The sequence below is a fragment of the Prionailurus viverrinus genome, chromosome E2, assembly GCF_022837055.1.
Source record: "Prionailurus viverrinus isolate Anna chromosome E2, UM_Priviv_1.0, whole genome shotgun sequence".
Lineage (NCBI taxonomy): Eukaryota > Metazoa > Chordata > Mammalia > Carnivora > Felidae > Prionailurus > Prionailurus viverrinus.
The window spans coordinates 57,465,125-57,594,535 of record NC_062575.1 but is presented as its reverse complement, the minus strand read 5'-3'; the positions used below and the strand labels follow the sequence as shown (position 1 = coordinate 57,594,535).

General features: G+C 40.1%; 4 protein-coding genes and 1 pseudogene across 4 annotated transcripts; 1 reads left to right on the top strand and 4 right to left on the bottom strand.

Annotated features, from left to right (window-relative positions):
* Nucleotides 1-40,855: 40,855 nt before the first annotated feature.
* On the bottom strand, nucleotides 40,856-42,253 carry LOC125152615 (zinc finger protein 678-like). Its single transcript, XM_047834677.1, has 2 exons — nucleotides 41,899-42,253; nucleotides 40,856-41,814 (listed from the first exon to the last, which is right to left on the bottom strand). The coding sequence occupies exons 1-2, from the start codon at nucleotides 42,251-42,253 to the stop codon at nucleotides 40,856-40,858; spliced, it is 1,314 nt and encodes a 437-aa protein (XP_047690633.1).
* A 4,989-nt stretch (nucleotides 42,254-47,242) lies between these two features.
* LOC125153241 (KRAB domain-containing protein 5-like) lies at nucleotides 47,243-116,204 on the bottom strand (annotated as a pseudogene).
* LOC125153149 (zinc finger protein 345-like) lies at nucleotides 67,110-69,059 on the bottom strand. Its single transcript, XM_047836056.1, has one exon. The coding sequence runs from the start codon at nucleotides 69,057-69,059 to the stop codon at nucleotides 67,149-67,151; it is 1,911 nt and encodes a 636-aa protein (XP_047692012.1). The 3' UTR covers nucleotides 67,110-67,148.
* Nucleotides 80,233-85,815, bottom strand: LOC125153148 (KRAB domain-containing protein 5-like). The gene is made up of 3 exons (XM_047836054.1): nucleotides 85,801-85,815; nucleotides 80,899-81,025; nucleotides 80,233-80,399 (listed from the first exon to the last, which is right to left on the bottom strand). The coding sequence occupies exons 1-3, from the start codon at nucleotides 85,813-85,815 to the stop codon at nucleotides 80,290-80,292; spliced, it is 252 nt and encodes an 83-aa protein (XP_047692010.1). The 3' UTR covers nucleotides 80,233-80,289.
* A 5,506-nt stretch (nucleotides 116,205-121,710) lies between the features above and the next one.
* On the top strand, nucleotides 121,711-125,283 carry LOC125152614 (KRAB domain-containing protein 5-like). Its single transcript, XM_047834675.1, has 3 exons — nucleotides 121,711-121,725; nucleotides 124,553-124,679; nucleotides 125,177-125,283. Exons 1-3 carry the CDS (start codon nucleotides 121,711-121,713, stop codon nucleotides 125,281-125,283), a joined length of 249 nt encoding a protein of 82 aa, XP_047690631.1.
* The last annotated feature ends 4,128 nt before the right edge of the window (nucleotides 125,284-129,411 follow it).

The window sequence follows — 129,411 nt, the reverse complement described above, 5'->3', positions numbered from 1 at the left end:
GTCAGGAGTTATTCAGAAATTATGGTGTCCTACATGGAGACCAGCCTGAGTTTCCTGTCTCTGCTTTCAGGGGGCCTCCGCTCCCACAGAAGCCCACAAATTCTGCTTGAGCATAGAACAGTGTGTTACATACCTGACCCTCCCCACCTCCTGTACAGGAGACCCTTGAGCCAAAGCCTGCACTCAACTCTGATAAGTTAATAGGAAGCCTTTCTGCTTAACTCTGGCTTCTCTTCACATTTTCATAGGAAAAGATAGGATTCAGTAGGGAGAAAGGGAACCATTAGGACCTGAGGCCCCTGGGTAGGGAAAACACATTTTGGAACAATGATGGGAATGTCTGACTACAGCAAACCCCCTCAGCTGTAAAGTTCCTCTTAAGAATGTAACAGACACCACCTCCTCCCCCTCAGGAATTTGACTAAAGACCTAACTAAAAACTAGTAGTACATGATAAAACTTAAAACCCACAAGGAACAATATGGCCATAGACCACCCCTCCTGCAACGGAAATGAGCCAATCAGGAAGGGATAGCCCAGCACCTGGAGTTGTTAATCCAGTAAGTGTAGGACTTGAGAAGGAACAAGGGGGAAGGGAAGGGGGGAGAGACTAGAACCTTATACCACAAAGGCCCTTGCTTATTGTCACTGGTATTCACATTTTTTTTTTAAATTTTTTTTTCAACGTTTATTTATTTTTGGGACAGAGAGAGACAGAGCATGAACGGGGGAGGGGCAGAGAGAGAGGGAGACACAGAATTGGAAACAGGCTCCAGGCTCTGAGCCATCAGCCCAGAGCCTGACGGGGCTCGAACTCACGGACCACGAGATCGTGACCTGGCTGAAGTTGGACGCTTAACCAACTGCGCCACCCAGGCGCCCCGGTATTCACATTTCAATGCCCCCCCTCTGTAAACAGAGCTTTCCTACCAGTCTCTTCTCTTATAGTCTAATAAACTTTTGCCTGTTGCTCATTTTGTGTCCACCTCTTTATTCTTTGAATCACTGAGAAAACAAGTCCCTGAATCCTAGGTATTGATGTAAAAAATCCCCTAACAGAATCCCCTGGAGCACTTCACTAAAACAACACTGTTGTTTCCACCCACACCAGTTGAGGGAATCTGAGGGGGAGGGTAGCAGCAATGATTATTAATGCAAACTCCACACACGATCCTATGGGGAAGCATTTGGGAAGTGAGCAAGCAAAACACAGTAACCATACGTATGGTTAGGGTCCAGATTTAAATCCATGCCTTCTCCACTGATCAGTTTCTGTAAATTTACACATTCTCTTTCTTTCTGCTTCACAGAAGGAGACACCTTTACAAATGGAGCTTTCCCTGATGTATGTGAATGAGGAAGTTTGGGGTGATAGTGGGGTGGTCCAGAGCTGATGGCCAAGAAAGAATTCTTAAAGACATCTTTGGTGCACCCAGAGGATTTGTTTAATATGGGGACAGGACCCAAGTTTAAGAAGAGCTGTCCCAGGACCCTGAAGAGACCCTGAGTATATACTTGGGAATCAGGGGAGGCAAAGTCAAGGTGAAGTTTCCAAAGAGATTTCCATATGGGAAAGAAAACTCACAGGATATGGAGACCTTGCTATTGTCAAGCTAAAATTGTTTTTCCCTCTAGCAAATCATTAGCATTAAGACAGTAAGGAATTCCTGGTGAAACTTTTACTCTTCTTGCCTCAAGTAGTTGTCAATGGGCTGAAGGTTATAAGGAAATTTAATTTTATCTGCCATTTCCTTCAGCCTTTGTTTGCCACATCAACCTCCAAATAATTATCCAAATAGGACATACTTTTCAAACTCCCATTGGCCACATGCGATAATTCGAATTGTTCATTATTTTCATTGGCATTTGGTGTTACACTATTTTCTTTTTAAGCTATTCTAGAAAATATTGAGTGGTTTCTCACAGTAAATATCAAGTGGTCTTAAAACTGTTGCCCTGGTGGCTGAAACAGAAATCGCTTAAAAGTATAAAGTTGAACAAAAATAAAACTGGCGGCATTAAACCATCAGGGAGGCTTCATTTTTAACCAAGTAACCTTTTTCTTCCCTTGGGTAAACCTCCACTCATCTCTTCTTAGCCTTAATTTTTTTTCTAATTTTTGAGAGAGAGAGAGGGAGGAAGAGGGAGGGACGGAGAGAGACAGAGAGAGAGAGACAGACAGAGAGGCACAGGAGTGGGGAAGAGTAGAGGGAGACTGAGGATCTGACACAGGCTCCACACTCACAACAGAGAGCCCAAAGTGGGGCTTGAACTCACAAGTTGTGAGATCGTGACCTGAGCCAAAGTGGGATGCCTAAATGACTGAGCCACCCAGGCACCCCTCTTACACCCCCCCCTTTTTCTTTTAATGAGACACGGAGGACCACACTGAAAACATGAACAAGGATGGCAGGGCAAACACAATAACTGTTGAACCCGGATGAATCCTTTATTTCCCTACAACCCCCCCAGCCCCTTCCTCTGGGTGGGCTTGTAGTTCTCAAGACCCTAACCTGCTACAGCCTCCTTCACCTGTCAGAGCAAGAAAGCTATTGTTCCTCTTTATCCCAAACTCTGTCTTCACAGTGTATTTTGGCTCTGAAGTACACACGTCAGTTTTCAACAAGGGAATGAATGTGTAGGAGAGGAAAACATTTTTCTTCATCTTTTCTCAATTCTTTGGTGGTTCTAATAATTAAACTGACACGAGACAGGTCCACAAGAGAAAACTATTTAATTAGAGGAACATCAATGATATGAGGATCAAGGTCAGGCAGGTGATGCTTACATTCCATTGGGTCTTAAGGAGAATGGGTAGGCTTTAGAATTTCAAAAAGGGGGAAGTGCATTCACAGGAAAAAGTAAAGAGTAAATGTTTGCCAAACCAATGTTTGCTATGCCAGGCAGGTAATGCTTTATAAAAAGTTCCCATCTGGTATTAGCTCTTTTCCACGTAGAGGTCCCTCATCTAATTTGTGGTTTGTCTAAAAGCCTCAGAAAGAGGTAAGTCTTTCTCTTTGCAGCAACAGAATAATCCTAGAGGACATTTTAAGTTAAATGAGCCCCACACAGCAAAATACACACTGTAGGAAATCACATATATAAAATCACATATATGAATCATCATAACCAGGCTCGTGGAGGAAGAAGAGAGAACACATGGGGAACTAAATGATATCAGGAAAACTATGTATGGCCAAAATAAAAATTCAAACTGACAGCAAGTATCAAAAAATTGCAACAAAATTTAGGAGTTCAACAGTCCAGTAAATGTATTTTGAAAACCGGTAGAAGGGGTGGCAGTGCTTGGCTGGCTTAGTTGGTAATGCATGCAACTCTTCATGTCAGGGTTCTTGGTTTGAGCCCCATGTTGGGTGTAGAGATTACTTAAATATATATATTTAATGTTTTAAAGAAGAAAAAGATAGTAATGGGTTAAGAAAAGACTTGATCACGCAGAAAAAGGAATCAGACAACTTAAAGGCATCTTGTTTTCAATTAAGCACTGAGGGAACAAATTAACATTGGAATAGGACAGAGGCCAAGGGACTTAGGGGACACCAAGAAGTGAACCAACATACACATTAAGGGCACCCCATATGAGAGGAGAGTCAAAGGGGACAGAAAGCTTACATGAAAAACCAATGGCTCATAATTCCCACGTTGGTGGAAAGAAACAAACATGCAAGAAGCTCAGTGAATTATTACACAGGATAAGTGCCGAAACTTAAACACAGTGACACACTGTAATTAACTGATCATAAATCACAGGTGAACACAAAACTTTGAAACACTAGGAGAAAAACAACTCATCTTGTGCAGCAGATCCACTGTAAGTTAGTAGTGGTTTCTCAACACATCCTATAGGAAGTAGGCATAGGATGGTACACTCAAGTACTAAAATACCAAAAAAATATCAACCAACAATATTGTTAACTGGTAACACCGTCCTTCAAAAATGGAGAAATGGACACATTCCCTTTCATTTCCCAGAAATGAAGACAAACCCTTACAAGTTTACAGGAACATATAAAAGGACGCAAAAGGAACATATAAAACTCTCTGCTCGATGTAAATACTTAAATAGAGAAATCCGTCGTTTGTAATAAGGTACCACTGAAAGGGCGGGCCTACCCTGGCAGACTCCATCTGGTTCTGTGTCCTTCACCTTGACCACACCTCCTCCCCTTGAGTAACCCCCCCCCCACCTGCCTAACAGGACTTGGACCCTTCCCCAGGACCCTTCCCCAGCCAATCGGCTGAGGCTATAGCCATTACCTCACCAACTGGCCCTAGGCCCCAATAAAACCTTTGTCCTTTTGAAACTCGCTCTCTCTCCCTGGTATCTCACCGCTGCCTCAGTGCAGGTAGGGGATTGAGCTCGAGCTACCTCGAATAAAGGCTCTTTTGCTTTTGCATCGGACTCGGCTCCCTAGTGGTCTTTGGGGATCACGAATTCTGGACATAACACCACAAATCACTTTTATTTCTGTGACAGAATATTAAAAAATTTAAAAGTATAAAAATCACGAATGCATATCATAGTGTATGCAAAATAAAAGACAGAATTTGGGATATCGGTAAGACAAAGGGGGTGCAGTGGTTGACATGGCATGTGTGAGAGGTTTTCAGTCATTCTCATGGAAACCACATAGAAAATGCCTATAGAAGACATAGAAAGGATAGGAGAATGGTATCAAAGCATGTCATTACAAACACCACAAAAACCTAATGGGACACAGGAACAGCGAGGAAGTGACATAAAATAGCCACAACAAATACAGAAAACTATAAAAAACTGGTAGCAGGAGTGGTTCCCTTTCAGTAATACATGATTGTAAAGGGATTCAAGTCCTCCAATCAAAAAGCATAGACTGGTTCAGTGAGTTAACAACAAAATCCTACAGTCTCCTGTATATAAGAGACTCACAGTAGACTTAACACACATAGGATGCAAGTAAAAGTGTGTCAACAGACATTCCATGCAAATGGGAGCCAAAAGAAGGCATACGTGGCCATACTGTTATCAAACAAATACACATTAAGTGTCAAAAAGTGTCAACCATAGAAAAAGGATATTAGGGGCGCCTGGATGGCGCAGTCGGTTAAGCGTCCGACTTCAGCCAGGTCACGATCTCACGGTCCGTGAGTTCGAGCCCCGCTTCAGGCTCTGGGCTGATGGCTCAGAGCCTGGAGCCTGTTTCCGATTCTGTGTCTCCCTCTCTCTCTGCCCCTCCCTCGTTCATGCTCTGTCTCTCTCTGTCCCAAAAATAAATAAACGTTGAAAAAAAAATTTAAAAAAAAAAAGAAAAAGGATATTATATAAACTCATGAAATTACCAGGGCACTATAACAATTATATTTATGTGTGCACCTAGCGTCAAGGATCCCATACATATGAAGCACACATGACAGAATTGAAGCAAGAAGTAAACAGCATCATAAGAGTAGCAGAGGTCAACACTCCAGTTTAACTGGATAGAAAGACCGAATTGCACTCCAGTAAGAAGTGCACTTAAGCAACGTTACATACCAATTACACATAATAAACATCAAGAGACAGTTCCACCAAGGAAGAGCAGAATACACAATCTTGTCAATTACACACTGATCATCATCCTGTATAGATACTGTGGTAGTCTACAAACCAAGTCTTAAGACATTTGGGAAGATTGACATCATACAAGTATGTTTCTTGTCCACCATGGAATGAAACTAAGTTTTAAGAGCAGATGGAAAATTGTAAATTCCACAAACATTTGGAAGCTTAACAATATGCTCTTAAAAAGTCAGATATTGAACAAAACGACCAGAAAATTTCTTGAGCCAAGTGAAATGACACACAATATACTCAAACATACGGAATTCAGACAAAGTAATTCTAAGGAAACAGAGGAATGAATAGACAACCTGTGAAATGGAAGGAAATTTTTTGCAGAGCACTTAGAGCAGAAGGAAGTAATATCCACAATAGAGAAAGAACTCGTGCATCAACAACCAGAAAGCAAATAACACGATTTAAATTTGGAGAAAGGATAGAATGAGCATCATCCAGTGAAGATATACAAGTGGCCAACCATATGAAAGATGCTCAAAACCATTATTCCTTAGGAAAATATAAATCTGACCACAGTGAGTTATCACATTCCACCAGTTTACTTTGGACTATTAAACAAACATATGTTGCAAAGGATGTGGACAGACTGGAACACTTATACACTGCTAGAGTAAACACAAATGGTGCAACTACACTGGAAAACAAGATGAAGGTTTGTCAAAAAAAATTAAATAATATTATAAAATCCAGCATCCCACTTGTGGGTATAAAATCAGAAGAATTCAATGTAGGTTCTGCAAAGACATGTGCACAAGTAGATTGCTAGCAGCATTATTCAGAAAACCCAATAATAAGGAAAGCAATAGGAATGTTCACAGGTGCATGAATGGGTAAAGAAAAACCACCATATACACACAATGAAAGAATATTCAGCTTTGAAAGAACCTATCTCATCACATTATACAACGTGGCTAAAATGGGATGACATTATGCTCAGTGAAATCAAGGAGTCACAGAGACAGATACACTGATTTCACTTACCCGACTAATGCAATGTAGTGAACCTTATGAATAAAAGAAGGAAAAAAGAGACAGAAGGAGGGAGACAGAAAATGTAGTTGGGGCTGAGAATAGATACAAACGTGGAAGTGGTTGTTTAAGAGGCACTGAGTTGCAGTTTTGCAAGATGAGAAAATTCCAGAGATTGGTTTTGCAGCAACATAAGTATACTTAACGCTACAGTTTAAAATGGTCAGAATGGTAAATTTTATAGGATATGTTTCAACCACAATTAAGAGTAAAATATAAAACTTAAAGTTGATACACAGTTATGAGTTTTAAAATATTACCTTCTATTTAAGATGGCATTTCTCATATAATGCGAATACACTTCCATACAGAAATAGATTATGACCTTAATTCTACTATAACTATTCACCAAAACAGGATAAAACAACCACTGATCACTAACCAAGAAAAGAAACAAGGTAAATCATAAGCAAAAAATGTATGGGTAATATTAACATAGACAAATATACAAGTAATTTATTGGCAATTGACATATGGCTGATTCCTATTTGAATTAAACCTTAAGCTGTTGTGGGGCGCCTGGGTGGCTCAGTCGGTTGAGCGTCCGACTTCAGCTCAGGTCACGATCTCGTGGTCCGCGAGTTAGAGCCCCGAGTCGGGCTCTGGGCTGATGGCTCAGAGCCTGGAGCCTGCTTCCGATTCTGTGTCTCCCTCTCTCTCTGCCCCTCCCCCGTTCATGCTGTGTCTCTCTCTGGCTCAAAAATAAATAAACGTTAAAAAAAAAATTAAAAAAAAAAACCACCTTAAACTGTTGTAAAATGTACTGAGTTTAAAATTGTTATCCACAAGCAGAAAATGTAGATAAAAAACAAAAACAAAATTAATTAATGTTGTGGAACCGATCAAAATGAAGAATGGTTACAGAATTGTCTAACAAGAATAAAAGAAATGTTAACCAACACAATCCTGAATAAATCATCGATATTTATTTAAAAAGCATCCATTAAAAAGAAAGAAGAAAAAAAAACCTCCACTTCCAACTATTATTGATACAATAACAAGGAGTGGAAATTAAAATCTAAGAAGTAGCCAATACTGAGAACCCAGAAAAGGACCCACAAACGTATTACCAACTAATCTTTGACAAACCAGTATAGAATATCTAATGGAATAAAGACAGTCTCTTCAGCAAATGGTGCTGGGGGAACTGGACAGTGACATGCAGAAAAATGAACCTGAATCACTTTTTACACCACTCACACAAACAAACTCAAAATGGATGAAAGACCTAAATGTAACATGGGAAGCCATCAACATCCTTGAGGACAAAGCAGGCAAAAACCCCTTTGACCTTGGCTGCAGCAACTTCTTATTCAACACGTTTCTGGAGGCAAGGGAAACAAAAGCAAAAATGAACTATTGGGACCTCATCAAAATACTTTTTTTTTAAATTTTTTTAACGTTTATTTATTTTTGAGACAAAGAGAGACAAAGCATGAACGGGGGAGGGGCAGAGAGACAGAGGGAGACACAGAATTGGAAGTAGGCTCCAGGCTCTGAGCCATCAGCCCAGAGCCCGACGCGGGGCTCGAACTCACGGATGGTGAGATCGTGACCTGAGCTGAAGTCGGACGCTTAACCAACTGAGCCACCCAGGAGCCCCAGGACCTCATCAAAATAAAAATCTTCTGCACAGTGAAGGAAACAATGAACAAAGCTAAAAGGCAACCAATGGACTGGGAGAAGATATTTGCAAATGACATATCAGATAAAGGGTTAATATCTAACATCTATAAAGAACTTATCAAACTCAACACCCAAAAAACATATAACCCAGTATAGAAAGGGGCAAAAGACATAAATAGACACTTCTCCAAAGAAGACATCCAGATGGCCAACCGACACATGAAAAAATGCTCAACATCACTCATCATCAGGGAAGTACAAATCAAAGCCAGAAAAACATACCACCTTACACCTGTCAGAATGGCTAACATTAACAACTCAGCACATAAAAGATATTGGCAAGGATACCAAGAAAAAGGATCTCTTTTGCACTGTTGGTAGGAATGGAAGCTGGTGTAGCCACTCTGGAAAACAGTATGGAGGTTCCTCAAAAGATTAAAAATAGAATTACCCTACCACCCAGCAATTGCACTAGTAGGTATTTAGCCAAGGTATGCTGTTTTGAGGTATGCTGTTTCGAAGGGACACATGCGCCTCAATGTTTATAGCAGCACTATCAACAATAGCCAAAGTATGGAAAGAGCCCAAATGTCCATTGATGGATGAACGGATAAAGAAGATGTGGTATATCTATACAATTGAATATTAGTTGGCAATCAAAAGAATTAAATCTTGCCATTTGCAACTATGTGGATGGAACTAGAGGGTATTATGCTAAGTGAGATAAGCCAGTCACAGAAAGACAAGTACCATATGAATTCACTCATATGAGGAATTTAATACACAAAACAGATGAACATAAGGGAAAGGATGCAAAAATAATATAAAAACAGGGAGGGGGACAAGACAGAAGAGACTCATAAATATGGAAAACAAAAAGAGGGTTACTGGAGGGGTTTTGTGTGGTTAGACGGGATAAACGGGTAAGGGGCATTAAGGAATCTACTCCTGACGTCATTATTGCAGTATAGGTGAACTTGAATGTAAATTAAAAATGTAAATTAAATTCTTTCCATAAGAAAAAAAATAATAAACTCCACAATAAACCCAGAAAAAAAAATTTTTAACATTCAATAATAAAAAAAGAAACTATGGGTCCACCTAATTCCTCAAATGACTTACCTTTAAAGGAGCAGGTTTTAATAGGTTCAGGAGAGAAGAAAGCAGACAGAACTTAACGGAACAGGAAGGTGCAGCAAAAGGTAGAATGAAAGTGGAGGAAAAGAAAAAAAAAAAGTGGAGGTGAGGGGAGAACAGAGGAAGATGACACTGGAGGTGGGGCCTGAGCACAAGGTGGCTTTGGAGTGTCTGTTGACAAAGTAGATGGGGAAGGGGAAGAACAGGTCACAGAAGCTCTTTTTGGTCATTATAGTTTGCTTATCTTTTTTTGTTTGAAAACTGTATGTAGGAAGGAGGCAATGTTCCATTTCTGATAGTGCTTGAAGCCGGAAAACATCAATTAAGATAGGAATCCCATTCAGTTTTGTCAACTTTGTACCTTGGTCGTCGTGCAAGTCATCTTTGACAACAATAACTTGGGAAAGATCAAAGAAACCAGTAATGGCCACAGAAGATCTAAATTACTTCTAGCTAAGTCAGTTCATTTATGAACAAACATCCAGGCAGAAGGAAAGTATTTTTTTAAATATATATATTTTAAATTATTTATTTTGAGAAAGAGAGACAGACAGACACCAGCCACCTGTAGGGGAGGGACAGAGAGCAAGGGAGAAAGAGAATCCTAAGCAGGCTCCACAGTGTCAGGGCAGAGACTGACAGGTGGCTTGAACTGACGAATCATGAGATCATGACCTGAGCATAAGTCAGACACTCAACGGACTGAACCATGCAGGTGTCCCAGAAGCAAAGTATTTTTTAAACATCAGGAAGGCATCTGTTCCTTCAGCTGGAATAGAGGAGTAGGATCCATGAGCAAGATCAAGTCCAACCCTTGCTATTGGGTCTGCAGATGTCTACCAGTGGTATGCAGAAAGATCTCCTGCCATATCCCCTGACTCCATTTTAGTGAGGTATCCTATTACCAATTTTTACCGTTGGAAAGGAAAATTTGCTTTGTTCAGGAGGCTGGCATTACAGGAATAAGGTAGACTTATGTCCAAAGACTATCTACAAAGTCACCTACCAAGCAGGGAGTATTGAAGGGGGAGGCACACAGAACTAGTGAGCACTGATATGTAAGAGAAGCAGTGCTACAGTGCTTAATCAACATGATTAATATAAATCTCATCGTATTGAGAATGATTCTCAGATCCCAGACAGCATCAGTTCCAGAAGAGCAACGGTTGTGAAAACCATGGGCTTTCTGGCTAAATATTGGGTGGGCTGTTTGAAGCAGTTGTACTTGCTGCTTCTGACTACTGACTTGTGACCCCACTAATTTCTAACAGGTACAGAGCCCAGAGCACGTGACTACCCTAATCATGGGCTAAGTGGCAGGAAGGAGGTACCTGCCAGCTAGAATCAGAATCCCTGGAGTTACCCATCCATCTATAGTGGACCCAACCTATGGTGGGGTTATGTACCTGGGATACTTGTGCTTTGTGGAATCACAGCACACACCTTGCTGATCCTGCCTGTAACATTGTCCAAGAGGCTTCTTCACCTTCAACATAGAGTCTGCCATGTGACATTAAAAAAAAAAAAATCTTTTAATGATTATTATTTATTTTTGAGAGAGAGACAGAGAGAGAGCACATGCACAAGTGGGGGAGGGATAGAGACAGAGGGAGACACAGAATTCAAAGCCAGCTCCAAGCCGTGAGCTGTCAGCACAGAACATTAAGCAGGGCTCAAACCACTGGGCCATGAGATCATGCCCTGGGCCAAAGTCTTAAGCTTAACCGACTGAGCTACCCAGGAGCCCGAGGATTAAGAAATTCTTTTAATGTTTTTTGTTTTTAATTTGAGAGAGAGAAAGCATGAGTGGGATGGGGTAGACAGAGAGGGAGACACAGAATACAAAGCAGGCTCTAGGCTCTGAGGTGTCAGCACAGAGGCCAAAGCAAGGCTCAAACTCAGGAAATGCAACATGATGCCCTGATCCAAAGTTGTATGCTTAACTGACTGAGGCATCCAGTTGCCCCTGGGTGCTGTATTCTTAAAGTGTCTCATGACTGCATCTATACCTGATTGATTATCAATATTGGACTGAATGATAAGCACCAGAGAAATCCTGTAATAGTGGTTTCAGGAGTGGAAATTTGAAAACACCATTTATGATCTAATACTCCCTGCATGACCCACCCCCTTGAGCACTAAGTATATAACCATCATCTTCATACAGCCAAAGTGCAGCTCTTTCTGCCCACAGATCCTGTCCCTGTGCTACTTGAGTGAACTTACTAAGTTGCACCATAAAACATCTCAAGAATTCTTTCCTGACCAATAATTCCACAACAGTTTTGTGACCTAACCACCCATTTGATAGCCAGTCACTTGAAAAGCCAATACTCAACAGGAGCTTCATTGAAAAGGAATAGGAGCTCTTTTTAGGAAGCTGGCCACTTGGGAAGCAAGCAGACTCTTGTCCAAAATCCACCTTCAAGGTTTCTGCCTGATCAAAATTTTTTTAAAGGCACTTTAGGGCAGTTAAGCAGTAAAAGGGAAGGACAGTAATGTGTAACACCTCTTGACTGTGTGTAGACCCAATTCAGGCAGCTACAAACATTACTGGGTGCTGGAATGTTGTGTATTGGTGCCACAGGGGGAGGCTGGGCAAGAGGGTTTGGGACCAAAGTCTAAGAAACAATGCATGATATACACATCTACAAAGAAAGATTTGGTTAATCAATTACGCAGGCCACAGGTGCATGCTAAAACTTGATCCCTGGGGCACCTGGGTGGCACAGTCCGTTATACATCTGATTCATGGTTTTGGTTTAGGTCATGATCTCACAGTTCCCGGAGCTTAAGCCCCACCTTGGACTCTATGCTGGCAGAAAACAGCCTGCTCAGGATTCTGTCTCTCTCCCTCTATCCCTCCCCAACTTGCAATCTCTTTCTCTCTCAAGATGAAAACAGTATTAAATTTAAAAACAGACAAACAAACAAACAAAAAAACCGTAAAGACTGCTTACTTGGCTAGAGGGGCTGCATTATGGCTTCAATGTAACATAAAAAAAAAAAAAAAAAAAAAAAAAAAACAAAAACAAAAGGACCTCTAAGTTTATTGTTGCTGCAAATGAAGGACTTCCTTTTCTGTTTTAAATTTATGTATTTATTTTGAGAGAGACAGAGACTGCTCAATCAGGGAGAGGCAGAGAGAAAAGCAGAGAGAAAGAATCTTAAAAAGGCTCCAGACTACCTGTGCAGAGCATGATGTGGGGCTCATACTCACAGACAACCAGGAGATCATGACTTGAGCCAAAATCAAGAGTCTGATGCTTAACCTATGAAGCCACCCAGGTGCTCCATCAGTTCCTTCTTTTGTGAGGCTGATATGGTTACCAAGAATAAATTAGGAGGGACAACTGTACCGGAAAGAGAGCTAATTCCAGAGATTAACTGTTTATATCATAAGACGTTGGTGCCTGGTGTGGCAAACCAGTATGTGACAATCAGTTGCTCTTTGCTTTCTTCTGTATTGAATATATTTCTCCTGCTCTGAAATTCTAAATTCCTACTGCCTTCTTCAATGTACCCATGTTATAACCATCAATCATCTTTGAGACTCCTATCTTTAAGGTTCCCATAATTAAGAAATAATTTTTTTGTCTTGTGAATCTATCTTAAGTCAGTTTAATTACTAGACCAGCCAAAGAATAGAGAAGGGAGCAAGAAAAAAGTTTTCCTCTCCTACACATTCTGTTGTGGAAACTGACCTCTGTGCTTCAGAGCCAAAACATAATGAGAAAAATAGTGGGGAGTAAAGAGGAACAACAGCTTTCTTGCTTTGTCAAGCAAAGGAGACTGGAGCACATTAGGGCCTTCAGGACTGCAAGCCACCCAGAAGGAAGGGCTGGGGGTTATGTAGGGAAATACAGGGTCTAGCTGGTTTCAAGAGGAATTGTGTTTGTGCTACTGAAGTAGTTTGAAGCTTTGGCCTTCAGAGCCAATGGCCAAAAAAGAATTCTTGACACAACTTCAGTGCCAAAAGATGGTTTTATTAAAACATGGGGACAGGTCCTTTGGGCAGAAAGAGCTGCACTGCGGTTGTGACAGGTGACTCATTATAGGACTTCAAGTTGGGGATAGTGTAAGTTGATGGGGTTTTGGAGTGGGGGTGGGGGTCCAGAGCCAAAGGCCAAGACAGAATTCCTGAGACATCTTTGGTGCAAAGGGGTAGTTTTATTAAAGCCCTGGGACAGGACCCCTGGGCAGAAGGTTTTCCCCAGATCCTGAGGAGAGACAGATTATATGCTTAGGAGTTGAGGGAAGTAAAGTCAAGGGCAAGTTCCCAAATGGATTGTCCTATGCTAAAGATTCATAGGATACTAGAGGCCTAGCTATTGTAAACTAAAATGGTTTTTCCCTCTAGCAAAGCATGAAGACAGTAGGGAATTCCTGGAGAAATGGTAGACTCTGCCTGCCTCAACTACTTGCTAATCAGCTGCCAGTTATAAGGAGGTTTAATGTTATCTACCATTTCCATCTGCCTTTGTTTCTCCCATCATAGGTCTCTAAGGAATTTTTGGAAGCAAGGTTTCCAGGAACTTAAGGGGGCTAGCTACTGCTAGGAGAAGGTCATTCATTACTTTTTAGAAAAAACTCAGTCATGAGACCCTTCAAATGTATATCCATGGGCCAGATGTTTGGAGTATGACTGCCAAAATATATCTTGGGGGATAGAGAAAGGAAGTTTCCAAAGGAATTTTTGTATGTTAATGTAGACTTACAGGATCCTTGAGATTGGGATACTGTTAACCTAAGGTGGCCCATTCTTCTTACCAAAGAGTCATCCTCTAGGCAGCTGAGCTCCCAGAGGAAGGTCGTTCTGCCTGTTTCATGGACTTGTCAATGGGCTAGAACTAGTAGGAAAATTTAATTTTTCTTTTGCCTTTGTTCCCCACATCACTGCTGGTCTTGTTCATCATGTTTTCAAGGTGGTGCTGGCTTCCTGAAAAAAAGGCTAAGAAGGAGGAGGGAAATTTTGCAGAAGAGAGGAAAAAGGTTATTTCAATATCAAGCCAACTGATGTTTGAATGCATCCATTTTGACTTTTGTTCAACTTTACACATTTAAGTAGTTTCATTTTGAGTCACCAGGATAACTGTAGTAACACCATTTCATATTTTACAATGAGAAGCCACTCAGTATTTTCTGGAATGACTAAAATAAAAAAAGATAACACCAAATATCCAAAAAATGTTAAGGAATTAGAAATCGTCTATGTTGCTGAGAAGAATGTAAAATGTACCTTTACTTTGCAAAGTCGTGTGGCAATTACTTTTGAAAATACAAATTTCCGGGGTGCCTGGGCAGTTCAGTCACTTAAGCATCTGATTTGGGCTCAGGTCATGATCTCACACTGTGTTGGTTAAAAACCCACATTGGGGACTCTGTGCTGGTAGCTCAAAGCCTGGAGCCTGCTTCAGATTCTGTGTCACCCTGTCTCTGTGACCTCCCTTGCTTGTGCTGTCTCTCTCTCTCAAAAATAAAAACGTTAGGGGCGCCTGGGTGGCGCAGTCGGTTAAGCGTCTGACTTCAGCCAGGTCACGATCTGCGGTCCGTGAGTTCGAGCCCCACATCGGGCTCTGGGCTGATGGCTCAGAGCCTGGAGCCTGTTTCCGATTCTGTGTCTCCCTCTCTCTCTGCCCCTCCCCCGTTCATGCTCTGTCTCTCTCTGTCCCAAAAATAAATAAACGTTGAAAAAAAAAATTACAAAAAAAAAATAATAATAAAAATAAAAACGTTAAAAAAAAAAAAAAAAGGAGGGGCGCCTAGGTGGCTCAGTCGGTTAAGCGTCCGACTTCAGCTCAGGTCACGATCTCACGATCCATGGGTTCGAGCCCCATGTCAGGCTCTGGGCTGATGGCTCAGAGCCTGGAGCCTGCTTCTGATTCTGTGTCTCCCTCTCTCTGCCTCCCCCCCGTTCTGCCTCCCCCCCGTTCATGCTCTGTCTCCCTCTCTCTCAAAAATAAGAAAACGTTAAAATTTTTTTTTAAATAATAATAAAAAAAATAGAAATAAATAATAAAAAAAATAGAAATAAAAAAAAAAAGGAAGTAAACAATTCCCTACTGAAGGGGAGCATTTTATCACCCCCACATATGTCTCTTTGTCCATCACTCAACTCTTTTTCTTATTTTTATTTTTTTTTTTTTCAACGTTTATTTATTTTTGGGACAGAGAGAGACAGAGCATGAATGGGGGAGGGGCAGAGAGAGAGGGAGACACAGAATCGGAAGCAGGCTCCAGGCTCTGAGCCATCAGCCCAGAGCCCGACGCGGGGCTCGAACTCACGGACCGCGAGATCGTGACCTGGCTGAAGTCGGCCGCTTAACCGACTGCGCCACCCAGGCGCCCCTCACTCAACTCTTTTTCATCACCACTGAATTCATACTGGAGAGAATCTTTACCAATGTAAAAAATGTGGCTGGGAATGCAAGCTGGTGCAGCCACTCTGGAAAACAGTATGGACGGGGCGCCTGGGTGGCTCAGTCAGTTAAGCGTCCAACTTCAGCTCAGGTCATGATCTCATAGTCTGTGAGTTCGATCCCCGCATCGGGCTCCATGCTGACAGCCCAGAGCCTGAAGCCTGTTTCAGATTCTGTGTCTCCCTCTCTCTCTGACCCTCCCCCGTTCATGCTCTGTCTCTCTCTGTCTCAAAAATAAATAAACGTTAATAAAAAAATTTTTTTTAATAAAAAAAGAAAAAGAAAAGAAAACAGTATGGAGTTTCCTCAAAAAACTAAAAATAGAACTACGTTAGACCCAGCAATTGCACTACTAGGCACTTATCCACAGGATACTGTTGTGCTGTTTCGAAAGGACATATGTACCCCCATGTTTATAGCAGCACTATCAACAATAGCCCAAGTATGGAAAGAGCCCAAATGTCCATTGACAGATGAATGGATAAAGAAGATGTGGCATATATATACGATGGAGTATTACTTGGCAATCAAAAAGAATGAAATCATACCATTTGCAACTACATGGATGGAACTGGAGGGTATTATGCTAAGTGAAATTAGTGAGAGAGAAAGACAAATACCATATGACTTCACTCATATGAGGACTTTAAGAGACAAAACAGATGAACATAAGGGAACGGAAACAAAAATACTATAAAAACAGGGAGGGGGACAAAACAGAAGAGACTCATAAATATGGAGAACAAACTGAGGGTTACTAGAGGGATCATGGGAGGGGCAATGGGCTAAATGGGTAAGGGGCACTAAGAAATCTACTCCTGAAATAATTGTTGCACTCTATGCTAATTTCGAGGTAAATTTAAAAAAAAAAAAAAAAAAAGAATGTGACAAGGCCTTTACCCACCACTCAAACGTTATTTAACATCACAGAACTCATACTGGAGAGAACACTTACCAATGTAAAGAATGCAGTCAGGCCTTGAACCAGAACTCAGCCCCTTCCTGAACATCAGACAATTCACAATGGAGAGACATCTTACAAATGTAAAGAATGTAGTCAGGTCTTTAACTACCCTTCACACCTTATTCAACATCACAGAATTCGTCCTCGACAAAAAGCTTACCAATGCAATTTCTAAAGTGTTTGATCACTGTTTGACATTTACCACATTGACCACAGAATTCATACTTGAACAAACCTTACAAATTTAAGGAATGTGAGAAAATCTTTGTGCACTGCTCACCCCTTACTTCACACTGGCGAATTTATACTGGAGAATAACAATTGAATACAGAAGAGTGTGGCAAGGACTGTAAGGAGTGCTAAACCCCGACTACTGATCATAGAATGTATAGTGAGAGAGGATTTTTCAAATATAAAGAATTTGGTGATCCTGTTAATCAAAGGTCAAGATTCACTCTACAACACAGAATCCATACTGGAGAAAAAACTTAAAAATGTCAAGGTGTGGTACAATTTCTAGGACTGCTGAACCCTTACTCAACGTCAGATAATTTACACTGAGGAGCAACATTATAAACGTCATGAATGTGTCCAGCCTGTAACTGGAATTTGTAAATCGCTCAACATCATAGCTTTCTTACAAGATAGAAACCAAAACATGTAGAGAAAATTTCAGTGCCTTTCACTGGAAGTCTATCCTTAATATCCCAGCATGCACACTAGATTTAAACACTACAAACATATTGAATGAGAAAAGGCCTTTGAATTAAAAGTACACTTTAACAAACACCAGAGATACATAAAAGTAACTTGAAAGCCATAAATACCTGGAAAAGTATTTAATTTAACATCATATATCAGTAACTGTCAGAGAATTCAGAGAGGACTATGTCAGTCATTCTATTCAGACATTACATCAAAATATTCATTGTAGGGAAGAATACAAAGTTAATCACTTAGAAGGCAGCAAGCTGTGGTTGTGGAGGAGGGCAGAGAAAGAGGACCACACAGGTATGCCCAAGGAGAATGTTTCCCCATAGCTAGTGGCTTGGAAAACAAGAGAGTTGAACTTTCTGAGTTCTTTCAACCAGCATGGCTTCATGCCTAGAGTTTTAAAGGTCAGCTGTAGACAGGAGGGCATTGCAGTGTTCCTGGAGAGAAGGCAGGCATACAACTGTGGAGTGGGGCAGACAGGTTAGAAACAGAGATCTGAAGATCACTGGGGGGCACACTGGGGTGAGATTATCCACTATTCTAGGAGACTTACCTCAGAGGCAACATTCACAGAGATACCTGTCTGAAAAGAAAGGAGTTGGGTGACACCATTTCCTTCTCCCCCCCCCCCCGCCCCCAGCACAAACACAGGGCCCCTGAGCAAAGCATCTCAGCATGGTCCCTGGTTGTCTAAGTTGGTTACACACAGCCCCACTCCCCCACCGCCACCCCCATGTTGTGGTGGGAGTATCCTTCTTAATCAATCTTCCCTTAAGCCCAGCAAGGTCAGCCCCTCTCCAGAGACCTGCACAAGCCCCTGGCCACACCATGTCTCTGGACTAGACAGTCTTGCAGGGCCATAGTCCTAGTGGATTCGGTGTGAGGTATGATTTTGCAAACTGACCTCAGCACACCCAGTGAACACTCATCACATTCAGTCCAGGCATGAAACACTGTCTATAACAGGCAAGGGGAGCATCTGCAGAGCACTGGCCTGCAGTGCGGTGACAGAACTAGCTTTTTGAACATACAGAAGAAAGCAGAGACTTAGAAAAATTGCCAAGATAGAAGAATGCTTCCATAATGAAAAAACAACATATGGCCTCGGCCAGAGATTTATGCAAAAACAGTTGTCAGTAACATGCCAGATAGAGAATGGAAGACAATAATAATAAGAACTACTCACTGGGTTGAGAAAAGAATAGGAAACATAAGGAGACCCTTTCCGCAGGGGTAAAAGAGTGAAAAAACAGCCCAACAGAGATGAAAAATGTAATAAACAAGATTAGAAATCAGCTTCCTGCCATGAACAGCAGCATGGAGGAAGCAGAGCGATGCATTAGTGACCTACAAGACAAAATAATAGAAACTAGTGAACCTGAACAAAAGAGAGAAAAGTGTTCCAACATGAGAAGAGACTTAGGGAACTCTGACTTCATCAAAAAGAATGACATTTTAATTTTAGGAACTCTAGGAGGAAAAGGGAAAGAAAAGTTATTTCAAGAAATAATAGGAAACATTGCTACTCTGGGGAAGGAAACAGACATCCACATTCAGAAGGCACATAGTATTTGCATCAAAATAAGCAAAAGCAGGCCCACAATGAGACATGTTTGAATTAAATTTGCAAACTACAGTGATAAAGACAAAAAACCTTAAATGCGGCAAAAGAAAAGCAGTCCTCACTTGCAAAGGAACACACATAAACCTAGAGATTTCTCAACAGAAACTTGGGAAGCAAGAAGTGCATGGCATGATATATTCCATGTACTGAATGAAAAAAATCTGCAGGCAAGAACTCTATCCAGCAAGGCTATTCTTCAGAACAGGAGAGATAAAGAGGTTCCCAGAGAAGCAAAAACTAAAGGAATTCCTCACCACTGACACAGCCCCATGAGAAACGTTCAAAGGGAACCTTTGAATGCGAAGAACACACCAAAAGTGACAAAGACTTGAGAGGATCAGAAAAAAATCTCCAGAAACATAGACAAAACAAGTAATAAAATGGCAATAAATGCCTATATATCAATAATACTTTGAAGAAAAGGTACTCTACACTCCCGTCAAAACACATAGGCTGTCTGAATGGATTAAAAAGCCCAGACCCATTTACATGTTGCCTACAAGAGACTCAAATTAGACCTGAAGATACCAGCAGACTAAAAGTGAATGGGTGGAGACACATGTTTCATGCAAATGGAGGTCAAAAGAAAGAGTACTGACACTTACATTGGACAAACTAGACATTTTGTTCCTGTATTAGGCTTATCATCCTTTGCTATCAGGGTAATGCTGGCCTCATAGAAGGATTTTCAATGTTTTCCCTCTATTCCACCATTTGTTAGATTGTGATGAACACTGTAATTTATCATTTTTTAAAAAGGCTTCTTAGCATTGGAGCACCTGGGTGGCTCATTTGTTTGAGTGTCCGACTTCGGCTCAGATCATGATCTCACAGCATGTGAGTTTGAGCCCCGTGTCAGATTCAGGTGCTGACAGCTCAGAGCCTGGAGCCTGCTTTGGATTCTGTGTCTTCCTCTCTCTCTGCCCCTAACCCACTCGCATTCTGTCTCTGTCTCTCTCAAAAATAAACGTTAAAAAAATATTAACAAAATAAAAAATAATAACAAATAAAAGGTTTCTTAGCATTGACCAATGAAGGCATGTGATCTTGGACTTTCATGTGTGGGAGGTTTTTTGTTCCAAATTCAACTTTCATTCTTGTGGTCTAAGAAGATTTCCTATTTCTTGGGTTCAAGATTCTTATTTCAATTAGGTAACTTATGCATTTTTAGGAATTACCTTTTCCCCTACGTTATGGGATTTCTTAGCTTATAATTATTCATAATAATCTGTTATCACACTATATACTATTTGGGGTATTGTTTTATCATTTTCTCTTCCAACCATTTTCTCTTCCAAAAACCACTCATTTGGATTTTGAGTCTTCTCTCCTGTTTTTATTCATGTAGTTAACTCAGCGCCTATAATGCTTATTAAAAAAAAAAAAAAAACAGAACACCATTTTCAATGTTATTTTATTATTTGGTCTGTATTTTATTTATTTCTGATTATTCCTTGTAATTTACTACCTCTACTAAGTTTCACTTGTATTCCTTTTTCCCCCCAGTTCCTTGTGGCTTAATGTCAAGAACATAAAGTTAGGGCACCCAGGTGGCTCAGTCAGTTTACTGTCCAACTGTTGATTTCAGCTCAGGTTATGATCTCATCCTTCATGAGTTCGAGCCCTGACTCAGTCTCTGTGCTGTCAGTACAGAGCCTTCCTGGGATTCTCTGTCTCCCTCTCTCCCTCTGCCCCTCCACTGCTCTTTCTCTCCACCTCTCGCTCTCTCAAAAAGAAACACTGAAACAAAAGAAAAAATGGTGGAACAAATTGATTCAAGCATTGGTAGTATAAAAATTCAAAAATAGAGTGTCTACTAGATCAGATTAGCAGAAGTAAGCAATACAAGTGATGACCAAAACAAACCAGTAACAACAAAAATAAAAAACTAAGGATTCTTGGGGTGCCTAGGTGGCGCAGTCGGTTAAGCATCCGACTTCAGCCAGGTCACGATCTTGCGGTCCGGGAGTTCGAGCCCCGCGTCAGGCTCTGGGCTGATGGCTCAGAGCCTGGAGCTGTTTCCGATTCTGTGTCCCCCTCTCTCTCTGCCCCTCCCCCGTCCATGCTCTGTCTCTCTCTGTCCCAAAAATAAATACGTTGGGAAAAAAAAATTAAAAAAAAAACAACTAAGGATTCTTGGGGTGCCTAGGTGGCTCAGTCAGTTAAGTGTCTGACTTTGACTCAGGTCATGATCTCATGGTTAGGGAGTTTGAGTCCTGCGTTGGGCTCTGTGCTGACAGCTTGGAGTCTAGAGCCTGCTCTGTTTCTGTGTCTTCCTCTCTTTCTCTGCTCCTCCCCCACTCACACTCTGTTTCTTTCTCTCCCTCAAAAATAAATAAAAACATTTAAAAAATTAAAAATAAAAGTCATGACATCCTTTAAAAATTAAAAAAAGAGAAGTAGAGAATATGAATTAATGTGGTAGAAATGAAGAAGTCTTCATAGATATAAAATACTAGCTAAGTCTTCCCTAAAATGGCATGGGATTGTACATTCATGTTTTTTTAAGAATTACTAGAGGCCTGAAAGTGTGTTAGTATGGAGAATTAAAGAACTAACAACTTAAAATGCAGGGTTATAAGTAGGTCATGAGGTCATAAGCCTCATGGTAACCACATATCAAACTCGTGTTCTAGATATGTGAAAGAGGAAAGGATCGAAGTATAACGCTATAGAAAGACCTAAATGTGAGATAGGAAACTCAAAATCCTACAGGAAAAAATAGGCAGCAACTTCTCTGACCTAGACTACAGCCACTTCTTACTGAAGATTTCTCCAGAGGCAAGGGAGAAAAACAAAACAAATAAAAACAAAAATGAATTATTGGGACCTCATCAAGATAAAAAGCTTCTGCACAGTAAAGGAAACAATCAACAAAACTAAAAGGCAACTGAGGGAATAGGAGAAGATATTTGCAAATGACATATGGGATAAGGGTTAGTATCCAAAATCTGTGAAGAATTTACCAAACTGAACACCAAACAAATTACCCACTGAAGAAATGGACAGAAGACATGAATAGACATTTTTCCAAGGAAGACACCAGATGGGTAACAGACACATGAAAAAAGGCTCAACATCCCTCATCATCAGGGAAATACAAATCAAATTCAAAATGAGATGCCACCTCACACTTGTCAGAATGGCTAAAATTAACAACAGCATACAGAGAAAGGAGGACACTTTTCCAGTGTTGCTGGGAATGCAAATTGGTGCAACCATTCTGGAAAACACTGTGGAGGTTACTCAAAAAATGAAAAATGAAATTACCTGCAGCCCAGCAATAGCACTACTAGGAATGTATCCAAAAGATACAGGAGTGCTGATTCATAGGGGCACATGTACCCCAATGTTTCTAGCAGTGCTATTAACAATAGCCAACTTATGGAAAAAGCCCAAATGTCCATCAACTGATGAATCAAGAAGCCATGGTACACACACACACACACACACACACACACACACACACACACACTGCAATAATACTCAGTGATCAAAAAGAACGAAATCTTGCTATATGCAACAATATGGATGGAGCTAGAGAGGATTATGCTAAGTGAAAGAAGTCAGTCAGAGTAAGAGAGATCATATGATTTCCCTCATTTGGAATTTGAGAAACCCAACAGATCAAAATAGGGGAAGGGAAGGTAAAAGGAGATAAAAACAGAAGGGAGGCAAACTACAAGAGACTCTTTAACACATAAAACAGAGTGAGGGTTTCTGGAAGGGAGGTAGGTGGGGGGATGGGTTAAATGAGTGATGGGCAGATTCCTGTTTCATAATTTGGGGCTAAAATTCTGGGCAAAGAGCTCAGCTGTCCCAGGATTTGCATCTGGAATAGTCCTTGTCTACATGGTGCTTGGGGAGCCTGATAGACAATTGTCCCTTCAGGTTCTCTCGAAAAGGACCTGTTCCACCATAAAATTGACCTCTCTGGCCTGGGTGCCAGTCCCTGATCCTCCCTTTTCAGGACAGCTCAGAGAACAGAGTTCCTAGCAGCTCCACCTCCTGGATAGCCCATTGATATCCACACTTTTCTGAGGCTCAGACTCAGATAAGGGAGAGAGCAAAGGACCTAGAATTTGGGGAGTCCGTTTCACCTTTCTGGTACCAACAGCGCTTCCAAGAGGACACATAGCATTCCACCTTCCATTCCTGGAATGTCCATTGATTTTCAACACATTAAAATAGATCAAATACGCAAATGCAAATGATAGATGCATCAGATTTCCCTCAGAGGTTCTACTCCACCCTTTCTGTCTCCTATCTGCTCTCTATATTTGTGCCTCCACATCCAACATGGCCTTCGAGAGTACTGATGTTGAAAGACAATACAAACAATCTCTACTCCCAAGAAGGCTCACCCTGGATCCAACCTTCCTAGAAAAATGAACATAGTGTACACAATCCCCAGGGTTTTACAAAGATTAATTCACACAATATACGTAAGTTTCCCAGCCCAACGTCTTGAACACGGTGCATCCTCATACACTTGCAGCATACATAAGATACTCAAGAAACATCCCTTTCATGGATGAGTACACATGTACACCAAAGAGCTCTGCTCAACCACCGCTGCCTTAGCTTTTCCTTTCCCAACTTGCAGGGGATGTGCATACAATGCCATCTTGTTGAGAGTAGTAGTCTTCACTGGCAACAACAGGGTTTGTGTTGAGATAGGATGGCTGGATAGATGGGACTCAGGTGTGCTCTTCTGCACTCTCTAGCTTTGGGCAACTGGAGATGAAGTCTGGGGACAGCAACCTCAATGTTTGTTATAAGAACAAATTAATGATCTTCATCTAGACCTAGGCAGACATGATATCTGAGTGTGGGGCCCAGAATCTGTTTTTAATGGGAACCTCAAGGGATTTGTGTATACATGAAATTTTCACAAGCAATGTTCAAAATGTCATTCTTAGCTTTGACATCATATTGTGAACCCCTGTGTAATTATTTGAACTACCTTCTCTGGGGTCCCATCCCCAAAGATTCTGGCACTTAGTTCTTGATGGGGCCCATCATCAATAAGGTCTTAAATTAGTGGCCCGATAATTCCACTATGAGGTCAATGTAATTGCTGAGGCTCCCAGTACATTTAAGAATACAGAGTGCCAGGCAATGTCGAAGGCTCTATGAGGAAGGCCGTACTGTGTAATTTTTCATAGGGGAGGGTCAGTTTGCCTCACATTCCTGATGTTGTGCCACACTTTGTGTGTGTCTCCAGGAGATAAGGGCACCCAAAACTGGGACAGGAGTAAATTACATAGGGAGAATCTCAGTGGAGGCCCCAATGTGTACAGGTTTTCACATGTCCCCAAAATCAAGTCAGATCCCATAGAGCCTCAGGGGACATGGCGATGCTTTTGGATTTCTTTGGTGAATGCCATGGTAGACACTGGCACAGAGGGTAAGCCTCAAGGAATGCAGCAGCATGGGAAGGGCATGACAGGAATGTCCTTCCATGACCACTAGAAAAATACACCTAGGCTTTCAGAATCATTCCCTTCAAGCAGAGCTTCCCAGACCACATTTTAAGATTGAGTTTTCTCCTTTGACCTTTGACCCTCACTTGTGTCATCTGCTTCATTCATTCCCACTTATTTGGGCGTGTGGTTACTCTCTCCTGTCCTTTTTTGCACAAGGTCTCTTCCCTTTTCCAAAGATCATGCCCGAATCAACTCTAGAGACAGCAAGATCTATAGATAGGAAAAAAGATACATGACCCTTGCTGGAGAACGTACAATTTCAAATCCAGCACTGTGTTCTATAGAGAAGAGAGCACATTTCAGAAGGTAATAGAAAACTAATTCTCCCAACGCTGTTTCCTGATGGCCTCTTTAGAACACTTAGGAAAGTTTTTTAATACTCAGTTCCCTAACTCCACTTCCAAGTAGTACTGAATCAAGAATAATAAATTAGGGCAACTGGGTATCTCAGTTGGTTAAGCGTCTGATTTCAGCTCAGGTCATGATCTCGCTGTTCCTGAGTTCAAACCCCACATCGGGCTCTGCACTGACTGCATGGAGACTGCATGGCATTCTCTCCCTCCCAGTCTCTCTCTCTCGCCTCCACCCCCACATACACACATGCTCTCTCTCCAAAAGTAAATGAATAAACTTAAAAAAAATAAGATTTAACCAAAGAATAAAGAATGTATGTCAGATTTTAAGATGGTGACAATATCCTATGCCATTTAGTTTCTAGAATTATCACTAATTCACAGTGAGGGTAACAGAGAACCTCAAAGAAGGGGAAAGTTTAAGATACAACATCATGAATAGTTCATTCCTTACACAAACAAATGCCTAATTATTTCCCTGAAATGATATCATTTGGCATTTGTGCCAAGTTGTATTATAGAATTTTAAGACCTATGAACATATACTAGTTATAAGATACTTGTTACTTTTTTTTTCAGCAAAAGTTAATAATGAAGAAAACATCTGCTACACTATGCAAAATAAAATTGAAACTTAATAGATTAAGGGCTGAAAGAGCAGACCTAGGCCGGCTGACTAGTGACTATGTCCCCGACATGGCTGCAGAAAGAAGTTCCTGCTCAAACCTCAGACCACGCCTACTCCTCCCCTTTAGTAACTTATGTTTTCTAACAAAGCAGGCTACCAATTGATGCATTCTTCCAAAGTCTGAGGTGCGAGGAAGGGGAGTGTGAGAGGTGTGGAAAGTGTGAGTAGAAGAGGGAGGGCTTCTCTCAGGGGCCAGAGGCAGGAGCCCTCAACCCTGTCCAGGCTTAGAATGACCTGGGAGCATTTTACCCCTCCCCAAACCAATTAATCAGAGTCTCTGGGGATGGTGTTTGGTGCTAGATATTTATATAGCACAGCAAGGCTGACAGCCAATGGTTAATAGGTGACCAGTGAGAAATGTTCTGTATACACTGAGGCCAAACATGTTAGAGATCCTCAGACACAGTGGTTCTTAAACTTCAGGTGCATCAGAATCTCCTGGAAGACTTGTTCAAACACAGATTGCTGAGCCCCACCCCCAGAGTTTCTGATTTAGTAGGTCTGTGACCACCAGGCCCAACATTTGCATTTTTAACAAGTTCCAGGTGATGCTGAGAATTGCTGATCTGGGACCACACTTTGGCAGCCAATCGGCTGAGTCCACGACCCTTCCCCAGCCAATCGGCTAAGGCCATGGTCCCTATAAAACCTTTGTGCTTTTTGAAACTTGCTCTCTCTCTCCTGTATCTCACCGCTGCCTCAGTGCAGGTAGGAGATTGAGCTCGAGCTAGCTTGAATAAAGGCTATTTGCTTTTGCATTGGACTCAGCTCCCTGGTGGTCTTTGGGGATCATGAATTCTGGGCATAACAAGGACCAATATAAAACCTTTATTTGCAAAGACCAGGATCTCTGGTAAACAAAAGAAAGAGACTTCTTTTTCTGACAGGGGGAATCTGTCAGAGACCCTGATCCATGTGAACAATGTTAACATCAGCTGTAATGAGACAAATTGATATCAGGGGCTTCATGCATGTAGACGGACTCATCATTGATGTGATAGAGTTTGCAAAGGAAAAAAAAACAGCAACGAAATCATACTAGGATATGAATCATGAAAATAGAGAAGATTTTTGCAAATTTCAAGTCACAGATTCTTCCCATGTCCTCTAGTTTTTAATGCCTTCTAAATAGTATGTCTTTGAAACAATCTAGACAGCAAAGCTCTTTTTCAGAACATCGACTTATTTGGGCCCCAAAGCTAGTTGATTTGCCTTTCATGCTTTGCGTGTGTGTGTTTTTTAAGTTTATTTATTTTGAGCAAAAGTGAATGGGGGCAGGGGAGAAAGGTAGAGAATATGCCAGACAGGCTCTTCTGACAGTGAGCAGCCTGACACAGGGCTCACTAAAACCGTGGGATAATGACCTGAGCTGATATCAAGATTGCATTGCTTGACTGAGCCACCTGGACACCCTGGTTGTTCAGGTTCTTAATCAGTTTACATACAACTCGTGCCACACAGGACATGAATATATAATCTCATCCTTTACTGGGGTCCTCAAACCTGACATATCTCCCATGAGAAACTTGGGTAGCAACACATTCCCATAATCATCTGTCACCAAAGTGTTATTTTCAATAATCTGCAGGTCACGAATTCATGGCAGGAATTCCTCATATTATATAGAAAGCCTGGTTGTAGAGAATGGAGAGAAGACTCTAGGATCTAACACAGGAATGTCCTAAGGAGCTGAATTTTACTATCATGAAGGGGATAAACACTAGTCCAAACACATTTATTAGGCAGACCCAGGTAGAGAAGTAAACGTTTGCAACCTCTAAAAACATGGCATTTCATTAAGTAATGAGGACACAGCTTCTAAGCTAAGTCCTGACCAAATTTACCTCAGAAACAGCCATTTCTTCCTCTCCTTTCTCTTGAGTGCTTTCTGGTGTGATGTTATATGAAGAAATCACGTCTGTAGGACTTTCAAGGCCTCAGACAGCCTCTTCACCTGTTCTTATCACCTCAAAAGCATAAGAATCTTGAAATTCAGAAAACACCGCCTTCTCCTTGACTTTGTCACAGGAAAGATTCAGGAAAACTGAGCTCCTGTGTGGACATTTACCTGTGAGTTTCTCCTAACGGGTTTCAGATGTCCTCCCCTCTCACAGCCACACATCATGCCATAGCTCAGGGAACATGAGCTGCACTGACCTGCCCCTTCCAAGTCCACGCCAAACAGTCTATCATCATCTCTTCTACTGAAAGGCGAATGCAACCCTCCCCAGTAGTTTGCGAATCCTCGTGCTTCACCCTGGTCTCACCTGAGAATCACCTGGAGCTCATAGTTAAAGCAGCACCGGTGCTCTCACCCTGATCAACAGACAGACTCTGGCAGAGGTGATGCTGGTTCCTAAAACTCACCAAGGGATGTTTGTTGTAAACCTAGGCTGATAAGCACTTCTGTGCTTTTAAGTTTTCATGTGCATATAAATTATGTGGTCTCCAGGGCCCATAAAAGAAACCGTGATTTTGTAAGTTTGGAATGGGGTCCACGAATGAGCTGGAATCTTTCACCAGTTCCTTGTTAGTGCAGATGCTGTTCCCCGAGACCCATAATTAGTAGCACCTCACGAGCGAATGCAGGCACAGCACACTTGAGCCCCCCATAGCCACCATCTGACTCAACACAAACAACTCCTGCTTAGTTTCCAAGGAAGAGTTTACCACTTACTTTCTTCTTTTGTGAGTTTACTATTGGTTCCCAGCAAAGACCACCATCACCATCCTTCAGAACAACATTTTACATTGCACTAGGTCACTTTCAGATTTCCAAATAGTTGTTCTACAGGTATGCATGTTCCACCATTTGATTTGAGCTTTTGCTGACAGAAACATACTGCTTTAGTAAAGTACTGGACTTAAAAGGAAGGTTTTCCAAAATGGTTTATATCCTTCACCAGTTTGGGCAGTGAGATTCTCATTACACACAGCTGTCTCAATTTGGGTATGGCCTTCCTGATACTGTTGATAAACTTCACTCTTCCCATCATTGTCCTGGTTTATCATTCAGTGTAAATTCTCAAGGGCACTAGGTTTATATCTACTCATTGACATGTGTTGACAAGAAGCTTCTATGCACGATGTTGTCAAAAAGCTCAGGGTGCCATGGGAAGTTACAGCTGAAAGATATCAAATAACAGAGAGGTAAAATTCCACTTATTACTCTCACAGAATGTGCTGACATCTAATCTACATCCATAAAATCACTCAGAGAATGTCAGCAATGTGGCTGAGAAGGAATCATGAGAACATCATTCCTCCATAGACACATAAACTTGCACATGATGCACTGACCACATAGCATAATAGATAATGCTATAGTATTGTGCCATAGCACAAATCACTTTCTTCTACCTCAAATACTCAGGTCAAATACCATATGAACCCAAAATTATCAGCAAGAAGGAAATTCAAACATAAAACAGAAATGAACAAAGTAGGATACAGCAAAACTAGGAAAATATAAAAAATAGAAACACTTGGTTTTCAGAACAAATGAACGAAACTGACAAACCTTTAAATCAGGAAGGAAAGGGAGAAAGAACACAACTACAATCAAAGTGAAGAATTGAAGGCAGGCACAGTATAACTGATACCATAGAGATAAATATATTGCAAGAGGTGACAGTAGAGAATTACATGCCAAGATAGATATTGAAAAATGAGAATAAATTTCAGAAATATAGAACCTATCTGGACCCCCTTGTGAAGAAATATTTTTAAAAATCTCCACTGATCTACATATACTAGGTAGATGATAAAAAATTAATTAAAATCAAAAACAAAAACAAAAAACTTCCCAAAAAGGAAAAGTATTTATCCAGATGAATGAACTGGATAATCCATACAAACATTGAATGAGAAAATTGTTCAAATCTCCTCAAACATTTCCAAGGAGTAAGAGAAGGGAGATTAAGAACACACTCTCTGTGACACCAACATTAATAAGTTATCAAAACATAGGAAGACAGGGGCGCCTGGGTGGCGCAGTCGGTTAAGCGTCCGACTTCAGCCACGTCACGATCTCGCGGTCCATGAGTTCGAGCCCCGCGTCAGGCTCTGGGCTGATGGCTCAGAGCCTGGAGCCTGTTTCCGATTCTGTGTCTCCCTCTCTCTCTGCCCCTCCCCCGTTCATGCTCTGTCTCTCTCTGTCCCAAAAAATAAATAAACGTTGAAAAAAAAATTAAAAAAAAAAAACATAGGAAGACATTGTAAGTAGAGATGAAGAAAATAATTTAAAAAATAGTATTTTAAACCATAAGCAAGTGGGAATTCTTCCTGAAATTCAAGGGTGTTTCAGCACATGGATAACCATCTGTTTAAAACTGCACATTAAACAATGAAGATCAAAATGACATGATATTAAGTGATGCAAAACAGGAAGTGAGCTTATTGGACATAATTTTATGGTTAGAAATACTCAATAAAGCAGGAATGGAAGGAAACAACCACGACCTGATAAAGGCCATTTATGAACGGAAAGCTGAAATCTCACATATTCCATAATAAAATAAATCTCACATATTCCATAATAAAAGACTAAAAGCTTCTCCCATATGAACAGAAACAAGGTAATGAAGTCACGTCACCATTTCAATTCAACACAGCAATGAATAGTCTGTTCAGAACAACTGGGCAAGAAAAAAATAGATTAAAGGCATCGTAAGTGGAAAAGATAAAACAAAATGATCTCTGTTCACAGATGACATGATCTATAGAAATCCTGATGTGAAATAAATTTAAAACATGCTGGGTGGAAGGATGATATAGAATCTCCACTCCCACCAGTCAATATCCTTACAACAGAAAGGTGAGCCCTTCCTTAACCGGTGGAAACAGATGTGATATGGGCTTGGAAGGGCCAAGGAGTATTCTTGAGATGTTTGGGTGCAAAAAGCAGTTTTTAATAAAGCATGTAGTCTCCTGGGCAGGAAGACCTACACAGTCATTTTGAGAGGACATTGATTATATACTTTTAATCTGGGGAGTAAAGACAAAGTTTCTAAAGGAATTTTCATACATTAAAAAAAATGAATAGGATCTTGCAAGTCTGGCTATTGTCAAGGCAAAGGGTCTCTTTACCTCTAAAAAAGCATTAAATTAAGGCACTTGGGAATTCCTAGAGGAATGTCATTCTCTGCAAGTCTCAAGAATGTATCAGTTGTGCTTCAAGTTGAAGGAAAGTTAACTAGAGAAAGCATGAGTGGGGAATAGCAGAGAGAGAAGAGAGAGGAACAATACCAAGCAAGGTCCACAATGTAAGCCCGGGAGCCCAACGGGGCTGGAACTCATGAACCACAAGGTCATGATCTGAACCAAAGTTGGCAATTAGCCAGTTGAGACACCCAGGTGCCCTGATTTTGACTTAGTTCAGACTCCATGTGATTCCATACAGTATTTTTTTTTCTGTGCAATTCTTATTCAATTCAACAAAATATCCTCCAGTTTCTATGAGCTACACCCAGGCTTCTCTATGATGGACCACTTTGGCAGGAAGATTAGAGTTAATAAGCAATAAAAATTAAGCGATTTCATGAAAAATGTTTACTTTTCCCTACTCTCTAAAAATAATATACATAGAAAAGCTGCCCAGGATGAGAGCAATCACCATACATGACCACATTAGGATAGAAGCTAGGTGTGGTCAACAGGGAGGAACCCACTAAGGACTATGTGAACAAAGGTTTCTGTCCTATTGTCTCAGAGTGGCCCAGAAAATAATTGCTTACCAAATATTTACTTTTTCATCTTCCTGTGAATTACATTCTTTCCCTTGGAGGCCCCAGACTTCTAATTCTTCCCTCCTCCTCTTCCTTCTCCTCCTCCACTGTCTTCTCCTCCTTGTCTCCTCTTCAAAGAGATATATACCTTCCTTTTCCTTTCTTTGCAACTTTCTTGTGTTTGTGGAGTCTCCATACATATACTATTAAATTTGATTTTCTCCTGTTTACCTCATGCTACTTGATTCTTGGTCAACAGTGAGAACTTCCCATGAGGTTCCAATTCATGCTTTTGTATATTCTTCCAAACCATATTTAGCTCTTTTATGCAATCCATGTTTTGAAAGAAAAGTAAACAGAAAGGCAGGAGACAGCATCTATATTCTGGGGGAAATATGGGACACCTATTTTCAAGTCCTAAAGTATGATGATTAACTCACATACATGTTCCTGAGGTACCCACCACAACACCATGTGACCTGTGTGTGTGCACAGAGTAAAAGCTCAGCAAACACTGCCTTAATAATGTATCTATGTTACCTTCCAAATACAGGCTTTCTCAGACTAGAACTGTTCCAAATACTGTAATGGGTACATACATCTAACTCACTGATCTCTGTTCTCTAGCTTATGGCTTGACTAATAGTGGCTTCCTTGAGATTTCAACAGACCACTGATGCTGGGGAAAGAAGGAACCTGATGTTACTAGAAGATCAAGCTTGACTGTGGTAGACAGTGGCCTTTTCTGATGCCAGCAAGTCTTAGGATCATATCGAGAATCATTCAGGACTGTAGCACTGTTTCCCCTACCTATCAATGCTGAGTAGTTCTGTGACTCCCCCCTTAAAACTCCCTGCTTGCTATGAGACTTTGTAGATTTTCTACAACTCCTGCTTCCAAGAACTAAAACAGTTCAAATTTTATGGCTTTCTAATAAATCTCATCAGGTCCCTATCTCTGAACGTATTCTCGTGCATCTAGGCCCTTTGAGGATCATCTCCAATATCTACTGTAACATGTGACATTTTAAAGTTTGTCATTTTAAATCATTTTAAATGATTACATCATCCAATATGCCTGCCTCCATAACTGTCACTGATCAAGGGGTGGGGAGTCACGGTAATCATTATCATGCTTCTCAGTAACACACGGAAATTCAATTAAGTCATAAAGATTAAATAGCATTTCCTGAATCCTCAGAATCTCACCACATTTGCCAATTCCTTATTTCCATGACATTTATTCATCAGATGATGCCACCAAGAGCTGCCTGTGACTTCGAAGTTTCAAAAGGGAGCCACTTCGAGTTCCCACCTTACACTGGAAAGAGATCTTTACATTTTCTTACTTTCTATCCCTTTCCTACAACATTAAATAATATAAGATAGGTTAACATTGGTATTGGGATAACACTTGGTACACATCATTAAAGACAATTATGTTTTAGTAATGAAAATGTATTAAGTTCACACATAGACTAAGTTATGCATTTCAAATCCACTCTATAACCATTGTTCAAAGTCTAGAATACAAGCCTTCAGAAAGTGTTTGTTGATAAAATGACTGGAAATAGACATTTCCATAATTTCCCAGCCTGAGGTCATTCTTTAAACATGTTTATGTGTAATTGTATGCATTGTGGTAGAGTTGGTTATGCTCTAATATCTCGGAAGATTTCATCATTTCAACCACACCAACTGACATTCTCTAACTATTGCTGTGATGAAGATATACCAGTGCTTCACTGCACTGCCACCTCTTGTTTCCTTAAAGACCAGTTGGGAAATTATTTTCTCCATAATATTCAAGAAGATTTTTAGTTTGGGGCGCCTGGGTGCCTCAGTCAGTTGGGCGACTGACGACTACAGCTCAGGTCATAATCTCGTGGTGAGTTCGAGCCCCGTGTCAGGCTCTGTCCTGAGAGCTCAGAGCCTGGAACCTACTTCCGATTCTGTGTCTCCCTACCTCTCTGCCCCTTCCTTGCTTGCTCTCTGTCTCTCTCTCTTTCAAAAAAAATAAATAAATAAACAATAAAAAATTTTCTTTAAAGATTTTTAGTTTTAATATGGGGAAAAGAATGATGTTCTCAACACCTGTGTCATGAGAACTGACATCAATGTCTTCACCAAAAACAGCATCTCCATGGAGATTTTCTTTATATATTGTGTATTGTGTCGTCCTTCATCTTCCATGGGAAATGACACACGAGTCACACCAAATGAAGAAAGGCATGTTGTATCTTTGATGCATCAACATCAGCCACATAATTTTCTGAAACCACTCACAATAAATGAATTTTGGAAGTAATTTGAGAGTAGAAATATATTAGTATTTGCTAGTCACAAGGGTCAGATAGGGTTGAGGTGGGAAAAAAACAAAGCACACACTGATATTAATGATGCCATGCAAAAATTGATCCATTTAGAGTTAGCTGGAGGAAGATGGCGGCGTAGGAGGACGCTGGGCTCACCGCGTCCTGCTGATCACTTAGATTCCACCCACACCTGCCCAAATAACCCAGAAAACCTCCAGAAGACTAGCAGAAGAGATTCTATGGAGCCAAGCGTACATGAGAGGCCCACAGAAGAGGGTAGGAAGGGCGGAGAGGCGGTGTGTGCTACACGGACTGGCAGGAGGGAGCCAGGCCGGAGGGACAGCCCACTGGCAAAGCAGAGCCCCCAAGTCTGGCTGGCAAAAGCGGAGGGGCCAGACGGAGTGTGTATTGACAGCAAGCGGGACTTAACATCTGGAAGGTTATAAGTTAACAGCTCTGCTCGGAGAGCAGGAGGGCTGGAGGACAACAGGAGGGAGAGTTGTTGAGCCCCAGATGACAGAGCTCAGCTTGGCGGGGAAGAAAGGTGCTAGCCAGAGCCATCTCCCTCTCCCATCCCCCAGCCAAAATCCCAAAGGGAACCAGTTCCTGTCAGGGAACTTGCTTGCACTGAGCAAACACCCAACGCTGTAATTCTGCGAATCTATCCCTCCGGCAACAGGTCTGACTCCCTCCCGGTGCCGTAGGGCCCCTCCCAAAGCGGGTCACCTAAGGAAAAGTGAGCTGAGCCTACCCCTCCCACCCCTGTGCACCTTGCTGATCCACCCCAGCTAATACACCAGATCCCCAGCACCACAAGCCTGGCAGTGTGCAAGTAGCCAAGATGGGCCACACCACCCCACAGTGAATCCCCCTTTTAGGAGAGGGGAAGAGAAGGTACACACTAGTCTGACTGTGGCCCCAGCAGTGGGCTGGGGGCAGACATCAGGTCTGACTGCGGCCCCGCCCACCAACACAAGTTATTCAAGACAGCAAAGGGGAAGTGCCCTGCAGTTCTGCACCACTCCAGGGACTATCCAAAATGATAAAACGGAAGAATTCCCTTCAAAAGAATCTCCAGGAAACAGCGACAACTAATGAACTGATCAAAAAGGATTTCAACAATATAACAGAAAGTGAATTTAGAATAATAGTCATAAAATTAATCGCTGGGCTTGAAAACAGTATAGAGGACAGCAGAAAATCTATTGCTACAGAGATCAAGGAACTAAAGAACAGCCAGAGCTGCAAAATAAAATGGAGATGACCACAGCTTGGATTGGAGAGGCAGAGGAGAGAATAGGTGAAGTAGAAGATAAAATTATGGAAAAAGAAGAAGCTGAGAAAAAGAGAGATTAAAAAATCCAGGAGTATGAGGGGGAAATTAGAGAACTAAGTGATGCACTAAAGAGAAATAATCTATGCATAATTCGTATTCCAGAGGAGGAAGAGAGAGGGAAAGTGCTGAAGGTGTACTTGAAGAAATAATAGCTGAGAACTTCCCTGATCTGGGGAAGGAAAAAGGCATTGAAATCCAAGAGGCACAAAGAACTCCCTTCAGACATAACTTGAATCGAACTTCTGCATGACATATCATAGTGAAACTGACAAAATACAAGGATAAAGAGAAAATTCTGAAAGCAGCAAGGGATAAACGTGCTCTAACACATAAAGGGAAACCAATAAGACTCCTGACGGATCTCTCTACTGAAAATTGGCAGGCCAGAAAGGAATGGCAGGAAATCTTCAATGTGATGAACAGAAAAAATATGCAGCCAACAATCCTTTATCCAGCAAGTCTGTCATTTAGAATAGAAGGAGACATAAAGGTCTTCCCAAATAAACAAAATTTGAATGAATTCATCACCACTAAACCAGCCCTACAAGAGATCCTAAGGGGAATCCTGTGAGACAAAGTACCAGAGACATTGCTACAAGCATGAAACCTACAGACATCACAATGACTCTAAACCCATATCTTTCTATAATAACACTGAATGCAAATGGACTAAATGTGCCAACCAAAAGACATAGGGTATCAGAATGGATAAAAAAAAAAAAGACCCATCTATTTGCTGTCTACAAGAGACTCATTTTAGACCTGAAGACACCTTCAGATTGAAAGTGAGGGGATGGAGAACTATTTATCATGCCACTGGAAGTCAAAAGAAAGCTGGAGTAGCCATACTTATATCAGACAAACTAGACTTTAAATTAAAGGCTGTAACAAGAGATGAAGAAAGGCATTATATAATAATTACAGGGTCTATCCATCAGGAAGAGCTAACAGGCATAAATGTCTGTGTGCCGAATACGGGAGCCCCCAAATATATAAAACAATTACTCACAAACATAAGCAACCTTATTGATAAGAATGTGGTAATTGCAGGGGACTTTAATACTCCACTTACAACAATGGATAGATCATCTAGACACAGGATCAATAAAGAAACAAGGGCCCTGAATGATACATTGGATCAGATGGACTTGACAGATATATTTAGAACTCTGCATCTCAAAGCAACAGAATATACTTTCTTCTCGAGTGCACATGGAACATTCTCCAAGATAGATCACATACTGGGTCACAAAACAGCCCTTCATAAGTATACAAGAAATGAGATCATACCATGCATACTTTCAGACCACAATGCTATGAAGCTTGAAATCAACCACAGGAAAAAGTCTGGAAAACCTCCAAAAGCATGGAGGTTAAAGAACACCCTACTAAAGAATGAATGGGTCAACCAGGCAATTAGAGAAGAAATTTTAAAATATATGGAAACAAACGAAAATGAAAATAGAACAATCCAAATGCTTTGGGATGCAGTGAAGGCAGTCCTGAGAGGAAATACATTGCAATCCAGGCCTATCTCAAGAAACAAGAAAAATCCCAAATACAAAATCTAACAGCACACCTAAAGGAACTAGAAGCAGAACAGCAAAGACACCCCAAACCCAGCAGAAGAAGAGAAATAATAAAGATCAGAGCAGATATAAACAATATAGAATCTAAAAAAAACAGTAGAGCAGATCAATGAAACCAAGAGTTGGTGTTTTGAAAAAATAAACAAAATTGATAAATCTCTAACCAGGCTTCTCAAAAACAAAAAACAAAGGACCTAAATGGATAAAATCACCAATGAAAATGGAATTATTACAACTAATCCCTCAGAAATACAAGCAATTATCAGGGAATACTATGAAAAATTATATGCAACAAACTGGACAACCTGGAAGAAATGGACAAATTCCTAAACACCCACACACTTCCAGAACTCAATCAGGAGGAAACAGAAAGCTTAAACAGACCCATAACCAGCGAAGAAATTGAATCAGTCATCAAATATCTCCCAACAAATAAGAATCCAGGACCAGATGCCTTCCCAGGGGAGTTCTACCAGACGTTTAAAGCAGAGATAGTACCTATCCTTCTCAAGCTATTCCAAAATTAGAAAGGGAAGCAAAACTTCCAGACTCATTCTATGAAGCCAGTATTACTTTCCTAAACCAGACAGAGACCCAGTAAAAAAAGACAACTATAGGCCAATATCCCTGATGAATACGGATGCAAAAACTCTCAATAAGATACTAGCAAATCGAATTCAACAGCATATAAAAAGAATTATTCACCATGATCAAGTGGGATTCATTCCTGGGCAGCAGGGCTGGTTCAACATTCGCAAATCAATCAATGTGATACATCACATTAATAAAAGAATAGATAAGAACCATATGATCCTGTCAATCGATGCAGAAAAAGCATTTGACAAAATTCAGCAACTTTCTTAATAAAAACCCTTGAGAAAGTCGGGATAGAAGGAACATACTTAAAGATCATAAAAGCCATTTATGAAAAGCCCACAGCTAACATCATCCTCAATGGGGAAAAACTGAGAGCTTTTTCCCTGAGATCAGGAACACGACCGGGATGTCCACTCTCACTGTTGTTATTTAACATAGGGTTGGAAGTGCTAGCATCAGCAATAAGACAACAAAAGGAAATCAAAGGCATCAAAATTGGCAAAGATGAAGTTAAGCTTTCACTTTTTGCAGATGACATGATATTATACATAGAAAATCCGATAGACTCCACCAGAAGTCTGCTAGAACTGATACATGAATTCAGCAAAGTCGCATGATCCAAAATCATTGTACAGAAATCAGTTGCATTCTTATACACCAATAATGAAGCAACAGAGAGACAAATAAAGAAACTGATCCCATTCACAATTGCACCAAGAAGCATAAAATCCCTAGGAATAAATCTAACCAAAGATGTAAAAGATCTGTATGCTGAAAACTATAGAAAGCTTATGAAGGAAATTAAAGAAGATATAAAGAAATGGAAAAACATTCCATGCTCATGAGTTGGAAGAATAAATATTGTTAAAATGTCAATACTACCCAAAGCTATCTACACATTCAATGCAATCCCAATCAAAATTGCACCAACATTCTTCTCGAAGCTAGAACAAGCCATCCTAAAATTCATATGGAACCACAAAAGGCCCCGAATAGCCAAAGTAATTTTGAAGAAGACCAAAGCAGGAGGCATCCCAATCCCAGACTTTAGCCTCTACTACAAAGCTGTCATCATCAAGACAGCATGGTATTGGCACAAAAACAGACACAAAGATCAATGGAATAGAATAGAAACCCCAGAACTAGACCCACAAAAGTAGGGCCAACTAATCTTTGACAAAGCAGGAAAGAACATCCAATGGAAAAAAGACAGTCTCTTTAACAAATGGTGCTGGGAGAACTGGACAGCAACATGCAGAAGGTTGAAACTAGACCACTTTCTCACACCATTCACAAAAATAAACTCAAAATGGATAAAGGACCTGAATGTGAGACAGGAAACCATCAAAACCCTAGAGGAGAAAGCAGGAAAAGACCTCTCTGACCTCAGCTGTAGCAATTTCTTACTTGACACATCCCCAAAGGCAAAGGAATTAAAAGCAAAAGTGAACTATTGGGACCTCATGAAGATAAAAAGCTTCTGCACAGCAAAGGAAACAACCAACAAAGTAAAAGGCAACCAACGGAATGGGAAAAGATATTTGCAAATGACATATCGGACAAAGGGCTAGTATCCAAAATCTATAAAGAGCTCACCAAACTCCACACCCAAAAAACAAATAACCCAGTGAAGAAATGGGCAGAAAACATGAATAGACACTTCTCTAAAGAAGACATCCGGATGGCCAACAGGCACATGAAAAGATGCTGAACGTCGTTCCTCATCAGGGAAATACAAATCAAAACCACACTCAGATATCACCTCACGCCAGTCAGAATGGCCAAAATGAACAAATCAGGAGACTATAGATGCTGGCGAGGATGTGGAGAAATGGGAACCCTCTTGCACTGTTGGTGGGAATGCAAATTGGTGCAGCCGCTCTGGAAAACAGTGTGGAGGTTCCTCAAAAAATTAAAAATAGACCTACCCTATGACCCAGTAATAGCACTGCTAGGAATTTACCCAAGGGATACAGGAGTACTGATGCATAGGGGCACTTGTACCCTAATGTTTATAGCGGCAGTCTCAACAATAGCCAAAGTGTGGAAAGAGCCTAAATGTCCATCAACTGATGAATGGATAAAGAAATTGTGGTTTATATACACAATGGAGTACTACATGGCAATGAGAAAGAATAAAATATGGCCCTTTGTAGCAACATGGATGGAACTGGAGAGTGTGATGCTAAGTGAAATAAGCCACACAGAGAAAGACAGATACCATATGTTTTCACTCTTATGTGGATCCTGAGAAACTTAACAGAAACCCATGGGGCAGGGGAAGAAAAAAAAAAAAAGAGATTAGAGTGGGAGAGAGCCAAAACATAAGAAACTCTTAAAAACTGAGAACAAACTGAGGGTTGATGGGGGGTGGAAGGGAGGGGAGTGTGGGTGATGGGTATTGAAGAGGGCATCTTTTATGATGAACACTGGATGTTGTATGAAAACCAATTTGACAATAAATTTCATATATTGAAAAAAATTATAATTGATCCATTTAATCTTTTGAGGCATAACAGCCTATACATTATGTTTAACTTTGTATTATTCCTTATCATCAGTATTTTGATGTATGTCTAAATAGACTGATGTAGTACTTTCTCCTGTGAATTCTGTGACATTTATTGACATTGGATGCTCAATTAAATATTTCTCTAAATATTTATAACTTTCAAGTTACCTTCTTTTATGCACTGTCTGGTGTTGGCTAAAGTGTTCGTTTACTATGAAGGCCTTTCCTCATTCATTAGGTCTGTAGGATTTTTTTTTCAACGTTTTTTATTTATTTTTGGAACAGAGAGAGACAGAGCATGAACGAGGGAGGGGCAGAGAGAGAGGGAGACACAGAATCGGAAACAGGCTCCAGGCTCTGAGCCATCAGCCCAGAGCCCGACACAGGGTTCGAACCCACGGACCGCGAGATCGTGACCTGGCTGAAGTCGGACGCTTAACCAACTGCGCCACCCAGGCGCCCCAGGTCTGTAGGATTTAATCTCATGTGTACTTTGGGATATTGATTAAGGATCCAAATCCACTTAAAAGCATGGCAACTTTCTCTACATGTTAGTTTCTCTCCTGAAAGATAGCTATGATCTTGAGCAAGTTGAGTTCCAGCTTTGGTTGGACACATTCTTTTCCTCTGTAATGTTTCTCCTCAGTATAAAGTCTGAGATATTGAGAAGGGTTCAGTAGTCACAAAAGTTTTACCACATTCTTCACATTTAAAGTTTTTCTCCAGTATGAATTCTGTGATACAGAATGAAGCTTCACCTCTTATTTTTAAGCTTACCAAATTCTTATATTTGCAAAATCCTCCCCAGTATACCTTCTCTGGTCAGGAGTCAGGGTTTGGCATTGGTTAAACACCTGGCCACATGCTTTAGTATTCAATGGTTATATTCCAGTGTAAATTTTCCAATGTAAAGTAAGGGGTGAGCAGTCCACAATTCCTTAAATTTGGAAGATGTACTCCAGTATAAATTCTGTGATAATGACTAAAGTTTGAAGAGTGATTAAAGACCTTATTACATTCTTCACATTATTAAGGTTTCTGTCAAGTATGAATTCTGTGATGTTGAGTAAGTTGTAAGGTTCGGGTAAAGACCTGGTCATATTCTTTACATTTGTAAAGTTTCAATCAGTATGAATTCTGTGATGTTTAATAAGGTGTGACTGTTGACTAAAGGCCTTGCTACATTCTTTACATTGGTGAGATTTCTCTTCAGTATGGATTCTGTGATGTCGAGTAAGCTGTGGATAGTTCTTAAAGGCCTTGCCACATTCTTTACATTGGTAAGGTTTCTCTCCAGTATGAATTCTGTGATGTTGGTTAAAGTGTGAGAGCTGTTTAAAGGCCTTGCCATATTCTTTACATTGGTAAGGTTTCTCTCCAGTATGGATTCTGTGATATCTAGTAAGGACTGAGGGCTGGTTAAAGGCCTTGCCACATTCTTTACATCGGTAAGGTTTCTTTCCAGTATGGATTCTGTGATGTTGGTTAAAGTGTGAGAGCTGTTTAAAGGCCTTGCCATATTCTTTACATTGGTAAGGTTTCTCTCCAGTATGGATTCTGTGATATCTAGTAAGGACTGAGGGCTGGTTAAAGGCCTTGCCACATTCTTTACATTGGTAAGGTTTCTCTCCAGTATGAATTCTGTGATGTTGGTTAAAGTGTGAGAGCTGTTTAAAGGCCTTGCCATATTCTTTACATTGGTAAGGTTTCTCTCCAGTATGGATTCTGTGATGTCTAGTAAGGACTGAGGGCTGGTTAAAGGCCTTGCCACATTCTTTACATTTGTAAGGCTTCTCTCCAGTATGCATTCTGGGATGTTGAATAAGGGATGATTGCTGGCTAAAAGCCTTGCCACATTCTTGACATTTGTAAGGTTTCTCTCCAGTATGGGTTCTGTGATGTCCAGTAAGATCTGAGGTGCAGGTAAACGCCGTGCAACACTCTTTAAATTGGTAAGGTTTTTCTCCAGTATGAATTCTGTGATGTTGATTAAGGTAGGAGTGCCACTTAAAGGCCTTGCCACATTCTTTACATTGGTAAGGTTTCTCTCCGGTATGGATTCTGGAATGTCGATTAAAGCCTGAGGGCCAAAAAAAGGTCTTGCCACATTCTCTACATTGGTAAGGTCTCCCTCTAGTATGAATTCTGTGATGTTGAATAAGGCTTGAGGGCCAGTTAAAGGATTTGCCACATTGTTGACATTCCAAAGATTTCTCTCCAGCATGAATTCTGTGGTGTTTAGTAAGAGGTGAGTCTTGGGTAAAGGCCATCCCACCTTTTTTAAGTTTGTAATGTTTCTCTCCAGTATGGATTTTCCTGTGTCCATTTAGCGATGACCCATACTTAAAAGTTTTACCACATTCTTCACATTTGTAAGGTCTCTTTCCAGTATGCACTAGGTGATTTTGAATTAGTGTTGAGTGCCAGTTGAAGGCTTTGCCACATTCCTTACAAACGTAACCTTTCTGTCCAGCATGGATTGTCTTATTGATATTAAGTGTTGATGACTGACTAAACATGTTACCAGGTTCATTGCATGTGTACGGGTTTTTTCCCACATGACTCCTCAGATGATCACCAACATTGGAGGACTGGTTAAGAATTTTCCCACACTCAGTATATTCAGAAGGATTCTCTCCCAAATATATTCTCTTCTGTCTAATAAGGTTTGAGCTTTGTTAAAGACTTCCCTACATTTAGTACAGTCACAATGGTTCCCTGGCAAAGGAGTCCGTAGATATTTATTAACATTTGAATCCTGGTTCAATATTTTCTCAGATTCACTGCAATGAGCAATTCTGTTCTCATTGAAAATGCTGTGGTTTTGTTGTAAGGTCGACTGCTCAGGGAAGGACCCCTCAAATGGATACCACTTATCATTTTTTTCTTCCTTTTTCAATCTCTGACTTTCATAAATATTTGACTGAAAGGTTAATGCAATCCTATTGTCAAAATGGTGCAAAGAAGTATGTTCAGCATGGACTAGGTCACTTTCCGGATTCTCCAAATTTTTGTCCTGCAAATATGTCTGTTTGACCACTTGATTTGAGCCTTTGACTATAGAAGCAAACTGCCTTGCAGAAGTAAGTCTTAGAGAGGGTGATCTTCCAAAATGTTTTATATCCTTCACCGTTTGGGGCAATGAGACTCATATAATGGGCAGTTGTCTGTGTTTGCATTATGTGCTCCATGAGATCTTTGTTGCCTTTGTCTCTCCCCAACACTGTTCCACTCTATCATTAAGCGTCCATTGTCATGGGCACAATGTTTACATCTATCCACTAACCCTCTTTGGAAAGAAGTTTCTCTGCACATTTTTGGAAGGGGGCTCTGGGTATCATTTGAAGATACAGCTCTTTCTGCTGTCAGATAAATACAATTAATATTTCTTATACACAAAACTGAAATCAGAGAATTTTCACTTCAAGAAAAATCAATCATTAGTCTTTCTACAACACTCAGATTGTATTTGAATTTAATCCCAAATATGTTTTTATAAACTTACTGTTGGCATATTTTACAACATTGATGGTGTTTATTTATAAATGAAAAGTTGTGGCATGCCTGGGTGGCTCAGAGTGTTGCACATCTGACTCTTGGTTTCAGCTGAGGTCATCGTCTCACCGTTTATGAGTTCCAGCCCCACATCCCGCTCTGCAATGACAGTGTGGAGCCTGCTTGGAATTCTCTTGTCTATCTTTTCCCTTCCTCCACTCTCTCTCTCTCTCTCTCTGTTTCTCAAAATACATGGAAAAAAAACTTAAGAAAATAAGTTTCTGCTTGCTTGATTCTAAAGAAATGATTACACCCTTAAATTCTGTGTAATAATGTCTTTTAAGTGCTTAATTCATAAGGGTTTTCATTAGAACTTTCCATGGTTGATATTAATTAATATACTTTACAGTTTTACTATCCATGAAGACATGCCAATAATTCAAAATGTTTGCTTTTTTCATGGGTACACAATCAGAGTTTAGTATTATAGCTACAGGGGCATCTAGGTGGCTCAGTAGGTCATGTCCAACTACAGCTTAGGCCATGGTTTCATGGTCCATGAGTGGGAGTCCCCTGTTGGGCTCTGTGCTGAGAGCTCACAGCCTGGAGCCTGCTTCAGATTCAGTGTCTCCCTCTCTTTCTGCCCCTCCCATGTCTGCACTCTGTCTGTCTGTCTCTCTCTCTCTCTCTCTCTCAAAAATAAATAAATAAACATTAAAATTTTAAAGAAAGGAAACAATTTATAATCATAGTGACAAAGGGGATCCTGGGTGGTGGCTTAACTGGTTAAGAGTCCAACTATTGATTTCGGTTCAGGTCATGATCTCACATTTTAGGAGTCAAATCCTGCACTGGGCTCTACAGTGACAGGGGAGAGCATGCTTTGGATTCTCTCTCTCTCTCTCTCTCTCTCTCTCTCTCTGTTTCTCTGTTCCTCCCCTCCTTGTGCTCTCTCTTCAAATAAAAAATAATATTATAGATTTCCTTTAAATAATTCACCTTTAAAAAAAATTTTAAAAAATAATAATAATGGGGGGTGGGAGGGAGGAGAGGGTGGGTGATGGGTATTGAGGAGGGCACCTTTTGGGATGAGCACTGAGTGTTGTATGGAAACCAATTTGTCAATAAATTTTATAAAAAAATAATAATAATAATAATAAAATAAATAAATAATTCACCTTTTTTTATGTAGACGTTTTTGACTTATATTTTGTCTTATTCTGGTTTTGCAATTCCATAATAATGTGCTTCCTTTTGTATGGGACTTTCCACATCTTTATTTTTCAACCTCAGCTTTAGGTGTGGTTTTGTTTTTTACCTGTGTATTTTGTTATGGGGTGACAATTTTCAACTGATTACATTTTCAGAAAATATCAGTGTAACTCAAATATGAATCAGCTTTATGCCCTCTGCCAACAAAATTATCTAAGTATTTGCATGTAGAAATATTACACATGCTTACTTTGTGAATCATCCTGTGTATTTCTTTCCTGGGTTAGTGGTCAGTGAATGTTGTTTCATGTCTACGTGAGTTGTCATAATAATAGAATTAATTTCATTATCTATTTTTTGGTGTACATATTTATTGTGTACATATTTTCATTGTGGTTTCCTTAGGGATTACTCAAAATATCTTAAAGGTATAACAAACCATTATATGTGCTGCTGGCAGAGAGCTTGACACAGGGCTTGAACTCACAAACTGTGAGACCATGACGTAAGCCAAAGTCAAGGGCCAAACATGTAACCAACTGAGCCACCCTGATGCACCTATGTAGCTATAATATTAAACTGTGACTGTGTACTCATAAAAGAAAAGGAACATTTTGAATTATTGGCATGTCTTCATGGACAGTAAAATTGTAATGTATATTCACTAAAATCAAAAGCTCTAATGAAAATTCTTATGAATGAAGCAGTTAAAAGGCATGAAAAAGTGTATTATGTTAATAGATATCTCCATTTACACAGAATTTAAGGGTATAACCCATCCATAGAATCAAGCATACAAAAACCTTTCCCTTCTTTTAAGTTTTATTAAGTATATTGAGAGAGAGAGAGAGAGAGAGAGAGAGAGGGGGAGGGAGAGACAGAGAGTAGGAGGGACAGGGAGAGAGGGAGAAAATCCCAAGCAGGCTCCATGCTGTCAGGGCAGAGCTGGATACAGGGCTAGAACTCACAAACTATGAAGTGGTCATGAACTGAACTGAAATCAAGAGTCAGATGCTCAACCCTCTGAGCTACACAGGTGTCCCAAAAACTTTCTTTTCTAAATAAACAAACACCATCAGCATTGTAAATAGGCCAACAAGCACTTTATTTAAAAAACAAACAAAAAACAACCTTTTTATATTGAATTCAGATACATTCTGAGGAAAGTAGAAAAGACTGATTCATGTTTCCTGAAGCAAAATTACATTTATAATCAAAACTTTTTTTCTAAATATAAGAAATTCACTAATCATCTACCTCATTTCTTATGAAGCACACATCCATGTCATATCAGAACTTTTAATCTAGGAGTACCTAGGTGGCTCAGTCAGTTAAGCATGAGACTTCGGCTTAGGTCATGATCTCACAATTTGTGGGTTCATGCCCCATGTCAGGCTCTGTGTGGACAGCTCAGAGCCTAGAGCCTGCTTCAGATTCTGTGTCTCCCTCTCTCTCTGCCATCCCCTACTCACTCTGTCTTTCAAAAATAAACATTAAAGGGACGCCTGGGTGGCTAAGTCGGTTAAGCAGCCAACTTCAGCTCAGGTCATGATCTCGCAGTCCGAGAGTTCGAGTCCCGCGTAGGGCTGTGCTCACCGCTCAGAGCCTGGAGCCTGTTTCGATTCTGTGTCTTCCTCTCTCTCTATGACCCTCCCCTATTCATGCTCTGTCTCTCTCTGTCTCAAAAATATATAAACGTTAAAAAAAAATTTTTTTAAATAAACATTAAAAAAAATTAAAAAAATTTTTGATCCAATAAATCATAAAGTAATCTCAAATATAACTACTCAGAAAGTGAAAACATATATGGCAAAGTCACAGGAACTTCATATTATACAAGACAAAATTATAAAATGATTCAATTATTAAGAAATAATGTAACAATTGAGATTTATTATAGGTTGTGAGTTTTAAATTCTAAATGTCCTATCTCCCCTATGGCATTAATTCATGTAGGATTTCTAGGAAAATAATAGGTGCTTAAAATTATTTCACCATTAAGGAATGGAACACATAGAATAGAAATCTCTTATTTTAGTTAATACCAAACAACTGAACTTTTTTTGTTTGTTTGTTTGTTTTTGAGAGAGAGATAAAGACGAAGTAGGGGAGGAACAGAGAGAGAGAGGGAGACCGAATTCCAAGCTTGCTCTGTGCTGTCATCACAGAGGCCTATGCTGGCCCCAAACTCACTGTCTGTGAGATCATGACTTCAGCTGAAGTCAGATGCTTAACCAATTGATCCAACCATGCGCCCTCAAAACTGAACTTTTGAAGTAAAATAAAGGGTTAGATTTTCTCATTTTAGGGAGGTGCTTTATTATCTGATGAAATGAGTGGGTGTCAATTCAGTACGATTAAGATTAAAGCATCCATAATATCGGGAAACAGATAACATGTGATATCTGTCCCCATTGTTTCCGGGATTTCTGCACCAACCCCCAATATGTCCATCAGTACCCCGACACACTTCTCACACAAGGCAAATACTCAGAAATGTATTAACATAGACTTCCTCAGAAATACAGAGATTTCCCCCACCCTCAAAGCAATGGACAACCAATCAATCAGATTACGGAGGCCTTCACTGTGGACGTGAAGGACCTACAGTGGAACTGAAGGACAATCCTTAGAGAATGTAAGAGCATGATGTGTTGGAAAGCAGAAGTCCACTGTGAGAGGAAGAGACATAAAACCGGCCTTTTAAAACTAATTTCAATTCAAGGAGGGCTCCTCAATCCACGTTTTAAGGTCAGTCTTCATCCTTCACATTTGGACCTCACCTTTGTCATCTGCTTCATTCATTCCCACCTACCTGGGTGTGTAGCTACTGTCTCCTTTCTCTTCCATTCCCAGAACTCCTTCTTAAGTTCCAAAAAGAGGACCAGGTCCGGCTTTGTCACAAGACCTGGATGCTAGAAAAAAGGAATAGGAGTATTGCTGGAAATTCTACCTTTCAATCCAGTATTGGACTCAGTAGAGAGGACATTGTGCAATTCTGGAAAATGCCCAATAGCCCTTTTAGAACACCCAGGATGGTTTCCAAGGTTCACATCTTGATCTCTACTTCCCAGTATTACACTACCATAATGAGTTGAGATTGGTATTGAAGATGGAAATACCATTTTATGGCACTCAATGTTTAGAATTGTCATTAATCTAAAAAATGATGATGTTAGTCTAAGGAAGGGAAAACTAACTTTGAAAGAAACATGAAGATATTTCTTTACATCTACAAACTCATAATTATTTCCCTTATGTAGGGATTTGAATCCCAGTCATGCAAAGAGGAAGATTCCAAGAGACAGTCTTCAAAGGAAGGAACAAAACCTGAGTGTGGTTTGGGAAATCTGGAGGGTGGTATCCTCACCCAAGAAGAGGAGGTGTCCATAGGTCTCTAACATCACATCCCTGTACAGTTCTCGCTGACTCTGGTTCAGGCATCCCTACTCCTCCAGAGAGAATACTACAGCCACATCCCTGAAGGTCAGCAGTCCCTGCAATAAACACTACAGTTACCAAGTGGACACATGAAGAGTTCAAGTGGTCCCTAAGATGGAAGAGGGAGTTCATGTCACAAGCCGCAACCCACGATCTGACATTCCACTGCTTACCTGCATTTGCTCACTGACCATATCCCTCAGTTTACTTAACCTCTTCTTTCCACCTTACCTTTTACTTCAGGGAAAATACCCCATGGGCATACTGTCCTGTGGTGGAAACAGAAAGTATCCAACAAAGGTAATGACTGCCCTGAGGAAGAGCTTCCATTGTCTCAATTTGACCTTAACCCCAGGCTCACATCTATGCAGATGAACATTAGAGTAAGCATGAAATGAGAACAGTTACCTATATCTCATTGTATATATTTTTAAGTTTATTCCCTGAGAGAGAGAGAGCACAAGTATGGGTGGGGCAGAGAGAAGAAATCCCACCAGGCTCCATGCTCAGTATGGAGCTTGACTTGGGGCTTGATCTTAAGACTATGAGATCATGACTTGAGCCTAAATCAAAAGTCAGAAGCTCAAGGGACTGGGACACCCAGGAGCTCCCTTTTACCTCATTATAATGCTAAAATCTCCACCCAAGGAGGAGTATAAACCTCATTTACTATGTAGCATACAGTGAATGTATAGAACTGTTTTCTTAAGGCTCATGTGCAACCTTATCCCCAGTCTCCTCTGATAAATATCCACCCTAACCCTAAATAAAAGGAAAGCATTCCAGGGTGCATGGGTGGCTCTGTTGCTGAAGCATCCGACTATTGGTTTCAGCTCAGGTCATGATCTCACAGTTTCTGAGTTCAAACCCTGCATCAGACTCTGCGTTGACAGCACGGAGCCTGCTTGGAATTCTCTCTCTCTCCCTCTCTCTCTACCCCTCCTCCACTCAGTCTGTCTCTGAAAATAAATAAATTTAAACAAAATTTTTTTTTAATTTTTTTTTAACGTTTATTTATTTTTTTTGAGACAGAGAGAGACAGAGCATGAACAGGGGAGGGGCAGAGAGAGAGGGAGACACAGAATCTGAAACAGGCTCCAGGCTCTGAGCCGTCAGCACAGAGCCCGACACGGGGCTCGAACTCATGGACCATGAGATCATGACCTGAGCCGAAGTCAGACAACTAACCGACCAAGCCACCCAGGCGCCCCAACAAAATTTTTTTTAAAAAAAGGAAATTATTCTCCTTTCCTCTGTGTCTCTGCTTTGGAAATTATTTCCTGTGATCTCCTTATTTCCTGTAAATCAATTTTCCTTTGTCTGACATCCCCACTTGGTATAGTTTTTTTGTGATTCACCAAGGACTGTATTCCTGTTTGTTCAGTTATATTAGGAGAACTGGTTCCTGCTTAGATGAGTTTCTTGCTTTCTGCAGTAAGACCATTTGTAACACAGTATTATGCTCTAATATATTCTTTAACTTTGAGTATGAACTGTTATAAATATTGTGTTTATTCAAGAGAATTTGTAAAACGAAGGCATCAACATAGGCATACACATTTTGGAATCCTATATTTCCATCATACAGTACATGTGGTGTCTATTTCTTAATGGGAAGTTTTGGTGAGTTACAAATGTACTTAGCATCTTCTAATGTGAATTATAATTTCACAACAGTGCATTTGAGATCTTGTTAAAATGAGGGAACTGTTCAGGAGTTCTAGCATGGGGTAGGTGTCTGCATTTCTAACAAGGCATTAGTCTATGGGCCAAGGTATACATATTCCAATAATGAAGTAGAACTCAAATTCAAGAACTCTTGGAGGACTTGGAATTGAGTGGGTTTTACAGCAATTACAAGTTCTACTAGAATAGCAAGAAAGGTGACAAGGCTTTTCAAGCATTTCCTGGTTAGTAGAGAGCATTAAACAATTTCTCATAAATTCATGGAAAATAAATAATAATAATCTAAGACAAGAAACACATTATTCTTCTATTTTTGGTAAATATTTGTTAAGCACCCAGTACATGGTATGGATCAGATTTTAATCTAGGTTAACTGACCTAGAGTTGATCTAAAATGACACACAGGGCAATATACACAAGGACCCTAAATCAATGTTCATAACAGGTGTTAAACACTGAGAAAACTGATGGAAAGAAGATATGCACACAAAATTCATCTATATTTATACATTCCATGCACACATCCATACATTTTGAAAGTAGTTATAACATTAAACATGGTAGAATAGAATATTATCAGGGTGACTGAAAAAGTTTTCAAGAGCAGTACCTGGATGGCTTAGTACCTTAGGTTTACAACTCTTGATTTCAGTTCATGTCATGATCTCAGGGTTCCTGAGTTCAAGCCTCACCTCAGGCTCTGTGCTGACAGTGTGGCTTGCCTGGAATTCTGTCTCTCCCTCTCTTTCTCTGCCCCTCCTTGTCTCTCTCAAAACTTAAAAAAAAAAAAAAATCCAAACGAACAAAAAACATTTCGATGACCTGAAACTTCTCAATCTAGTCGTAGGTGATAATGCTTAAGTCTTTTACTCACACTATCAACACAAACACATAGAATGATATAACAGTTTTTATTTCTGAGTCTACTATGACGGATACAAACAGAAACATGTTCACCTTCACCATAGAAGGCTGACCTAGAGCCTGCATAGTTTGGATGAGCATCAAATACAGACTGGTTCCTGCATTCAATTTTTCTTTTTCCATGTTTATTTATATTGTGAGAGAGAGCATGGGCAAACATGGTGTAAAAAGGGGAGAGGCAGAGAGAGGGAGAGACTGTAAGCCTGCTCCTGGCTGTGACCGAGCCACGCAGGTGCCTCTGGAAGCTGGATTTTTTTTTTTTTTTCCCAACGTTTATTTATTTTTGGGACAGAGAGAGACAAAGCATGAACGGGGGAGGGGCAGAGAGAGAGGGAGACACAGAATCGGAAACAAGCTCCAGGCTCTGAGCCATCAGCCCAGAGCCCGACGCGGGGCTCGAACTCCCGGACCGCGAGATCGTGACCTGGCTGAAGTTGGACGCTTAACCGACTGCGCCACCCAGGCGCCCCAAGGATGCTGGATTTTTTAAAGGGTCACATGAGTGCTAGTGTGTCTCATCAATTGTTAATATTGAACTGAATGATAAGCATCAGAGAAATCGTGCAGAGGTAGTTTTACAAGTAGAAATTTAAAGAAAGTTTTGTGATTGAACACTGTGCACTTACCCTCCCCCATGAACATACAAGCTTCACGCAGCCAAAGTACATTTTTTTCTGCCCATGGGTCCTGCCCCTGTCCTATTTCAGTAAATCCCGTCTTGTACCATACAGTACCTCAAAAGTAGTATCTTGACCATAGTACTCAATGATCTCGTAATATAATAGTCCTTGGAAACCTTGTTTTATATTTTGTTTTAGATTTTTAATTTATTTATTCTTTACTGAAAGAGAGAGAGGGCACAAGTAAGGGAGGGTGAAAAGAGAGAGGGGGAGAGAGAAAGAGAGTTGTGGGACTCAAACTCATGAACTGTGAGTTGAATCAGATACTTAATCAAGTGAGCCACCCAGGCATCTCGAAAGGCTTTTTTCAATTTAATGTCTGTTTATTTTGAGACAGAAAGAGTGCAGGTGCAGGGGAGTGACAGACACAGAGAATCCCAGGAGGGCTCCCGCTGTCAGCATGTGTCCTAACATGGGGCTCTATCTCATGAACCTCGAGATCATGATCTGCACCGAAATCAAGATGGAGACTTCATCGACTGAGCCACCCAGGCGCCCCTCATTGAAAGCTTTTGTTTCAATCATCACTTGTGCTCTATGGTATTTCAGGATTTTAAGTCACTCAAACATATTATGTCATTCTTCTCTTTCTGAAAACACAAACAAGTAAATAGAAGAGTATGTCTGTGTCATGACTATGCAGTGAAATAAAAACCTACAGGATGAAGGTCTGATTGATTTAGAACCTCTACTCCCATAAGTCATTACATTTACTACACAAGTTGAGGGACTTCATTGCTCAGTGGAAACTGATGTGAGGTGGGCCAGGAGTAAATAAATGCTCAAGAAACTATTCTTGAGACCTTTTTGGTGAACGAGGCTGATCTTATTAAAGCACAGGGACGGGACATGTGGGAAGAATGAGCTGCAGTGTGATTGTGAGGAGACATTCATTATATACTTTAAGTTGGGGGGGGGGTTGGAATAAAGATTCTGAAGGGATTTCATAGGTTAAAGAGGACTCACAGGATCCTGGAATTTGGCTATTGTCAAGCTAAGCTTGCTTTTCCCCTCTAGAAAAGCATTAACATTAAAGCAGTTGTAAATTCCTTGAGGAATATCTTCCTCTTCCAGTCTTAAGTATTTCTCAGTGGGTTCTAAGTTGTAAGACAATTTAATTTTACCTACATTTCTTTTGCCTTTGTTTTCCTCATCAGAAACTGCAAGGTAGGGGTGCCTGGGTCCTTAGTCAGTTAAGCGTTTGACTCTTCAGCTCAGGTCAAGGACTCATGGTTTTGTGAGTTTGAGCCCTGAGTGATGCTCTGCACAGACCCTGTGGAGCCTGCTTGGGATTCATGGTTTCTCTGCAACTCCAATCCTCCTGCTCTCTCTGGGTGTCTCAAAATATATAAACTTAAAAAAAAAAAAAAAAAAAAAAACCAAGGAAAGAGAAACTAAAAGAAAGTTTCCATTTTAATTTTTTTTCAACATTTTTTATTGTATTTTGGGGACAGAGAGAGACAGAGCATGAACGGGGGAGGGGCACAGAGAGAGGGAGACACAGAATCCGAAACAGGCTCCAGGCTCCGAGCCATCAGCCCAGAGCCTGACGCGGGGCTCGAACTCACGGACCGCGAGATCGTGACCTGGCTGAAGTCGGATGCTTAACCGACTGCGCCACCCAGGAGCCCCAGAAAGTTTCCATTTTAAATGTGATGGTGTCTTGGGGCACCTGGGGGCTCACTCGGTTGAGCCTCTGACTTCAGCTCAGGTCATGATCTCACAACTCTGTGAGTTCGAGCCCCACATTTGGCTCTGTGCTGATGGCTCGGGGCCTGGAGCCTGCTTCAGGTTCTGTGTCTTCCTCTCTCTCTGCCCCTCCCCCACTCCCATTCTGTCTCTGTCTCTCTCAAAAATATATAAACATTAAAAAAAAATTAAATATGATGGTGTCTGGAAGTCGCTCAGGGAATCTGCCTAAAATCATTAAAACTGATAAGAAGGAATCATATGAACGTTATAGGGAGGAAATCTGTCACAGAGCACAAAGTCAAGTAAAAGAAGGTAATAATGGCTGGAAGGAAACAAATTGTTATCAGTGCCTAAGGCACACCTCAGGACACAGGATCACCATGTGTTCTTGTGACCCCAAACAGTAAATCAGAATATAAACAATTTTGAAGGGGGGCCTGGGTGGCGCAGTCGGTTGAGCGTCCGACTTCGGCCAGGTCACGATCTCACGGTCCGTGAGTTTGAGCCCCGCGTCGGGCTCTGGGCTGATGGCTCAGAGCCTGGAGCCTGTTTCAGATTCTGTGTCTCCCTCTCTCTCTGCCCCTCCCCCGTTCATGCTCTGTCTCTCTCTGTCCCAAAAATAAATAAACGTTGAAAAAAAATTTTTTTTAAATAAAAAAAAATAAATAAAATAAACAATTTTGAAGATACAATGGATTTATACAGCCTTCAGTCACATATAGTCTCCATGTCCCGTAATATCTAGACTATTTTACAGTATGTTTTCCACATCCTAATGACCAGGAACATTCCAGATTATTCTGTGCCTCATATCTATCTGATGTATTTTGCATTTTCATAATCGTACTCTACCCGGAGCAGAGAAACCATCCAGATCAGACCTAAATGGGAACAGTTTTCCTTGAGGGCTGTCCCAGGACCAGACCCCATCAGCAACAGGAAACCTGGACTCAACACTCTCCTCTCTGGATCTGTCACAAAGGGAATATTTTCATTACTTGCAGGAATTTAATTCAAAGTGACAACTGTTGATGTCCCACTGGAAACCAGGTTGGAGAGAAGGGAGCAAAGTCTCTGGGATATAGGGGAGGAGTGTTCTAAAGACATAACCTAGAATATCATTTTTTTTAATTTTTTTAACTTTTATTTATTTTTGGGACAGAGAGAGACAGAGCATGAACGGGGGAGGGGCAGAGAGAGAGGGAGACACAGAATCTGAAACAGGCTCCAGGCTCTGAGCTGTCAGCACAGAGCCCGACGCGGGGCTCGAACTCCCGGACCGCGAGATCGTGACCTGGCTGAAGTCTGACGCTTAACCGACTGAGCCACCCAGGCGCCCCTAGAATATCATTTCTGAGAAGCTTAAAACGTAGGTGAAAACTTAAAGTAAAACCATCAGAACAAACAAACAAACAAACAAAAAAATCATTGCCTTTTTTTTTTTTTTAATTTCTCTTAAAGAGAGAGGATCAATGTAAATGGAAGACAGGGACACAGGGACAGAGAGGAAATCTTAAGTAGCCTCGAAACTCAGAAGGAACCCCGACTCAGGGCTGGATCACAGGTCCCTGGGATCATGACCTGAGCTCAAATCAAGAGTCTGATGCTCAAATGGCTGAGACACCCAGGTTCCCTGCAATTTCTACACGCCCGGAAATTCAGGAGAAAAAGATCACAGGTCCTCCGGCCTGGGGCGCAAGGCTTACCTGAGAACTGGCCATTTTTTCTTTCACCTCCTCTTCAAGATTTCTTTCTCAGAAGATCTTTGTGGAGAAAACACAGCACAAGTAGGAGAAAATGTCGGTAAAGACACCAACACTGCCTCTTCACTTCCTGTAACCTGATCGCCTGCAGGCGAGGCTTTGAAATGCAAAAAAGGCCCAAGTTCCTAGTCCTTTGTGTCAGGAGCTATTCAGAAACTGTCAGCTCCCACTTGGAGACCAATCACTGAGTTTCCCTTCTCTGCTTTCAGGGGCCCTCCCCTCCCACAGGAGCCCACAAATTCTGCTTGAGCATAGAAAAATGTTCCTACGCAGACCTGACACTCCCCAACTCCTGTACAGGAGACCCTGTTACCTCCCCTTGAGGAAAAGCCTGCACTCAACTCTCATAAATTATTGGGGAAGCCTTCCTTCTCAACCCTGGGCCTCACTTAGAATTATAATAGGAGGGGCACCTGTGTGGCTCAGTAGGTCCAGGGTCGACCTCAGCTCAGGTCACGATCTCGCGGTCTGTGCATTCGAGCCCCATGTCGGCCGCTGTGCTGACAGCTCAGCGCCTGAAGCCTGCCTCAGATCCTTGCCTCCCTCTCTCTCTGCCCCAACCCACTCGCATTCTGTCTCTGTCTCTCTCAAAAATAAGTAAACATTAAAAAAAAAAAGAATTATAATAGGAAAAGATAGAATTCAGAAGGCAGAAAGGGAAAGATTAGGACCTGAGGTCCCTGGGGTGGGGAAAAACACTTTTTTTCCAAAACACTGGAACAATGCTGGGAGTGTCTGACCACAGCAAACCCCCTCAGGTGTAAGGTTCCCCCTAAAGATGTAACACATATCACCGACTTCCCTTCAGGTTCCCCTCAGGAATTTGACAGAAGACCCAACTTAGTGGTAGACCATAAAACGTATGACCCACAAGGAACTGTGGGGCCTCACCATCCCGAGTACAGTGGGAATGAGACAATCAGGAATGGAAAACCCAACACCTAGAGTTAGCAAGCCAATACGAGTAGGTGGTGAAAAGGAAATAGGGGAAAGGGAAGGTGGGAGAGACCCAATCCTCACAAAACAAAGATCCTTGCCTATTGTCTCAGGTTTTCATCCTCAGACGCCCCTCTCTGTACAGCGAGCTTTCCTACCACTCTCTCTCTCTTAGACACTAATCACCTCTGCCTGTGGCGCATTTGTGCCCACCTCTTCATTCTTTGAAGCGGGGAGACCAGGAATCCCTGGTGTTGAGGTCAAAAATCCTGCACCTGAATCCCCTGGAGCACTTCCCTGAAACTACACTGTGTTTCCACCCACCCAGTTGAGGGAATGTGAGGGCGGAGGGCAGCAGCAATGATCCTTCTTGAAACTCCACAGGTGATCCTACTGGGAAGCATTTGGGGAGGAGATCAGCAAAGCACAGTCACCCAGGCTAGGGATGTTGTCCACATTAAAACCCATGCCTTCTCCACTGACCAGAGCGTGTGGAGATTTACACATTCTCCCTCTTTCTGCTACACAGAGGGAGACACCCTTCCAAATGGAACTTACCCTGATACATGCAAATGTCTGTTACAAAGGAAACCTGTCCTGGGTTTCAGAGCTTTTTCTTGGTCTGTTTCAAATAATCCTTCTGGCAAAGGGACATAATTAGACTTGATGAGCTGTTGTCCTTCAGGAGGAAAGTTTATTTCCCTAAGTCACTGCCAGGTAGTTTTCCAAATGCAATATATATATTTTAATGTTTATTTATTTCTGAGAGAGAGGCACAGAACATGAGCAGGGGAGGCACAGAGAGAGAGGGAGACATGGAATCTGAAGCAGGTTCCAGGCTCTGAGCTGTCAGCACCCAGCCCAACACATGGATCCAACCCTCCAAACCATGAAACCATGACCTGAGCCGAAGTCAGACACTTAACTGGGCCACCAAGGCGCCCCAGAAATTCATATTTATTGAGAGGTATCATGATTCATGCACTGATAATGAATACACAACAATCTAATTGCTTTATGGTAGCCTAGTACAATCAATACAATGGCTTCAAGGTAGACCAGCCTGTACACGAATGAGTGGCTTCTCATAAAATTGTTACAAATCTGACCTTTCTGTCCAGTGTAGGTTGTCTTATCCACTTTCAGTCTTGATGATTGACTAAGCATGTTCCCAGGTTCATGACATGTGTATGGGTTTTTTTTCCCACATGAATCCTCTGATGATCACCATCATTGGAGGATAGGTTAGGAATTTTCCCACATTCACTATATTTGTAAGGATTCTCTCCTAAATATATACTCTGCTGTATACTAAGGTTGGAGCTTTGATAAAATACTTCCCTACATTTATTACAGTCATAATGGTTCTCTGGAAGATGAGTCTTCAGATGTTTATTAACGTTTGAACGCTGCTTAAATATTTTCTCAGACTGACTGCATTGAGGAATCCTGTTTTCATTGAAAGTGTTGTGGTTTTGTTTTAAGGTTGACTGCTCAGTGAAGACCTCTCAACGGGATACCACCTACCACTTTTTTTTCATTTTTAAATCTCTGATTTTCAGAAATATTTGATTGAAAGGTGAATGCAGGGGCGCCTGGGTGGCGCAGTCGGTTAAGCGTCCGACTTCAGCCAGGTCACGATCTCGCGGTCCCTGAGTTGGAGCCCCGCGTCGGGCTCTGTGCTGACAGCTCAGAGCCTGGAGCCTGTTTCCGATTCTGTGTCTCCCTCTCTCTCTGACCCTCCCCCGTTCATGCTCTGTCTCTCTCTGTCCCAAAAATAAATAAACGTTGAAAAAAAATTTTTGAAAGGTGAATGCAATCCTATTGTGAAAAGGGTACAAATAAGTATTTTCAGCATAGACTAGGTCACCTTCCAGGTTTTCCAAATATTTGTTCTGCAAATATGTATGTTTGACCATTTGATTTGAGCCTTTGCTTATAGAAACACACCGCTTTGCAGTAGTGTAGTTAGAAAGGGGGGTTCTAAAGTGTTTATATCCTTCACCATTTTGTGCAGTGAGAGGCTTATTATGGGTAATTGTCTCCCTTTGGATATGTCCTTCATGATAGCTTTGATGCCCTTCACCGTCCCCAACACTGTTCCAGTCTCTCATTAAGCATACTTTCTCACGGTCACTATGTTTATGTCTACCTACTGACAGTCTTTGGAAACAAGTATCTATGCACATCTTTGGGAGAAGGCTCTGGGTGCCATTTGAAGATACAGCTGAAAGATAATGAATAAAAGTAAAATCAATCCACTACTGTCAGACGAATACAGCTAAAATTTCTGATACACAAAACTAAAATCAGGGGCGCCTGGGTGGCGCAGTCGGTTAAGCGTCGGACTTCAGCCAGGTCATGATCTCGCGGTCCCTGAGTTCGAGACCCGCGTCGGGCTCTGGGCTGATGGCTCAGAGCCTGGAGCCTGTTTCAGATTCTGAGTCTCCCTCTCTCTCTGCCCCTCCCCTGTTCATGCTCTGTCTCTCTCTGTCCCAAAAATAAATAAACGTTGAAAAAAAAATTAAAAAAAAAAACCTAAAATCAGAGATCTTCAACTTAAGGACAAATGAATCATTAGTTTTTATACTTCACTCAGAGTGTATCTGAATTTCATCTCTCAGTTTTTGTTTTAGTTTTTTTGATATATAGTCATTGTTGGCACATTTTACAACTTTGATGGTATTTGTTTATTATGAAATGCTTAGGGGATTGAGCATCAGACTCTTGATTTCAGCTCAGGTCGCCATCTCATGATTTGTGAGTTGAAGCCCCATGCCTGGCTCTGCAGTGACAGAGTGGAGGCTGCTTGGGATTCCCTCCCTTTCTCTCTGCCCCTCTGCCGCTTTCTATCTCTCTCTCTCTTTCTCTCTCTCTCTCTCTCTCTCAAAATACACTTTTAATACAAACTTAAAAATACTGAAATGAAAACTTTTTGTTTGCTGGATTCTAAAGGATGGGTGATACCCTTAAATTATGTGGAATAGGACGGAACTATTAACATAATTCATTTAAGGTCTTTTAAGTGCTTAATTCATAAAAGTTTTCATGAGAGCTTTCCATGGGAGATTTTAATGAATATTCTTTACACCTTCATTGTCCATGAACACATGCCAATAATTCAAAATGTTCCTTTCTTCATGGGTTCACAGTCACACTTTAAAATTATACATACACAGCGTCACGTGGGTGTCTCAATTGCTTCACCATCCAACTCCTGATTTCAACTCAGGTCATGATCTCATGGTTGGGATTCTCTCTCTCTCCTTCTCTCCCTGATCCTCCCCCCCCCCCCCCTTGTGCTCTGTCTCTTTCAAAATCAGTAAACTTTAAAATAAAATTATAGTAGGTGTCCTCTAAATAATTCATCTTTCTTATGTAGAATTTTTTGGGTTATATTTTCTCTTATTCTGGTTTGCAATTCCATAATAATATGCTTCCTTTTGTATAGAAATTTCCACAGCATTATTTAGGTGTGGTTTTGTTTTTACCTGTATGTTTTGTTATAGAGTGACAATTTTCAACTCGTTACATTTTTGGACAATGTGAGTGTAACTCAAATATGAATTGGTTTTGTTCCCTTTGCCATTAAAAGTATCTATGTGTTTGTCTGTAGAAATATTACCCATGCGTCCTTTGTGACTCACCTTGGGTATTTCTTCCCTTGGTTAGTGGTCAGTGAATGTTGTATTATGTCTACGGGAATTGTTAGAATAATAGAATCCATTACATCATCTATTTATTGGTGAATGTATTATCAGTAGGTATTTTCATTGTGGTTCCCTTAGAGATTACTTAAAACATCTTAAAGGTATAACAACTATTATATGTGTCACTAGCCCCATGTCAGTCTGAGCGATTGTAGTTGGATGACATTCCACTGAAGCTGATCCACAGCTGGCAGAAAACTGTCCTGCTTGAGCTCCATGATGTGTTCTAGTCTGAGGATTGTGCAAAGTACTGATTAGTTGAGGAGCAGTTCACCAGTCATAGGCAGTGAGTATTTCTGCCTCATACAGTCCACCTAGTTTTAAGGCTAGATGCCCCTCTTTATGCACAGCTCACGTAGCATTTTTTCCTCCATCTGGTGGGGAGCAGAAAGAGGATGTCTGTCCATTATAGAGACTGACACCATGAAGTTAGGAACCAGGCTGTGCTCACATTTAACACTGGAACAAGTGATGATAACGATGCATTTTGGGGTAGCTGTTGTTTTGTGTTCTGCTATACCATGAAAAGGCCAATGTGTACTTTGTAGAAAGGAAGATGTATATTTTCTAGTATGCATACAGTGAGTATATAGATGCCCATGTCGGATAAAATGGCTCATATACCCTATGGTGCACTCTGGCTTCTCCGTTTCTTCCCTGTGGTATTGTCCACCTGCAGCCATGTGTTCACAGTTGCTCTCTCATGGCCACAGATGTGTGCCCCGCCATCAGCTATCAGACTGTGTTCCATGCAGCAAGGAGGGAGTATAAATCAGATGGGACTTCGGGAATTTATTTTGCAACCACTCCTGTTTCATTCAGGGAAGGCCATCCTTTTCAAGGCCCCTCTCTCTTCATCTCATGGACCTGAACGTTGGCAAACCACAACTCTAACTAAGAACGTATCTGTAACACAGGTGGATACGTGAGATGGTTGGGAATGGCCAGTGTAACCTGAAGTGCTTCAAGGCATCTGACACTAAGGACATCATGCCTTACACTGGAATCAGAGGTCATGAAAAATCCCCTGAAATTTAGAGTATGCCTACCCAGATTCACAAGAATTTATCATGTATGCAAATGGAGTGCTAATTCTCTATACCTGATTAATTAATGTGTGGCCATATGTGTTTCATATCTTACTTGATGAAATATTTGAATAAATTCCAATTCATGTAAATTTGTATTATTTGATGAAAGAATCTGAGGACTAGTGTATTTTTGGGTGATTCCAGCATGCTCAATGAGGAACATGAGACATGGAAGATGTGAAAACTGAACCAGACTATGTTAGAGTCAGACTTATTTATGAATAAAGCAAATGTGTATGTTGTGTGTGTGTGTATCACACCACTAACATCACCACAAACACAGGTTTCTAAGAGTGACTTTAAATTTTTTTTAACGTTTATTCATTTTTTGATAGAGACAGAGCATGAGTGGGGGAGGGGCAGAGAGAGAGAGGGAGACACAGAGTCCAAAGGAGGCTCCTGGCTCTGAACTGACAGCACAGAGCCCGATGTGTGGCTCAAACGCACGGACTGTCAGATCATGACTGAACCAAAGTCGGATGCCCAACCGATGGAGGCACCCAGGCACCCCTAACAGTGACCTTTAATGTGTATAACTCAGGGATGACCTTTGATTTAGTTACTGCAGAGACTGTCAAATTTATTTTGAATCAGATTTACCTGAAGCACTTATAAAATAGATTTCTAGGTCTCTTCCCATGTTACCATTTCAATACTTCTAGGCTGTAACTCCCCAATTTTCCTTTCTCACACGTTCTCAGGTGATGCCTAAGGGCCATGTTTTGGAACCTACTTGGAGAATAAACATCTGGGGGAATATTTATGGTTGTCCTCTTCAATAAAAATATTATCCCATGGTGGTGCCTGAATGGTTCAGTTGGCTAAGCATTCGACTTCGGCTCAGGTCATGATCTCATGGTTTGTGAGTATAAGCTCCTCATCAGGCTGTGCACTGAGCATGGAGCCTGCTTCAGATCCTCTATCTCCTAGTCTTTCCACCCCTCTCCAGCTTCTACTTGCTCTTTCTCTCTCAAAAATACATTCAAAAAAAAAAAAAGATCACTGTTAACATCTAAAAAAAGATCATCACTGTTAACATCAGTGAAAAGCAATCAGATTTGTCCACGTGCATAAAATCATAAGGGTTAAAATCTTTACAATAAAGCATTAATAACAGTGAACCATACATTTTAAGGGCTATAGAATGACTTCAGACTTTGGTGAATAGTGTAGTTTGGATTTCATTTTTCATGGAGTACATAGCCCACAACTTATGTTTCCCTGCTGTTTTCACTGTTTTTGAATATAAATATTGAACCAAGGAAAATGACAGCTGTGTATTGAGAGTGGAAATGATCTTCCCTGGTCCAGATTTTCACTGGAAACCTGCAGGATTTCTTTTTTTTTTTTTTTTAATGTTTATTTTTGAGACAGAGACAGAGCATGAATGGGGGAGGGTCAGAGAGAGAGAGGGAGACACAAAATCTGAAACAGGCTCCAGGCTCTGAGCTGTCAGCACAGAGTCCGACATGGGGCTCAAACTCACAGACCGTGAGATCATGACCTGAGCCAAAGTCGGACACTTGATCGACTGAGACACCCAGGTGCCCCAGAAACCTGCAGGATTTCTAATGTCGTCATTTTCCTTTACTGTAGTGGAACCAAGCAAGGTTGACAGGTTTTTCTTCTGTGGGACCTGGGACACCAAACGATTTATATGCACATGAAAACTTGGAAGCACAGAAGTGCTTATCAGCCTGGGTTTACAATAAACATCCCTTGGCTAGTTTTAAGAACCAGCATCACCTATGCCCCCTGCCAGAGTCTGTCTATTGGTCAGGGTGAGAGCATCGGTGCTGCTTTAACTACAAGCTCCAGGTGATTCTCAGGTGAGGCCAGGGTGAAGCAGGAGGATTCACAGCCATATTTGGGAGGGCCGTATTGGCCAGCCTTTCACTAGAAGAGATGTTGATAGTCATTCAACTATGTAAGCACATAAACAAGAAACTGTTGGAAAAAGGATGTTTTCTTTACAATTACCATGGTATATGATGCATTTTTGTTTTTGTGAAATCGATTTCTACTGGTGTGAAAATACCACCCTCGTGTAGCATTAAGAAAAGCAAGTTGAGAATAAGTTTGATGTGACAATATTTATATAAACATTGAACCAAGCACAAGGTATTTTAGCACCTGTATGTTACTCAATTTCAAGTGCAATTTCACATACACTCTGAATTTGCATAAGAGGGAGGATCCACCTCTACTTGAAAAATAGTTATCTCTGAAGGTCTAGCTATTTTTGATTGACAGGAATTACTGCTACTTTTTATTTAAATATTTTATAAGCATATACTTTATAATTTTCATATTATAATTCATGATATGCCTAATGTAGTTGTTTTCTATCACTACCATAACCAGTCATCATGATTTTATGGGCAAATGTTCACACAATTGTGTTGTTAATAAGTGTGGAATTTCAGTGGACTTGGCTTTACTTTCTGTTCAGGGTCTTGTGAGGTTAAAAGTCAAGGTTTCATGAGGCAAATATATTCTGGGTCACCACCCTCATTCCCTTATCCTTATGTATGCACAACCACTAGTCTGCTTAAGTTTTTTTTCCTACTTTTATTCAGAAAGAAGTTGTACACCTTAGTCTAATATAATGTGTCACTTAAGGATTTGATACATGTATATATTGCAAAGTATTTACCATAAATCTAGTTAACATCCATCACCTCACAGAAATTTCTTGGGTGTGATAAGTTTTAGGAGCTACTCCCTTTAGCATCTTTCAAATAGGCAATACAGTATTGTGAATTAAAGCCAGCATACACCTTATATACATACCACATTATCTACTTTTCTGATGGGGCCACAAATGTTTTTCAAGTCTTGGCTTTTATGAATGTTACATTTTGTTGAGTTTTTACACACTTGAGATTCTTGTTTTGTACTTCTAATTGGCTTCTGGTTTTATGTCATTGTGTTTGAAAAAGATACTTCATGATTTTTTTTTTTAAATTTTGTTCCTTTGGAGATAAACAGCACAAGAGTGAGCATACGAGCAGGGGAGGGACAGAAAGGGAGGGAGGGAGAGAGAATCCCAAGCAAGCTCCACACTGTGATTGTGGAGTCTGATGGGAGACTTAAACCCAAGAACTGTGAGATTGTGACCAGAGCCAAAGTCAAGAGTTGGACACTTTTGAGCCACCCAGGCACCCTGCTTCATTGGATTTCAATCTTCAATTTATTAAGATTGATTTTGTGACCCAGCATATAACATATACTAGAGAATGTTCCATATGTACATGAGAAGAACGTGTTTCTTTCACTTGTTGGATGGAATGTTGTAAGACACCTACTTAATGGCATTGAAGTCTGATATTATTGATTTTCTGTCTGGACAATCTACTCATTATGGGAAGGTTCAGTATTGAAGTCCCCTGCTAATATATCTTGCCTTTTTCTCTATTCTTGTCTGTTAATAGTTGCTTTATATTTAGGTGCTTTTATGTGGGGCGGACAAATATTTACCAAAGTTCTATCCTTGTGTTGAATTGACTTTTATTTTCTATTACGTCTTTTCTTAAAAAAATTTTTTTTTGTTTATTTTTGAGAACAAGAGAGACAAAGCTTGAGTGGGTAGAGTCTGAGAGACAGGGAGACACAGAATCTGCAGCAGGCTTCAGGCTCTGAGCTGTCAGCACAGAACCCAATGTGGGGCTCAAACTCACAGACCACGAGATCATGTCCTGAGCGGAAGTAGGCAGCTTACCTGACTAAGCCACCCAAGTGCCCCTCTATTTATTCTTTTTTTAGGGAAAGCTTGTTATATTGCTTTAAAAAACTATAAAAGATATATATATATATATCACCTTATATATATACATATATATTTAACAAACAAAACTAGTTTTTAAAAATAAATAACTCTAATGTATCAAACTTTGACCACATCAACACAACTATCTGATGCACAAAAAGATTATTAAGTAGCTCAGGCAATAAACACAATTAAATGTCTTGTCAATGCAGACACTACATGAATATACAAATCTATTGGTTTAATGTAACACAGACAAATTCTAAATACATGCGAGGATGAAAGGATTCATGAAAGGATTCATGTTTTCTATTTGGTGAATACATATATAATGTATAAAACCTTTAGTAACAAGTACTGCAGTTCTACAAAGTGTGAGCAAAGTAGAATCTCAGGTTTTTGTCTATCATTTCAGAAAGAACCCAACATGAAATATATCCACTATCACAAGTATTGCAAAGGTGATCCATAAAAAGTGATGATTGGCAATTTCATACAAAGAAAAAATCCTCAGAGATGAATGTTAGGAATTTTAGAGTGATATTGTGGTAACCTGCCTGAAAGGACCAATAACTTATTTGAGGGCTTAAAACATCAGATAACAATGTAAATTCATTGACATGTGAGAGGAAAAAAATGCAGTGTATTACAGCAAGAAGTTAGCATGGAATACTGTGGAAAAGATTTATTAGCCTCTACAAGTTGGTTTTGAGAAACCATTGGCCACTTGTTACAGTAAAATTCCCAGATTTTCACTGCAACAGTTATTTTCCCCACACTCATCAAAACCTGGAAGCAATAGGTGTTTCTCAAAGTGTCATTCAGGGTTCTTTTTCCCCCCAAACCATCAAATCTCAGGAATAGGATTTTGAATATCAACTAGCCATTTAGGAGACTCCTAAGATACAGATGTTCATAAACATTACACAAGCTACAGTTCAGGTGCCTACACAAACACCACCAAGAGTAGTGGAAAAATGTGTGGGTTTTCAAAGTGTTAAACACTATATGAGTTACACGAACACACTCTTGGTGTCCTTCCCAAACAAAAATGGGTGAACACCTTATTGCCATTCTGCCAAACACCACATAACTAAAAACGCTGCATGACGTGACCCCTCTATTTTGTAAGGACATGCACTGTGACTTCTTACAGTCTTGGGCTTAAAGTCTGTTTTGTCTGATGGAAGCATGGCTACTCCACATTCTTTTGTCTTCCATTGGCATGGAAGATCTTTTCCACACCTGCGCTTTCAGCCTGAGTGTGTTCCTACAGCTGAAGTGAGTCTCTTGAAGGCAGCACATATCCTTAATTTGTGTACTTCTTTCTTTTCAGGCAATATATCTTTTGGTTGGAGAATTTAGTCCCTTTATATTTAAAATAAGTATTGACACAGGTATGGATGGAGTTACTCTTGTCATTGTTTTCCATGTTTTTAGTTGTTGTAGAATTACTTGCCCCTTTCTTATCCCTTTGGTCTTTTTCTTTGTGATTTGTTGATTTTCTAGTGGTGTACTTTGATTCCTTTCTCTTTATGTTTTGTGTATCTACTACAGGTTTTGCTTTGTGGTTACCAGGAGGCTTTAAGGAGACATCTTATAAAAATCTATTTTGTTAACACCTTAATTTTGCATACTAAAACTCTTTGAGACCTGAGGTAATTCTTAAAAGATGTCAATGTACAATCCTATGCCATGATAGGGAAGAGTTAGTTACTCCCTTTCTGATATGTGTGAAGGTTTCTTCCTTTCAACCACATCAACTGATATTCTCTAGTTCTAACTTTTGCTGGTAAGAAGTTGTCTCAGTATGTGCCTGGACTGCACAAAACCAATAACTATAACACTTTTTTTTATAACATTCAGAAACATTTTTAGTTTTAATAAATGTTCAAGAATGATGTTCTGAACACTCATTTCGTAATAACTTACATCAGTGTTAGAAACATAATGACCTCTCCAGTTAGGTTTGTTCATAGATTGTACATCATATTGTCCTTCATCTTCCATGGAAAATCAGGTATGCAGGAGTCCCACCTACCAGGGAAGGGCATCTGATATCTTTGAGGCAGGAAGAATCAGCCACATACTTTCAACACCCACTAGGAATCAATGAGTTTTGTGAAGTGATTTCAGAGCACAAATACATTAATACTTGTAGTCAACATCTTAAAAAGGGCCAAGGTAAAACAAAAGCACATTGAAATTACTTATTCCTATGCAAAACACCACCCCTTCTCTATTTTCAGGCATACCCGCATATTCATTATCTAAGTGTTCAACTTTGTTTTATCCCACATAGTTAAGTATTTTTGTGGAGAATAAGGTCTGAATAGAGTGACCAATGTACTCCTTTCTAGTATGAATTCTGTGACGTTTATTGACAGTTGATGTTCAGGTAATTAGATGACTAAATATTTATATCTTTCAGGTTACTTTCCTCTCTGTATGGTTTGTTTTCTAAAGTGTATATTCAAAAACGTCTTTCCTTATTCATACATTATCCCCGAGTATGCATTTGGGGATACTGGGTCATGACTGAATTCCAGCTAAAGATCAGCCACTCTCTTTACATTTTACAGTTTCACTCCTGTATAATAACTGTGATGTTGAGGTAGTTGTGAGTTCCAGCTAGAGGTTTCCCACATTCATTACATTTGTAATGTCTCTCCACAACAGGAACTGTGATGATGAGTAAGGCTTGAGCAGTCTGAAACACGTTTTTACCACATTTGTTATCATTTTTCTCTGGAGTATGAATTCTGTGATGTTGAATGAGGTTTGAGTACTGATTAAAAGGCTTGCCAAATTCTTTGTATTGGTAAAATCATCTCCAGTATATATTCTCTGATGAAGAATCCAGGTTTAAGCATTGCTTTAATATCGTGCCACATTCCCAATGGGTATCATTACTCTTCGGTATGAATTATCTGATATGGAATAAGAGTTGAGGACTCCTTAAAATTCTGTCACAATCTTAACATTTAGAAGCTTTGCTCTAGTATGAATTCTATGTTAATAAGTCAAGGTTGAACAGTGATAAAACGTTTTCCCACATTGTTCATATTGGTAAGGTTTCTCTCCAGTATGAGTTTTGTAATGTCTACTACGGGATGAGTGGTGGTTAAAGGTCTTGCCACATTCTTTACATTGGTAAGGTTTCTCTCCTCTATGAATTCTGTAATGTCTCTTAAGGGCTGATGGCCAGTTAAAGGCTTTGCCACATTCTGTACATGGGTAAGGTTTCTGTCCAGTATGAATTCCTTGATGTTCTCTAAGGGATGAGTGCTGGCTAAAGGTCTTGCCACATTCTTTACATTGGTAAGGTTTCTCTCCACTATGAATTCTGTGATGTCTTTTAAGGGCCGATTGCCAATTAAAGGCTTTGCCGCATTCTTTACATTGGTAAGGTTTCTGTCCAGTATGAATTCCTTGATGTTCTCTAAGGGTTGAATGCTGGTTAAAGGTCTTGCCACATTCTTGACATTTGTGAGGTTTCTCTCCACTATGCATTCTGTGATGTACATTAAGATATGCCTGGCGGTAAAAGGCCTTGCCACATTCTTGACATTTGTAAGGTTTCACTCCAATATGAATTCTGTGATGTTGTGTATAGTTTGAGATGTAGCTAAAAGCCTTGCCACATTCTTTACATTCATAAGGTTTCTGTCCACTATGAATTCTGTGATGTACATTAAGATGTGCCTGGCGGGAAAAGGCCTTGCCACATTCTTTACATTGGTAAGGTTTCTCTCCACTATGAATTCTTTGATGTGTCTTAAGGGCTGAGTGCCAGTTAAAGGCTTTACCACATTCTTTACATTTGTAAGGTTTCACTCCAGTATGAATTCCACGATGTTGTGTAAAGGTTGAGAAGTACCTAAAGGCCTTGCCACATTCATTACATTGGTAAAGTTTCTCTCCAGTATGAATTCTGTGATGGTTGGTAAGGCTTGAGAGGTGGGTAAAGGCCTTGCCACACTCTTTACATTTGTAATGTTTCTCTCCAGTATGAATTCTGTGATGTACCCTAAGGGATGCGGGCCAGTTAAAGGTCTTGCCACATTCTTTGCATTGGTAAGGTTTCTCTCCAGTATGAATTCTGTGATGTGGAATAAAGTCTGAGGACCTGTTAAAGGACTTGCCACATTGTTGGCATTTGTAAGGTTTCTCCTCAGTACGAATTTTTTGATGTTCAGATGGTTGTGAATGAATAAAGGCCTTACCACATTCCTTACGCTTGTAAGGTGTCTCTCGAGTATGAATTCTTTGATGTCTTGTAAGGGATGAGTGCCGGTTAAAGGCTTTGCCACATTCATTACATTGGTAAGGTTTCACTCCACTATGAATTCTGTGATGTTCTGTAAAGGTTGAGAGCCGTTTAAAGACATGGCCACATTCCTTACATTGGAAAGGTTTCTCTCCAATATGAGTTAACTTATGTTGAGTAAGGGTTGAGCAGAATTTAAAGGTCTTGCCACATTCTTCACATTTGTAAGGTTTCTGTCCAGTATGTATTTGTTGGTGGTCAAAGGCTTTTCCACATTCGTTACCTATATAACTTTCCTCTCCAGTACCAGTTGTCTTATGTGTGCTTAGTCTTGATGAATGACTAAACATGTTCCCAGGATTATTACATCTGTAATGGTTTCTTCCCACATGAACCCTCTGATCAACAACATTGGAAGACTGGTTAAGAATTTTCTCACATTCAATGTATTTATAAAGATTCTCTCCCTTAGGGATACTCCTGTGTGTAATAAGGTCGGCGCTTTGATAAAAGGCTTCCCCATATTTATTACATTCATCATCGTTCTCTGGAAAAAGAGTCCCCAGATATCTTTGGTGCCCTTCACTCTCCCTACCCTTGTTCCAGTCTGTCAATAAGTGTACATTCTCAGGTGAACTATGTTTATATCTACTCATTGACACTTTCTGGGAAAAAGCTTCAATGCATGACTTTGGCAGGAATGTCTGGGTGCCAGGTGAAAATACAGCTGAAAGAGATCAAATAACAAAAGTAAAATCATTCCAGGTACTACTCTCAGATAAATGTACTCACAACTTCTAATATAGAACCTTAAAATCAGAGAACATCAGGAATATAGCTGAAAGAAATCACCAGGACTTCATTCTTCCATGGACGCATAAACTTGCACACAAGGAACTGACCACATAGCTTAATAGAAAATTGTGTAGCACATCTTGATGTAGCAGAAATCATTCTCTTACATCTCAGAAACTCAGGAAATGTACCATATGTGCTCAAAATTAGCAGAAGAAAGGATAACTAAAACAAAAATGAAAAATATGTACCAAAAATAGGAAAAATCAACAATAGGAAAAGGTGGTGTTCAGAAACCCCCCCAAAATCAACAGAGCTATATCTAATCATCAAAATGACAGAGAAAGCTGACTAAAATCAGAAGTAATGAAGTGAAGGCAGACACAGTACAACTGATCCCATAGAAATAAATAGGCCCACAATAGATAATTATATGGCAAGAAGTCGATCCAAAGAATGGTTATGAATTTCAAAAAGATAAAACTTACCTGGACTCCATCATGAAGAAATCTATCATCTATGTACCTATCCATCCATCCATCTATGTATATGTATGAATCTCCCTATCAATCAATCTGGGGTCTTTAACACACCATACAGATTTTGGGTAACTGGGAAAAGAAAGGTGCATTTTGGCACACTGTTCAAGTTCATTTGGACAGTAGAGCAAGAGCATAGGCGTGTACCACAATGGCATTTTGACACCCTCCCTTACAGCCTTGAGAATTGTACCAGTACTCTTGTGGTCAGAAAGCAACTCCTACCCAACATTTTAGAGGAAAGATCATTCTCCTCTTTTCCACATCCCCAAGAAATGATTGTTAAAACAACTGTGCCTCTGATTTTGAAGAACCAGACATACATAGACCTATTGAAACACACAAAATGGTCTTTGCCTTTAAGGAGCGCCTGAGTGACTCAGTAGGTTAGCATCAGACACTTGATTTTGGCTTTCATGATCTCATGGTTTGTGACTCCAGTCCCTTCTCAGGCTCTGTGCTGTCCATACAGGGCCTGCCTGGGATTCTCTCCTTTCCAAAAACAAATAAATATTAAAAACAACAACAGGGGTGCCTAGGTCGTTCAGTCGTTTGAGCATCTGACTCTGGCTCAGTTCATGATCTCGTGGTTAGCCAGTTCAAGCCCCACTTCAGTTCTACAGGAGCAGAAGGAAATACCAAGGAAAAATCAGAAATAAATAAAATAGTTGGGGCACCTGGGTATCTCAGTCCGTTAAGCATCTAACTCCTGATTTCAGCTCAGGTCATGATCCCAGGGTTGTGGGATCAAGTCCCAGGTAGGGCTCCACTCTCAGTGAGGAGTCTAAGATTCTGTCTCTCTTACTCTGCCCCTTGTCCCAGCTTGCATGCTCGCTCGCTCGCTCTCTAAATAAATAAATAAATAAATAAATAAATAAATAAATAAATAAAATCAAAAAATTAAAATTAGAAATAAAAGAGACCAGAATAAAGAATAACATAGAAAATAATGCCCAGGTTTTTCAAAACAAACAGAAATGGAAATTCTTCAACTACATTAACTAAGAAAAAATGAGAGAGAACTCAAACACCAAATGGAGAAATGGAATGGAAACCTCACAACAGATAACCACAGAAATATATAGTGTGATAACAGATCACTATCAACAATGATATACTAACAAGTTAGACAAAATTGAAAAAAATGTAATTTTAAACAACGCACAATTTACCAAGATTGAAAAATGAATCTTGGGCTCAAGAAATAAGGAATCTTCTTAGATCATCACAAATATACAAGTTGAATTTGGAATAAAAAACCTCCCAGCATAGGAAAGCCCACAGCCTCTTGCCTTCATTGGTCAATTCTAACAAACATTAAAAAGAAAACCAAATTTAGGGCACGCTTCATCAAAATCTTAAAAATAGAATAGAAGGAACCCATTCAAAATAACCTTAGGAGGCCAGCATTACCCTGGTACCAAGGATAATTACCACACAAGAATAAAATATCTGGTTTGTCCATCCTAAGTATTGCTACTCTGGCTTTCTTTTGACCTTCATCTGTGTGAGAAAGGTTTCTCTACCACCCTCACTTTCTATCTTTAAGTGTCTTCAGGTCTACATGGAGTCTCTTGTAGGCAGCACATAGATGGGCCTGGGGTTTATTTTTTGTTGTTTTTGTTTGTGCTTTATTCCATCCAGAGACCCTATATGTTTTGATTGGAAGGTATAGTACATTTTCATTGAAAGTATTTATTGATACATATTTATTGCCATTTTATTAATTGTTTTCTCATTTCTATATACTTTCTGGATCCTTTTTCTTTGTCAATTTTGGTGTCTTCTTTGCACTTCAAGATTCCCCTTTGACATTTCCTGCAGGGCTAGTTCAGTGGTGAGGAATTCCTTTAGATTTTGCTTGTCTGGGAAACTCTGTCTCTCCTTCCCTTCTGAATGACAGCTTTGCAGGATAGAGAATTCCTGGCTGCCTATTTTTCCCAGTCAGCACGTGGAATAGATGACGCAACTCCCTTCTGGCTTACCAAGTTTCTGTCGAAAAATCACGAGGTAACCTTATGGTTCTCCCTGATAAGTGAAAGATGTCTTCCTGCTTTGAAGAGTTTTTCTTTATCACCGTATTTTATAAATTTAATCTAATATATCTTGGTGTGGGCCTGCTTTTGTTGATTTTGACAGGAGTTCTCTGTGCCTTCTGGATCTTACTGTTTCCTTAGCCAAAGTAGGGAAGTTTCAGTGTGCCCGCCCCTCATGCCGTTAAAAATCCGTGTATTACTTTTACTCCCCAACACTACATTTTAATAGCTTACTATTGACAAAGAATTTGATCAAGAACAATCAATTAATGTATATTTTATGTTATATGTGTTATATATGCCATTCCTACAATAAAGGAATTTCAAGAAAGGAAAATGTTAAGAAACTCAGAAGAGAAAATATATTTCTGTACAATAAATAAACCTTACTATAAATGTACCCACATAGTCCAAACCCATGTTGTTCAATGGTCGATTATACTTTGTGTTACTGTTTACCTGCAACCTTAATGAAGGTGGGGCAGGCTAATGTTGATGTAGGGGAACAGTTCATTCATTAACACGGAGTTAACACATTAAAATCCATTCAGTGTTCTTATTCAAAATATATTAAATTCAAATGCATTCTAACCAAACCAGTGCAAAACCACTATATGATCCTTGGTCAAAACACCCCTTTCAATCATTCAAGAACCATTCTATTCCTCTGATCTGTGAGTTGTGCTTTCCATTCTGTTCAAACTGATGCTCATTATTGAATAAATGTGGATTTATAACAATTTTACACCCTTTTATGGAAGAGTTAGCTATCCTTGCCTACGATGTGTGAACATCTCTATTTCAACTGCCGAATATTCTTGACTTCCATCGATTGCTATTATGAAGATGCATGCAAATTTTAAATCAACAGCCACCATAATCTCCTTGCAAAAAAACTGTCATATCTATTTAAAATTCAGAATGTTCCTCTATCTTACTTTAATGCAAATAATGATGCCTTGAATGATCATTTCATGGTTACTTACATCACAGTTATATGTCAACCACAAACAGCATGTGAATGTAGACTTTCTTCGTACATTGTACATGACAGTGTTCTTTATCTTCCATGGAAAAGCTGGTACTAGAGAATTCCCCATCATACAACAGCCGTGTATGTCTGAGAGACAGAAACAATCAAATCCTTTTGCATGCACACAAGCCTATAATATTTTCCACACCCCCCCCCCTCACAAATCACAATCATGGTCAAAAGAAAAAGGAGACAGTAAAATTATTCCTCTCCAGACAGACATCCATCTTCCCTTGATTCTTTCACGCATATTAACAAACACAATTGACCATTGCAGAACATGGGTTTTAATAGTGTGGGTCCACTTATACACAAATTTATATATACATACTGTAAATGTGTTTTCTCTTCATTATGATTTCCTTAATATTCTTTCCTCATGCTTGCTTTATTATAAAAATACTGCCTATAATACAGACCACATATTAATAATGGGGTATTGACTATGTTCTAGATGAGGCTTCTGGTCAACAATAGGCTATTTCCATGGGAAAGTACCTATGTTTTTAAATTTGGGGGCTCACAAGTTACCAGCAGATGTTCACTTGTGGAGGGGTTGGCACCCCATAGCACCTCTGTTGTCCAAGGCTAAATAAGTGACCTGAGTGTTTTAATTTTGGATTTTTCTCTATAATAAATACTCTGATTTAGAATCATGTCTCCAAAGTGGTACTGACTTCTTTCTGCTGAGAATTCTCTCAGTTTATTTAGATTTCACATTCCATTACATAGCTTGCCAATTGTTCACAACTATAATTTTTTATCTTTATAAAGAAATTTTTTTAATATAGATGGAAAGCAAACATTTTTCATCACTCATTACATTTCTGGGGTTTATATCCAGTGTAGTTTTTCTGATGTTTTATAAATTCAGTTCTAGGTAGACGTTGTCAACATTCTTGACATCTGTAAAGTATCTCCTCAGGACAATCTCATGTTGAAGGTTGATGACGATTAAATGCTTTGTCAAATTTTTTTACATTGGTAATATTTCTTTCAGTATGCACTCTCTGGTGGTCACAAAGTTTGAAGTTCTGCCTAAAGCCTTTGCCAAAACATTTTTCAGCCTTCTCCCCAGTATATATCACACCTCATGTTGACAAGTTTTGAGTGGTACTGAAAACCTTTGCCATATTGTTATATTTGTAAGGTTTCTTCCCATTATGAAATCTCTGCTGTTGAGCAAGTTTTGAAGACTAATTAAAAGCTTTACTAGAGTTGCTGCATTTTAAGTCTTCTCTCCAGTAAGGATACAGTGATGTACAATAGGATTTGAGGTTTCATAAGACACATTCCCACATTTATTACTTTTATACTGGATATCTGGAAACGGAGTTCTCTGAAATTGATGATTTGACCCTTGCTTCATGTTTCTTCCCAGATTCTTTACATTGGTAAGTTGTAATTCCATACTAAACACCTTGGTAATTATGGAAGATAGAGTTCTCATTAAAGGCCTTCTGAAGTTCACCACACATAAAAACTAGTTCCATATTAGGTACTATGTGATAACATTGAACAGTGATGTTTGCATACAGACTGTCTGGTTTTTATCAAATTTAGAGACTTTGAAAAAAGAGGGATTATACCTGGTGGAAGAATAATGAACCCTCTGAAAAGACATCTCAACACAATCACATTTCGAGTTTTTATCTTCCTTTTTCAATGTCTAAATTTAGAAGTATTTCAGTGAATCACTGAACGATTAATCCAATCTTATATCTGAAATAATTCCAATGAGTAGTTTTGGCATGCATTGGTTTATTTTCCAGAATTTCCAAATGTCCTTCCAGAGATCATGTAGGATTAAAAATGAATTTTGGAGGGGCACCTGGATCGCTCAGTAGGTTGGATATCTTACCTCAGCCCACGTCACTAGCTCATGCTTCATGAGTTCAAGCCCCATATCAGGCTCTGTGCTGACAGCTCAGAGCCTTGAGCCTGCTACTGATTATGTGTCTCCATCTCTCTGTCTCTACTTCTCCCCTGCTTGCACTCTATCTCTCAAAAATGAGTAAAATATTTTTAAAAATTTACAAAAATGGATTTTGGTCTTTGGGTTCAAATATAATTGACTTAAGGTGGGGTTTTCCCCCCAAGTATTTTATACACTCGATCTCTTCTGGCAGTACAGGTTCCATTAAGGGCAATTGTCCCGCTTTGGTGATATCCATCGTAACCTCATTTCTGCCCTTCTCTACCCTCCATCTTCATCCAAGTCATCACTGAGGGTAAATACTAAGAGCCACAGCTTCCATTTGTTCCTACATCACTCTTTAAAAAGAATATTCTTTACCTGACTTTGCCAATAGGCCTATGGTGTTATGGAAAGACACAAGTAAAAGATACATGATCAGTTCTCCCACTTATTACACTCACATGCATATATGTTAAATGCTAATATGCAAAATTAATACCCATCACAGGACATCAGCAGTGGGGAAATAGGGAGCATCGGGACGGTGCTCCTCCATGGAGACAAAAATGGACTAAATTACCTTGTGAATGCTCCAGAACGCAATTAGGAGAACCCAGCCCATGCAGGCAAGTAGAAATGAAGAAAAGAAACATCAAAGAAACAAAGTTTGTGACACTGGCCCACAACAGCTACTCACCCTTCCTGACACTCCTTGCCAACACTGTGTGAAAACAGTTACCTCTCATCAGGAGACAAACACAGGAGTGACCTCTATGTTCAGTGATCTGGGTTCTTTGCAGGTGCCTGAGGGGCTTATTTCTGTCATGAAGGACATGGAAGCAGAGGGAATGAGGGCACCCTCTGGATGCACTATGATGGCTGCTCAGACAACAGGTGAGCTTTTGTTTACACACTGGAGAGACTCCAGAGCTGAGGACAACAGAGGAAGGCATCATGGGCTCTAAAGAAGTAACTATACTTTCATAAACTAGGAAATTACAAAAATTCAGACATTACAATTGGTTATTTGTGTTCTCCTGTACAAACAAGTTCATAATCCTGAACCCCGAGGCTGTTTTCTTAAATTCACCAATCTCAACAAAAGATCACAAGGTCATAAAGAAATAGAACTAGTTCCAATCACAGGAATGAAATGTATCTCCGAAACTGACCCTAAATTAATAAGGTAGTGTTAATGGTGAGACAAAGAATTAAAGGAAAAAAAGTCATAAAAATGTCCACGTAGGTTGGGGCGCCTGGGTGGCTTGGTCGGTTAAGCGTCTGACTTGGGCTCAGGTCATGATCTCCTGGTTCCTGAGTTCAAGCCCCGCGTCAGACTCTGTGCTGACAGCTCCGAGCCTGGAGCCTGTTTCCGATTCTGTGTCTCCCTCTCTCTCTCTGACCCTCCCCCGTTTATCCTCTGTCTCTCTCTGTCTCAAAAATAAATAAACATTTAAAAAAAAATTTTTTTTTTAAATGTCCATGTAGGAAAAAGAGAAAGCAGATAGGTAATTAAATGATAGCAGAAAAACTATCCAGGACCAAAATGTAAACCCAAAGAAACAAACTGTAAAAATCACTGAGAAATTAGGACCTGAAGTGTAGAACCACTGAATTTAAACATACACGAAGGGGACAGCAACAGACTTTATGAAGCAGAAGAGAGAATCGGACAATCTAAAGACCGCTTGTTTTAAATTATCTAAGCGGACCAAAAAAAAAAAAAATGTGGAAAATGACAAAGTCTAGGGACACATAGGACACCTACAAGTGAACCATATACACATTAAGGGGACCCCATAAGGAAAGGAGAGTGAAAGGGGGCAGAGAGTTTCCATAAAGAACTAAAGACTTGTAGGTCCCATGTATGTAGAAAGGAGACAAATTAACAAGCTCAGCAAATTCACAGCAGGATAAATATCAATGGTGGGAGATGGGTATTAAGGAAAGCATTTGTTATGATGAACACTGTGTGTTACATGTAATTGATGAACTGCTGAATTATACTGAAATCAATATTGCACTGTATGTTAACTATTATTTAAATAAAAATTCAAGAAAAAAAAGACAAGACATGAACACAGTGACACGTTGTAATTAACCTATCATAAATGACCAGTGGAAGAATTTTGAAAAGCATGACAAAAGCAACTCATCTTGTATAAGAGCTCCTACAAGACTGTTACTGGGATTTCCAGTAGACCTTATAGAAAGAAAAGCATGGAACAATGTATTCAAATACTGAAAGATCAAAAAATATCCACCAAGTGGGAATGCAAGCTGGTGCAGCTACTCTGGAAAACAGTATGGAGGTTCCTCAAAAAAGTAAAAATAGAACTACCCTACCACCCAGCATTTGCACTACTAGGCATTTATCCATGGGATACAGCTGTGCTGTTCCAAAGGGGCACATGCACCCCCATGTTTATAGCAGCGCTATCAACAATAACCAAAGTATGGAAAGAACCCAAATGTCCATCGATGGATGGATGGATAAAGAAGATGTGGTATACATATACAATAGAGTATTCCTTGGCAATCAAAAAGAAAGATATCTTGCCATTTGCAACTATGTGGATGGAACTGGAGGGTATTATGCTAAGTGAAATTAGAGAAAGACAAAAATCATATGACTTCACTCCTATGAGGACTTTAAGAGACAAAACAGATGAACATAGAAGAAGGGAAACAAAAATAATATAAAAACAGGGAGGGGGACAAAACAGAAGAGACTCATAAATATGGAGAACAAACTGAGGGTTACCGGAGGGGTTTTGGGAGGGGGGATGGGCTAAATGGGTAAGGGGCACTAAGGGATCTACTCCTGAAATCATTGTTGCACTATATGGTAACTAATTTGGATGTAAATTAAGAACAAAAAATTATATTTAAAAAAATCCACCAAGAATACCCTACTTGGCACAACTGTTTTCCATGAATGTAGAAATGCACACTTTGCCAAGGAAAAACCTAAGTTTATCAGCAGACCTGTCCTATAGGAAATGTTAAAGTTCTTCTAGGGGTGCCTAGGTGGCTTGGTTGGTTAAGCGTCCAACTTCTGTTCAAGTCATGATCTCATGGTTTATGAATTGCCAAACCAGAGTAAGACAAAATATAACTCAAAAAATTCTACATAAATAAAAGATGAATTATTTAAAGGAAGCCTATATATAGAGATATAGAGGCATATATATGTATATATGTATTTTTTCAACCTCCTTTACTTTGAGAGAGAGAAAGCTAAAGCAAAGGAGGAACAGACAAAGAGGGAGAAAGAAAGAATCCCAAGAAGGCTCCACAGTGTCAGCACAGAGCCCAATGCAGGCCTCAGACTCCCAGACCGCGAGATCATGACCAGAATCTAGGCATCCCTATGTAGCTATAATTTTCAACTGTGACTGTGTACCCATGAAAAAGAAACATGTTGAGTTGTTGGCATGTCTTCATGGGGAGTAAAACTGTAAAGAATATTCATTAAAATCAACCATGGAAAGCTCTAATGAAAACTTTTATGCATTAAGCACTTAAGACATTAAAAAATGTATTCTGTTAATAGATCCCTAATATATTAATAATAGTTAATAATTTAAGGGCATAATCCATTCTTTATTTTTTAATTTTTTTTAATGTTTATTTACCTTTGAGAGAGAGAGACAGAGTGCAAGCAGGGAAGAGGCAGAAAGAGAAGGAGATGCAGAATTCGAAGCAGGCTCCAGGCTCTGACCTGTCATCATAGAGCCCGATGGGGGATGCTCAAACTCATGAACCACAAGATCATGACCTAAGCTAAACTCTGAAGCTTAAACAGTGAGCCACCCAGGTGCCCCTATAATCCATTCTTTAGAATCAAGCAAACAAAAACTTTCATTTCTTTTTATGTTTTTTTTAAAGTTTATTTTGAGAGAGAGAAAAAGAGAGGAGGAAGAGGGGCAGAGAGAGAGGGAGAGAATCCCAAGGAGGATCCACAGTGTAGGTGCAGAACTGGACTTAGGGCTTGAACTCACAAACAATGAGATCATAACCTGAGCTGAAACCAAGAATCAGAAGCTCAACCTTCTGAGCGACCCAAGTGCCCCAAAAGCTTTCATTTCTGAATAAACATCGTAAAAATTGTAAAATATGCCAACAATCACTTTATTATAAAAATCTTTGGTATTAAATTCAGATATTCTGAGGAAAATAGAAAAACCAATGATTCATTTTTCCTGGAGTAAAATTATATTTATAATTAAAAATTTTTTCTAAATATAGGAATTTTACTAGTTATATACCTTCTTATAAAGCACATGCCCATGTTATATCAGAACTTTAAAAAAAAACATAAAGGAATCTGATATGTAAGTAATCAGAAAGTGAAAACATATGCCAAGGTCACAGGAACTTCATACTGTACAAGACAAAATCATAAGAATATTCAATAATTAAGAAATACGGTAACAATTGAGACTTTATTTTAGGCTCTGAGTTTTAATTTTTAAATATTCTAGCTCCCCTATGGCATTAATTTACATAGACTTCTAGGAAAATAATAGATGCTTTAAATTATTTCACCATTGAGGATGCAACACATTGAGTGGAAATTTCTTAGTTTAGTTAATACAAAGAAAATGAACCTTAAAACTTTTATTTATTTATTTGAAGGAAGGGCAAAGAGCAAGCAAGGGACAGGCAGAGAGAGAGAGAGAGAGACAGAGGGATGGAGGGAGGGAAAGAGGGAGACAGAAACCAAATGGTCTCTATGCTGTCAACCCAGAGCCCTATGAGAGGCTTGAACTAAGAAACCCTGAGATATGAGTTAAACCAAAACCAAGAGTCAAATTCTTAACCAACTGAGCCATGCAGGCATCCTGAACTTTTTTTTTTTTTTAATATTTTGCCTTTGAGAAAAAGAGAGCACGCGGGAGAGGGGAAGAGTCAGAGGATCCCAAATGGGCTCTTCACTGACAGCAGAGAACCTGGTGCAGGGCTCAAACTCACAAACTGAGATCATGGCTTGAGTTCAACCCAGACGCTTAACCAACTGAGCCAACCAGGCAACCCAAGAAATGAACTTTTGAGGTGAAACAAAGGACGAGATTTTCTCACTTTAGGGAGTTGCTTTGTTACCTGATGAAATCACTGGATCTCTATTTTGTATGATTAAGTTTAAAGCCTCTGTAATACTGAAAGGATAAGCCAGAAAACTTGTAATGTCTCACTCCAGCCTTCCTGGGATTTCTCCACCACTACCCTGACACACTTCACACAAGAAGCAAAACAGAAGTCAGAAATGGATTAGCGTACAGTTCCTCAGAAAGGCAGACATTTCCCCAAGACCTCAAAGCAAAGGGAGAACCAATCAGATTATGGAGGACCTCACTGTGGATGTGAAGAACCCTCAGTGGAACTGAAGGAGAATCCTTAGAGAATGGAAAGCATGGTATGTTGGAAAGCAGATGTCCCATGTGAGAGGAAGAGCCCTGAAACTGGCCTTTTCAACCTAATTTCCATTCAAGGAGAGCTGCTCAACCACATTCTGAGGTCCAATTCCTCCTTCACGACTGGACCTCACCTCTGTCATCCGCTTCATTCCCACCTACCTGGGTGTGTAGCTACTGTCTCCTTTCTCTCCACGGCCCAGACACCCTTCTTGTGTTCCAAAAAGATGACCAGGTCTGGCTTTGACACAATAAGACCTATTTATTAAAAAAAAAGAATATGAGTGTGGTTGGAGATTCTAACTTCTGATCCACTATTGTGCTTAGTAGAGCAGAGAGGACAGAGTAGAATGCTAGAAAATGATTTCCCAAATGCTGTGGCCCAACACCCCCTTTAGAACACACAGGATGAACTTTCCATGTTCAGATCTTGACCTCCACTTCTGAGTACTACCACGACAGTAATGAGTAGAAATTGGTATTTAAGATGTCAGAAATACCATTTTATGCCACTCAGTGCTTAGAATTGCCATTAATCTACAGAAATGATAATGTTATCCTAAGGAAGGGAAAGACAAAGCTGAAAAGGAAACATCATGAAGATTTTTCTCTATATCTACAAACCCCTACTTCTTTCCCTGACTGCAGGGATCTGAATCCCAGTCATGCAATAGAGGAAAATTTCAAGATTCAGTCTTCAAAGGAAGGAACAAACCCCTGAGTGTGATTTGGGAAATCTGGAAGGAGTTATCCTCACCTAAGAAAAGGAGGTGTCCGTAGTTCTCTAACATCACATCCCTGTATAGTTCGCGTTGACTGTAGTTCAGGTATATTAACTCTTCCTGAGAGAATTCTATGGCCACATCCTCGAATGTCAGCAGTCCCTGAAATAAATAACACAGTTACCAAGTGGCCATAGGCAGATTTCATAATGCTAAGTCAAATGAAAGAGGGAGTTAATGTCAGCAACTGGACCATAAGACCTGACCTTTACTGCTTATGTGCTTGTACCCACTCACCTTAGTCCCATATTTTAACTTCTTCTTTCCACATTACCTTTTACTTCAGGCAAAACACCCCATGTGCATACTGTCCTGTGGTGGAAACAAAAAGTATCCAACAAAAGGTAATGACTTCCCTGAGGAAGAGTTTGGATTGGCTCAGTTTGAGATTAACCCCTGACTCACACCTAAGCACATGGATAATAGAGTAAACCATGGCAGTGAGTACAGTTACCTTCACCTCATTTATACATATACATATATACGTATACATATATGTATATGTATATATACATATATGTACAGTTACCTTCACCTCATTTATACATATACATATATACATGTATACATATATGTATACATATATATACGTATATGTGTGTATATATAAACTTTTTTTTTTTAATGTTATGTCTTTGAGAGGGAGAGCACACACAAGAGGGGGTAGGACAGAAGGTGAGAGACAGAATTCCAACCAGGGTCCATGCTCAGAGTGGAGCCTGACTTGGGGCCTGATCTCAGGACTTTGAGATCATGACCTGACCCTAAATTAAGAGTAGGACGTTCAACAGACTCAGCCACCCAGGAGCTCCCTTTTACTTCATTATAATACTAAAATCTCACCCAAGGAGGAGCAAAAACCTCATTTCCTATGAAATATGCAGAGTATGTACACAACTGTTCTCTTAAGGCTTATGTGCAACCTTATACTCCACTTGACATAAGATAATAGCCTCCCCTTTCTGAATATCCACGCTAACCCTAAATGAAAGGACACCATTCCCCCTTCCTCCATGAGTATCTGATTTGGAAGTTCTTCCCTGTGATTTCCTTATTTCTTGTAAATCATTTTTGTTTTGCTCACATCCTCACCTGGTATAGTTTTTTTGTGATTCACCAATGACTGAACTTCTGTTAGTTCAGTTATATCAGGAGAACTGGTTCTGGCTTAGGTGAGTTTCCTGCTTGATGAGGTAATATAATTTGTCACCCAGTATTATGCTCTAGTATATTCTTTACCTTGGAGGTAAGAACCTTTATAAATACTGTGTTTATTCAAGGGAATTTGTAAAATGAAGGCATCAACACAGGCATATACATTTTGAATATTGTATTTACATCATACAGTACATGTGCTATCTATTTCTTCAATGGAAACTTCTGGGGAGTGACAAATGTATTTAGCATATTGTAATGTGAATGAGAATTTCACAACAGGACCTTGGGGATCTTGTTAAAATGCAGATACTGTTCAGGAGTTCTAGGATGAGGTAGTTGTCTGCATTTCTACAAAGCATTAGTCTATGGGCCAGGAGATACATATTTCAATAACGAGGAAGTAGAACTCAAAGACAAGAACTCTTGGAGGACTTGGAACTGAATGGGATTTATAACAATTACAGGTTCTTCTAGAATAGCAAGAAACGTGACAGCAAGCCTTTCAAGGCATTTCCTGGTTAGTAGATAGCATCTAACAGTTTCATAAATTCATGGAAAATAAATAATAACAATCTAAAAGAAGAAACACATTATTCTTCTATTTTTAGCAAATGTTTTGTCAGTCATCCAGTACCTGGTAGGGATCATATTTTAACACAGGTCATCTGACCTAGAGTTGACCCAAAATAACACACTGGTCAATATGGAGAAGGGACCCTAAAGCAATGTTCATAACAGGTGTCAAACCTGAGAAGAATGATGGAAAGAATAAGGTATGCACACAAAATTGATCTATCTTTATACATTCCATGCTCATATCCATAAATATTAAGGCATTAAATTCTTGTATAGGCATTAAATATGATAAAGTAAGAAAGTGTAATGGTGACTAAGAAACATTTTCAATGAGGGACGCCTGGGTGGCTCAGTTGGTTAAGTGCCCAACTCTTGATTCTGGCTTAGGTCATGATTTCATGGTTCCTGAGTTCCAGCCTCCACCTCAGGCTCTGTGTTGACAGTGTGGAGCCTGCTTGGGATTCTCTCTCTCAAAAAAAAAAAGAAAAAAAAAAGAAAAAAAATTTTTTTCAATGACATAAAACTCATGAAACTAGTTGTAGATGATGATGCTTAGGTCTTTTACTCACACTATCAACACAAACACACATTATGATATATATAATGTTATTATTTCTGAGTCTAGTATGATGAGGGATACAATGAGAAAAATTTCCACCTTTTGCGCATACAGCTAACATATAATTCTATAATTTTAATATACATCAAATAAATGCTGGTTCCTATATTCTTTTTTTTTAATGTTTATTTATATTGTGAGAGAGAGTGTGGGTAAGCAAAGTGTGAAAGGGGGAGAGGCAGAGAGAGGGAGAGAACTCAAGCTGTGACTCCAGGCTGTGACTGAACAACCCAGGTAGCACTGGTTGCTACATTTTTACAGGGTCTGGTGACTGCCAGTACATCTCACCACTGCTTAATATGGAACTGAATGATGAGCACCAGAGAAATCTTGCAGAAGCAGTTTTACAAGTAGAAATTTAAAGAAACATTTGTGATTGAACACTCTGTGCACCTACCCTCCCCTTGAACATAGAAGCTTCATGCAGCCAAAGTACAGTTCTTTCTGCCCATGGGTCCTGTCCCTGTGCTACTTCAATAATCTATCTGGCACCAGAGAGTATCTCAAGAATTGTCTTGACCGTAGTACTCCATGATCTCCTAACATAGTATTTCTTTGAAAGCTTTTTTTATTTTTTATTGAGAGAGAGAGAGGGTGGAGAGAGAAGAAGAGAGAGAATACCAGGAGGGGCAGGGGGGGAGGGGGAGGGGGGGGAGAGAGAGAGAGAGAGAGAGAGAGAGAGAGAGAGAGAGAGAGAAATAAATATGGAGAGACCTGACTCCTGTTCACCTCATGCAGGGCTCCAGCTCAGGATCGGTGAGATTATGACCTGAGCTCAAGTCAGATGCTTAATCGACTGAGCCACACAGGTGCCCCTCATTGAAAGCTTTTGTTGCATTCATCATTTGTGCTCTGTTTTATTTCGGGATTTTAAGATATGCCGACCTGTTAATTATGTGATTCTTCTCTTTCTGAAAATACATAGAAGTAAATAGAGTATGTGTCATGACTTTAAGTGGGGGGGGGGGGGAGTAGAAATAAAAGACGTTTCTAAAGCGATTTTCATATGTTAAAGAAGACTCACAGGATACTGGAAGTCTGACTATTGTAAAGTTAAGCTAGCTTTTTGCCTCTAGAAAAGCATTAACATTAAAGCAGTTGTGAATTCCTGGAGGAATATCTCCCTCTGCCAGTCTCAAGTATTTCTCCGTGGGTTTTAAGTTGTAAGAAAATTTAATTTCATCTACATTTCATTTGGCTTTGTTCTGCTCATCAGAAACTACAAGGAAGGGGTGCCTGGGTGGCTCAATCAGTTAAGCTTCTGACTTTTGAATTTGGCTCAGGTCAAGATCTCTTGATTTTTGAGCTCGAGCCCCATGTCCCACTCAGTGCTGACCCTGTGGTGCCTCCTTGGGATTTGCAATCTCTACAACTCTCCTGCTCTCACTCTATCGCTCTCAAAATAAATAAACTTAAAAAAGAAAAGAAAAAAACTACAAGGTAGAAAAATATATATGCAAGGAAAGAGAAACTAGGAGAAAGAAGTTTCCAGTTTAAATGTGATGGTGTCTGGAAATCGCTCAGGGAATAGGCCTAAAATCATTATAACTGATAAGAAGGAAAATATGAACGTTATTGGGGGGAAATCTGGCAGAGAGCCAAAGCCAAGGAATAGAAGGTAACATCAGCTGCAAGTAAACCATTCATGTCAGTGCCTAAGACACACCTCAGGACACATGGTCACCAGTGTGTTCTTGTGACCCCAAACAGTAAATCACAATATAAACAACTTTGAGGATACGGTGGATTTATACAGCCTTCAATTACATATAGTTTCCAGGTCTTGTAATATCTAGAATATCTTAAAGTGACTTTTCCACATCCTAAAGAGCAGGAGCATTCCAGTTATTCTGTGCCTCATATCTGTCTGGTGTATTTGCACATTTTCATAATCCTACTCTACCCAGGGCAGAGAAAGCATTCAGATAAGACCTACATGGGAATGGTTTTTCTTGATTGCTATCCCAGGACCAGACCCCATCAGCAACAGGAAATTTGGCCTCAACACCTTCCCCGCTGGATCTGTCACAAAGGGAATATTTTCAATACTTGCAGGAATTTAATTCAAAGTGACAACTGCTGTTGCCATACTGATAGCCATGTTGGACAGAAGAGAGAGAGGTCTCTGGGATATAGGGGAGGAGTGTTCTAAAGACATAACCTAGAGTATCATTTCTGAAAGGTTAGTAATTTGGTGAAAACACAAAGCAAACCATCAGAACTGATAAAAAAAAATCATTGGCATTAAAAAATTTTTTTTATTTAGAGGGAGAGAGAGAGAGAGAACATGCATGCAAATGGGGGACAGGGACACAGGGAGAGAGAGGAAATCTTAAGTGGGCTCTAAGCTTGCCAGGAACCCCAACTCAGGGCTGGATCACAGGTCCCTGGGATCATGACCTGAGCCCAAATCAAGAGTCTGATGCTCAAATGGCTGAGACACCCAGGTTCCCTGCAATTTCTACACGCCCGGAATTCAGGAGAAAAAGATCACAGGTCCTCCGGCCTGGGGCGCAAGGCTTACCTGAGAACTGGCCATTTTTTCTTTCACCTCCTCTTCAAGATTTCTTTCTCAGAAGATCTTTGTGGAGAAAACACAGCACAAGTAGGAGAAAATGTCGGTAAAGACACCAACACTGCCTCTTCACCTCCTGTAACCTGATCGCCTGCAGGCAGGGCTTTGAAATGCAAAAAAGGCCCAAGTTCCTAGTCCTTTGTGTCAGGAGCTATTCAGAAACTGTCAGCTCCCACTTGGAGACCAATCACTGAGTTTCCCTTCTCTGCTTTCAGGGGGCCTCCCCTCCCACAGAAGCCCACAAATTCTGCTTGAGCATAGAAACAGTGTGCTACAGGACTTGACCCTCCCCAACTCCTGTACAGGAGACCCTTGAGCCAAAGCCTGCACTCAACTCTGATAAATTAATGGGAAACCTTCCTGCTCACCTCTGGGACTCACTTAGAATTATAATAGGAAAAGATAGGACTCAGTAGGCAGAAAGGGAAAGATTAGGGCCTGAGGTCCCTGGGTGGGGAAAAACACTTTTTGGAACAATGCAGGGAGTGTCTGACTGCAGCAAACCCCCTCAGGAGTAAGGTTGCTCTTAAGGATGTAACAGACGTGACCTACTCCCTCTCAGGTTCCCCTCAGGAATCTGACTAAAGACAAATACTCTTCTATATGATAAGGTTGGAACTTTGATAAAAGACTTCCCTGCATTTATTACAGTCATAATGGTTCTCTGGCAAATGAGTCCTCAGATGTTTATTAATGTTTGAACCCTGGTTAAATATTTTCTCAGATTCACTGTTCTGAGCGATTCTGTTTTCATTAAAAATGCTGTGGTTATGTTGTAAGATTGACTGCTCAGTGAAGATCCCTCAAAGGGATACTACTTATTTTTTTATTTTTAAAATTTCTGATTTTCAGAAATGTTTGAAAGGTCAATGTAATTCTACTGATAAAATGGTATAAGTAAGTATTTTCAGCATGGACCAGGTCACTTTCTAGATTTCCTAACTTTTGTTCTGCAGATATGTATGTTTGACCATTTGATTTGAGCCTTTGATTATAGAAACATGCCACTTTGCAGAAGTAGTGGACGTAGAAAGGGGAGTTTTCCAAAATATTTTATATCCTTCAGCATTTTGGGCAGTGAGATTCTTATTATGGGCAGTTGTCACCTTTTGGGTATGTCCTTCATGATATCTTTGATGCACTTGTCTCTCCCCAACACTATTCCAGTCTATCATCAAGTATACATTCTCAAGGGCACTATGGTTATGTCTACCCACCGACACTTTGGAAAGAAGTTTCTATGCATATCTTTGGAAGGAGGCTCTGGGTGCCATTTGAAGATAAAGCTGAAAGATAACAAATAAAAGTAAAATCATTCCACTTTCTACTATCAGATGAATGCAATTAAAATTTCTTATTCACAAAACTAAAATCAGAGAACTTCAACTTCTGGAAAAATGAATCATTAGTTTTTCTACTTTCCTGAAAATGTACCTGAATTTAACCCAAAAGACTTTTTGGTAAAGTGATTATTGGCATATTTTACAACTTTGATGCTGTTTGTTTATTAGAAATGAAAGGTTTAGGAGCACCTTGGTGGGTCAGAGGTTTGAACATCTGACTCTTGATTTTAGTTCAAGACATCATCTCGTGGTTTATGAGTTCCAGCCCCGCTCTACACTGACAGTGTGGAGCCAGCTTGGAATTCTCTACCCCTCCTCTCTCTCTCTCTCTCTCTCTCTCTCTCTCTCTCTCTCTCTCTCTCAAAATAAACTTAAAAACAAAACAAAAAATAATGAAAGGTTTTTGTTTTCTTAAAGAATGGATTAAGCCCTTAAATTCTGTGTAATAGGGATTTATTAACATAATACATTTATTTTTTTAAGGTGCTTCATTCATACAAGTTTTTATTAGAGTTTCCCATGATTTTATGAATATTGTTTACAACTTTACTGTCCTTGAAGACATGCCAGTTATTCAAAATGTTTCTTTTTTCATGGGTACACAGGCAGAGTTGAAAATGATAGCTACGGGGGCTCTTGGGTGGCTCAGTCGGCTAAGTGTCTAACTTTGGCTTAGGTTATCATCTCGCAGTTAGTTGAGTTTGAACCCTGTGTCAATTTCTGTGCTGACAGCTCAGAGCCTGGAGCCTGCTTTGGATTCTTTGTCCTCCCCCTCTCTCTGCCCCTATCCCACTCATTCTCTTTCTCACTCTCTCAAAAGTAAATACGTGTTAAAAAAATTTTTTATAAATACCATAGATATTACAGGACATGAAAAGTATATGTGATATAACTTTCTATAAATCTACTCTATCCTCATAATCAGAGTTGTATCTGATTTTTTCTTTTGGGACCACAAGAACATACCAGTAATACAGGTGTTTTGGTGTGATTTAGGTACTGATATCCATTTGTTTCCTTACAGCTGCTGTTAACTTCTAGTATTTGGCTTGCTATCTTTGCCAGATTTCTCCCCTAGTATAAAGTTCATATTTTGCCTCTCCTCATTTGTAAGACTTTTAGGGGAATTAACTAAATGATGTGCAGAAACTGGAAACTTTTGAGTTTCTCTTGCCATAGTTTTTGGTGAGAAAAACAAAGGCAAAAGAACTGTAGATAACATTAACTTTCCCTCAATTTGCAGCACCTTGATAAATACTTGAGACTGGCAGAGTATAACATTCCTCTAGGAATTCCCAAGTGCCTTAATTTAATGCTTTGTTAGAGGCAAAGGGTGGCTTTACCTTCACAAGAGCCAGACCTGCCAAGATCTAACTTGGTCTTTGTTAACATATGAAAATCCCTTTGGAAACTAACTTTATCTTTACTCCCCAAATTAAAAGTACATAATCAATGCCCTCACAAAATGAATCTACCCAGAAGTCCACATGCTTTAGTAAAACCAGTTTTTGGCACCAAAAACATCTCAAGAATACTTCTTGACTCTTGGTTCCCAGCCCACATCACATCAGTGTCCACTGGACAAGGAAGGACTCACCTGTTGTAAGGATATTGACTTGTGGGAATAGAGATTCTAAATCACACCTCCACCCAGGATGTTTTTAATTCACTCCACATCAGGTCACAGAAATACCCTTCTATTTACTTCTTTATATTTTCAGAAAATGCAAACAAGAATCACATAATGACGTGTTTGGGGGCCTTAAAACCCTGAAACAGAATCATAACTAGAAACTACCCCAGGTGAGATTGTCACTCAAAGAAAATTAGATTTGCAGCCAATAAGGAGATCACAGGGAATAACTTCCAAAGCAGAGACCCACAGAGGCAGGGGAAATGGTTTCCTTTTATTTAGGGCTGGGGTGGAAATTTAGAAAGACAGGCATTGTCATCTTTGTTTCAGAGTTTTATTTATTTTGATAGAGCAAGTGTACACATGAGCAGAGGACAGGCAGAGAAAGGGAGAGGGAGAAACCCAACCAGGCTCCATTCTGTCAGCTCAGAGCCCCACAGGGAACTGGATCCTGGGAACCCTGAGATCATGGCCAAAGCTGAAATCAAGAGTCAGATCCTCACTGACTGAGCCACCCAGGTGCTCTGAGATCTGTTGTCTTAGGTAGATTTGGGCTTAAGGTCACACGTACACCTTAAGAGAACAGTTCTATACATAACTTGTATGTTTGGTGGCAGTTTTAGTTATTATAATGAGGTAAAAGTAACTGGTGGTCACTCTGGTTTTCCTTGGGTCATCTCGAGAGGTAGGAGTCAGGGGTTAAGCTCAAATTGAGCAGGCTCAAACTCTTCCTCAGGGCAGTCATTACCTTTTGTTGAATGCTTTCTGTTTCTACCACAGGATGCTATGCCCATGGGGTGTTTTGCTTCAAGTAAAAGATAAGGTGGAAAGAAGAGGGTAAGTAAAATGAGGGACTAAGGTCTGTGGGCACAAGCAGGTAAGCAATGAAGGTCTGGTCTCGGGTTCCAGCTGGTGACATTAACTCCCTCTGAAACAGAGGGTTGTCGAAAAAAAACACCAGACACTGAGTAGAAGTGAGGCAAGATTTTATTCATGGCCGGGCAAACCTGATCTCCTGATCTTAAAGAGAAAAGTGCAGAGAATGGCCCCGAACAAAGGTAGCAGTGAGCTTATATGGATTTTAGCAAGTCAGAATACATCATTATTTGGTTAACCAATTACAATTTATAGCATTTCACAGTAGGCAATTATATTGTGACACACAGACGTTAGTTTTGGCGGGAACCTATCAATTTAAAGTTCTTTGTCCTAAGAGGGTTTAAAATGACCAGTCATAGTTAGACACCTAAGATACCGTGGGGCAGTGAGTTCGTGACTTTTTACATGTTGATCTTGCCTAGGCCAGATCTTGGTAGAAGGTGTAGGGGAGCGTTTTGCAACCTAAGTTATCTATTTAGCAAGCAGGCGAGGTCACAGAAGCGAGATAGGGCAGTTAGTAATTTTTGATAACCCTAAAAGGGAACTGCATAAGCTTTTATCTCAATTATTCATGAAAGGTGAGTTTAAGCCAAACTTATATACAATAAGCTTTCTGATATCTTGTAAGTTGACCTATTACACCTCTTTCATCTTAGGTACCATTATGACCTCTGCCTATGTCCACTTGGTAACTGTGTTATTTATTGCAGGGACCACTGATATTCAGGGATGTGGCCACAGAATTCTCTCAGGAGGAGTGGGAATGCCTGAACCACAGTCAGCAGGAACTGTACAGGGATGTGATGTCAGAGAACTATGGACACCTCCTCTTGGGCGAGCATAACTCCTTCCAGACTTCCCAAACACCACTCAAGTGTTTTGTTCCTTTCTTTGAAGACAGTTTCTTGGAAGATTCCTTTTTATGAGAGTGGAATTCATATCCTTGCAGTAAGGGGAAAGTTACTTATTTGTGTGTAGAGAGAAAATTCTTCCTAGTGTTTCCTTTTCAGCTTTTGCTTCCCCTTCCTTAAGGTAGCATCATTTCTGTAGATTAATGGCAGTTCTAAACATTGAGTGACATAAAATGGTATTTCCCATGTCTTAAATACCAATTTCTACTCACTGAGGTAGTGGTAGTGATGAAGTTTTGGGGTGATGGTGGGGTGGTCCAGAGCCGACAACCAAGAAAGAATTCTTGAAGATGTCTTTGGTGCAAAAAGGTGATTTTATTAAAGCATGGGGACAGCACCCATGGGCAGAATAGTTACACTGGCGTTGTGACAGGTAACTCATTATATACCTTCAGGTTCGAAGGGCTTCAGGGATAGAGTAAGTCTCTAAGCAATTTTGAAAGCAAGTTTTCCAGGACTTTGAGGGGCTAGCTGTTGCTAGAGAAGCACCATTTATTACTGTTTAGTAAAACCTCAGTCATGAGACCCTTTGAATGTATATTGGGAGGCCATAAGCGTGGCATATGATTGCCAGCATATATCTTGGGGCAGTTGAGATAAAGGAAGTATACTTACAGGATCCTTGAGGTTTGATTAATGTTAAGCTAAGATTCTCTTTTGCTCCCAGCGAAGTGTCATTATTGAGGCAGCTGATGTCCTAGGGAAGGTCACTCTGCCTGTTTCAAGGACTTGGGAATGGACTATAGGCAGTAAGGGAATTTAATTTTTCATTTGCCTTAGTTTCCCACATCGCCACCACAGCAAGCACTTAAACCTTCTTACATCTTGATGAGGGTGATATGAGGACTCCAGGAAACAGGGTCTCTAAGTTTCCAGAAATTAAGCTATGGATAAGATTGCCTCTTTCTTGCAGTTTATTAAATGATCTGTAATCTAAAGGAGGTTCCTTTCCTGCATGACTGTGATCTCTATCAGTTGCTTTCTTTCCTTTCCCTGGTTCTTGGACAACCAGAAGCATCTGAGGAATATCATACATATACCACCTGGGGTTGGGGTGTTGTTAGCCTGTATTTTGCCCTTAGCTTGCTCCACACTCCCTTATTAGTATTCAAAAGTGAAGGTCAAGATCTGAACATGGGACATTCCTCCTGCATGTTCCACAGGGGTTGTTGGGCTACAGCATTTGGGAAATCATTTTCCAGAATTCTACAATGTCCTTTCTTCTCTACTGAACACAATAGTGGATTGAAAGATAGAATCTCCATCAACACTCATATTCCTTTAAAAAAAAAGTTTATTTATTTTTAGATAAAGAACGCAAGCAGGAAAGAACATGGGGAGAGGTAGAGAGAGAATCCCAAACAGGCTCCTCACTGTCAGTACAGAGCTCAACTTGGTCTGGATCTCATGAACCATGAGATCATGACCTGAGCCGAGATCAAGAGTCAGACACTAAACCGACTGAGTACCTCTGGTACCCTAAATATTCCTTTTTTTTCTATAAACAGGTCTCATTGTGTCAAAACAAGGCCTGGTCATCTTTTTGGAACAAAAGTTCAAGCATTGGAATGTGAAGCAAAAGGAACATTAGCCACTCACCCAGGCAGGCAGGAAGGAATAAAGCAGATGATAGCGGTGAGATCCAAATGTGAAGGAGGAAGAGACACCGTAAGAAGTCATTCGAGTAGTTCTCTTTGAATGCAAATTAGTCTAAGAAGCCTAGTTTTATTCCTCTCCCTCTCACAGAGGGACATCTGCTATCTGATATTATCAACCTCTCATATTCTCTAAGGATTCTCTTTCAGCTGCAGTGATGGTCCATCACATCCACAATGAGGGGCCAGGAGATTCCCCTTGGAGTGTGAGGGCCTCCTTAATCTGAGAGCTTCTCAATTGCTTTGAGGGCCCCTGAGGAAATCTTCATATTTCTGAGGATCTCTGTGCTAACCCATTTATAAGTTCTGTTTTGCTTTGTGTTGGCAGTGTGTCAGGGTAGTGGTGGCCATGTTGGGTTTTGGCGCAGAAACCCTGGAAATAATGAAGACAGATATCACATGTTTTCTTCTTTATGCTTTACAATGCTATGGAGGCTTTAATCCTAATCATACAAATCTGGGACTCAGTAATTTCATTACAAAGCACCTCCCTAAAATGAGAAAATCTAATCCTTTATTTGACTTCCAAAGTTCATTTTTCTTTGTATTAACTGAAGTTAGAAATTTCCACTCTCTGTGTTCCATTCCTCCATGAGGAAATAATTTAATGTATCTATTTGTATCCTAGAATTCCTAAGGAAATTAATACCAGGGGAGGTAGAACATTTAGAACTGGAAATACGCAGCCTATAATCAATTTTAAGTTGTTACTCTAGTCATTCATAAATGCATAATTTTATAATTTTGTATGATATGAAGTTACTTTTCATATGTGTTTTCACTTTCTGATTGTGTATGAGACTCACCTCTGAATTTTTATTTTCTTAATTTTTTTAAGTTTATTTGAGAGAGAGTGAGCAGGAATAGGGCAGACAGAGAGGTGGAGAGAGAGAGAATCCCAAGCAGGCTCCACCCTGTCAAAGCAGAGCCCAACATAGGGACATGGGGCTTGAACTCACAAAACATGAGATCATGACCTGAACTGAGACCAGGAGGCAGGTGCCTAACTGACTAAGCCACCCAGCTGCTCCTCATCTCTGAATTTTTAGAACAAAAATTCTGATATGACGTGGGCATGTTGTTATAAGAAGTGAGGTAGATAATTAGTAAAATTCTCATATTTAAAAAAGTTTTGTTTAGAAATGAAATTTTACTTTAGGAAAAAATTAATCATTTGGTTTTTCTGAAGGTAATCTGAAATATTTATTTTTCTGAATTTAATCCCAAATATCTATTTTTTTCTAAAGCAATTGCTGGTATATTTTACAATGTTTATGGTGTTTCTTTATTTGGAAATTAAAGGTATTGTTTGTCTGCTTGGTACTAGGAATGGATTATAGCCCTACTTTCATTGTAACAGGAGGAATATATTTGAAACATACTACATTTTTAAATGTATTTCCAGTGCTTATTCATAGAATTTTTCATTAGAGTCTTTTATGGTTGATTTCAATGAATATTCTTTACTATTTTACTATCAGTGAAGACATGGAAATAAGTCAAAATGTTTGCTCTTCATGGATACACAGTTTAAAATTATATAGAAGGTTTCCTTTTAAAAATTTATCTCTTTTACGTAGTATTTTGGGGGTTAAATTTTGTTATTCTGGTTTTGCAATCCCATAATAATATGCCTTCTTCTGTTCTTCAACAGCATTATTTTAAATTCCACATATGAGTGAAGTCATATTTGTCTTTAACTGACTTATTTCGCTTAGCATAATATATTCTAGTTCCATCCACGTTGCTGTAAATAACAAGATTTCATTCTTTTTTTTTTTTAATTTTTTTTTCCAACGTTTTTATTTATTTTTGGGACAGAGAGAGACAGAGCATGAACGGGGGAGGGGCAGAGAGAGAGGGAGACACAGAATCGGAAACAGGCTCCAGGCTCTGAGCCATCAGCCCAGAGCCTGACGCGGGGCTCGAACTCACGGACCACGAGATCGTGACCTGGCTGAAGTCGGACGCTTAACCGACTGCGCCACCCAGGCGCCCCAAGATTTCATTCTTTTTGATCATCAAGTAATATTCCAGTGTGTGTGTGTGTGTGTGTGTGTACTCTTTATTCATTTATCAGTCGATGGACACTTGTTTTTTTCCATACTTTGGCTATTGTCTTTAGTGCTACTATAAACATTGGGGTACATGCACCCCTTAGAAACAGCACTCTTGTATCCTTTGGATAAATACCTAGTAGTGCAATTGCTGGGTCATAGGGTAGCTCTATTTTTAATTTTTGAGGAACCTCCATATTGTTTTCTAGAGTGGCTGCACCAGTTTGCATTCCCATCAGCAGTGCAAAAGCGTTCCTCTTTCTCTCCATCCCCAGCAACATCTGTTGTTGCATGGGTTATTAATTTTAGCCATTCTGACAGGTGTGAGGTGGTATCTCATTGTGGTTTTGATTTGTAGTTCTATGATGATGAGTGATGTTGAGCATTTTTTCATTAGTCTATTAGCTATCTGGATGTCTTGTTTGGAAATTGTCAATGCAATTCTTTTGCCCATTTCTTCACTCGGTTGTTTTTTGGGTGTTGAGTTTGATACGTTCTTCATAGATTTTGTATACTAACCCTTTATCTGATATGTCATTTGCAAATATCTTTTCCCACTCTGTTGCCTTTTAGTTTTTCTGATTATTTTCTTTTCTGTGCAGAAGCTTTTTATCTTAATAAGGTCCCAATAGTTGATTTTTTGCTTTTGTTTCCCCTGCCTCTGGAGACATGTCAAGTAAGAAGTTGCTGTGGCCGAGGTCAAAGAGGTTGTTCCCTGTTTTCTCCTGTAATATTTTGATGGCTTCCTGTCTTACATTTAGATCTTGCATCCATTTTGAGTTTATTTTTTCTGTATGGTGTAAGAAAGTGGTCCAGGTTCATTCTTCTGCATGTCACTGTCCAGTTTTCCCAACACCATTTGCTGAAGTGACTGTCTCTTTTACATTGGATATTCTTTCCTATTTTGTCAAAGATTATTTGGCAGTATGTTTGTGAGTCCATTTCTGGGTTCTCTATTCTGTTCCATTGATCTGTGGGTCTGTTTTTGTGCCAGTACCATACTGTCTTGATGATTATAGCTTTGTAACACAGTTGTAGTCCAGAATTGTGATGTCTCCAGCTTCGGTTTTCTTTTTCAGGATTGCTTTGGCTATTCAGGATCTTTTCTGGTTGCATACAAATTTTAGGATTGTTTCTATGCTCTAGGATTCATTCTAGCTCTATGAAGAATGGTGGTGTTATTTTGGTAGGGATTTCACTGAATATGTAGATTGCTTTGACAATACTGCTTTGACAGTAGTATTGACAGTTTAACAATATCTGTTCTTCCAATCCATGAGCATGGAATGTGTTTCCTTTTTGTGTGTGTCTTCTTCAATTCCTTTCATAAGCTTTCTATAGTTTCTAGTGCATTGATTTTTCACCTCTTTGGTTAGGTTTATTCTTAGATATTTTATTGTTTTTGGTGCAGTTGTAAATGGAATAGATTCCTTGATTTCTCTGTTTCTTCATTATTGATGTATAGAATTTCAACCAATTTCTGTGCATTGATTTTATATCCTGTGACTTTGCTGAATTCATGGATCAGTTCCAATAGTTTTGGGGTGGAGTCTTTTGGGTTTTCCACATAGAATATCAGGTCATCGGAGAATAGTGAAAATTTGACTTCCTCCTTGCTGATTTGGGTGACTTTTATTTCTTTGTTGTGTCTTATTGCTGAGGCTAGGACTTCCAATAATATGTTGAATAACAGTTCTGAGAGTGGACATCCCTGTCATGTTCCTGATCTTAGGAGTAAAGCTCTCAGATTCTCCCCATTGAGGATAACATTAGCGTGGGTCTTTCATATATGGCTTTCATGATCTTGAGGTATAATCCTTCTAACCCTACTTTTTTCAGGGTTTTTATAAAGAAAGGATGTTGCATTTTGTCAAATGCTTTCTCTGCATTTGTTGAAAGGATCATGTGGTTCTTATTTTTTTTCTTTTATTAGTGTGATATATTGCTTGATTTGTGGATATTGAACCAGCCCTACATTCTAGGAATACATCCCACTTGATCATGGTGAATAATTCTTTTAATGTATTGTTAGATCTGGTTGGCTAATATCTTGTTGAGAATTTTTGCATCCATGTTCATCAGGAAAATTGGTCTGTAGTTCTCCATTTTAGTGGGATCTTTGGTTTGGGAATCAAGGTAATGCTGGACTAATAGAATGAGTTTGGAAGTTTTCCTTCCATTTCTGTTTTTTGGAAAAGCTTCAAAAGAATATGCATTAACTCTTCTTTAAATATTTGATAGAATTCCCCTGGAAAGGATCTGGCCCTGGACTCTTGTTTTTTGGGAGATTTTTTTTTTTATTACTAATTTGATTTCTTTACTGGTTATGGGCCTGTTCAAATTTTCTTTTTTTTTTATTATGAAATTTATTGTCAAATTGGTTTCCATACAACACTCAGTGCTCATCCCAATAGGTGCCCTCCTCAATACCCATCACCCACCCACCCCTCCCTCCCACCCCCCATAAACCCTCAGTTTGTTCTCAGCTTTTAGGAGTCTGTTTTGGCTCCCTCCCTCTCTAACCATTTTTTGGGTTGTTCAAATTTTCTATTTCTTCCTGCTTCAGTCTTGGTAGTTCATATGTTTCTAGGAATTTGTCCATTTCTTCCAGATTGCCCAATTTGTTAGCATATAATTGCTCATAATATTCTCTTGTTATTGTTTGTATGCTTGCAGTGTTGGTTGTGATCTCTCCTCTTTCATTCTTGATTTTATTTATTTGGGTCCTTTCTTTTTTCTTTTTGATCAACTGGCTAGGGGGTTATCAATTTTGTTAATTCTTTCAAAGAACCAGCTCCAGGTTTCATTGATCTGTTTTACTGTTTTGCTTTTCTTAATTTCCATATTGTTGATTTCTGCTCTAATCTTTATTATTTCCCATCTTCTGCTGGTTTGGGGCGTTATTTGCTGTTGTTTTTCCAGCTCATTAAGGTGTAAGGTTAGGTTGTGTATCTGAGACATTTCTTTCTTCTTTAGGAAGGGTTGGATTGCTCTATACTTCCCTCTTAGGACCAACCATTCTGCATCCCAGAGGTTTTGGGCTGTCGTGTTTTCATTTTCATTGGTTTCTATGCACTTTTTAAATTACTCTTTAATTTCTTGGTTAAATCATTCATTCTTTAGTAGGATGTTCTTTAGTCTCCAAATATTTGTTATCTTTCCAAATTTTTCCTTGTGGTTGATTTTGAGTTTCATAGTGTTGTGGTCTGACAATATGCAAGGTATGATCTCAATCTTTTTGTGCTTGTTGAGGGCTGATTTATGTCCCAGTTTATGATCTATTCTGGAGAATGTTCCATGTGCATTTGAGAAGAATGTGTATTCTGCTGCTTTAGGATGAAATGATCTGAATATATCTGTTAAATCCATCCAAGGACCTTCCACAACATTAGGTAATTGTGGTTTCAATGTACTGTGAATTTTGTTATAGGCTGACGATTGTCATCTCAGTGCATTTTAAGACAGTGTGAATTTAACTAAAATATAAAACAGCTTTATGCCCTTTACCCATAAAATTATGTATGTATTTGCCTGTATAAATATCACCCATACATACTTTGATTGCGACTCATGTTGTTCATTTCTTTCCTTGGTTAGTGTTCTGTGAATGTTGTGTCATATCTAAGGGAGTTGTCATAATAATAGAATTTCATGATCTACTGGTAAATTTATATTCCCTTTGCATGAGAAAAACACTTTTTGTGAATTGAAAGTAATTTTTAAATGTTTATTTTTGAGAGAGAGAGAGAGAGACAGAATGTGAGTGGGGGAGGGGCACAGAGAGAGGGAGACACAGAAGCTGAAGCAGGCTCCAGGTTCTGACCTATCAGCACAGAGCCTGCTGTGGGCTTGAACCCATGAACAATAAGATTATGACCTGGGCTGGAGTTGCTTAACTGACTGAACCACCCAGGCACCCCTGAAGGTAATTTTTTAAAAAAAATTTTAATGTTTATTTATTTTTAACAGAGAGACAGAGACAGAGCATGAGTGGGGGAAGGGGCAGAGAGAGAGGGAGACACCGAATCTGAAGCAGACTCCAGGCTCCGATCTATCAGCACAGAGCCCGACTTGGGGCTCTAACTCACAGATCCTGAGATCATGACCTGAACCGAAATCGGACGCTCAACCAACTGAGCCTCCCAGGTGCCCCACCCCTGAAGGTATTTTTAAACATTTTATACCATGGTATCAAGTTTAGGTATCATTTTATCCCTAATTGTGTCATTATACCCATGACATGCTTTGATATCATTCTCATTAACTTTTATGTCCTCCGTATGTATTTTCATTCTCACCTTAGAGATTACTTAAAACATCTCAAGGTTATAATAAACCATCATAAACTGACATTGTCCATTACATGCAAAATCCATACTTGTCATCTCCAACCCTGTACCCAACCACTATCACGAATTATTTTCTTTATGTTTTATACTTTATTACCTAGATAGGATTTTTATGCTTTTATTTGAAAAATAATTGCTAGCAGAAATGAAAGCGACATGAACTACCCAGTTACAACACTAAACATCTCTATAATTGTGTAAATGTTTAAATTTAGCAGAGAGCTACATGTTGTCATGTGGTTTCAGTTACTGTTTAGAATCTTTTTATTTCAACTAGAAGAACTTCCTTGAACATTTGTATAGGACAGGTCTACTGGTAAACTTGGGATGGGGCTGGTTTCACTTGGGAAAATCTTCATTTCTACATTCATGGAAAAGAACTTTCCTAGATAAAGCATTCTTGGTGGATATATTTTTATCCTTCATTACTTGAATACATTGTCCCACTTCTTCTTTATTCCCGCACTTCTTCTTATAAGGTCTGCTGAGAATCCCACTAAGAAGAGAGCTTAAGCTTCTTAAAGAAGCTCTCTTGTATAAGATGAGCTGCTTTTGTCATGGTGTTTAACAATTATCACTTGTGATTTTTGATATGTTAATTATAATGTGTCACTGCGTTCAGGTCTTGATATGTATCCTCCTATGAATTTACTGAACTTATTGAATTTCTTCTTTCCATATAGTTGGGAACTACAAACCTTTAGTTGTTTATGTAGTCTCTTTCACTCTCCTCTCCTTATGGGGAGTGAGATTTGTTCATGTCCCATGAGTCCCTATTCTTTTCCACATTTTCCTTTGGTTTTCATAGAGAATTTATAACAAGGAGTCTTGCTTGTCTGATCCTTTCTTCTGCTCGATCAAGTCCGTTGCTGTCCTGTTAGTGTATTTTTAACTCAGTAATTGTACTCTTCACCTCCCAATTCTGGGTTGTTTGTTGTACCTTGTCTCTTTGGATTTTCATTTTGTTCATGCATAGTATTCTGATATTATTTAATTACCTACCTGTTTCCTCTTCTTTCTCCAAGAGCATCTTTAGGATATATTTTTTTAAGATTTTATTTCTAATTCATCTCTTCACCCAGTATCAGAGCCCTGAAATCAAGCATCACACCCTTCACTGACTGCACCAGCTAGGTGCCTCATTTATGATCATTTCTTGAAATCTTTGCCAGGCAATTATAAGTTCTTTATTACTTTAGGGCCAGTTTTAAAGATTTATTTTAGGGGTGCCTGGGTGGCTCAGTCGGTTAAGCATCCGACTTCGGCTCAGGTTGTGATCTTGTGATCCATGAGTTCGAGCCCCATGTCGGGCTCTGTGCTGACAGCTCAGAGCCTGGAACCTGTTTCAGATTCTGTGTCTCCCTCTCTCTGACCCTTCCCCATTCATGCTCTGTCTCTCTCTGTCTCAAAAAATAAACATTAAAAAAAAAGATTTATTTTATTCTTTTATTCATCTGATTAGAATGTATTTTTCTATTTCTTTTTATACTTTGTGATCTTTCCTTGAGATTTGGGAAGTTAAAAAAAAAATCCTCTGGGCACAGGCTTATCAACTTGCTTTGTAGAGGAAAAGATAAATAACAGTAATTCAGTCACACATGTACTGGCCATTATCATGTCTGAGGTTTTGAAATTTCCCAGTTTAAGAAAGTGTAGTTACGTGAGAGTGCGTGATACCTTCAATCTCTCAGCCTTCACCTCTGTAGTTTCCATTGTTTGAAAAAATACTCATCTTCTGTCTGAGCAGCCACCACAGTGCATTCAGAGAGTGCTGTCAGTCCCTTGGCTTTGCATGTCCTCCCAGACAGAAACAAGCCCTTCAGGCAGCTGCCAACAAGCCAGATCATTGAACATACAGGTCAGTCTTTTGTTTCCCTCCTTAGAGGAGGTAAGAGTTTTCTCACAGTCTTGCCATGGAGTGCCAGAGAGGGTGAGCAGCTGTAGTGGGCAAGTTTCACAAACTTTCCTTGTCTCTTTGATGTGGTTCTTTTTCATTTGTACTTGTTTAGGTGTGCTGTGTTCTCCCAACTGGCTTCTGGAGCATTCCAAAAGGTCATTTGGTCCATTTTTAATTTCATGGAACAGCAAAGTACTGGTATTTCCTATTTCTCCATTCTGCTATGTCCTATGGATGGGTAAAATTTTCTACATTATCATTTTAATATATATAAATGTAGGTTTAATAAGTGAGATAACTTCTTTTCTATCTTGTAGTTGCATCTTTCCATAACATCCTAGCCTTGTTGGCAATGATTGTCAAAAAAGATTAATTCCTTAGACTTAATTTGGGAAGATCTGGAGGCTGTGGCCCTGAGTATTTATGCTTCTTTTTTAAATCTATTTTTTAATTTACATCCAAATTAGTTAGCATATAGTGAAACAATTATTTCAGGAGTAGATTCCTTAAGCCCCTTACCCATTTAGCCCATCCCCCCTCCCACAATGCCTCCAGTAACTCTCAGTTTGTTCTCCATATTTATGAGTCTTTTCTGTTTTGTCCCCCTCCCTGTTTTTATATTATTTTTGTTTCCCTTCCCCTATGTTCATCTGTTCTGTCCCTTAAAGTCCTACTATGAGTGAAGTCATATGATATTTGTCTTTCTCTGACTAATTTCACTTAGCATAATACCATCCAGTTCCATCCACATAGTTGCAAATGGCAAGATTTCATTCTTTTTGATTGCTAATACTCCATTGTATAGATATACCACTTCTTCTTTATCCATTCATCCATCTATAGACATTTGGGCTCTTTCCATACTTGGGCTATTGTCAATAGTGCTGCTGTAAACATGGGGGTGCATGTGTCCCTTCAAAACAGCACACCTGTATCCCTTGGATAAATACCTAGTAGTGCAATTGCTGGGTTGTAGGGTAGTTCTATTTTTAATTTTTTGAGGAACCTCCATACTGTTTTCCAGAGTGGCTGCACCAGTTTGCATTCACATCTGAGTATTTATACTTAATGAATGACAGCAATAATTATGGGGGGTGGGTAGAGAAGGGTAGAAATGATATTATGATGGATATGACAAAACTGGCTGTATTACCATGATGAAATCCTTACTGACAAAAGAGGTCAAGGATATAAAAATTGGAGGCAAAACCCAACATTAAGTCAGTTATGTTTGCAGAATACTGTCTTTGAATGAAAGGACCCAAATCCATTATTAAAATACATATTCTCTGAAAGGACATTTGGAAATTCTGGAAAATCACCTAGTCCATGCTGAAAGTAATCATTCAAACCATTTCATATATAACATGGGTTTAATCATTCACTGAAACACTTCTGAAAGTTAGACATTTAACAATGGAGATAAAAATCCTAAATGTGATCGGGGTGCCTGGGTGGCTCAGTCAGTTGAGCATCCGACTTAAGCTCAGGTCATGATCTCGTGGTCCATGAGTTTGAGCCCCACGTTGGGCTCTGTGCTGACATCTCAGAGCCTGCTTCAGATTCTGTGTCTCCCTCTCTCTGCCCCTCCCTCTCTCACGCTCTGTCTCTGTCTCAAAAATAAACATTAATTTTTTTTTTTAATTCTAAATGTGATTGATTTGACAAGTTCTTTTTGGAGGGTTCTTGATTCTTCAACCAACACACAATCCCTTTTCGTTCCAAAGTCCCTTAATTTTGATAAACATGGTTGGATGTTGGAGAACAAGAAGCCAGAGACACCGTAAGAATGTCCTGAAGGAAAAGGACAGAGCAGCTAGAAACTGAAAGCAGTTTCATTCCCAGGATGGAAAGCCACTGGGACTGCTTGTTCTCTCCAGAAGGCACCAGGCCTGGGGATGAGAATGTGTTGTCTGATGCCAGATGTACTAATGACCCAGTATGGAATACACTGCAGGTACGTGACCCGTCAAGACGTCAAATACTATGTTGTATGTGCTTGCTGTTATCAGACAATTTGTAAAAATAAAAGAGGCTTGAGCCAGGGGACCAATGCTTCGGCTCCTGAAGAGTCTTAGCCCCTGCTTTCTAATTTTCTCATCACCGTACATTTAGGACCTGTCTCTCTGGTGCCCCAACAGGGACCTGAAGGTGGACATGTGCAGCACCACTGAAGAAATGCCCAGGGAACTGAAGGGAACTTTAGAGCCAGAGAAGCTCCTCCTTCGGGGTTTCTGCAGAGTAAGTACTGGGGATTCCACCCCATCTACTTATAACTCACATATTCAGCTCTTGCAGACTTTATTAAAGAGCTCAGGGATAAAAGTGAAATGTTCCCGTTTTGAGGATTTGTTTTATTTAGTAAAGAAACATTGTTACTGGTTTACTCCCTCTAGCAAAAATGCTTTGAATCAGAAACAATGGAATTTGGTTTTACGTGCTTTGCTCCTTGCTCATCAGCATGGAGAAACCATCCTTCTCTCCCTATGGTCTTTATGTAATTTAAGTTCCCTGGCGTGGCAGCCCTTGCAGTCAGAATTGGGGAAAGACAGGGGTATTGGCCCTTGCAACACTTCACTGGCTGAAAGTAACCATGAGCTTGTAGATAATGAGGACTCAGAATCTGAGCCGCTACCCCCACTACTGGAGGAATGGAAACCTACTGGGTCCCAGGTTAATAGCCCAGAGACAATTGTAGTTCAATCTCCCTGGTGGTGTAGTGGTTAGGATTCTGTGCTCTTACTGCTGTGACCAGGGTTCAACTCCTAGTCGGGGAACCGTGGCCACTTAAGAGTCATAGATGCTGATTTTAAGGTTGAGATTTTAGTAATGGAGAGTAATTCTGTTCCTTATCGTGTCATGGCGGGAGATTGCATTGTTCAACTATTGTTGTTGCCTTACATTGTTTTAAATTCCACACTGATCTAACGGCAGGGAGGGTTTGGATCTACCAGAAAACAGGTATTTTGGCAAACATTTCTAAAGGACAGAAGGCCTGAGATGACCTTACGAATTAATGGAAAATTGTTTACTGGCCTGGTAGACTCAGGAGCTGACAGCATCACCATCCTTGCTTCTAAGTTTTGTTCTAAGAATTGGTGACTTCGACCTCTATCCGCAGTCTTTCTGGGTGTAGGAAAAGCTGCCGATATCCAACAGAGTGGATATCTGAAATTTTTCTATGTAAAGAGCCTGAAGGCCAGGCTGTTATTCTCTAGCCTTATGTTACTGATATAGCTATTAATCTGTGGGGAAGAGACCTATTAAGTCAATGGAGAACATATATTAATATTCCCTATGTTTCCCCTGCTGCAACCAATATTATGTCCAAAATGAATTATAATCCATTAAAAGGGCTTAGACAACAAGGAAGTGGGCCTATGGAGCCAATTACTGCTGAAATGCAGCCTCCTTATATGGGCCTGCGATATCCCATATATCCTGTGCAGAATTCAAGTTTAGTGTAATTTTGAACATACATATATACATAACTGTTCCTGAACAACGTTATACTTTACCATTAAAATGGTTAACAACTGCCCTGGCGTGGGTGGAACAGTTGCCCCTTCCAAAAGAGAAGTTAGAGGTTTTAAGGCAATTAGTGCAAGAACAATTGGATGCAGGTCATATAGAAATGTCCACCAGTCCATGGAATTCTCCTGTGTGTCTGATAAAGAAAAAATCTGGAAAATGGAGAATGTTTACTGACTTAAGAAAGGTAAACGAGGTGATACAACCCATGGGACCTTTGCAACCTGGGCTCCCATCTCCTATGATTCCTTAGAACTGGTCATTAATTATAGCAGATTTAAAAGATTGCTTTTTCACAATTCTACAGCCAGATAATAGAGAAAAATTGGCTTTTTCTGTATCTTCATACAATCATATGGCTCCTGTGCAATGCTAACCATGGAAAGTTCTTCCACAAGGTATGCTTAATAGCCTTACTATGTGTCAGCATTTTGTTAAATCGGCCACTTTCACAATTACATATTCAGTTTCCACAGGCATTGATTATCCATTACTTGGATGATATTTTTTTGCTGCAGAAACACCTATACAGGTAGAAGATCTTTATCAGGCCACTAGATTATTGTTACCCAAATACGACCTAATAATAGCACAGGTTAAGGTGCAAACCCAAGATCCTTTCCTTTATCTTGGTGCAAAAATTCACAAGGCAACCATCATTCCCCCAAAAGATAATTTAAAGATAATTTAAAAACTTTAATTGATTTCCAGAAGTTATTAAGAGATATAAATTGGTTGCAACCTGCTTTGGGTATCCCAACTTATACCTTATCTCATCTTTTCTAAACATTAGCCGGTGATCCCAACCTTAACAGCCCTAGGGTCCTCACAAAAGAGGCAGAGGCTGAATTACAATGGATTGAAAATCATATTCAAAATTGTCAGCTCATTTATATTTGACTTAATATTCCTATTCAATTATTGATTTTTCTACTCCACATTCTCCAACTGTGGTCTTATGGTAGGACAGGGGAATCATTGAGTGGCTGTTTTTACCAAATAAGGACACTAAAACTCTTACCATATATCTGGATAAAATTGGGAATGTAATTTGGAGAGGCCGATCCTGATTATGTGTGCTTAATGGTGACGATCCCTCCTCTATAATTGTTCCCTGATCAACAAATTAATATGGCTTACCAAACTAATATACAAGGACAAATAGCTTTGTCTGATTATGTAGGGAAATTATACAATCACTATCCAAGAGACAAAATTTTGTCATTTCTCAAGGCTACATCATGGATTTGGCCAAAGCTAGTTTGAGACTGGCCTTTGACAGATACTGACACGTATTATACAGATGGAATTGGTCATGGTAAAGCTTCTGTACATGGCCCTATTTCTAAGACACCCTGTACATCTACCCAAAAGGCTGAATTAGCAGCTATTATAGAATTGTTTCATCTTGTACCTGCCTCCCTCAATATTGTGACAGATTCACAATATGTGTGGTTCACAGTCATAAATATTGAAACTGCACATATTGTTCCACAAAATGAACTACATCTTCTGTTTTTGCATTTACAAGAATACAGTATAGGCAACACCCTTTATATATCATTCGTATTTGCAGTCATTCTAACCTTCCTGACCCATTAGCGTTATGAAATTCCATCGCTGATGACTTATTACAAGGCACCTTACAAATGGCACAACAGAAGCATATGCTTCACCCTACTAGTGCTCGAGAACTTGCCCATAGACATGCTGTAACACATGCTCAGTCAAAAGATATTATTAGGGCCTGTCCTTCTTGCGAGCCCTTCACTGTGGCTCCATACAACTCTGGAGTGAATCCTCGTGGACTACAGGCAAATGAACTTTGGCAATCTGATGTTACCCATATTTTTGCTTTTGGTAAGCTCTCTTATGTGCATTTTACTATGGATATCTTCTCCAGATATATCTGGGCCATGGCACATACCAGAGAAAAGGCTTTGCACATTATTGCTCATTTCCTTAAAACCTTTGCAATTCTAGGTATCCCACAATACATTAAAATTGATAATGGCCCCGCATATATATCTCATAAGGTGGCCCACTTCTTTGCAGCCTAAAAAATTACTCATCTTACTGGAATTCCCTATAACCCTCAAGGTCAAGGGATCATAGAACATACTCATCAGGTACTTGAAAACATGTTAATTAAACAAAAAGGGGTAGGAGAAGGACTTAGACCTACACCACGGAAACAATTACATCGTGCCTTATATACTTTAAATTTCTTGGACATACAAAGACCCCATACATGTCCTGCTGCTGAGGTACACTGGCACAAGCAAAAGGTCACCCCTGTTCACCAGCCAGTATATTGGAAAGATGAGAAGGGACACTGGGAATAGGGAGAGGTTGTTGTGTGGGGCAAAGGGTATGCTTATGTCTCTACAGATCAAGGCTACCAGTAGTTACCCAGTTGCCGGTTGAAACCCAGGCATGAGAAGATCCAAGCAACTTCGGTCCGACATGACCCCACTAGTTGAAGAGTTTTGCAGAATGTCCATCCAGAAACCAATAATTGTGCCCAATGCACCACACCCTCTTCTGAGGTGCACTAGGACCGCTCAACCTCCTACTTGGGGACAAGTTAAGAGGTTGACGCATGATGTTGAAAAAATATTGATGCAGACTTGCAGCCCACAAACTCCTGCTCACCTTTTCCATATGATGCTCTCAGCTACCATTACTACAGTAAACTCTGATCACTATACTTACTGGGCTTATATCCCTCATCCACCTCTCAATCAGGACGTAAATTAGTATGACTCCCCTGTGCCAGTATATACAAATGACACTGAATGGATACCTGGACCATTTGACAGCAGAGGACCCCCTAGGCCAGATGAAGAAGGTACTGTTATGGATTATTATACTGTAGGGATTGAAGGTCCTCATATATGTTGTGGTTATGGGAAATGGCCTCAAAAGTAAGCCTCAAGCATGGCTATCTATTATTAAAAATGGAACCCAGCACAAACCTATTTTCTTACTATCAGCCCATTCTCTGATTGGCTCCAATCTTAATGACACTCTTCCAATACTTCCATCTTGTGCTACTCATACACTGTCAGAATGGAATGGATGGGTGACTTGGGAAGCATGTAGAGGGGAGATAGGTCAAGTTCTTTTAAATACTTCCTATGGAAGCATCATTGATTGGAGCCCTTTGGGCTCAGCTTGCCTTAAAAATATGTTACGAAACCTACGATGGTATGTTCGTAATCATACTATCAGCACCACTGCTAATGGCTCAGTTGTTCGGCATGGTGGGGGATTTTCTGTGCCCAGTCCTCAGTTACAACAAGGACCATTACAAAAGCATATATGGAAATTAACTGCTGCCCTTCACCCTTTACATACCTGGAAGGGCACGTATTACAAAGACAGCTCCAACAATATACTACTTTGTCCTTCACAGGCAATAGTACCAGGTACATATGGGCTTGCGTCCGTTTGCCATACACACTATTAAAAGGACATAGTTTGGAATGATTCTGAGGCCCTTATAACCTGTGTTAACTGCTCATTATACACTTGTCTTAACAATTCCATATGCTTTAATCGGTCATCCGAAAGCTTGTATTTACTTGGAGCACACACTGGCCTGTGGGTGCTGGTTTGCAGGTCTCCACCATGGCAATATTCTCCAGAAATGTATCTGATGGACCAGGCTCTACAGCAAATTCTTTATCAATCCCTACAATTTGTTGGAATGCTTGTTGAAGCTATTATAGACATTATTGCTGTCACTGCCACCACAGCTACTGCTGTTGTCTCATTGCATCAATCTGTGTAGACAGCACAACTTATGCAACAATGGCATGAGAAATCACACCAACTTTGGAAGACAGAGAGGGATATTGACAGTAGAATGTCCAGAGAAATTGCAGACCTACAACAGGCTGTGATATTTCTGGGAGATCAATTAGTGAGCCTACAAAGGCAACTATCATTAAAATGTGTTTGGTATGCTACATCAGTATGTGTAACCCCAGTACCATTTAATAACACCAAATTTCCATGGAATCATGTTAAGAGACACTTGCTTGGGCAATCTAATGTGCCCATGGACATTTAACATCTGCAAGCAGAGATATAGGAGACTTTCAAAACAAGTCTGGACATGTTATCTGGTTCTAAGATCTTAGAAAGTAGATCAGAGGGATTGGGAAAATTAAACCGTACAGAGCATATTAAGATTTTCAGTTTCTCTACCGCTATTCTGTTTGTATTAATATGCAGTGTATTTATATTTGCATGTACAGTCTGGTGCTGGGGAAAATGAGCCTGTCAACGTACCAACCGACAGTTTGGGCTATGCAATGTCCTTCTCCAGTCCATTGTATACAAACAAAAAGGGGGAGATGTTGGAGGACAAGAAGCTGGAGGCACCGTAAGAATGTCCTGAAGGAAAGGGACAGAGCAGCTAGAAACTGAAAGCAGTTTCATTCCCAGGACAGAAGGCTGCCAGGACTGTTCGTTCTCTCCAGAAGAACATCATATGGGCACCAGGCCTGGGGATGAGAATGTGTTGTCTGGCACCAGACGTACTCATGACCCAGTATGGAATACACTACAGGTGCAGGACCTGTCAAGACGTCCAACACAATGTTGTATGTGCTTGCTGTTATCAGTCAATTTGCAAAAATAAAAGAGGCTTGAGCTAGGGGACCAATGCTTCAGCTCCTGGAAAGTCTCAGCCCTCTGCTTTCCAATTCTCTCATCACTGCACCTTTAGGACCTGTCTCTCTACGGTTACCTAGTCCATGCTAAAAATAATTATTTGAACCATTTCGAAAATAGGATTGCATTGACCTTTCCGTCAAATACTTGTGAAAATCATAGATTTAAAAATGAAGGAAAAAAGTGCTAAGTGGTTTCAATTTGAGAGGTCCTTCACCAAGGAGTCAAACCCACAATCCTACCAGAGCATTGTTAATGGAGACAGAACTGTACAATGCAGTGAATCTGAGAAAACAGTTTAACCAGGGTCAGCTGTTAACAATGTCTAAGGACTCATTTTCCAGACAATCATTATGAATCATTAAGGGGGTGATATTTATCAAAGCTCCAATCTTACTATATATAAGAGTATGCATATGGGAGAGAATCCCTATGAATATAATGAATGCAGGAAAGCTCTTAACCAGTCCTCCAACGATGACGATCATCAGAGGACTCATGTGGGGAAAAATCTCATCCAGATGTCATAAACCTGGGAACGTGTTTAGTCAGTCCTCAAGACTAAATATACAAATGGTACTGGTAAGAAAAGGTACATTTGGAAGGAATGTGGACAAACCTTTGACTGACACTCAACTGTCTCGTCATCAGCGAATACATACTTTTGAGAAACCTTACAAATGTGAAATATGTGGTTAAACCTTTATGGCTCACCACTAAATGGACATAGGCAAATCCACACTGGAGAGAAACCCCTTAAGATACAGATGTTCGTAATCCTTACACAAGCTCTAATTGAGGTACCTGGGGAAACACCACCAACACTTGTGGGAAGAAAAAAAGTGTAGGTTTGAAAAGTGGTAAGCATTACATGAGTTAAAGAAACACCCTATTCATATCCTTCCAAAACCAAACTGAGGGAAAACCTTATTGTCATTCTTCCAAACACCACCAACCTAAAAACACTCAGTCACACCAGTGTGAGACTAAAGTGACTAATGGTCACTTTGTGCAGGGTTTTTAGCTAGTTGATATTCAAAAATCTATTTCGGTGACTTGAGGGTTGGGGAAAAAAATAACACTAAATGACAATATGAGAAGGACTTATTTCCAGATTTTTATGTGTGTGTGAAATACTGTTGCAATGAAAGTCATGGTCCTTTACTGTAACCTGTAGACAGTAGTTTATCAAAACCAGCTTGTACAGGCTAATAAATCTTTTCCATAGTAATCTGTTTCCTCACCTCTTGCTATTATACACTGCATTTTTTCATTCATATGTTATTTATTTTACCTTATTATCTGGTATTTTAATCTCTAAGTAGGTTGTCCTTTCAGGCAGGTTACCATAATACCCCTCTGTAAGGTTTCTGATATTAATTTTGGGGCAGTTTTTGTTTGTATAAAATTGCATTCAAAAATAAGGGAAAATACTGAATCCAATAAATCACTGTCTTTCCTTTGTTTCCACATCTCTATAAAAACTTTACCACTATCTTCCACAGAAGGAACATGTCTAACCATTTGTACAGACAAAAAAGTAGTCAGCTAACTCTTGAAAATATGAACACGTACCAGTTCATCTTTTAACACCACACAGTACCACCTCTCATTTTGAGCACCTTTCCCACATGGTCTGAACACCTTGCCCACTCACAACGTGGGCATAAGACTCAGTAGGACACCTTTCCATGCCTCTCTCAGCCCACTTTTACACATGCGCATAAGACACTGATGTGATTCGGCCCTCATTTCCCCAGCCTTCACTTGTGGTAATGGCTCCCCACAGCACCTGCACAGATAGATTTTGGCCAAATGCTGCACATGTGCACAGAGGATTTCTGTGCACGCATTGCCCCTCTCAGGGCCAAAACCTGTAATCCTGTGCTCCTCCTTTTACTGGCCCAGGCCTCCAGAGCACCAGCCTTTAATTTCTTCTCAACCAAGCCCACACACCTGAGTTTACGTTTCAAACGTCAAGGGGTCACAGTCTCTGGCCAGACCAGTCCTCCCTCATACCAGTGTTATCACACCCAAAATTTTTGATGCTTTCTCTCATTTCTGCCTTTGGTATTATCAAACTTCACACATGTGCACAAAGAGAATGCTGGTGAACCCATCAAGTTTGGCACCTCACACAATGAAGGGGAACCTGAGAAGATAGGGAACAGGGACCAGCCATTCAGGATCACCGTGCGTGATATAAACGCTTAGGCGTCCATCAGTCCCATCACTGGAGTGAACCTTCTGATGTTCCCAGATTACTGTTTCATACTTCAGGGCTAACATTCTGGGCATGGAGCTCAGGTGTCCTGGAATTTGCATCTGGAACAGTCCTTCTGTCTACAGGTGTGTGTGGAGCCTGACAGAATTATCCCTTCAGATTCTATCAAAAAATGACCTGTTTGAGGGGTGCCTGGGTGGCTCATTCTGTTAAGCATCCAACTTCAGCTCAGGTCATGATCTTGAGGTCTGTGAGTTCAAGCCCTACATTGGGCTCTGTGCTGACAGCTCAGAGCCTGAAGCCTGCTTCCGATCCTGTGTCTCCCTCTCTGCCCCTCTCCTGCTCATTTTGGGGCTCTCTCTGTCTCTCAAAAATGAATAAATGCTAAAAAAAAATTTTTTTTAAGTGACCTGTTCCACCACGAAATTGACCTCTATGGCCCCAGTGCCAGTCCCTGATCCTCCCTTCTCAGAACAGCTCAGAGAACAGAGTTCCTAGCAGCTCCACCTCCTGGATAGCCCATTGATATCCACACTTTCCTAAGGCTCAGACTAGATAAAGGATTGTAAAGAACTTACAATTTGGTGAGTACATTTCATCTTTCTGGTTCAAACAGTGCTTGCAACATAACACATAGCATCCCACCTTCCACTCCTGGAATGTCCACTGATTTTCAACACATTAAAATAGACCAAATACATAAATGCAAATGATTGATGCATCAAATTTCCCTCAGAGGTTCTACCCTACCCTTTGTGTCTCCCATCTGCTCTCTATATTTGTGCCTCCACATCCGACATGGTCTTCAAGAGTACTGATATTACAAGAGAAGAGAAACAATCTCTACTCCCAAGAAGGCTCACCCAGGATCCAACCCTCCTGGAAAAATGGACATAGTGTACACAATTCCCAGGGTTTTAGGAAGATTAACTCACACAATATACGTCAGATTCCCAGGCCAACTTCTTGAACACAGTGCAACCTCATACACTTGGAGCATGTAGAAGATACTCAATAAACATCCTCTTTGTGGATGAGTACACATGTGTACCCCAAAGAGCCATGTTCAGACCCATTGCCTTATCCTTTCCTTTCCCAATTTGCAAGGTATGAGCAGAGAATGCCATCTTTTTTAAAGCAGTTAGTAGTCGGGGCGCCTGGGTGGCGCAGTCGGTTGAGCATCCGACTTCAGCCAGGTCACGATCTCGCGGTCCGGGAGTTCGAGCCCCACGTCGGGCTCTGGGCTGATGGCTCAGAGCCTGGAGCCTGTTTCCGATTCTGTGTCTCCCTCTCTCTCTGCCCCTCCCCCGTTCATGCTCTGTCTCTCTCTGTCCCAAAAATAAATAAACGTTGAAAAAAAATTAAAAAATAAAAATAAAAAAAATAAAGCAGTTAGTAGTCTTCACTGAAAACGGCAGTATTTGTGTTCAGATAGGATGGTTGGGTATAACAGATTCAGGTGTGCTCTTCTGCTCTCTCTAGTGCTACTGGAAATAAAGTCTGGGGACAGCAACCTCAATGCTTGTGAAAAGTAAAAATTAATGGGGGCACCTGGGTGGCTCAGTCAGTTAAGTGGTTGACTTTGGCTCAGGTCACAATCTCACTGGTTCCTGAATTTGAGCCCTGCATCGGGCTCTTTGCTGCCAGCTCAGAGTCTAGAGCCTGCTTCAGATTCAGTGTCTCCCTCTCTCTGCCCCTCCTCCACTCACACTCTCACTTTCAAAAATAAACATTAAAAAAATAAAGAACAAATTAATGACCTTCATCTAGACCTAAGGAGTCAGGATACCTGAATGTGGGGCTCCAGAGTCTGTTTTTAATGGGAACCTCAAGTGATTTGTGTATACATGGAATTTTGACAAGCAATGTTTAAAATGTCATTCTCAGCTTTGGCTTCATAGTGGGATCCCCTGTGTAGTTTTTTTTCAACTCCCATCTCTAGTGTCCCAACCCCAAAGATTCTGGCACTTAGTCCTTGATGGAGCCTAGTATTAATTAGGTGTTAATGAAGTGGCCCCATTATTCCACTGTGCAGCCAATGTAAATGATGAGGCTCCCAGTACATTTAAGAGCACAGAGTACTGGGTTTGGTCAATGGGGAAGCCTATCTGGATAGGGTTGCACTGTATAAGATTTCATAGGGGAGCATCAATCCACCTGACATTCCTGATGTTGTACCAGCCTTTGTGTCTGTCTCCAGGAGACAAGTGCACCCATAACTTGGACAGGAGTAAATTACATTGAGGCCTTCACTTAGAATCTATGTGTACAGATTTTCACGTGCTCCCAAAACCAATGGAAAAGCAGACATCACAGAGACCCTCAGTGGCCATGGGTGGCTTTTGGATTTCACTGTGAATGTCATAGAAGATGATGATGGAACAATGTTCCAATGGAACAGAGGGTAAGCCTAAGAGGATGTAGGAGCATGGCAAGAGGGAGACAGGAGAGATCCCTCTGTGACCACCAGCAAAATAAACCTAGGTTTCCAGAATCATTCCATTCAATCTGAGTTTCCCAAACCACATTTTATTTTTTTTTTCCTTTTTTTTTTTTTAATTTTTTTTTTTCAACGTTTATTTATTTTTGGGACAGAGAGAGACAGAGCATGAACCGGGGAGGGTCAGAGAGAGAGGGAGACACAGAATCGGAAACAGGCTCCAGGCTCTGAGCCATCAGCCCAGAGCCCGACGTGGGGCTCGAACTCACGGACCGCGAGATTGTGACCTGGCTGAAGTCGGACGCTTAACCGACTGCGCCACCCAGGTGCCCCCCCAAACCACATTTTAAGGTTGAGTTATCTCCTTTGACTTTGGTCCCTCACCTGTGTCATCTGCTTCATTCATTCCCACTTACCTTGGGTGTATGGTTACTGTCTCCCTTCTCTTCATATGCCAGGGCTCTTTCCTTTTTCCAGGAACTTGATCAGATCCACTCTGGAGATAGCAAGATGTGCAAAAAGGTACATGACCCTGGCTGGAAAATCTACAATTTCAAATCCAGCACTATCCTCAGTAAGATGTTACATTACAGAACGATATGGAACTCATTTCTCCAAATGTTGTTTCCTGATGGCCTCTTTAGAACACTTAGGAAGCCTTTTCAAAGTTCAGCCACTTAACTCCACCTCAAAGCACTATTGCATAAAAAAATAAGGACGAGATATCAGATTTTAAAATGTGGGCAACAGAATCCTATGCCATTTAGTTTCTAGAATTATCACTAATCTACAGTGATGCTTACAGAGAACCTCAGGGAAGAAGAAGGTTAAGTCAAGATAAAGCATCATTAATCCTTCCTTACACCAACAAATACCTGATTATTTCATTGAAATTATGTCATTTGTGCCAAGTTACATTTGTGCCAAGGATTTTAAAACCTATTCACAAATAGTAGGTATATGATGCTTGTTTCCTTTTGCTGAAAATAAAAAGAAGTAATGATGGAGAATACATCTGTTATACTGTGCAAAATAAAATTGCATCTCAAGAGATCAAGGTTTCCTATCAATGAAACTTTTATCTGCAAGGGCCAGGATCTCCTGTAAACAAAGGTGAGAAACTTCATTTTCAGGGGTATCCATCAGAGAGACCCTAATCCATGTGAACAATATTAACATCAGCTGTAATGAGACAAATTGTTATCAGTGGCCTCATGCATGTAGAAGGACTCACCATTGTTTTGATAGAGTTTCCGAAGGACAAAACAAACAAACAAAAACACCACAAATCATAATAGGATACCAATCATGAAAATATAGAAGGTTTTTGCAAATTTCAAGCCACAGATTCCTCCCATGTCCTATAGTATTCAATCCATTTTAAATAGTAAGCCTTTGAAACAATCTAGACAAGAAGGCTATTTTTTTTTTTCCCCAGAACGCTGACTTATTCGGGGCCAAATAGCCATCTTATCTGTTTGTTCATGTTCTTTTGGTTTTATATTTATTTTGAATGTGAGAGAGAGAACAGCATAGGGGGAAAGGAAGGCAGAGAGAAGCTGTGCTGACAGCAACCTGTCACAGGGCTTGAACTCCAACCTGTGACATCATGACCTGAGCTGAAACAAAGAGTCTAATGCCTAAATGACTGAGCCACCCATGAGCCCCTGTTTGTTCATGTTTTTAATCTAGTTTACATAGACTCATGCCATACCCAGACACAACCTAAATATTGTATAATATCATCCTTCACTGGGGTCCCAAAACACAACCCATCTCCCAAGAGAATCTTGGGTATCAACACATCTCCATATTGATCTGTCGCCGAGGGAATTATTTCAAAGTTCCAAGTCATAAATTCATGGCAGGAATTTTTCATGCTGTATAGAAAGCCTGGTTGTAGAGAATAGAGAGAAGGCCTGGGAACATAATTTAGGAATGTCCTAAAGAGCTGAATTTGACTATCATGAAAGGAATAAATACTGGTCCAAAACAAATTTGTTAGGCAGGACCATCAGAGATAGAGAGGTAAATGTTTGCAATTTCTAAATGCATAGCATTTCAGTAAGAAATGAGGACACAGTCCCTGAGCTAAGTCAAGACCAAATTTACCTGAGAAGCACTAATTTCTTCCTCCCTGTCTGCTCTTGAGTGCTTTCTGGGGTGATGGCATGTGGAGAAATCATACCTGTAGACCTTTACACAGCCTCTTCATCTGCATTCATCATCTCAAAGTGCAGAAAGGGCTGCCCCCTCTTTGACTTTGTCACAGGAAAGATTCAGAAAAATGGAGCTCTTGCGTGGACACTTACCTGTGAGTTTCTCCTTCCCAGTTTCAGGTGTCCTCCCCTCCCACAGACAGCCACACATCCTGCCACAGCTCAGAGAACGTGGGTTGCACTAACTTGCCCCTTCCAAGTCCACGCCAAACAGACTATCATGGTCTTTTCTACTGAAAGGCCGACGCTGCCCTTCCAGATATGTCTGCGAGTCCTCGTGCTTCACCCTGGCCTCACCTGAGAAGTCACCTGGAGCTCATAGTTAAAGCAGCACCGATGCTCTCACCCTGACCAATAGACAGACTCTGGCAGAGGGCACAGGTGATACTGGTTCTTAAATCTCACCATGGAATGCTTATTGTGAACCCAGGCTCATAAGCAGTTCAGTGCTTTCAGATTTTCATGTGCATATAAATCATGTGGTGTCCAGGTCCCATAGAAGAAATGGTGATTCCGCAGGTTTGGAATGGGGTCCATGAATCGGCATCTTCCACCAGTTCCTTGTTAGTGCTGATGCTGCTTCCCGAGACCCATGTTTATTGGCGCTACTCTAGAGAATGCAGGCACAGCACACCTGAGCCGCCCACAGCCACCATCTGACTCAACACAAACAACTCCTGCTGAGTTCCCAGGCAAGAGTTTACCACTTACTTTCCACTGTTGTGAGTTTACTGTTTTTCCCAGCAAAGACCACTATCACCATCCTGCAGAACAACATGCTTTCACAGCACTTTAAAGTTTACTGAGAGAAGGCTCTGGAATGCACTAATGTCTGAGCCAGTCTCTATTTGGAAAACAACACGTATAAATCAATTATTGCCATGTGGATCAAACACTAATTTCCTGTTTACAAGGAAGTTGTGATGCACCATGTAAGGAACTTCACATACATGATGTGATTTAATCCCCATAATATCCTGCAAGTGGCCACTAGATGTCCCACAATAACCATGAAGATGTAGATACTGTGTCTGACCCATTTGCTATCTTCTGTTTCCCTATTGATTGAAAAAGAACATTTGCATATCATAGGAGTGAAATATGGATGAATTGAAAAATGCAGAAAAGAAGGTTAGATTTGAAGTTCAGAGAGTTCATTATTGTGTGTGACTTTTATTTAAACTATCAAAAGCTATGACATCCCCTCATTTCAAATTATAGGGTTAGGTTTTGTTGTTTTGTTTGTTTTGTTTTGTTTTGTCTTGTTTTGTTTTGTTTTGTTTCAGTAAAGCATATATAGGCTGACCCCTAAAAGAGAAGTTTGGAATCCAATTTCAGCAATAACCAGCAAAGTCCAAGAAATCCTCATAATTAGTGCTTAGTCTTAGGTTTGGACTTACACAGGATGCCTCAAAGTCTAGCTGGATCCAATTCTAGTCCTTGTCAGGACTGTGGGTGCCTTAAATATCTAACCCAAGTGAGAGCAAGCTGCAATTATTTTTTGGAGACTTAATGTCTCTTCAAGGGCAAAAGTTTCAACAGGTAGAAGATGTCTTCGGTGGACAAGCTTGAGAAGGGAGCAGAGAAGCAAATCATGTATACAATGTAACAAAGGAGAGGGTACAGAAAACTTTATGTCATTCAAAACAGCCTTTAAGGTTTGTGACCAATAGGCTGGGTACTCTGTGTGACTCTGAGGATTACTGAGCAGGTGTATTGCCGTTCCTCCCAAGTGAAGGCAAAAAGATACTGGCTATCCTTATCAACTGGAATACTTAAAAATGTACTGCATAGGTCCATTTCAGTGAAAAATTTGCTTTCAGTGGGAATCAATGTCACTAGGTGTGCAAGGATTGGAAACAACAGGATGCCAACAGATAAAAATGTTATTTGTTGCTCATGGGTCCTAGACAAACCTCCATCCTAAGGCTTTGGTTTTTCTCACAGGTAAAATCAGGATGTTACAAGGACTAGGTTAGGGCATAAGGAGGCTCTGGGCCTTGTAATACTCTATTATGGGCTTGATGCCTGATGGACTTCTTTATTTATAGGGTAGTGATTAATTCCAGACAGAGATTTTGAGGGATCTATTTGAGTTTTGATGGGAGGTGCACTGTGGATTACAACAATATCAGTTGACCATTTTCCTCATAAAGAGGATGGTAGCTGATCCAATAGGAATAAGTGATCAGTATCCCTACCCTTAGCTAAAGTGCCATCAGAGACAGAGCATAGAAAACATGTTGAAGGGCCATTTATTTCCTCCTTTATTCCAATTGTGGTTACTACTGTCAAATTGTAGAATTATTTTCCCCTCTTAGGAAAAAGAATTCTGGCATGACATTTCGCCAAGAAACCTCAGCCCATTAAGTTAGTTGGGGTAGATGAACTAAGGAGAATAGGGTTTGTAATGCTCTTAGGGTCCAGACACAAGGCAATAGGTTCCAAAACAGGGACATGCTGTGTTTTATTAGAGACCTATATTATTGAAACTGTTTTAGTGCTCTGAGACAGGGGCTGGCTGCTTGATAGCAGTGGGCTTGAGCACTGAGAGGGTAGCTTAGGTGTCAGTAAGGACAGAAACAGGTTTATTCCCAATGGGGAGAGTAGTTTCCCCAAGCCAATTGAGAGAGAGGATTCAGAACAGCCCCTATAGTTCCTTGGAGCCCTGCCATTGGAAGCTAGGAAGACATTAAAAAGGTTGGCTAGAGAGCTGAAGGTGTCTGAGGCTCTTAAATTTGTAGCCCTCTTTTTCCCCCAGTGTCCTGGTTCCTTACAGCAATTGCAGAGCCAAGGCTTCCAGTTTTGGTTAGGAGCATTCATTTGTTGGATTTGAATACTGAAAAATTTTAGCCATCTTTTCTCTAGGTGATTTCTCTAGGGTGTGAGCAATCTGGTTTGCCAGGTTAATTAAATCAGGAGTGGAGATAGCGTCCCATTCCATTCTGGTCATTTTCACGAAAAGGGAAAGATTTTGGACCAGTCCATTAATGAACACAGTTAAATGCTACATGGGTGGATTCAACATCTAAGGACGAGAACTTTTTTTTTTTTTTTAAAGAGAAGTTGGAGTTGATTGTAATCATTATGAAGAGATTCTTCAGGCTTCTGTGTATGGGCTGAATTTTGTTCTGATTGGGACAGAATTGGGAAAAGCCATTATAATTGATCAGTGGGGTTTTCCAGAGACTTTCCTAGCATCATGCCAAAAGGCAGGGGTCTGTTTCTTTAGATCCTGTTCATGATGTTCCTACTGGGCTAGTTTCATCCAATGTTTGGCCTGGTCCTCACCAATAAGCATGTGGGCTAATTGACATAAATCTGAGAAGCCAGCCAGGTGATGTTGAATAACTATGTTAAAGTCGTCAGCAAACCTGTGGGTTCCTCATTCACTTTAAAGAAATCTTTATGGCTCAAAGTTCAGCCTTACTCCAGGGAGGATAAGAAATTTTGGGTCCCCTCATATCTTCAGAAGACTAATATTAAAGGGGCCTGTGTTAATATGATCAGGAAAGGAGGAAGCAGAAGGTGCTCCACAGGAAAAGCAAGGTACAGCAAAGGGATAGAATGAGACTGGAGATTAGGAAGGGAGAAAACAGGAAGATGGCACTGGATTTGGGGCCTGAGCACAAGCTGACTTCCTAGTGTCTATTGAGAAAGAAGATTGGGAAATGGACGAAGAGGCCTCAGAAGACCTTATTTTGTCTTTGTAATTGTTTGTTTACCTTATTTATTTGAAAAGGTCTTGGGGCGCCTGGGTGGCACAGTCGGTTAAGCGTCCGACTTCAGCCAGGTCATGATCTCGCGGTCTGTGGGTTCGAGCCCCGCGTCAGGCTCTGGGCTGATGGCTCAGAGCCTGGAGCCTGTTTCCGATTCTGTGTCTCCCTCTCTCTCTGCCCCTCCCCCGTTCATGCTCTGTTTCTCTCTGTCCCAAAAATAAATAAAAGTTGAAAAAAAAAATTTTTTTTTAAATAAAAAAAAAAAAAAGAAAAGGTCTTGTATCAGGTCAAGTCCAATGCAAGCCAACTGACTACACAAAATGGTTGCCAAGTAACACCATCATGGAGTACTTTAGCTAAACTGTCTACAGTACTCCTACATAGTTTGTAACATAACCATCTTGTTGTCCCAGGAGCTACAAGGAGGAGAAAACATGGCAATAAATAAACTGTGGGAAATAAAACCACACATTATTTAAAGTCTGAGGCTACTAAGAAAACATATTACTACTTCTATTATGCCACTCTGTTACCAAATAGGTGGTAGATACTATCTGTGATCTACATTCTGAAATAAGGTAAAGTAAGATAATATACGTTGCGGGATAATACACCATTCATTACATATCAGTGTTAACACATTCAAAACCATTATGTTCTAATCATTAAAACACACGAAGATCACAAATAAACTAAGTGCTGCATTTTAAATCCATTATGTGATCCTTGTTCAAAATACAGATTACAAGCATTCAAGAAGTGTTCTTTTCTGGTATAATGACCTATGAATAATAATTTCAATAATTTCAGGCCTCAAATAATTAAAAAATGTCATATACAATCATATGACCTTATAAAAAAGATATCTTCTACAGATATCTGGGAAGATTTCTTCATTTGAAACACATGCACTATTATTCTCTACTTCTGTGTACAGCTTTTTTTTTTTTTAAAGTGTTTATTTCTTTTTGAGTGGGAGACAGAGAGAGAGAGAGGCAGCAGGGGAGGGGTAGAGAGACAGGGAGACAGAGAATCCCAAGCAGGCTCTGCTCTGTCAGTGTTTTCAGGGTGCTACCAGCATCTTGAAGAAAAGCTAAAGAGGGAGGAGGGGAGATTTGAGGAAGAAATGAAAAATGATAGTTTATTTAAAAAATTTTTTTTTGATACTTAGTTTAATATGTAGCTCACTAATGTTTTCATGCAGTCATTTTGATTTCTGCTCAACTTAATGTTTTTAAGTGGTTTCAATTTGAGTCACCAGCACAACTGGAGTAAGACCACTTCATATTTATAGTGAGAAACCACTCAATAGTTTCTAGAGTGGCTAACATAAAGAAGAAGGATAACACCAATTCTCAGTTGAAAATGTCGAGAAATTACAATTCTCATATATTGCTGATGGGAGTGTAAAAAGTAGATTCACTTTGGAAAACTGTGTGTCAGTTACTTATGGAAATAAGCATTTCCCTACTGAAGGGAAGCATTTTGTCACCCAAAACATATCTTTGGCCTAAGGATGATTGTAGGCTGTTATTTTAAAGAAATGGATAAAGGAAAAGTTCTGAAACCCAGTATAAGTTTCTTATGAAAGACATATTTGCACATATAAGGGAAAACTCCATTTGTAAAGGTGTCTCCCCCTTTGTAGCAGAAAGAGGGAAAATGTACAAATGTTGAGAAACTCTGATCAGTGGAGAAAGCATGGATTTTAATCTGGACAACAACCATAGCCTTGGTTCATGTGGTTTGCTTGGTCACTTCCCCAAATGCTTCCCTATAGGTTCACATGTGGAGTTTCAAAAACCATCATTGCTGCTGCCCTCCCCCTCAGAGTCCATCAATTGGTGAGGGTGGAAACAACAGTGCTGTCTTAATTAAGTTCTCCAGGTGATTGTAAGTGAGGCCAGGGTTAAGCAGGAAGGCTTCCCATTAATTTAAGAGAGTTGAGTGCAGGCTTTGGCTCAAGGAGAGGCACCTAGTTCTCCTCTACAGGAGTCTGGGAGGGTCAGGTCCATGTAGCACATTCTTCCTATTCTGTAGCAAAATTTGTGGGTGTCTGTGGGAGGGGAGGCCCCCTGAAGGCAGAGAAGGAAAAGTCAGGAGATTGGTCCCCAAGTAAGAGCTCATAGTTGCTGAAAAGCTCAAGACACAAGGGACTGGAAAGTTGGGCCTTTTCTGCATTTAAAAGTCCTGCCTATGGGCAAGCAGTATACTAGTGGAGAGGCTGTGTAGGCTTTGAGACCATATTCTCCTGATGCAGCTGTGATTTCTCCACAAATATCCTCAGAAAGAAGTCTAGAGCATGAGGTGAAAGAAGAGATGGCCAGTTCTCAGGTAAGCCTGGTATCCCAGGTGAGAGTCCTTGTCTTCTTTTTCTCCTGAAATTCTGTGCATTTAGAAGTTGAAAGTGTTGATTTCTCTACTTCTGATGTTTCTATCTCATGTTTTCACCTAATTTTGAAAACCTTCACAAAAATGATACTCAAGGTTAGGTCTTTAGAACACTCCTCTCCTACAACCCAGAATCTTCTCTCTCTTCTCCCCAACCTGGCTGCCAATAGGGCATCAACAATTGTCACTTTGAATTAAAGTCTTGCATGTATTGTAAATATTCCCTTTGTGACAGATCTGCAGGGGAAGTCAATGAGTCCAAGATTCTTACTGCTGATGAGATCTGGTCCTGGGATTCCAGTCAAGGAAAACAGCTCATATTTGGTCCCATCTGGATGCTTTATCAGCTCTGTGTAAGACAGTATTAAGAAAATGCATAAATAGGGGTTCCTGGGTGACTCTGTTGGTTAAGCTTTGACTCAAATCATGACCTGGGATCTCCCGGTTTTGCAGGTTTGAGCCCTGTAATTGGTTCCATGCTGTGGTGTGGAGACTGCTTGGAATTCTCTCTCTCTCTGCCCCTCCACACCCTCCCTCATTCAATGAAAAAAAATTTTTAAAAAAAGAAATCTACAAATAAACACAGTGGATATGAGGCCCAGAATAACTTGGAAAGTTCACTACTATTATTACTACTAATAATAATGGGTAGCTTGCTCTTTAGAATGTGAAAAAGATACTCTATTTAAAATCTACTAGAGGGGTGCCTATGTGGCTCGGTTAATCGACCAACATTGGCTTAGGTCATGATGTCACAGTCCATGAGTTTGAGCTGCACAGTGGGGTCTGAGCTGATAGTGCAGAGCTTCCTTGGGATTCTTTGCCTCTCTCCCTCTCCCTATGACCCCAACTTGACACTCCCTCTCAAAATAAGTAAATGAACAAAAATAAATGAATAAAATATACTAGATATTGCAGGACATGGAAACTATATGTGGTTGAAGGTTGTATAAATCCATTGTATTCTCAAAATTTTGTGTATGTTCTGACTTAATGTTTGGTGACCACAAGAACACACCAGTGGTAATGTGCCTTCGGTGTGTCTTAGGCACTGATATTAATTTGTTTCCTTAAAGCTGATGTTACCTTCTTTTATTTGGCTTGTTGCTCTCTGCCAGATTCCTCCACTATAAAGTTCATATTATCCCTCTTACCATTCCTAAGGATCTTAGATGGAATTACTAATGATGTGCACAAACCATCACATTTTCACTGGAAACTTCTTTCCTCTCAAATTCTCTTGCTTGTAGTTTCACATGAGGAGACCAAAGGCAAAAGAAATGTAGATAAAATGAAATTTCCTTCAACTTGCAGCCCATTAATAAATATTTGGGACAGGGAGAGTATGACATTCCTCAAGGAATTCACAACTGCCTTAGTGTTAATATTTGCTACAGGTAAAAAACAACTTTAGGTTGATAATAGCCAGACCTCCAGGATCCTGTGTCTTCTTTAACATGTGAAAATTGCTTCAGAAACTTCCTTTATCTCTGCCTCTCAACTTAAAACTATATAAACAATGGCTTTTCACTAAAAGAGTGCTGGTCTTTCTTACCACACATCCTACCCATGCTTTAATAAATACATCTCTTGGGGCGCCTGGGTGGCGCAGTCGGTTAAGCGTCCGACTTCAGCCAGGTCACGATCTCGCGGTCCGGGAGTTCGAGCCCCGCGTCGGGCTCTGGGCTGATGGCTCAGAGCCTGGAGCCTGTTTCCGATTCTGTGTCTCCCTCTCTCTCTGCCCCTCCCCCGTTCATGCTCTGTCTCTCTCTGTCCCAAAAATAAATAAACGTTGGAAAAAAAAAATTTAAAAATAAATACATCTCTTTGCACCAAAAATGTTTCAAGAATACTTTCTGACCCTTCGCTTCCAGCCCACATCACATCAGTTTCTACTATTGGACAATGAAGGCTTTCACCTTGGTGTAGTAGAGAAACTGACTTCTGGGAGTGGACGTTCTAAACCAGACCTCCATTCTGTGGGTTTTTATTTTACTCCACACTCAGGTCATAGAAATATCCTCCTATTTACTTCTTTACATTTTCAGACAAAAAACAAGAATCACATAAATAACATATTTGAGGGCCTTAAAACCCATAAATATAATAGAGTCATAACTAAAAACTAAAAACCAGGTGGGGTTGTCACAGAAAGGAAACTTGATTTGCAGCCAGTAAGGAGATGACAGGGAATAACTTCCAAAGCAGAGGCACAGAGAGAAAAAGGGAATGGGCTCCTTTTTTTAGGGTTAGAGTGGATATTTAGGAAGAGGGGTCTTGCCATCTTTTGTAGAGCTGGGTATAAGGCCACACATTCACCTTAAGACAATAGTTCTATACCTACTTTGTCTCTTATTTAAATGAGGTTTGTCTTCCTCCTTGGGTGGAGATTTTAGTATTGTAATGAGGTATGTGTAATTGCCTGTCACTCCTTGGGTTACTGTTTGGTCCATCTGCATAGGTGTGAGGCAGGGGTTAAGCTCAAATTGGGCCTGCCCAAGCTCTTCCTCAGGATAGTCATTATCTTTCGCTGCATAGTTTCTGTTTCCACCAGAGGTCACTATGCCCATGGGGTCTTTTGCCTGAAGTAAAAGATAAGATGGAAAGAAGAGGTTAAGTAAAATGTAGGACTAAGTTCGGTGGGTACAAGCAGGTAAGCAGTAAAGATCAGGTGCTGGGGTCTAGCTGGTGACATTAACTCCCTTTTTCATCTCAGGTACCATTATGACCTCTGTCTGTGTCCACTTGGTTACTGTGGTATTTATTGCAGGGACTGTTGACCTTCAGGGATGTGGCCATAGAATTCTCTCAGGAAGAGTGGGGATTCCTGAACCACAGTCAGTGGGCACTGTACAGGGATGTGATGTTAGAGACCTATGGACACCTCCTCTTCTTGGGTGAGGATAACTCCTTCCAAACTTCCCAAACCACACTCAGGGGTTTGTTCCTTCCTTTGAAGACTGTCTCTTGGAAAATTCCTCTTTGCATGGCTGGGATTCAGTTCCCTGTAGTAAGGAAAAGAAGTAGGGGTTTGTAGATATAGAGAAAAATTTTCCTGATGTTTCCTTTTCAGTTTTAGATTTCCCTTCCTTAGGATAACATCATCATTTCTGTAGATTAGTGGCCATTCTAAATATTGAGTGACATAAAATAGTACTGCCCACAACGTAAACTACAATTTCCAATCCTTATTATTATATCTAGTACCTGGAAGTTCAGTTCAAGATATGAACTTGGGAAATCCCTCCTGTGTGTTCTTAAAGGATCTGTTGGGCTACAGCATTTGGGAAATCATTTTCTTGAATTCCAAAATGTCCTCTCTTCTCTACTGAGCACAATAGTCAATCAAAGGTTAGAATTCCCAGCGATTTTCTATTCTTTTTTTCTAAAGCAGGTCTTGTTGTGTCTAAGCCAAACCTGGTCATCTTTTTGGAGCAAAAGGAGTCTTGGAATGTGAAGGGAAAGGAGACAGTAGCCACACACCCAGATAGATGGGAATGAATGAAGCAGATGACAGAGGTTAGGTCCAAATGTGAAGGAGGAAGATAAACCTTAAAATGTGGTTCAGGCAGCTCTCCTTGAAAGGAAATAGTTTGAGAAACCTAATTTGTTTGTTTGTTTGTTTGTTTGTTTGTTTGTTTTCCTCCCCCTCACATAGGGACATCTTCTAACCAATATTACCATGCTCTTATATTCCCTAAGGATTCTCCTTCAGCTCCAATGATGGCTCTTCACAACTGTGTGACAGCCAAAGGATTCCCCTTGGGGTGCAAAAGTCTCCACAATCTGAGATCTTCTCCATTGTTTTGAGGCCCCTGGAGGAAATCTCTGTATTTTTGAGGAACTGTATGCTAAGCCCTTTCTAAGTTCTATTTTTGCCTCATATGAGACAGATGTCAGTGTAATGGTGTGCATATTGGGTTTTGGTGCAGAAATTCTGAGAACACTGGAGACAGATATCACATGTTTTCCGGTTTGTGCTTTCCAATGTTACACAGGCTTTAATCTTGGTTTTTTTTCTTAATTTTTAAAAATATTTATTTAGTTTGGAGAGCGAAAGAGAGAGAGAGAGCATGAGCAGGGAAGGGGCAGAGAGAGGGAGACACAGAATCTGAAGCAGGCTCCAGACCCCAACTTGTCAGCACAGAGCCCAACGTGGGGCTTGAACTCATGAACTGTAAGATCATGACTTGAGCCAAAGTCAGACACTTAACTGACTGAGCCACCCAGGTGCCCCTACAGAGAATTTGATCTTAATCAAACAAAATTAAGAGTAATTTAATCTGATAACAAAGTACCTCTCTAAAATGAGAAAATCTAATCTATTACTTCATTTCAAAAGCTCATGCCAAAGGGGACCTAGAACTTTTAGAACTCAGAACTTGCTGCCTATAGTAAAGTCTCAATTTTTTTTGCTTAATTTTTATTATTTAAAAAAAATTTTTTTATTAAAAAAAATTTTTTTTAACGTTTATTTGAGACAGAGAGAGACAGAGCATGAATGGGGGAGGGTCAGAGAGAGGGAGACACAGAATCCGAAACAGGCTCCAGGCTCTGAGCTGCCAGCACAGAGCCCGACGCGGAACTCGAACTCACAGACCGTGAGATCATGACCTAAACCCAAGTGGGCTGCTCAACCGACTGAGCCACCCAGGTGCCCCTAAAATTTTTTTAAATTAAATTCTAGTTAACATACAGTGGAAAATTGGTTTCTACAGTAGAATTCAGTGATTTATCACTTACTTACAACACTTAGTGCTCGTCATAAGACATGCCCTCAATTTCTATCACCCTTCTAGCCCATGCTCTACCTACCTCCCTCCTTCACCCTTGAGTTTGTCCTCTATCATTAAGAGTATCTAATGGTTTGTTTCTCTCTTTTTCCCTCCTTCCATATGTTCACCTGTTATGTTTCCTAAATTCCACATATGAGTGAAATTCTATGGCATTTGTCTTTCTCTGACTGACCCGACTAGGCATAGTACACTCTAGCTCCACCCATGTCATTGTAAATAACAAGATTTGATTCTTTTGGTGACTAATGTTCCATAGTAGGTATATACTACATCTCCTTTACCCATTCATTAGGCGATTGACAAGTAAGTTCTTTCATGAACCCCGCACACGTTCATGACCACATGCACTCTCTCTCACTTTCCCAAAATAAATGGATGATTTAAAAAATAAAATTGGGGTGCCTGGGTGGCTTGGTTGGTTAAGTGTCCGACTTCGGCTCAGGTCATGATCTCACAGTCCGTGGGTTCGAGCCCCGCGTCGGGTTCTGTGCTGACAGCTCAGAGCCTGGAGCCTGTTTCAGATTCTCTGTCTCCCTCTCTCTCTGCCCCTCCCCTGTTCATGCTCTGTTTCTCTCTGTCTCAAAAATAAATAAACGTTAAAAAAAAATTTTTTTAAATCAAAAATAAAATTGATGTGTGATTACTGTGGTGACTGAGGTTTTGTAGTCTTTTTCTTTTTTTTCTCCAACAAATTTGCTAACAAATTGAAATAATATTCTGAAAATGTTGTATGTGCTTTCTTTTCGTTTGCTTGCACAAGTTATTTCTTCACATGGATTAACATCATCATGATCTTGGAGAAGATTTCTGTCATTTCTCTCCATCTTTTCTTGCCTCTACTGATGTTTAGCAGTCTCCCAGGACCACACCCTCAATGTCAGGTTTGATGTCAAAAACCTTCCATGGGCCTTTTTGCTTAGAAGAAAGATGATTCCTATATTTCCATAGCAGAATGGCCTCTAGGGTCTTGGCAATAGCAGCAATCTTGTTAAGGACTGTCATTGGAAACTTGGCAAATTAATAGCTGTTTTCCAATGATGTCTGTCTTTGCCACATTGGGTGTACATTGAGTTGTACAGATTTTATTGCCAAACACGTGATGATAGTCAAGACATTGGTCATTGTCTCTAAAGGAGTCCCACCAACAGTGACAGCTTTTGGGTGAAAAGATGTCTGCCATGGTTTTGGATGCACACTTCTTTGGTATGTCTACAGAGTGGCCAGGGGTTTGTCCACTGGTTGGTGAACACCTCTGCCCTAGTTCTTTTGTGTTTCCCAATGCTCAGCCCTTTTATTGTATTGAACCATGATTCCACTGTATCCAGGACATGTTTTGTCCAGGTAAGCAGTTCAAAATTCTCTCATCTCATCAGATTCATATAAATTGTATGCTTTTGCACAGTTTACTTGCTTCTTCACCCAGCTCCCATAGAAAGTTCACTACAGAAATTTAAGGTAGATCCTCATGGGTATTGAGATTTCTTTACCAGGTTTAAATCAGGAAAAACCCAAGGGGACATTGCAGAAGTGAATATTTCAGGTCACTGATTCTTCTGCATTGTACCCTGCTGATCATAGCCTTGGAAAATGTTTTGTGACATAAATGGAATAGAATTTATCCCAGACCCTGTGTCAGATTAATGAGTTTTTGATGAGATGATGTACACATGGAAAAATTAGGCAGGGGCCAAATCACAGTCAAACTGCATTCTGGATATTTTTAGGAGATGATTTTCTATGGGTTTCAGTTTCTCCATGTATTATGGATATAGAGGCATTGAAATTTTTATTCTAATTGTGTTTCCATTGATATTTGTGTATAAAAACCTTTTGGAATATTGTGATAGTATCTTGCTCCTGGGTATAGGACAGATTTGCTTATTGGACAGGAAAACAGAGATGTTTCTGACAATGGCAAAGTTTCAAGCAGATATTGTAGATGATATTTTAAGATATTAAGATCCTTAAGATCTTTAAGATGATCCTTTAAGATATTTCCTATGCTCAGAGTCTCACAGGTGGGACACAGACCCACTGCATGTGCAGCATCTGCCTGTATGAATTGTGGGTATGGGGCTGGCAAGTGAAATTAGTGTGATCAAGATGTTTATGGTGTTTGCTGTGTCATGAGCCATAAGATCCTTGGACTTTGGTCTAGGAGTCTCCTGTCTTCTGCCAGGATTGGAAAATTGTTACAGGTCAACTTGTTACACTATAGAATGTGTGTAATCTTAGAATTTTATAGTTCTTGAGATTTTCTGTGGACTTTGTTCAAAACAAAATAGATATTTCTAGGTCTGTTTCTGCTTTTTTGTTCATTCATTTTGCTAATTAGATTATACATATAAACAAAATCATATGGCATTGTTTTTCTCTGACTGATTTCACATAGCATAGTACCTTCTACATCTATCCATATTGTCCCAACATTGGCAAGAAACAACAAAAAAAGTAGAAACAGACCCATATACAATGAACAGCCCATTGGTTACCAGAGTGAAACAGGGTGGGAGGATGAGCAAAATAGTGATGGGAAGTACAGGCTTACCATTATGGAATTAATAAGTCATGGGACAAAGCTACTGCATCAGGAATACATTCAGTGCTATCATACTAGCATTTTGTGATGACACATGGTAGCTACACTGTGGTGAGCATAGAAGAACCTATAGAGTTGTCAATCACTTTGTGGCACACCTGAATTAATGTAACATTTTATACCAAGTATACTTTAAAAAAAATTGCTACATCTTCAGAGAGCACAAGTGGGGGAGGGTCAAAGAGAGAGGGAGAGAGAGAATCCCAAGCAGGCTCCACACTGTCAGTGCAGAGC

Coding starts and splice junctions, on each gene's coding strand:
- LOC125152615 (XM_047834677.1), bottom strand. CDS start 42,253: ATGTTTAGTCAGTCATCAACACTTAATATCAATAAGACAATCCATGCT. Junction 41,815..41,898: donor ATCCTTTAACTGGCCCTCAA/GCCTTATTCAAC, acceptor TTTGGCCCTCAG/GCTTTAATCGACATTCCAGA.
- LOC125152614 (XM_047834675.1), top strand. Junction 124,680..125,176: donor TGGACACCTCCTCTTCTTGG/GTGAGGATAACT, acceptor TTTCTAAAGCAG/GTCTTGTTGTGTCTAAGCCA.
- LOC125153148 (XM_047836054.1), bottom strand. Junction 80,400..80,898: donor CGGACACCTCCTTTTCTTAG/GTGAGGATAACT, acceptor TTTAATAAATAG/GTCTTATTGTGTCAAAGCCA.
- LOC125153149 (XM_047836056.1), bottom strand. CDS start 69,059: ATGAGTAGATATAAACATAGTTCACCTGAGAATGTACACTTATTGACA.